Source organism: Thamnophis elegans, chromosome 2 (genome assembly GCF_009769535.1).
Source record: "Thamnophis elegans isolate rThaEle1 chromosome 2, rThaEle1.pri, whole genome shotgun sequence".
Taxonomy (NCBI): Eukaryota; Metazoa; Chordata; class Lepidosauria; order Squamata; family Colubridae; genus Thamnophis; species Thamnophis elegans.
Window position 1 is genome coordinate 169,205,185 of NC_045542.1, and position 142,031 is coordinate 169,347,215.

At 45.2% G+C, this 142,031-nt stretch overlaps 5 protein-coding genes and 1 non-coding gene across 8 annotated transcripts in view; 3 read left to right on the plus strand and 3 right to left on the minus strand.

The window, feature by feature from the left end:
- Positions 1-572: 572 nt before the first annotated feature.
- Positions 573-7,640, minus strand: LOC116502581 (major histocompatibility complex class I-related gene protein-like). Its single transcript, XM_032208456.1, has 5 exons — positions 7,527-7,640; positions 4,314-4,876; positions 1,980-2,225; positions 1,378-1,653; positions 573-880 (listed from the first exon to the last, which is right to left on the minus strand). The coding sequence occupies exons 2-5, from the start codon at positions 4,507-4,509 to the stop codon at positions 573-575; spliced, it is 1,026 nt and encodes a 341-aa protein (XP_032064347.1). The 5' UTR covers positions 4,510-4,876; positions 7,527-7,640.
- A 10,825-nt stretch (positions 7,641-18,465) lies between these two features.
- LOC116503406 (major histocompatibility complex class I-related gene protein-like) lies at positions 18,466-79,096 on the plus strand. Its single transcript, XM_032209807.1, has 9 exons — positions 18,466-18,933; positions 57,693-57,844; positions 58,958-59,233; positions 62,507-62,782; positions 63,516-63,800; positions 65,316-65,405; positions 73,685-73,720; positions 78,263-78,294; positions 78,777-79,096. The coding sequence occupies exons 2-9, from the start codon at positions 57,784-57,786 to the stop codon at positions 78,780-78,782; spliced, it is 1,062 nt and encodes a 353-aa protein (XP_032065698.1). The 5' UTR covers positions 18,466-18,933; positions 57,693-57,783; the 3' UTR covers positions 78,783-79,096.
- Positions 79,097-89,157: 10,061 nt separating this feature from the next.
- On the plus strand, positions 89,158-98,355 carry LOC116503383 (major histocompatibility complex class I-related gene protein-like). Of its 2 annotated transcripts, XM_032209765.1 has the most exons (8): positions 89,166-89,647; positions 90,176-90,421; positions 90,938-91,213; positions 91,775-92,062; positions 93,050-93,112; positions 95,985-96,115; positions 96,565-96,728; positions 97,418-97,429. In XM_032209765.1, the coding sequence occupies exons 1-8, from the start codon at positions 89,575-89,577 to the stop codon at positions 97,422-97,424; spliced, it is 1,248 nt and encodes a 415-aa protein (XP_032065656.1). In that variant the 5' UTR covers positions 89,166-89,574; the 3' UTR covers positions 97,425-97,429. The 2 variants fall into 2 exon arrangements, with proteins under 2 accessions (XP_032065655.1, XP_032065656.1); XM_032209764.1 differs by lacking the exons at positions 96,565-96,728; positions 97,418-97,429 and adding an exon at positions 97,917-98,355 and having other exon boundaries at positions 89,158-89,647.
- Positions 98,356-109,848: 11,493 nt separating this feature from the next.
- LOC116503432 (major histocompatibility complex class I-related gene protein-like) lies at positions 109,849-115,394 on the plus strand. Of its 2 annotated transcripts, none has more exons than XM_032209840.1 (5): positions 109,849-110,523; positions 112,086-112,322; positions 112,807-113,083; positions 113,668-113,955; positions 115,053-115,394. In XM_032209840.1, exons 1-3 carry the CDS (start codon positions 110,451-110,453, stop codon positions 113,031-113,033), a joined length of 537 nt encoding a protein of 178 aa, XP_032065731.1. In that variant the 5' UTR covers positions 109,849-110,450; the 3' UTR covers positions 113,034-113,083; positions 113,668-113,955; positions 115,053-115,394. The 2 variants fall into 2 exon arrangements, 1 of the variants encoding a protein (XP_032065731.1); XR_004254695.1 differs by having other exon boundaries at positions 109,856-110,523; positions 112,086-112,332.
- Positions 115,395-129,474: 14,080 nt separating this feature from the next.
- On the minus strand, positions 129,475-129,581 carry LOC116505103. Its single transcript, XR_004254892.1, has one exon. It is a non-coding gene; the product is annotated as a U6 spliceosomal RNA (small nuclear RNA).
- A 341-nt stretch (positions 129,582-129,922) lies between these two features.
- Positions 129,923-142,031, minus strand: part of LOC116502582 (major histocompatibility complex class I-related gene protein-like) — a 22,298-nt gene continuing 10,189 nt past the window's right edge. The window contains exons 2-8 of the mRNA XM_032208458.1: positions 140,224-140,502; positions 138,294-138,569; positions 135,297-135,578; positions 133,268-133,366; positions 132,711-132,743; positions 131,985-132,009; positions 129,923-130,058 (exon numbers count right to left, since the gene is read on the minus strand). Of these exons, the coding sequence (XP_032064349.1) occupies positions 129,923-130,058; positions 131,985-132,009; positions 132,711-132,743; positions 133,268-133,366; positions 135,297-135,578; positions 138,294-138,569; positions 140,224-140,502 (1,130 nt within the window). The remainder of the gene's footprint in view (positions 130,059-131,984; positions 132,010-132,710; positions 132,744-133,267; positions 133,367-135,296; positions 135,579-138,293; positions 138,570-140,223; positions 140,503-142,031) is intronic.

A 142,031-nucleotide genomic window follows, 5' to 3' on the forward strand; every position in this document is an offset into this window, starting at 1 on the left:
TGTCACCCAGCTCAGCTCCACTGCACATGTGCATGTACCTCCCGCTGGCCAGCTGACTTTTGAGTCTCTGCCACACATGTGGGAGATGGACACACATGGGTGGGAGGGAAGGGGATTGCATGCAGTCCGTTTTTGGTCCCAGGAGGCTTCTGGGAGACCTGCTAGGCCCAGAATGGGGCACGGGGGGATCGTTACAATTTTTTGGGGGAGTGCATTGCATTATAGGTGTAGGCACTCACATGTATGCTGTCACACGCGTGCACACGATTTTGGCACACGAGTATCCTCACTGCTCTAAGGATGGAGGGGATGGCCTTGAAAGGCAGAAGGAAGAGCCACAACCAATCATCTCATTTATCATATCATTTCATATATCTTCATATCTTCATACTTTTGCTATTAAGATATCAATTCCAACTCTTCTGGCAGAAATCACTTCTCTCGCATTGCTAAATGCAGAGCTATATTTCCTACTCATCACCTGAAAACATGAAAGGATGCAGCAGAAAACTCTCCCTTCCCTTTTCAAACACTGATGTAAAGTTTACTTCTACACTAAGTTTACTTCTACATTAACCCATCACTTTCTCACCTCTTTCCTCCTTGAAAGACAACACCAGAGGCTCCTGCAATCCCTCGTGCTCCAGGCGACACCAAAAATGGTCCCTCTCCTTGGGGTCAATCTCAATGCTGAGCAAGACATAATAGGTCCCATCCGAGTTGGGGACCACGTTCCTATGGAGGGTCTCGTATTCACAGACCTCTCCGTCCCTTGTCCACGTGGTCCAGATCTCCCTGGAGTAGAAGCCAAAGGCCTGGCAGATGAGGACCTCCAGTCTCTCGTTCACCACCTTGCTAGTCACCTTCCCCACTGGAGGCTCTGCAGAAGAAGCAACAACAGAGTTCCTGGGATTTCTACTTTTTCTGTCAAGATGATTTAATAACAGGGAGGGCCTACTCTGTCCATCCTGTTCCACTGCTCCAACTCCTCCTCTGAACCTTTTGGGAGCCTCCAAGATGTGACATTGAAGCTCTTTAGATGTATTTTTGAAAGGGTTGCATAAAATTTGGGGTAAAGCTCTCAAATTGAAAGGGTTTGATTTAATTGTACCCCTCCCCCCCAATTGAATTTGCTCAAGTGGTTCCAGATAGAAATCAGAAACAGAACGAGACCTTCAGCATTAATTTCTTGCTCAGGTAGTTTTTTTTCCTGAATAATTTATTTTGGGGAGAATTAAAGATTATTTTCCTTCTGTAATGTGATGTGGGATACTGACTGACCCTTTTCTGCAAATGGTGGCTTGGCTGTGTAGGCTAGAGATAATATAGGGGGAGGGAAGGCAGCAGAAACATACTCAATAGAGCGTTGCCACTCACCAATCCTCTGCAGAGTCTTGTTCTTGTAGGACAGGTATCTCTGCAGCGCCTCAATGCAGGTTTCCTCCAGAAAGACTTTATTTGTCTTGGACCATCCTGGATCCTCCTCCCACTCCTCCTTGACCTTCTGGGCCTGGTGCTGAGCTGTCACCCATCTCAGGGTCCCCTTGTCGAAGCTGATGAAGTCCATCCCATCGTAGCCATAGTGCAAAAACCCTGCTTTGCCTCCGTCTTCCCAGAGCTCACAGCCCAAATTCACCTGCCAGATGTGAAGTCCTGAAAGAGACCCAGAGAGCGGTGAATGAAAAGGGTCCAGGGATTTTTTCCTACACATCATGAGAGTTTATCCCTTCCCTCAAACTTCCCACTTGGGGAGAGAAACCTGATTTCTCCCTCCAATCTTTATCACACAGGGAGAAATATCTTCTACTTCAGTCAACCCTTTTCGGCTGGGGTCAGGCCTTGAAGAATTTCTAAGAGAGGGAGATTATTGGGGGTCGAGGGGGTGCGGAGTGGGGTGTCTTTTCTTTTTAGGAAAGAAAATCTCACTAGTATGTCCCCTGCAGGCATTGCTTGCCAAAGATGCCACTGGCTCTGCTCACCTCCAGCACTGCGGTCCAGTTTTGATAATTTCTCCAGGTTGGCTCTGAAGACCGACTCAAAGGGCAGAAAGGTCTCATTCTCAGCCTCCTCCATCCAGGGCACCAAAGGCTCCATCTTCCTGGTGAGGCTGTCAAAGCGAGCGATGGGCTGGTCATCCAAGTAGAACTCAAGGAAGGATGGAGGCAGCCCCTGGCTGGGCACTGGCAGTTGCAGGTAGAAGTAGCTCAGGGAGTGTGAGGGAGAGCCTAGAGAGGAAGGAGGGAGAAAGGTAGAATGAGGGGGGGGGGTCTGCACTGGAGCTCCATCCCCTCCAACATTTTATTCTCACTCAGCATCCCCAACAATTGAGCTCTTCTCTTTCTGCTCTGCTTGGGAAGGTCCCTTCCTTTAAACTGAAGCATCCCTTAAGGTAAAGGTACAGGTTCCCCTCGCACATATGTTCCTGACTGTAGGGGGCGGTGCTCATCTCCTATTTTTGCTACTTGCATTTTTACATGCTTTCGAACTGCTAAGTTGGCAGAAGCCGGGACAAGTAACGGGAGCTCACTCTGTTACACGGCACTAGGGATTCAAGCCGCCAAACTGCTGAGCTTTCTGATCAACAAGTTCAGTGTCTTAGCTACTGAGCCACCCTTGACTGACCTTAAAAACATCTGGGCAGGAGGCCCACATTTGGTTATGGGACCCACACAGCTCCTCTTAGGATTTCTAGCCAGTGTCTTGTGTGCCTGACTCCGATCATAACCCTCCTTGCCTATTGGTACAGAAGGACTGACTTGGAGCTCCCTTTGAGAGTCAGAGACCTGGCTGCTCTCTAGAGAGTCATCCTTGCACAGGGTGACCAGGTTTTCTAATAGGTGTGGAGCTCCAGGCAGGTAGCCCCCCCCCCCTCCTTTGCCAGCCCAGAAGAGGAAAGAGGTGGGCAAAAATGGGTTGAGTTCTGAATTCCTCTGTTCTGGAAAAATTAAAAACTAGGAATAGCTCTTAGACGTATATCCTGCTTCACGGTGCTTCTGCAGCCCCCCTCTCTAAGGTTTACAGAGTCAGCCTCTTTCCCCCAACAATCTGGATCCTCTGAAGGATGGAAGGCTGAGTCAATTTTAAGCCTGGTGAGATCCTCCTCTCCTGTTTCCCCCCCTCCTCTCCCCTTCCCCCATCTCCTTTCCCTCTTAAAGTCTTCTGTTCTTTCCCTTACTTCTTCCCTGCTGAGTTCAATGGCTCTTTTCCAATTATTGCCCAAAAACTGCAATCTTCCATCCAGGATGTCAGAGACGGTCTCAAGGTTTCAGTTTTAGGGACTGCTGTGAGCTCAGTCTGATTCAGATTCACCACAAGCTCTAGCTGCTTCTCCTGAAATTAAATTGCAGGGAGTCCCATTCTTCATTCCCTCCCCACTCCAGGGGAAGGATACTGCAAAATCTCCATTCCCTCCCCACTCCAGGGGAAGGATACTGCAAAATCTCCATTCCCTCCTCACTCCAGGGGAAAGTATACTGCAAAATCTCCATTCCCTCCCCACTCCAGGGGAAGGATACTGCAAAATCTCCATTCCCTCCTGACTCCAGGGGAAAGTTACTGCAAAATCTCCATTCCCTCCCCACTCTAGGGGAAGGATACTGCAAAATCTCCATCCCCTCCCCACTCCAGTGGAAGAATGCTATGAAATCTCCATTGCCCCACCCCCACTCCAGGGGAAGGATACTACAAAATCTCCATTCCCTCCTCCAGGGGAAGGATACTACAAAATCTCCATTCCCTCCTCACTCCAGGGGATACTGCAAAATCTCCATTCCCTCCCCACTCCAGGGGAAAGTATACTGCAAAATCTCCATTCCCTCCTCACTCCAGGGGAAGGATACTGCAAAATCTCCATTCCCTCCTCACTCCAGGGGAAAGGATACTGCAAAATCTCCATTCCCTCCCCACTCCAGGGGAAAGTATACTGCAAAATCTCCATTCCCTCCTCACTTCAGGGGAAGGATACTGCAAAATCTCCATTCCCTCCTCACTCCAGGGGAAGGATACTGCAAAATCTCCATTCCCTCCTCACTCCAGGGGAAAGGATACTGCAAAATCTCCATTCCCTCCTCACTCCAGGGGAAGGATACTGGAAAATCTCCATTCCCTCCCCACTCCAGGGGAAGGATACTGCAAAATCTCCATTCCCTCCTCACTCCAGGGGAAGGATACTATAAAATCTGGATTGCCCCCCCCCCCCCCCACTCCAGGGGAAGAATACTATAAAATCTCCATTCCCTCCCCAGGTAGCATCAACGCCAGATGGATTTGTAACATCTGGTGTTGAAGACCATTTGTCTGAAGAAAGTATGAACCTGGGAGAGCCAGGATGTCCTCTAAATGAAGTCCCAGCATGGTGGGGAGGGGCTTCCTCTGCTCAGCACTTTCTACATCAGGGGAATCAGCATTTGTGAAGTCCTGGAGAGCAGCCTCCAATCTAATCAGAAGCATGTTTCTCTCTCCTCTTTTGGCTGGAGAATGGCTAGTTCCAGCAGGGACCATCCTCGTCATTCTGCTGCTGATGCTCTTCCCAAGATGCAAGTGAAGGGGAAATGCCTTGCGCTGATGGCAGGGCCTCCCTGATGGTGGCAGCCAGGACTCTTGCGGTTGCTTGAAGTTAGTAGCCCTCTTCTCCTCGGGGGTATTGTGGAGAAACTGTGCGTCTCTCTGCTCTAAAATCTCTCACAGTCACTTCCTCCGCTTTGAAACCCCATAGCCCCCCCTCTTTTGACTGTTGCTTCTGCTTCGTCCAGGGTCACCATTTATCCGCCCAGGACTTGGACTTTCTGAACGGCTGCTTCCCTTCTCTCCTGCGCAAAGTTGACCCAGAGTCTTCAAGAACCCTCTGGGGACTCCACTCTCCATAGGATTCCATGTCCTGCGAAGAGAGAAAATGGAAGACATCAGAACTATACTTCGTACTAGCAATGTTTTCTCCCCTTCTCCATAGGCTGGAAGGGACCTTGAAGGTTTTCTAGTCCAACCCCCTGCTCAAGGCAAGAGTCCTTATGAACTCTGTTATTCCCACCACAACCCTGGCAGGTATGAGGGCAAGCAGCCAAAAAGGCTTGGCAGAAACAGCTTCTGCTGTACGTGGGTGAGTGCTGGTCCTCATTTCTCTCTCAAACTTCCTTCCTTCCTTCCCTCCTTCCTTCCTCTCTATCTACCGTATCTACAATCCCTACCTACCCAGCTATCTACCTGCCTGTCTCTGTCTGTCTGTCTGTCTGTGTCTATGTCTCTCTGTCTGTCTCTATCTATCTATCTATCTATCTATCTATCTATCTATCTATCTATCATCTACCTACCTACCTACCTACCTACCTATCATCTATCTATCTATCTATCATCTATCTACCTACCTACCTACCTATCATCCATCCATCCATCCATCTATCTATCTATCTATCTATCTATCTATCTATCATCTACCTACCTACCTATCATCTATCTATCTATCATCTACCTACCTACCTACCTATCATCCATCCATCCATCCATCCATCCATCCATCCATCCATCCATCCATCCATCTATCTATCTATCTATCTATCTATCTATCAGTATATCTGTCTGTATCCATCCATCCATTATCTACTTACCTACCTTCCTCTATATGATCTATATCAGTGGTAGTCAACCTGGTCCCTACCGCCCACTTATGGGCATTCCAGCTTTCATGGTGGGCGGTAGGGATTTTGTTCGATACTGAAGCACTTTCCTTTTTTTAATGTAATTGACTTCCCTACTTTATAAATCACCATTACTGTGGAACCAGTGGACGGTTAGAAACTACAAACTTCTTTTTTAACTATTACCATCTGGCAGACGGTACAGAAAAACAAACACAAGGACTAACAGGCTGAAAAACAGCTTCTATCCCAGAGCAGTAAATATACTGAATTCTACTGGATAGTGAAATATGAATGTAATATCAGCGGGTTTCCATTCAATGGTATAGAATGTGAAGGGTGTGTGTTTTATTTTTTATAGTTACAATGTACACGGAAGATGGCGTTTAATTCCCTTGTAGGAGGGGCAATGACAAAGTAAACTAACTGAGTAACTTAAGTCAGTGGTCCCCAACCCCCGGTCCGCGGACCGGTGCCGGGCCGTGGAGTACCTGGCACCGGGCCGCGCAGCGGCCGGGGGCCATGATCGCTCTTTTAAATCCGCTCCTCTTAAATGCATTTCTCTCCCCCCCCTTTGGTCCCACCCTCGGCTCTCTCTCCCTCCCTCCCTCGCCGTCTCCTCCCTTCTCTCTCCCCCCCCTCCCGCACCAATCCATCGCCAGGGAAAGAGAGAGTGAGAGAGTGAGAGAGAGGGAGAGAGGGAGGAAGTCAAGAAAACTGTTCCGGCCGCCGCTGAAATGACTCAGTAACTTTTGCGCTTGGATCTGCTTTTTCAAACCTCCCCCAATCATCATCGCCTTCCTTCCCGCCCTGCCGCGCTTGGTCTGGCTCTTTTCTTTTTTTGCTCTCTCCTCGGCTTTTCCTGCTTTCTCCCTGCAATTTTGTCACCCAGATGCATGCTGTGGTTCGCGAGTGCGGCTCGGTTTTATGTGTCCGCTTCTCTCCCTTTCTCTCCACACACCCCCACCTCCATTTAATTATTTTTTTTTAAAAGAAAGAAAACCGTAATTCTGCCAATTGCAAAAAAAAAAAGTGTGTGCGCGTGCATATCTGCCGGCGGGTGTGTGTTTGTGTGGTGTGTGTGTGTGTGTGTGTGTGTATGTGCGCGCGGAGAGAGACTGGTTGGAAAGGAAGGACAGGACTGGCGGTGTGTGTTTCTGCAGCCCCTCCAGTGGAGGCTGCACTAGCCGTCAGATCTGGTGTTTTTTTTTTCCCCTCTCCTTTTTCCGGCAGGTCGTTTTAATCCTTGCTAATTACTTTCTGTTCTTCGCTTGCCAGCTTCCTTCCCACCCTCCTTCCTCCTCCTCCCCCCCCCCCGCCGGGTGCGCCTCCTCGCTTTTACTCCCAAACAGTTATATATTTATCTATATATTTATTTTCTCTCCATGGCATTCGCGCGCGCGCGCTCTGTTCTTTGCCCGCCGAATGTGGTGGGGAGGGGGAGGGCGGGCAGAAAGGTTGGTCCGGGTTGAGGGTTCAGGATGGTCTTTGAGGAACATAAGTCTGTCCGGGTGGGGGGGGGGCATATTAAAGCACTTTATATTTATGTAATTGTATTTTATTTTGTAAGGCATGTTTAAATACAATAAAATAAAAGTTGTTTAATCAAAACAATCTGATATATAAACAATCAATGTGTCGTCGCGAACAACGCTCCCCTACCCCTGCGCGCGCTCAGCGGGCCACGGTAAAATTATCAAAGGCTGACTGGTCCGCGGCGATAAAAAGGTTGGGGACCACTGACTTAAGTAATTAAACGCGAACCGATGGGAAAAGAAAGACTTAAGCGAAGCGCGAAGGAGTTTGGGACCGAGGGGGGAGGGTAAGAGACCCAGGAGACCCCCTTGCTGTTTACTCCCCTCCCCCTTCCGGGAACTCGCCCATAGCAGCCCCCACCTCAACTTTCCGCGCTCCCAACATTCTCCTTTCACTTTCTCAGAAATAAAATGGGGATCGATTCCAACTGAAAGGCGAGCAGGTTTTAAATGCGGCTCAGCGAAGCACACGCGAAGGAAGCTGCTTGGGAAAAGAAGGGGCACATGCGCACACGTTTCTTCTAAACCACCCGAGCATTGGCGTCTTCCAACTGAGATCCTTTCACTCCGCCCCACTACCGGCTCTTACCGAGCTCCGCCCTGCCAATCCAGCAGCCAAACCCCACACTGCCTAAAAAGCACTTCTTCCCATTTCTACAGGCAACAGTCCTTCATAGGATAGGGATAGGGATAGAGATGGAGTGAAATGAAAAGAGTGGAGTGGAGTGAAGTGGAGTGGAATGGAATAGAATGGGAATGGAATGGAATAGGGTTGGAGGAGACCTTGTGGATCATGTAGTCCAACTCCCCCCCCCCACCAAGCAGGAGACCCTACACCATTTCTGACAGATGACAGTCTCTTCTTGAAAGCTTCCAGTGATGAAGCTCCCACAACTTCTGAAAACAACTTCTGTTCCATTAGTTGACTGTTCTCCTTGTCGGAAAAGTTGATTTGAGATCCGGTGGCCAAGGTATAATGTAATGTTCTACTACATCTAATTCTAAATATAAATATAAAACGTTGATATCCTCAATAGTTTACCAGCTCAAATTCATCCAGACCACTCCAACAGATGGTGTCAGGTGCTCCTTCGTTTAATAATCAAGAAAGAAACCACTCAACTCCATGCTTAGAATTAAGTGTACTTTTACTAATTACAAACGATGAGTAGCAAAGCAAAGCTGAGTCTGAGTAAAATGGCGCAAAAGCAATAGATATCATGTATAATTCAATCCCCTCCCCTTGGCACCCCATTTCATAGTCCAATAATAATTCACCCAACCGTCAGGTGGGAGATGTCTTCAAAAAGCATCATCAGGGTGGAATGCTGGACAGTTGGCCTTGGCGGGAAACTCCCTTCTTCCACATGCGCAGATAGATGGTCAGGACAGCTCCTAATAACAATCCTCCAGTACATAATGATTCCCTTCGCAAATACCATGCCCCCCTCCCCGTTTCAATGGCAGCCGAAAAACAGCAGCGAAGCAGAGGCTGACAGATGGTCTCTCAGGCACAGTTGAGGTTAGAATGGATCCAAGTGACTTGGAAGTGTCTTTGGTGCTCTATGAATGTGGTTTTCTTGCAGATGTTTCCTTACCCAAACTAGATAACTTCATGGGATGCTATGTTGATGATGCTGTAACCTGATGATGTTACCTAGTTTGGGTGATGAAAGAAAACAAGAAAGCTCAGAGAGCAGCAAAGATGTCAAGCCTGAGCTACATATATTCTTCTTTATCGGAACTCTTTATCAACCAAAGACTTTATCAATCTTTGGGGCAGCCCAGTTGATGTGCTGAGAGGCCCTCCATAATCAGGAGGTCTCCCCAATCAAGGCCACCGAAGGTTATCAGCAACACAACACATACTAAAATTGGCATGGGAGAAGAAAAAATGTTTAAATGTATTTCCTATGCAGAACAAGCAGAGACAGAGTGGCTCAGTGGCTAAGACACTGAGCTTGTCGATCAGAAAGGTTGGCAGTTTGGCGGTTCGAATCTCTAGCACTGCGTATTGGAGTGAGCTCCCGTTACTTGTCACAGCTTCTGCCAACCTAGCAGTTCGAAAACACCTAAAAACTGCAAGTAGAAAAAATAGTGGGAAGGTAACAGCATTCCGTGTGCCTAAACGGAGATGAGCACTGCCCCCTAGAGTAAGGGACGACTAGCACCAGGGTGGTGAAACTATGGCACGCGTGCCACAAGTGGCATGCCGAGCCATTTGCGTGCGCTGGGCAGCTGAGTTCAGCCTCTTTTAAAGCCACTTTTCATCCTCCCCAGGCTCCAGAGGCTTTATAGGAGCTTGGGGAGGGTGAAAAGAGCCCCCCCGGAGGCTTCAAGAGCTTCCCTGAAGCCTCCGGAGCACAAAAAAATGACCCTATGGCCAAACCAGAAGTTTGGGAACGGACTTCTGGTTTGCTCGTAGGGTTGGTTTAAGCCCTCCGGAGGCTTCAGGGAAGCCTCCTGAAGGTCCCTGAAGCCTCCAGAGGGCCTCCAAGGTGGGGGAGGGAGCGGATGTTTTCGCCTCCCCAGGCTTCTATAAAACCTCTGAAACCTGGGAAGGGTGGGAAAAAAGCATGCAAAAAAAGGGGGAGTGCCTCTCATGCACGCATGCATATGGGGTGGTCGCACGTTGCATTATGACCCCCCTGTGCTCCTCCCCCCACTATGGCACAAGAGCCAAAAAAGGTTCGCCATCACTGGACTAGCACATATGTTTGAGGGGAACCTTTACCTTTATCTTATGCAGAACAAATGCAAAATAAGGTGTCCTTGTGTCCTTTGCTTCAAGCACTTGATGTCTTGGGCTGCCTCCTTTCTTTCCTCCAGCAGCTGTTGGGGGTTCAGCAACCTCAGAGGCAATGTTCCCTCTATTTTTTTTTCAGTCTGGGCGGAAAAGAATAGTGTTTGAGCAGCACATTTTCATGCCTGAGCACCTGAATTTTTTTCACAGATGTCACCCAAGACAAAAACGAAATCAATGTTATTTGAAAGTCAAAGTTATATTTATTCAAGATACACGTTTAATTAAGTGTTATATATCAGTATCACTTATATTATTATTAAAATATTAAAATACTTGCATAGTGTTTATGGTAAAGTATACTGTTATTCACTGAAAGTCTGTCTCATCTTAAAGTTTCCCACGTCTGTCTTTCTTTAACAACCATTTAAACTTCCAGCTGCACTTTTTCTTCATAACAACATTTACTCCAGCTTTATGTTTCGACATCACCACTGACTGATGATTATTTATTTATTTATTTATTTATTTACCACATTTATATGCCACCCAATCCCGAAGGACTCCTGATGTACCTATAGGGTTAGGGTTTATCAATTATTACAATTATCTTTTCAAATTCATTTTGGATTAAATAAAAAAGAGCTTTGAAATGAATATATAAATGGCATTTAATACCAGTAATATTAAAATAGTAAATGTTTGATATACTTCATTTTAATGAATTTCACTTGATATACTTCATTTTAATGAGTTCACATTCAATTGCAAGTTGTCTATACACTGTATGCTTCTGTGAATGTATTATATGCAATTTGCTATTTTAAATGAGTAAAATTATTAAAATCCCCATACATAAAGTCTCATTCACATCTAACAGTTTTCTTCCATCATTAATTTGTAAACTCAAGGATTTATTGCCTGCATGTTCAGCAATGCTTGCTCATTGTTTAAAAATTTGTGGGAATTTGTTCCACTCTGTACAGGGGGTTTCAGTAACCTACTACTGTTGCAAAACTAATAGCAAAACATTAAATTTTATTATTTTTAATATGCAAAAATATTTTGACTCATAAAATCTTATTTTTTTTTCATGAATGCTCACACAGAAGTTGCTTGCTATTGGAAAAAATACATTCTAATAATGAATAGCTAAACAGAATAGGATATTGCATTATCCAAAACTCTAAAAAAATGAAGTGAAAAATATTTTAGCCACACTTTTTCAAATCTTACTCCTCCTACAACCCAGTGAACTGTGGGGATGATTTTAAAGTACTTATATTGTAGTTAAGGCTTAAATTCTAAAAAATCTCTAAACTCCATACTACTTGCAAATATAAATAGATTGTTAAAATGGCTCTACCATAACAAATAAGAGAAAAAAACACCTTCCTTTTGTTTATAAAGTAGTGGTTTTAGTTTGCTCCAAATGATTTAACTATGGAAGTCACTATTTTAAAATGACAGATAGGAAGTTTAATTAGATTAAAAGCAAAAATATTCTCAATGACTTTGAAAATCCCAATGAGTTATCAACTATAGGTACTCCTTCATTACAACGTGGGACTGGAATTTTTATTACTCAGCAATGTGGTCACAAAGCTGATGTCATGTGACCGGGCTCCCTCGCCTCTTTCTGACTCGGAGGGCATCAATCATGTTAGCCCAGGGATCTGCAAAGTTGGCTCTTTTAAGACTGGTGAACTTCAACTTCCAGAATTTTGAGAGTTGAAGTCCACCAGTCTTAAAACAGCCAACTTTGCAGACCCCTGTGTTAGCCCAAAGCCTGGTGCTGGGCCTTGCTCCCTCATTTGTGGAGCCCCGAGAAGCGAGGAGGGAGAAAAAGAGATGGAGGCCAAGGAGCTTCCCCCCCAGCAAAAATCTAACTGGGGAGCTGGGCAGTAGCAAATTAGCCAATCACGCGGCATGCACGGAAAGCGAGGTCCGACCGGGTGGGCAGCAAAGCTCCAGGGCTCTCTGTTCTAATTCCCCGTGAAAACTGTTGCCTCTGAAGCGTTTGCTCCAGTGTTTTGAACCTTTAAGCGCCACTTTCCCTTTTTTCTTTTCGACCCACACTGATTAGGGAGAATCCTGAAATCGGGAGGCAATGTACTGCAGTAGGAAAGGTTTAGCTGGAGAGGTTTTTGATTGCGATTCTGTAGCTGCTCTGTAATTCGTGTCCAGCAGATACGTGATGCTGCGCGGCAGTTAGAAACTACTGCGTGGCGTATTTCAGCCATGTGCGTGGCCGCACACAAGCACACCTTAGAGAGAACAGTGATCAGGATCCCTAAGCACAAACTATGAGGTATCTTTCAGAGCCAACTCTTTGCCCGACCTATGATCATTAGCCACGATCATACCTATCTCCAAAAAAGGGAGACCCCAGCCTAGTAGAAAATCACAGCCCAATCTTACTGTGTTGCGTCACCTGCAAAGTCATGGAATCAATTATAAACCAATACATTACCCTCCACTTTGAGACAAACAATCTAATCTCAACCAGGGTAAAGCAATAGATGCAATTTACATAGACTTCTGCAAAGCCTTTGATTCAGTGGTACACGATAAATTACTTGTCAGCCTCTGTTTTGCTTGCTACGCTTGCTTGCTATCGGCTGCCATAGGAACGGGGGTGGGGTGGTGGGGTGCATAGTATTGGGGAAGGGAATTATATTGTACTGGAGGAGTCTTGTTCTCACCATCTTCTGCACATGCTGGTGGCTGATGTTTGGGCTTGGTCAAGGCCAACTGTCTCACATACCAACTTGATGAGGCTGTTTGAAGATGCACCCCACATGACACCTTAGGGAGTTGCAGATTGGACAATGGGTTGGGGAATTGGGGGGAGGGTGCTGGGTAAACATTTGATGTGAATATGTTCCCGCCTTTCTGTCTCAGATCTTGCTTTCCTTTCGCTGTTTTCACTTCATATCTAGTAAAAGTACTTTATCTCTATTAAAAGGGAGTTGATGTTTTCCTTCCTTGGATATTGAAGGAGGCATGCCTGACACTACTGTTAAAACTAAACTCTTTTTTGACAACTTTATTTATTTCATTTTCATTTTCATTTTATACAATCACTTATATACTGTGCATAACAAAAAAAAATAATCCACCATAAAAAACCAACATAACACTTCAATCCCCCATACACCCTTTCTTCTCCCCCTCCAACTTTCATTTCTCCCCTCCAACATTCCCCTCTTCTACTTCCCTTCCCCCTCAAACATCTCCCCCTCCCTCCATCTCCCCCTCCTTACATTCCCCTCTCACTCCCTCTTTACTTCTCCCTCTTCTTTCCCTCTACTCCTCACTTTGGTGTATCCCTACAATTCCTTAATCTATTCAGTTTATTTTTTAGAAAATGAAAGAGAAAAAGAAAAAAAAAGAAAAGCGAGCAACAGTATACAAGTGCATTCTTATTGTTCTGAGAATTGAAACTGTATTTCCACCCTCCCCCCTCCCCCCTATAATCCCCCCTCCCTAACCCCCTTACGGCTTCCCAGGTCCCATACCCGGCATAGTTCTTTATCAAGCACTGGAGTATAATAAAACCAACTAACTTTAAAGTTAAAAGATAAAGGAAAAACAAAAGAAAAGGAAATAGTAAAAAATAGAAAAGAAAAAGACACACAAAAAAAAGAAAAACAAGAAAAATCAATAAACCCACTACATTAACACAGCTTCCCATCATCTGTAAATCTTAAACAATGTACCTCATTCCAAATTTCGGTTATTTTATTACTTGCAGGGTTTCAAACTATATTGGAACCAGGTAAGTTAGTCAATTGGAGTTCTCCAACTAAGGGTCTCATTACTTTATCTATCTATTCAAACCTTTAATTTATCTCTTTTTTATCCAAATATCCAAACCTTTCTATAAAACCATTAAACTCAAGTACTTCTTTCATTTTTCATTTCCAACACCTCCCATTCTGTCCTTACCCACATCCACATATAAATTTTTTACCTTCCACCCTGCCTTTACCCATGTCCACATATACATTTTATCCGCGTCCATTGCTCCTCTCATATTTACTCCACCTTCCTGGAGACTCTCTGACTAATCTTTCTTAACCTTATATTCAAATAGCAATTCATACAAACATCAGCTTGCATTCTAACCCCAAGTAGTCTAATTAAGCTTTCGCTACCCTTCCATCTCCCTTGCACCTCCCAACTCCGTTCGTCCCAAACCGCAACTCAAGAAGATCGCGATCTCCGCTCTCCTTGCCTAGAAAAATAATTCATGCGCAATTTGAGTTAGAGTTCAAACAAATCTTATATACAATATATGTCCACAATCAGCAGCGCTTCTTTCAGCCTCCATGTCTCATCATCGATATACAACTTTGCCATTTTATACCAGGCAGAAATCGTGAAGTTTTAAAAGCATCGCTAAATCTTTATTCTTTACTCTTCTGCCCTTCCGGAAGAGGAAAGCAACACCCTCCGCCTTGTAGCCACGTGTCCCGCTGCTTGTCTTCTCCTTCTCCTTGTCTCTCTCCAAGTCCAGATGAATCAGGAAGTCCCGCCTTCAGAATCTTGTAATAAAAATCTCGGGCTTCACAGACAGAGTTAAGACGATGTTTTTGATTCTCAAATGTAACTGTAATGCCAGCTGGGACTTCCCATTTGTATGGAATCTGAGAATTTCTGAGGTCTTCAGTTAAGAAAGTGTAATCTCTCCTTGCTCTTAATATTTGAGATGGTATTTCTTTAAAAACAATCAGGTCCTGTCCATCAATTCTCAGCCTCTTGTTGTAAAGCCTCTGTATTATCACATTTCTGGATTCCCTTGTGGTGAAATATATAATTATGTCCCTCGGAAGCTGTCGCTGTTTTGCTACACACGAGTTCTGGCGGTAAATTTTTTGAATCTGCCAATCAAAGTTAAGTCCCGGACTTCCCACCGAGCGGCTAAGAGCCTCAAAGAAGATCTGTTTCAAATTCTCCTGTTCCTTTTCACGCAGTCCTCTAACTCTTATTGCAAACGCAGTCTTATTATAATTTATCATGACAAGTTGTTTTTGAGCATTTTCAATTTCCTGTTGTAACGTTTGAATTTTGGATGTCAAATTAGAGTTGGTTTCTTCCAAAAGTTCCAATTTATCCTCCGTTTCAGCAATATAGTCTGTCATAACTGTCATTACTCCGATCAAATCCTCCTTTGTTTGAGCAATTTTAGCATCAAATTTATCATATAAATCCGATATCAGTTGATTAATTTCCTGTCTGAAATTATTAAGCGTTTTGAGAAGAAATTCTTGCGTTAACAAATCTCCAGTGGAGAGCGTAGGAGGCAAGGGCAGCGACTTCATAGCAATTTTTTGAGATGTGTTATTAAGGAAGTGCTTCTGCTTCGATTTGGGAGCCATTCCAAAAAAATTAAAAAAACAAGCAATCAAACAAGCCAACAATCAAAGTCTCTGCTCCCCTCAGTTAATCTTTTAACAGTTGATACGGAGAAGCCTTCAGGAGAGTAGGGCTGACTAAGTACGTCACATCAAACACAAAAGCTATAAGATCGCCATCTTGTGACGCAGCTAGAAAAGGGAGCCTTTTACAAAGTTGAAGCTGGTATTTTGAATAATAATAGAAGAAATTTCTCAGGAATGGTCCCCGCCCGGATTAATTTTTAAATAGCTTAGCTTTGTCCTGGGGGGGGGGGCAACCTGCCTAGGGCTGCAAAAAAGCAGCTGCGAAGAACTGGCTGGAGTAAAAGCTCAGCTAATGTTGAACCTCTTCTCCATTCACAGCGAAAAAAAGGCTGTGAATTACAAAGAGATCCTAACGACTGACCTTCTCCCTGCCCCTTTCTGCCAGAAAGGGGAGATATCTATAGATCTTATAAGATATACAAACCAGAACTCTGAGAGGAGCTCCGTTGAGCTCCCGTCGGCGGCAGGCTCCTCCCCCAGAAGCCGACTGTTAAAACTAAACTCTTATGGCATTTCCAGATCCCTGCACAAGGGTATAGCTGCGCTCCTGTCCAACTAGCAACAAGTAGTCAAAAGGTGGAGTGCCCTATCAAGTCCTGTACCTGTTAACAGCAATGTCCCCCCAAGGCAGTGTTTGAGGACCCTCTTGCTGCTCTATATAAATGACCCTTGCGATCATATTACGTCTTCCCTGATGACGTAAAACTATTTAACACCACCAACAATTCTGCTGCCCTATAAAGCGACCTTGATTATGTGTCAGAATGGTCAAACAAATGGCAACTCCAAATTTCAACCAACAAATGCTCCGTCTTACGGCAATAAAAGTAAGAACATCAAATAAAAGCTGGGCTGACATGACCTTGTAGATGACCCTCACTCTGGTTAAGACCTAGGAGTACTCATCTGAAAAGATCTAAGCCCCAGAGCTCACTGTAACAGCATTACCAAAACGATATTAAGATTTCTTAACCTAATTTCTTCTCCGGTAACATTGTACTGCTAACTAGGGCATACAAAACCTTTGCCAGACCAATTCTTGAATACAGCTCATATGCCTGAATTCCACACTGTGTATCGGACATTAATACGATTGAGCGAGTCCAGAGGTATTTCACAAGAAGCGTCCTCCAGTCCTCTACGCACAATAGAATCCCTTATAACGCTAGGCTCAAAATTGTGGGCTTGGACAACCTAGAACTACGCCAACTACGGTCTGACCTAAGTGTAGTACACAAAATTGTCTGCTACAATGTCCTACCTGTCAATGACTACTTCAGCTTCAGCTGCAATAATACACACACAGTAGATAGATTAGATACAAACTCAAGGTAAACCGCTCCAAACTCTATTGCAGAAAATATGACTTCAGCAACAGAGTGGTCGATGCCTGGAATGCTCTACCTGACTCCGTTGTTACATCCTCAAACCTCCTGCTTATAAATCCCACAGGGAGGTTTGGGGATGAGGGATCCCTGCCAATTGTGCATGAAATCACCAGAAGCTTCTCACCAGGCAAAGAAGCAGCTACATGACTGGGGCATTTGAGCCTAAGGGTGTCATGTGAATAGAGCCCAAGAGATGCCAAATCTGGGTCATTCTGGCATCTTAGCTGAAAGATAAACGGGCTCTAGGGTGAGGCTGGGGTTATTCAGCCATTGCCACGGCCCTTGGGAGCAAAGTTTCCATCTTTGGAGAAGGAGGGTCACAATCTTTTGGGGGACTGTGAAGGGGAGCCTCCTTTACATCTCCCAGAGAGAGGGTCCCTTCGAGGGGCTTTGGGGAGCAACAGGCCCAAAGAGTGAAGAGCTATTCTTTTAGTCTCTGTGGAATTCATTCTCCAAGCCATCCCTGGAGCTAAGTCTGCAGTCCTCTCTCCAGTCTTCTTCTGGTATTTTGTGTCCAGGTGCTGGAGCCCCTCCTCAGGGAACTTCTCTCCCCCCTGAAGATGCAGAAGCCTCCCCTGTTTTTTTTAAAAATAAAATTCTAGAGGGCACACACGACCTGCCTGTTCCCCCAAGCATTGCGTAGGTCAGAGTGGAAGGATGTGTGATCTCTTTTTTATTCCCTTTTATTCTTTTTTGGTTTTATGGTGTTTCCCTTAAGCGAATATATTGCTGTTTGTTCTGTGTAAACTGCCCACAATTTCATTTCAAGAGTGGGATAACTTTCCAAAGGTTTTCAACAAAAGATAAAAATAAGGTAAGACTAAAATTTCCAGGGAGACTGTTTAATTGAGGGAGGGGCTTAGACTCTTCTCTCCATTGAAACCTGCCCCTTCCCACTGGAGGACTGGTTGAAATCCTGGCTAGGAATCATTTTGCCCAGATTGGGCTGCAACACCAGCTGACCCTCTGTCGTTGAGTGAGCGTCCCAGCTCCAGTCTCACGATCCTCCAGGTTAGATTCCTGCAGCAGACATGCACCGCACCCCCCAAAGAGCTGGTTAGAACACTGTTGCTAGTCTCAGAAGGACGGAAGATCAGCACCTGCCACTTCTCTCCATTTATTACGCCTTTTATTACCGTGCAAAACAAACTTTTATTACTGTGTCGCCACAGATCCGCAGACTTTGAACGGGGCAGAAAGTAACCTCGGCTCCATTACCTGTAATAACTTCAGATCCTTTATCTATGAATATGTTTGCTTTACACCATCTGTTCTCATGCAGTCTCTCTTGCCTTTCAGAGAGCAATAACAATGCCTCCCTTTGTAGAGAGGAGTTTCTCTCAGGAGTCTCTGGAAAGAGTCCCACCAGCCTTTCTTGTCTAATAAACACTGCATTAAACCTTGATTCCTTGCCATGGGCCTGGTTTCATTCAACAAAAAAGCTTCCCTATTTTTTTATGATTGGGGGATATAAATAAAAAAGAGAAGATTACTGAATAAGCAACCCAGATGACACATTTTTAAATTAAGGGTGGGGGAGGGAAAAAGAGAAAAGTATTAAGATACAAATATACAACTTAAAAATGATACAAGCAGGATTTATGATAGGGAAACAAAAAGTGGAAGAAATTTACGTGCAGCCACAGATCCGTAGACTTTGAACAGGAGGAGAACTTCAGCGGAGCTCGGAGGACTGTCATTGGCGGAGTTTTGTCTTCGGTTGCAGGTACAAATAAAACAGGGGAGTGGCGGAAGGGAGCGGAGTCCGAGACGGCCTAGGGGGCGAAGGGGGATCGATCGGAGAGCCTCAGAAGAAGAATGAGCGAGGAGGGCAGGGTTCACACAAGCGGGGTGACCAGGACGTTTGAGCTCTACCGTTGCCTTGTTCTGGACAACGTCTCCCTGGGACCCCTCCCTCCCTCCAGGACCCCCGGAAGACAATAAGGGAGCAGCGTTTTTTTTTCTCTCTTCTTCGCGGATCCGGACGGAGCGGAGAATTTTGGCAGAGTTGGACTTTTTTGCGGATCCATACGGGACCCGAACGGGGGCAGCGCCTCAGCGACTTGACGGACGCCGTCTTCGGTTGGAGGTGCACGGGGGCGCCTGGTTGGAGAACGATACTGCTGCACCGGGCGCCCCTCTTGCTCTTGGGACTTGTGCTGGGGTCCTTCGTGCTTGGGTCTTTTTCCGGTGAGTTTGCGACGGGGAGGGGGGGAAGGAAACAGACGGGGAGGGGATCTCATGTGCTGAGCTGGGTCTTTCTCTCCCCCATCCTCCCCCCTCAGTCCCAAACGCCTTTCCCAGAAGGCAAAATCCTCCTCCTCTCGCGATTCAGCGATCCTGGTTTAAAAAAAAAACTTTAGTAACTGATTTGTAATCAGCCCCCATTTTTATTTCTGGGAGAACAGAGAGTAGAAGTGAAAAGAGAAGTTTTTAGACTTCAGCCCTGCCGTCTTTCTCCTGGTCCTTCCTTCTCCTGCCTGGGCAAAGTCCTCACCATCCAGCTCCACCCTTATCATCAAGCTTTGCCCTCACTGGAAAGATCCTCAGCTCATTTGTTCCAGTTTAGAGAACCTGTTGGGGAGGGGCTGTTTCTGATAATAGCCCTTAGATTTCTGTACAGCTTGATACTGCTTTACACTCCTCTCTAATAAACTCTGGAAGGGGATGTTGTTGTAGTACAGACCAATGTTCCCTCTAATTTTTTTTCAGTGTGTGCAGAAAAGTATAGTGTTTGAGCGGCACATTTTCATGTCTGAGCACCTGAATTTTTTTCACAGATGTTTCACAGAGCAATTGATTTATAGGATCTGAATTGGAATGGAGAAAAATGGTTTTGTGCGTGAGTGTGTATGTGTGTGGGGGGGGGGGGGTTGAGTGAGCGAGGGTTCCGGTAAGGGAACTGTGCCTATTTAGAAAAGAAGGTAAATTATTGCAAACATGATATATGTTTCTAGAGAGAGAGAGGGGGGGGGGAGGGAGGGAGGGAGGGAGGGAGAGAGAGAGAGAGAGAGAGAGAGTATCCCTCCTTCCTTCAGCCCAACACACTCTCCCTGGCATCCCAGCCAGACGAGAGGGACTGCAGAGGGTCTCCCTGAGTTTAGGGCAGCGAGTCAGGGCTGGGCCAGCTTGGGCACCGCAGAAAAGCAGCGGCAGCCAAAAGGGGAAGGGCAGGAACAGCCTGAAGCCACCCCCACACCAGCTACAGGGGGTGCTGTGACAGCCGCCCGGGACAAGGGGACGGCGGTGGCCAGGACGGGCAGGGGCTGCCCACCCTCCCCACCCAAGCGGGCTTCTTGCACAGCTCTAGCCGGCAGCTCGCATGGGGATCCGTGGTCCAGAGCGCTGCCGCTTCCAGCGGGATATATTCTGCCAGGCCCTCGGCGGCGTCTTTAGGCGGGGATCTCGCCTGCCCGCCAGCAGCTCCTCCAGCGTCCCGTCTGGAAGCAGAAGCATAACGGTCGCCGTTACCAGGGGCGAAGGGGTGGCGGTGGCGAGAACAGGGGAGCACCACCCCATCCCCTTCCCCAACATTGGCTATTGCGCTTCCGCTTCTATTAGCAATGTGGTTGTTAAGTGAATCACTAGTTCTTAAATTAGTAACACGGTTGTTAAGTGAATTGCTGCAGTTTTTAAATTAGTAATGCAGTTGTTAAGTGAATCACTGCTGTTTTTAAATTAGTAACACGGTTGTTAAGTGAATCACTGCAGTTTTTAATTTAGTAACATGGTTGTTAAGTGTATCGCTGCAGTTTTTAAATTATTAACACGGTTGTTAAGTGAATTACTGCAGTTTTTAAATTAGGATCACGGTTGTTAAATGAATGGCTGCAGTTTTTAAATTAGTAACATGGTTGTTAAGTGAATCACTAGTTCTTAAATTAGTAACATGGTTGTTAACTGAATTGCTGCAGTTTTTAAATTAGTAATGCTGTTGTTAAGTGAATCATTGAAGTTTTTAAATTAGTAACATGGTTATTAAGTGAATCACTAGTTCTTAAATTACTAACACGGTTGTTAAGTGAATTGCTGCAGTTTTTAAATTAGTAATGTGGTTGTTAAGTGAATCACTGGACTTTTTAAAGTAGAAACACGGTTGTTAAGTGAATCATTACAGTTTTTAAATTAGTAACATGGTTGTTAAGTGAATCATTGCAGTTTTTAAATTAGTAACACGCTTGTTAAGTGAATCACTAGTTTTTAAATTAGTAACACAGTTGTTAAGTGAATCACTGCAGTTTTTAAATTAGTAATGCAGTTGTTAAGTGAATCACAAGTTTTTAAATTGGTAACAGGGTTGTTAAGTGAATCACTAGTTTTTAAATTAGTAACATGGCTGTTAAGTGAATCACTGCAGTTTTTAAATTATTAACACGGTTGTTAATTGAATTGCTGCAGTTTTTAAATTAGTAATGTGGTTGTTAAGTGAATCACTGGACTTTTTAAAGTAGAAACACGGTTGTTAAGTGAATCATTACAGTTTTTAAATTAGTAACATGGTTGTTAAGTGAATCATTGCAGTTTTTAAATTAGTAACACAGTTGTTAAGTGAATCACTAGTTTTTAAATTAGTAACACAGTTGTTAAGTGAATCACTGCAGTTTTTAAATTAGTAATGCAGTTGTTAAGTGAATCACAAGTTTTTAAATTGGTAACAGGGTTGTTAAGTGAATCACTAGTTTTTAAATTAGTAACATGGCTGTTAAGTGAATCACTGCAGTTTTTAAATTATTAACACGGTTGTTAATTGAATTGCTGCAGTTTTCAAATTAGTAATGTGGTTGTTAAGTGAATCGTGGCAGTTTCTAAATTAGTAACACGGTTGTTAAGTGAATCAGAGTTGGAAGAGACCTTGGAGGTCATCTAGTTCAACGATTGTTAAGTGAATCAGAGTTGGAAGAGACCTTGGAGGTCATCTAGTCCAACCCCTCCCCCCCCAAGCCGGAGAGCCTACAGTGTAGGCGGGGCCAGGGTTGCAGGCGGCAGTGAACAGGAAGGGAAGCGAATGCCAGCCAGCATCCCTGCCTTCTTCCTCCGAGAGCCGCTTCTTTGCCTAAGGTGACCAGATTTTCAGATTGGTAAAGAGGGACACCGTTGACCGCAGGAGGGGGGGCGGGGGGGGCGCTTGATTAAAAATTTTATATTTTGTCAAACATGACCCCAGGACACTGAAACCATCATAAATACGAATCTGTTGCCAAACATCAAAATTTTGATCACGTGACCATGAGGATGCTGCAACGGTCGCTAAGTGTGAAAATGGTCGCTAAGTGTGAAAATGGTTGCTAAGTGTGAAAATGGTGATCAGACACTTTTTTCAATGCCATTGTAACTTTGGTCACTAAATGAACTGTTTGAGACTTGCATTATAATGCCTTATGCCAGTTTACATTTTCAAGAGAGAGAAGCTAAACTCCTTGTTAGAATTGAAATAGAAATGAATAGAGTAGAGTAAAATAGAATAGAATAGTTTATTAGCCAAGTGTGATTGGACACACAAGGAATTTGTCTTTGGTGAATATGCTCTCAGTGTACATAAAGAAAAATAAAATAGTAAGATAGTGGGATCCTTGATGCACCTAGCCTTCACTAATCCTCTCACTTTCATAAAAATCAGTAAAAATCACTCATGCTTTTTTATTTCTATTTATTATTTTGCTATGGCCACATATGAATATATATGCACATTCCAAACAGATTTTCTTACTAAACAGCCACCAATCTCATCCATAGGCCACTAAATGCCTCACCAACCTTTTCTGTATTCTTTCATTTCCTTCCATCCATTTTATTTATTTAACACAGAGTAGATTAGGCTGTCAGCCTTAGTCATTCTTCTAACATGACAACAATTCTTACCAACAAGGACGGTATTGGCACATTTTAGCTAATGCAACCTAAACATAACCAAAACCTATTTCATTTCAAGTATGCTAACTTTATTCTATGCCTTCCCACGCATTACATGGCTTGAACGTTCGCGGATCGCCACCAAATTGCACAGGTGGTTGTTCTACCAGATGGACATCCTTATTTTTTCTCGAAAGCTGCCTTTCCTAGTCTAGCCCCGTAACAACAACCCTACGAGGTAGGCTGGGTTAAAAAAAAAGCGAGTGTCGGGGAATTCTGCGACTGCATCACCTCTTCGCTGTTCTCGCTTCCCAGGGAGCTCCCTTTCCTCTCACCGAGCAGCCCGTTCTCGGAACAAAACGGAGAGGCTCAGAGGCGGATACGCCTGGCAGTCGGTGGGGACGGTGCTGAGAGGGGCGTGCGCTGGGAAAGGGAGCTTGCACGGTCCGCCTCTGAGCCTCTCCGCGCAGTCACCCCCTTCCCTGTCATGCCCCCCACCCCAAAAACAAACCACCAGCGCTCCTCCCGCTCCCCCACTCCCCAGGCCTGCAGCGCCTTTTCTTCCCGTTCGGCTCCGAGCCACCGTCACGGACCTCTTTTGTCTCCGCTCTAGGCACCGGCCGCCGCGCCGCCGTCCTCCCCTCCATCATTCCCCCTCCTCCCAGAGCACCACCGGAAACATGCCAACCTCAATATGGATGCAAAGGCGTCACATCGCTGCTACCCATGTTCACGAGGCGCCAGGCATTGCAGGGCGCAGAGGAAGCCAGCAGACAGACGGGAGACTTGGGGAGGGGGGAAGGAAGAGATCCCATCCAGGGTAAAAAAAGGGAAAAGCGGAGAGCCTACTCTGGATGGGATCTCTTCCTCCCTCTCCCCCCCCCGGTCTCCTGTCTGTCTGCTGGATTCCTCTGCGCCCTGCGATGCCCGTCTGGGTTGGCTTCCTTGGATTCCTTGGACACTCAGCTGCCACCCCCACCCCCACCTTCCCTCCGACCAACTGTCAGTTTATTCTTCCTGCGCGTGAAAGCGCTTTAGTCAGTGGAGTGTGTGCTGGGAGGAATCTCTCTTCTCCTCCCTGCACGGACCCCACGGTGCCTGCATCAGAGCTTGGGCGGGATTCAGGTGAAGGAAAGGACTTTTCTTTTGCCGGCATCAGAGCTCGGGCGAGCAAAAGCAAGTATTTTAATCACGCATCCACTGAATAAAGTGCTTCCTCTGGCCCGCCTGATCTCTGCTGCGGGCGAAAGGGAGCTGGGAGGACAGGAGATTCCTCCCTGCACGTGAAAGCGCTTTAGTCAGTGGAGTTCATGCTGGGAGGAATCTCTCTTCTCCTCCCTGCACGGACCCCCCGGACCCCAATTCCACTTATGGCCTCAGGTCTATTTACCAGTTAGAGGGTCTGGAATTCATCGTTGCCAGTTGGGGGGCGCAGAGGAACCCAGCAGACAGACGGGAGACCGGGGGGTGGGGGAGGAAGAGATCCCATCCAGGGTAAAAAGAGGGAAAAGCGGAGAGCCTACCCTAGACGGGATCTCTTCCTCTCCCACCCCCCGGTCTCCCGTCTGTCTGCTGAGTTCCTCTGTGCCCTGCGATGCCTGGCGCCTCGTGAACATGGGTGGTGGCGATGTGATGCCTTTGCAGGTGCCTCAGTTGCCCCTGATCGTGGGCGGATCTCAATTGATGAGGAACTCAATAATGCTGGCACATAAAGCTTTTTCCCCCCCCCTCGGAAACTGAAGCTCGTTTAAAGAAAAAGGGAAGGGCGGGCAGCTTCACGTGAGTGAGTAACTCCGGCAGTGGGAATCGGGAGGCTTCGGGTGGGCGGTGGCGCTTCTCTTGCAAACGGGGATCAGCGCACTCGCCGCCTCCCCCTCCCCCGGGAGGAACTCTGCAGCGGGACAGACGAATGGAGGGGGAGATCACCCCTTCCTCCTCCGAGCCCCCAAACCCTGTCTTCCCTGGCCTGCACCCCTGCGCCCAGGCTCCTTTGGGTTTGGGGCTAATCCGAATGGGTGGAGCGGGGGATCCCCGGGGCGGAGGCCTCCCGGTGCAACGGTCTTCCGCAGCTCCGGAGCTAACCTTCGCCTTCTCCGCCCAGGATTGCAAGGCTGGAGGCCTCGGCAGCAGCCACCCCCACCCCCATCCGGCCAACCCTCGCCAGTACCATGAGTTTACCGGCCAGGTATCCATTGAGCTGGAGGGCAGGCACCGTGGCTTCCTCGCGGCTAGTCTCGCTGCTTTCCCCGGGCTCGGCTCCATTTCCTCCCCGCCCATTTTCGCTCCCCCAACTGAGGCCTTCGCCCCGCCCAAGCCTACCTGCCAGCGGACCCTTGCTACGAACCTCCTTTATCTACCGCAAGGAGAACAGATACACGTGGCCGCCTCTTTTCCCTTCCGCAGCCACTTCCAGCCTGCCTTCTCACATGCTGGTCAAGCGCTTCCTGCCCGTCCTTCGCTTTGGGGATCCTTTGCTTGCTCTCTTTGGCGCGCTTTGCATTTTAGCCCTCACTTCTCATCTCTGCCTCCCCGGCTCAGCTGCGCCCTCGCTTCCCCCACCCGCCAACGATCATCCCAGAGGCTGCAAGCAGAGACTGAAGGAAGACCGCATTTCAGTTAGCGCACCTTGGAGTCACCGATGCCGGCTTCCCTGCTGCGACTGGCGGGAACGGCAATGAAAGCTCAGGCTTCACTCCTCCGTCTGGGGCTGCGGCTAACAGGGACGGCCAAGCGCTTTCCTCAAAAACCCCGCCTTCCACACACACCCGGCTTCCAAAATCCGGGGAGTTGCGGGGAGGGACGATCTTCTTCCCCTCTCTCAGGTTGCCCGGTTCCCCCCCCAGTTCCTCTCATGAGTAGCTCGCAAGGGAAGGCCTTCCCTTCCCTTGCTAAAGGCCACCGCCGCCCACCTGAAGCGGCGAAGCCTCCCGATTCCCACCGGCACCGGAGTTACTCACCAGAGAAGTGCAGCAAAAACAAACAGCGAAGGCGAAATGAAATGGAGACTCGTGAGAGTCACGACTCGCGCGGCGTGCTTAAGCGGACTCCAGCCAATCAGTGAGCTGGCTGGGATGGAAAATTTTAAGCACCCTCGTGCGTGCTAAAAGTTTTCCATCCCAGCCAGCTCACTGATTGGCTGGAGTCCAGGCCAATCAGTGAGCGGCAGGCTGGGCTGGCTTAGATATGAAAGTGTAGATAGAATAGATTGGGGAACGGAACGAGCGAGCTAGCGGCAGCTGATGATGGGCGGGGAGCCAGCGAGCGCCGAAATAAAGCGTGGGTTTTTGAGAAGCGGGCAGGACGCGGGAAAAACGATGAAAAATCGTGCCTGTCCTGCCAAATCTGGGACGTCTGGTCACCCTATCTTTGCCAGCCTCTCAGCTGATCGGTGCCAGGCAGCCCCCGTGACACACGGACCGTTTGCTGCCACGCAGGGCGAGCGCTGCCGGGGAGAGATCCGGGGGAGAGGAGGGAAAAGGCGTCCCGAGCAGAAGTTTCCCTTCTCCTCCCCCCTCCCCACGCCGACTTCTCTCCAGCAGCGCTCGTCTCCAGTCGCATCAACCCTGGCGGCTCCCAGGGAGACTGAAAGGGGCGCAGCGGTCTCCCAACCACCGAGGAAGGAAGAGGAGCCGGCCTTGGGCTGTTGGGAGAAGCGCCCTAACCCTCCCTTCCCTTTGGCAGCCGCCTTGCAGAACGGGGAGATTTCTGACATTTTTCAGCTGGAACCAGCCAAGCGCCCTGCGCACATCGGCCGCCCGGGAGCCCCGAGGCTCACCACCACCGTCTCCGGAAGCACCAACGGCCTCCCAGACAAGCCAGACGTGGCTTCAGGGAAGTCCCCGGGGGCTGCAGAGGGCAAGAAATGCCCCCAAAGGGCCAACTACAAGTTCGGAAATGATCTGTCTCTGACTTCCAGAGGGCATCTAGGAGGCCGGGGAGGCCATTTCCGCCCCCCCCTCAGGCTTCAGGAAAATCTTTGGGGAGAGGAAGTCCATGCATTTGTGTGTGTGTGTGTGTGTGTGTGTGTGTGTGTGTGTGTGTGTGTGTGTGTGTGTGACATGCGCATGGGTAGGGAATTGAGTGGACATGTGGGGGACCAATGGGAATTCTCCCTTCTGCAGCGTCATCGGTCTCCGGGCAGAGTTTTCCTTGATTTCACCAATCAGAAATCAGAGTTCAGAAAGGAGGGAAGGGGGATATTTCCAGTCACATTTAAAGACAAAAAACACTGCGCTGCACTTTGAAACTTGTGCGCGGTGTTTCTTTGTTACCTGCGCAGCTGCTCACGCGCGCAGCTTAGAGGGAATGCTGGGAGGGGGACGCCTGTCCTGCCTGGGTCTCTTCCTCCACATTCACCCTCCTTGGCAAGTTCCTTTCCCCAGCGGGAAACGCCTCCCTTCCCTCGTCCTTCCTCAGCCTCGTTCCAGAAGTTTTTTGTATTTTAATTTGCACTTCATTCATTTTTGTATCTGAGTAAAGAAAATGAACGAGGAGCGTTCAAGATTCAAAGTGGTCCCAGGCCAGTGTTTCCTCTAAGGTGCGCAGCTGCGCGCCTACGCATGTGACAAGAAAACGCCACACAGAAGTTTCCAACTGCCGCGCAGTTATTTTTAATGTCACAGCTCCGTCCTGACCTGGGAGGAGGGAGAATTTATTTCACTGACCTACCGCTTCGGCTGCCCTTTTTTTTAAAAAAAAGAAAACCACGCGCAACTTCCCTGCGTTCTATCTCAGATCCCCCCGCAACTTCCCTGCGTTCTATCTCAGATCCCCCCCCCCCGCCACCGCCTTTTTCTTTTAATTTTCTGCAGGCTTTTGTATCGACTCCTTCCTCCCGATCCCCAATAAGCGATGCGGGAAGGGGAGGTGCGGAGAGGGAAGAGAGATAGAAAGTCGCCGTTCTATTTAACTCCTGCTTTCTGGGAATGGCTGGTGGGGGGAGGGAAGTTGCCCTCGCGACGTTCTGAGTCATATTCCGGGTCGTTCTCTCTCTCTCTCTCTCTCTCTCTCTCTCTCTCTCTCTCTCCCTCCCTCCCTCCCTCCCTCCCTCCCTCTCTCTCTCTCTCTCTCTCTCTCTGTGTCACACTCGCTCCTGTTTTCTTTCCGTGTTTGGAACTTTACACTTCGGAAACTGGGAAGGAAAAGGAAGAGGTGCATGCGTGTTTGCGCGCTCGCGCCTGCCTGCCTGCCTGCCTGCCTGCCTGCCTTTTAAATCACACACACATTATTTTTTACAAGGACAAGGGAATTGCAAGAATAAGCGAGGACCGGCGAGATGTGGGCTTTTTGCAGGAGGAGGAAAGAGCCATGCGATTTGGAGGGGCTGGAGAGAGAAGCCGAGGGGGGCAAAACTTAAACAATGAAAGCAAAGAGTCCGCCTCGGCTCGCCCCTTTCTAACTGAGCAGCCCTGCGCTTCCTTTCCTCCTCCTCAGCCTTGCAAAGAGCCACCAACTCTTTCTCACCTCTCTTCTTCATCCACCCCTATTTTACAGTGTTGCATTTATAACCAGGCAGGCATGCATTAATGGGGGTGGGGGGATGCTGTTAAGCCTTTAATGCATTCCTTCTTGCAGGGGAGGGGAGGGCTGTGAGTTCTGCAGAATGAGGAGGCTGGAATCTGGGGAGGCAGTTGTAGGAAATTTGGGGGTGGGGGTAGGAAGCTGGTTTGATCCTGAGGTGATCGAGAGCTCTTCCTTACCCACCCACCCAAAATCACTTCCGAGAAATCTACGCGGTCCGCGAAGTATTTGAGCCAGCGCTGCATGGGACGGCTTCATCAAATCCATAATAGAGAGGGGGAGATTAATATATATAGGGTTTTTTTAAGTGGGAGGGGGAGTTTCCCAGGGAAAATTCAGCATGGAGTCTGTCATTTGCCAGGTCCTATATAAATCCCCCCTCTCTATATTCCATCGCAGGCTGGCAAGCGACTCCAGAGTTGCATGGTTGCGTGGGTTACCTGTGTCCCTTTCCAACAACTCATAGCCCCCCCCCATTTCCCAAAGCAGCGGCCACCGCCACCACATTGGGGTCCCTTGGATGCCCTTGTTGTCTTGGTGACATCTGTGAAAAAAATTCAGGTGCTCAGGCATGAAAATATACCACTCAAACACTAGACTTTTCCGTGAACACTGAAAAAAAATTAGAGGGAATATTGGCCCCAGCCGTCCAATTCGGATCACCTGGACGGTCCAATCCGGACCTAAACCGTTCTGAAGAGACGGTGAAAGGTAGGGGCAGATCCTGTGGTCCCAGAGACACCCGCAAAATCTCTGGTGACCTCTCTTGCCAGCAATCGTAAGTCAGCCCCCAGGCTGCTGAAACTGCTGACAGCTCCTACACGCAAGTGCAGGAGAGAAGCATGTTGTTTTGGTGAGAGTCTTTAAATCTTTTTTTCTATTGGAGAGAGAACACCTGAAATCTGGAAATTTAATTTAAAATAAAGGCTGACTAAAGAGAAAGCGGCGTATTTAAGACGGTCAATTGAAGATTTTCTTTTTTCCCTTTTTCTTTTCGGAAGCCAGGCTGGACTTCCTGAGCCCAAAACGTGCAAATATATGCATATCAAATGTTTGCCCAGCACCCTCCCCCCAATTATCCCACCCCAATGACTAATCTGCAACTCCCAAAGGTGTCATGTGGGGTGCATCTTCAAACCCCTCATGCTGGTGGTATGCAGAGATGGTTGACTTTAACTAAGTCCAAACACAGGCCATCAGAATGCGCAGAAGATGGTGAGAACCAAACTCCCTCCTGATAACTCCTCCACCACCATACATTCTCCATCCCAAATACCTCAAGCTCCCACCCTCCCCGTTTCTCTGGCAGCTAATAGCAAGCAAGCGAAGTAGATACTGAGAGATAGATAGACAAAAATGTCAAGCTTAGTCTGAACTGTGTTACACGCTAATAAAAATTAAAAAGATGACGATGCTGCTGCTACTGTTGCGGATGGGGATGATGATGATGATGGTAATAGCAGTAGACTTAGCAGTAGACTTATATACCGCTTCATAGGCCTTTCAGGCCTCTCTAAGCGGTTTACAGAGAGTCAGCATATTGCCCCCAACAATCTGGGTCCTCATTTTACCCACCTCGGAAGGATGGAAGGCTGAGTCAACCCTGAGCCGGTGAGATTTGAACCGCTGACCTGCTGATCTAGCAGTAGCCTGCAGTGCTGCATTTAACCACTGCGCCACCTTGGCTCTGGTGGTGGTGGTGATGGTGTTGTTGTTGTTGGTGGTGGTGATGGTGTTGTTGTTGGTGGTGGTGGTGGTGGGTGGTGGTGATCGCACAGATTGACTATAAGCCCGGGCGTCATAAAATGACAAAATGATGTGTTGGATGATCTGCAACAAACACCATCTGCCTGGTGGGATCATAAAGCAGAGAAAGGCATAGAAATTGAATAAGTTAAATTGCTCTAAGGCTTTAGAATGGAAACAGACATGCAACTGTCACATAATACACCAGACTTAACAATTGTTTGTAATTGTGGTCATACGTTTTCTTTCTTTACTTCTTTCTTTCTTTCTTTCCTTCTTTCCTTCCTTCCTTCTTTCTTTCTTAATCTCTCTTTCCTTTTTTCTTTTTCTCTTTCTTTCTTTCTTTCTTTCTCTTTCTATCTTTCTCTTTTTTCTCTCTCCCTTACCCCCTTACTTTCTCTTGCTTTCTCTCTTACTCTTTCTCTCTCTCTCTCTCCCCCACTCTCTCACACACACCTAACCCTTTACAACCCACCTTCCTTCCTTCCTTCCTTCCTTCTTTCTTTCTTAATCTCTCTTTCCTTTTTTCTCTTTCTTTCTTTCTTTCTTTCTTTCTTTCTCTTTCTATCTTTGTCTCTCTTTTTTCTCTCTCCCTTACCCCCTTACTTTCTCTTACTTTCTCTCTTACTCTTTCTCTCTCTCTCTCTCTCTCTCCCCCACTCTCATGCACACCTAACCCTTTACAACCCCCCCCCCAAAACCCCACAAAGCATTTTGCTGCCGGGTAAAGTTGGAACATGGCACACCAGCCACACACCACATCCACTGACTTTGAAGTCTTTCTCTTGTGCTGCCAAAACCCCTTGGCGCTCTTCACCTGCGGTCGCCCCTTCGACCTCCCACCCGTGGAGAATATGCCGTGGTCTTCCTGGAGGGGCAGTCAAGGGACGCTCTCCCACCCCCTGAATAGAGCGTAGGCTGAGGAAAGTGAGATGGGAGAGTGGAGCTGCTCCTTTTTTCTATGGGCCAGAAGGAGGCGAGGCAGCCTCAGGTGCCATCCGGGGACCCTCAGATGCACTGCTTCTCAGCTAGAAACAAGGTGAGGAAGGAATCTCAGATGGCTGCAGAAGCAGCAGAAGCAGCAGCGGCAGTTGAGGCACAATCCAGTCAGTTCTGGATTTCCCTTCCCTGAGCATGTCCCGTTGCTGCTGGCGCCGTTTTTGGTGAATCGAGCTCGGAGGTGGGGCTCCTGCAGATACTCCATCCTTGCCACTGTTTCAGGCTGAGAAGCGATGCGGTCAGCGCTTAGCAGCTCCTGAGAGGGCCAATGCTTCTCCGCTCGCAATGTCTCCATCCTAACGGTATGCCAATGTACGCCCAATTTCTGCTACTGGTGCGGGCGTACCGGTGCGTACCGGTAGGAACTCACTACTGCCTTGTTGAGGGTCCTGGCTGAACTCTCACGGAGGTTGTGCAATGCACACCAGTTCAGTCAACACAGAAAGACTCACAGGTGGCTGTCAGTGGGTGTGTTGCACTTACATATCAGATAGAGAATCCAAAGTCCCAAGATCACGATGGAAACAATGGCCACAATTCCCAAAGGACTCCACCATGTTGTAGCTAAAGAAGGAGAAACATGGTTCTGATCAGACAGTTCCCTGAAGGGAGATGCAGAAACAAATGGAAGCATTTCCCAACCTGCATTGGCCTGCAAGAAGTGCCCCCACCTGAAGGAAACCCCTCCCTTCCAAGGCTGAAGAGAGTGGAGCAAATGGCCTTGAAGCACAAAAGGAAAAGCCACAAGCAATCATATACTGTATATCACATCATTTCATACGCCATCATGCATCATTTCTTTATACCTTTGCTGTTAAGTTACCACTTCCAACTATTTAGACATCACTACATTTCCTGCTCTCAATCTGAAAACATGAGGTGGTGCAGAAGAAAATCACCCTCTCCCCATTTTCAAATATTGATGTAACATTTATTTCTACACAGACATTATTTCTACACATCAAAACCTCTCAGTCCCTCACCTGTTTCCTCCTGGAAACTCAACACCAGGGGCTCCTGCAAGCCCTCATGCTCCAGGTGACACTGAAAACAGTTCCTCTCCTTGGGGTCGATCTCAACACTGAGCCAGACATAATAGGCCCCATCTCAGTTGGGGGCCACGTTCCTATGGAGGGTTTCGTTCTTCCAGACCTCTCCGTCCCTCTTCCAGGTGGCAGTGAGCCTCCTGCCTTCACCTTCTACCTCTCCGCAACGAGGTAGAAAGCGAAGGCAGGAGGCTCACTTCCACTGTTTCTCTCAAGGCTACCCACTTGAGGCTCGCATTGACAAATCCATGGTGGCACGGCAGCGATCCTAAACTCCCACCTAGAGCGGGCGTGCCACAGAATCCAAATGCAGGAAGCAGGGTCTGTTTCCTCGTGCATCTCTCTCAAAGAAAGCCTTCTTTGTTCTAGTATTTATGAATAATATGCTTCTTTTTCCCCGCTTTGTATTGAATTCTTCCCTCATCATCTTTTAATTGATATATCATCCTTGTTTTTCTCTTTCGTTCTTCAATCTGTATGCCAGCCATAGTCCAGGTTTGTTGGCTTGTTCAAAGTAATTCTGTCTGGCTGCTTTAATTTTCTGTGCGAATTCCTTTTGAGTTATTAACTTGGTCTTATGTTTTATCAACTCTCTTTTTTCTTTTTTAATTTTATTCTTTGGGTCATTCTGTAGTTCTTCGGATTCCCTAAGTTCTTTTTGCATACATTCTTGTTGCTCTTTTTGTTTTCTAGTTTTTCTCGGCATGTAGGCAATTGTGAGGCCTCTTGTGTATGCTTTCATAGTGTCCCAGAGATTTTTAATTGAGATGTTTTATTCTAAAAAATAGTTTTAATTCTTTCTCCAGCAAATGAGTGTATTCTATTTCATTTACAATATTTGAATTCATCATCCATCTTTTTCTTCTTCTTTGACCTTTCCATCTTAATTTTATTGGATTATGATCTTCCCACTCATTTGCTTCTATTTCAATTTCGTCTAATTGATTACATAGACCAGATGAGATTGAAGCCATGTCAATTCTTGATAGGGATTGATGGGGGTTCGAATAAAAGGTATATTGCTTTCTTGTTTTGTGCCTTTCTCTCCAAATATCATGTATTCCATTGCCATCTCAAAAAAGGATTTGGGTAATGTATTTTTTTTTTTGTTTTATTTTTCTTTTTGCTTTCATAGTCCATTTTTTTAATCCACTATTGCATTATAATTCCCAATTAAGCAAATGTTTTCATATTCTAATTCATTTATTTTGTTGTGTAATTTCCTATAAAATTCCTCTTGTTTCTGATTTGGTGCATATATATTAATAATATCGGTTTTTCTGTTGTCCCTAATTCAATCATTAGCATCCTGTCTTCTTCATCAGAGTAGACATCTTTGAGTTTAATTTTTTTTTATATAGGTTGCTATCCCTCTTTTTTTTTTAATCTGCCAGTGCTGTATATAATTTCCCTAGTTTTTTGTTTTCCAGTAAGTTCCTATGTTCCTTTTTAATATGCACTTCCTGTATACAGGTTATATCTACCTTCAGTTTCTTAAGTTTATGAAACATCTGTCTTCCCCGGCCCCCAGGAACACTCTGCAGGCTTCAGCAGGGCTGGGGGAAGGCAAAAACACCTGTTTTTGTAAAAAAAATGGCCCAGTTTTCACCCGTTTTGCAAAATGCGCACACCATTAAAAAAAGAGAAAAAAACCCAGGGATGTTCAAACGACAGCTTTAAGGCTTTAAGGTTTAGGACTCTTAGAAGCAGATGGGCGGGGAGAGGGAACTGGCACGGTAGGTTTGTATTTGTATTTGTATTTGGTTTATTTGTATGTCGCCCTTCTCCAGGAGGGACTCAGGGCGGCGAACAACTCAGGGGGGAAAGGGAACATAAACAACAATACACATTATTATTATTATTATTATTATTGTACAATTGTATCACAGCGGCCAGTTGTTTCGCCGGATTTGGCATTGGTTACTAGTCGGGCCCCACCCAGGGGCCTAGGACGTCGTAACGTATTTTCGTAATATGCGTGCAGATCCAAGCAGTGCGGCTTTTTGCATTTGACTGATGGTGATTTTGTCAATTTTTAACTGTTTTAAATGTAATTCCAGTGCTTTTGGAATAGCACCCAGTGTGCCAATTACTACTGGAATTACCACTGCTGGTTTGTGCCATAGTCGTTGAATTTCGATTTTTAAGTCCTGGTATCTTGCGATTTTTTCATGTTCCTTCTCGGCGACCCTGCTATCACCTGGTATTGCGATGTCTATGATTGTGACCTTATTTTTCTCAACCAGTGTGATGTCTGGTGTATTATGCGCCAGTATTTTGTCGGTTTGTATACGGAAATCCCACAAGATCTTGACCATCTGATTTTCGGTGACTTTTTCAGGCTGATGTTCCCACCAGGTTGTTGCTTATTATTTTGCATGTGTATCGACAGAGATTTTATTAGAACAAAGATGACTTAATATATTAAGTATTGCCTTGTTTGCCTCCTTAAATATGGTGATAAGGAAAGATTCCCAGAGTCCAAGCAATGGAAGTGGTTTTGTAGACATTCTTTGTAGGCATAACTCCTTGAAGTATAAATAAGTCTTCCTTGATTCCCACTGCAACTGGCAGCATTGTGCAGCTGCAATATAACTGCAGTATCAGAACTAAAATGATAATGAGGGGGGGGGGGGCGTCTAAAGGGCTGCTTCCCCTGGCCATGTTTAAACCATGATTAAGTATCTAGAAGTCTATGGTTATCATTTTGGTCTCTAAATGTGATTGCAAGCAAAGCCATGGAAAACAAAGACCACGTCTACTTAATAATTTAGTAGACTGAAACTGCCACTGCCAAGAGCAGCAAAGGGACATGAGAAGAAGGAAGCAGAAGGGATTAACTCTGTCCTGTCTGCACAGGATAATGTCTCTCCTGGAATTGCTTGCATCATCATCAGTGGAGACCTTCCTTTCAGTATCAAGTAACAAACAAACAAAATCATTTATAGTGCATGCAGCAAAGTTTGGTCCAATATAGTCAAAATTAATATATTGGAAGGAAATGACAGTTACAATTACACCTGAGCAACAAGATCAAAATTCACCAGGGTATATTAATAGTCACAGCAGAAGTAATACAGAGCTATGAACCTAACACCCCTATCATCTAATATTGCTAAAAGGATTTATAAGAAAGCAGCCCGTAATCTCTGTCATTCTCTAACCACTTCCCATCTCTACAAACTGCTGCTTTGTTAAATAGGTTTTCCATTTTAGGGAAGACGTTTGAGCAAGATTATCAATCTAGGAAAGGATAGAATTCTTCTTCATCCTTTTCATTCTTCCTGCTGCTCTTGCACTTTTCCTTGTACATGTATTTTTTAAAAAAATATTTTTATTTAAATGTTACAGTTAAATAGATAAAAAGAAATACAAACTATTACTGGTGAAAATTCATGGCATATTACGTGTCTCTGAAGGAACAAAGATGGCACAATGGTGAGATTGGCAGTTAGAAAGTAAATTCCGGCTGGCAAAATCTCTCTGGAAAGGGGAAACGTCATGAAATCACCCTCTTCTACTCCAGACAACCGCTACTCATAAGTAATTCAATTTGATCTGATAAGCCACTGTAGGTGTCATCGTCTGCAATGCTCTCTTCCGTGGGAAATGGCCATCACTGATGCTGCTCCTGACGGCTTGAAGCCCATGTTTGCAAATGACGGTTGTATATAGAGTTTCAATATCCATGATAGCTAAAATAGTGTTGCCAAGAAGATTGCCAAAGAATTTCAGTTTTCTTAGGAAGATTGTGGTGTCTCTTATGTAGACGCTGCTGGTAGTATAAGGTTTAAGTTCATAAATTCAGATATTGCAGCTATTAAGGTTCCAAGCTTGAAATAATGGGATTATCTGAATTGTTTGATCTGTGTATTTTTAGAAGGAAGAACTCCTGGAGTGTTTTCTCTATAGAAGCGGTCTTTTATGTCCTTAGGAATTTATTTCATAAGGCTACATACTGTAGTTCTTTCTGATATGTTGCTGTGGGATCTGAGAGTAGAAGTTAGTAGAATTTAGCATTGCAAATGTACTTTTCAGCTTTCTTAATATGATCAACCGCATTATTGCATGGGGAAGGTTGGGGGGTCTGCATGATCTCTACTTATGAATCATCCTTGGAGAACACATTGGTGGATCCAACAGTGTTGGACAATGATGGCTGCATATCTATGTCCTACTTCTTATTCATGAGAGTACTGTTTAAGTTTCAAGCAACCAAAAAAAAAAGTTTCAAAGGTTGTACAGTTGTTTCAATCATATGGATTTAATGGAACAATATTCTTTGCTTCAGTTCCAAAAAAATCTTTTCTGCACTTCTTTGAGTCAGATACAATTCTTGGGGATCTGATGATACTTTGATGTAGTTTTCATGGATTGAGGTATCATCGCACACCGAACTGGTCTTCTCCAAAAATAGGGAGGACCCGTCCAGATCATATGCAGACTCCCGAGAAACCCGTTCAGGGCAGGAGGCTCCAGCACCAGCCAGCAGAGCCCTCCACTCCGAAGCCTCCTCTCCGGCTTCAGGGCAAGGCGTCACTAGGTCTTCTTTCATTTTTTGCAATGGTGGCTCTTTCATGAATCGACTCTGAGTATCTTGGTTTGGAGCTGGCGATGATGAAGGTGTCATGGAATTTTCACACAGGGATGAAAACATCTCCATCTTTTCTGAGGTCTCTAATACTCCCTTTGGATCTTGGCTTCTATTTTCTATGATCTTAAATTCATGCAATCTCTTGTTCTCTGGGGGGGGGGGAAGTGAAAGGCTCAATTATTGGGGAAACCAGGTCTATAAGTGGCTCTGCTGTATCCAGTTCTTTCCTTGGGAGAGCACGAAAAGTGTTAATGAGGCTAGCTTCTGTGCTGTTAAGTGTCTCTTCTCTGTGCAAGATTGGTTGGCTCCCACTATCATTCTCTTTCTTTTCCAAGGTTGAAAATGAGGTGGTGTCATTCACCTTGAAGGCTCGCATGTTAGTTATTAAAGGGATAACCCTTTCCTCACCAAAGACTCTGATGGGAAAGATTTGGAAGGAGGCTTAAAATGCCTTCATCTTGAATAACATCTGAGGTATGGTGGACTGTTTGAAAGACAGAAGGATCCGCTTCCAGTTTGGGGCCTCAGGTAACCACTCCACAGCACGGAGATCAATCATGCCCCTGTGACAGTGAAGAAGCTGGCTTAGGGAATTTAATATTGCACTTCTGGAATTCCAACGTCCATAATTAAGTCTGTTCAAATGGATTCTAAAAGCCATCCTTTGTGTTTGTAGCAAGCGATGTGATTGTTGTGATTGAGGGAGGGATTCTTTCCTGATTTCTTCTTTTTTGATACCTTTTCCTCTCGATACCTTGTCTGGGGGGGGGGGACTGTTTTTTTGAGAGGGCTGTCTCCTTTTATCTGTCTCTTTAACTGTTTTTCTGGCTCTTTGTTCTATTTCCTTTCCCTTATCCTGCGAGTGGGAGTTAATCAAATCTTCTGCCTGAGCTTTAGTGGGAGTTCTTGGGGCCCGATATTGCATTTGAAGAAAAACAGCTAAGTCTTTTTTCAGTGACTCGACATCATGTTGGATGGCAATTAATTGTTCAAATATTGAGACCACCATTTGCGCTGTGAGAAGGCATTGCTTTGCCATAAACTCGGTTGAATTTTCCCAGGGTAAACTCTCCATACTCTGAATTATCTGGTTGTTCTTTGCCTTTTTAGTCTTTAACTTAGACTCAATAAAGGAAGTTGTTGGGCTAGTTGTTTGTGATAAAATCTGGCAGACATTTTGTTCCCCCTCCACCCGATTGGAGAAGTCTAGTAAATGCTGATTTGCCATATCTTTTTGCCAGTCCTGTTCCAATCTCTCCAGATTGTTGGGGCTGGGGGGGTTAGTTTTACTTACAAATCTCTTGCCAACAAAGAGCTCCTCAGTTCGTGGTTGTTTTGCTGTCTTCACTGAAGGAAGAGATCCTGGGCTGGTGCCATGGCGTTTCTTTCTTTTTCCCATGCTTATTTAATTCTTCGGCAGCAACAAAAGTTTTTGTTTGTATTATGTTCTACGCTGTTATCTCCATCAAAAAATGTTAATTAAATAAAAAAGAATCGGGTAGGAGTACAAAAAATTGATAAAATAAAATAAAACCGGGCGGCACTACTGCAAACACGCTCCAGCTGCACCGGCTGCAGCTCCGCCCCCCCTCTACACATAATTAAAATACACGAAAATCACACAGCCATATCAGTTGAGAGGGGAGGGGAACTCATCAACCCCAGGCCTGCCGGCACAGCCAGGTTTTGACGGCTTTCCGGAAGGCCTGGAGAGAGGTGAGGGTCCGGATCTCCGCAGGGAGTTCATTCCAAAGGGCAAAGGGCAAAGATTTGTGTGCGCATGCCAGAAGCCAGAAGCTCAGCATCCCTGTTGCGCATGCGCGGCCGAGAGCTGCTCTTCTGGCTTCTGGTGCTCCTACGCATGCGTCAAATTTAGAGGAACCATTTTAAAAATAATTTGAGTATCAAAAATGCAAAAGACAAAATCATACAAGCCTGGGCCCACTAATGAGCCACCATGCACTCGCCTCCCCTCTGATACCCGCCGAGCCTCCCCCCACTGCAGATGTGAGGATCGTGGAGGAAAGAGCTTTTAAGTGGCAGTGCCTTCCGCAAGCACTGTTTTTGGAATCGTGGAAGGGATCCTCTGCCTGAAAATGCTTTCCTCCACGATCGTCACCTTTCAGGAGGCAGATCTCACCAGGAAAAAAGAGAAGGTGTGTCTGCGGTGGGAGGAGGCTCGGCGGGTGTTAGGGAGGCAGCGAGCACTTAGCAGCTCCTGAGGGGGCTAATGCTTCTCTGCTCGGAATGTCTTCATCTTAATGGTATGCCAATGTACGGGCAATTTCTGCTACTGGTGCGGGCATACCGGTGCATACCGGTAGGAACTCACTACTGCCTTGTGGAGGGTCCTGGCTGAACTCTCAGGGAGGTTGTGCAATGCACACCAGTTCAGTCAACACAGAAAGACTTATAGGTGGCTGTCAGTGGGTGTGGAAACCACTCAATTCCAAGGCTGAAGAGAGTGGAGCAAATGGCCTTGAAGCAGAAACGGAAAAGCCACAAGCAATCAGACACTGTATATCACACAATTTCATACACCATCATGCATCATTTCTGCATCATCATTCCTCCCTTCCTTTATGCTTCCTCCCCTCTGGGTCTCAAGTCCCTCCAGGCACTTACCGTAGCAGTCCGGTAAGGCGGTACGAAGCACCATTTTTTTTTTTAATATAACAAGACTTCCGCGTTAGCGTCAAAAATCTTCGACGGAAATGTCGTCATATATGCTTGACTAGCTATTGCGATGTAATCACATGGTCTTCTTCCACGTTGTTATCTCCACCCAAAAGGGCGGAGACAAAAGATGATCTTGGTTATGACATTCCACAATCCTACTCCTTTTTTTTTTTTTTTGCTGTTCAAAAGTTTTATTTCTTTTAAAACACAAATATTTCATCATTCCTCAATCAGTAAAACATCGAAGTACAATTTTTTTGTATGCCCCTCCCTCCCTCCACCCCCCCAACCCCCCTCCTCCTTCCTCCCCCGACTTCCCAGAACCCGTACACGGTATGGATTTTAACTAACACAGTCTAAAATCTATTGAGAAAAACAAAATAAAGAAATTAATGACATTCTACATTGACCTTAGCTTCTTCTTGCTGAACTAACTTTAAACAATTTAAATTATTTCTGATCTTAAGCATAAGCTAACTGGAACTTCTTGGTCCCATATTTATTTTGTATATAGTAAATCCATTTTTTCCAGTCTCGTTTATATCTCTCATTTGAGTGATCTTTAAGATATGCCAATATTTTAGCCATCTCGGCTAAGTTTGTAACTTTCAATGTCCATTCTTGAGTTGTAGGCAAGTCTTCCTTCTTCCAGTATTGCGCCACCAACAGTCTTGCTGCTGTTATTAGGTGCAGAATCAAGTTAGTCTCTACCACTGTAAAGTCAATACATATACCTAGTAAAAATAACTGAGGAGTAAACTTTATCCTTCTTTTAAAGATATTTTGCATAATCCACCATATTTTTATCCAGAATGCCTTAACCTTTTGGCAGGTCCACCATATATGATAATATGTAGCATCGAGAGAACCACACCTCCAACATTTAGGCTGTACATTCGGATACATAGAAGCCAGCTTTTTAGGATCTAAATGCCATCTATAGCAGTGGTCCCCAACCTTTTTATCGCCGCGGACCAGTCAGCCTTTGATAATTTTACCGTGGCCCGCTGAGCGCGCGCAGGGGTGGGGGGGCGTTGTTCGCGACGACACATTGATTGTTTATATATCACGTGCGTACCAGCGCGGGGCTCTCTTCCCTGGAGCCTTTGCGCACGGCCCAGGAGCTTTTGCGCACGGCCCAGGAGCCTTTGCGCTGCAGAGATCATGTCCCCCGGCCGCTGCAGCGATCATGTCCCCTGGCCGCTGCAGCGATCATGGCCCCCGGCCGCTGCGCGGCCAGGTGCCAGGTACTCCACGGCCCGGCACCGGTCCACGGACCGGGGGTTGGGGACCACTGATCTATAGAACATCTTATAAAAATTTTCTCTCAGATTTTGAGCTTGTGTAAATTTCACATTTCTTACCCAGATTCTTTCCCATGTATCCAACATTATTGGTTCTTCAATGTTTTGAGCCCACTTTATCATACAATCTTTAACTAATTCTGTTTCCGAATCCATCTGTATTAATACATTATATATCCTCTTTATATGCATTAAGCTTTGATCTCTTATTTGTTTAAACAAATTATCCTCAACTTGGATAAAACCAATTTTTTGATCTATTTTCCACCTAGCCTGTAATTGCCCATACTGGAACCATGTTTGAACTACCTTCTCCTCTTTTAATACCTCTAAAGATTTTAATTGTAGTACCCCCCTTTCCGAGGTAAGAAGCTGTCTGTAAGTAATTCTGTCCTGTCTTTGTGCTATATTCATATTTTCAATTGCATGTCTAGGAATTGCCCACATGGGTATCTTGTCATTTAATTTATATTGGTATTTTTTCTAGACCCGCAGTAAAGCATTTCTTAAAATATGACTTTTAAAATTCTTATCCAATTTTTTGTTGAATAACAGGTAAGCATGCCAACCATATACCAGATCGTGTCCCTCAATATTCAATATTCTATCATTAGTTAAATGAGTCCAATCACTAATTACAGATAATGCCACTGCATCATAATATAGTTTTAAATTAGGTAGTTTCAAGCCTCCTCTCTCACGTACATCTTGCATTATTTTCATCTTTACCCTCGGCTTCTTTCCTGCCCATACAAATTTGTTGATACCCTTCTGCCATTCTAAAAGGTTCGCATCTTTTTTAAGTATAGGTAACATTTGGAAAAGAAATAAAATTTTTGGTAAGATGTTCATTTTCACTGCCGCTATCCTACCCAACAAAGATAAGTGCAATTTCTCCCATTTTTTCATCTCCGTCTGTATACTATGCCAAAGTGGTTCATAATTATGCTTTTATAATTTCCCATTTGAAGTTAAGATGTTAACTCCAAGATATTTGACTTTTTTAACTACCTCACATCCTAGCATCACTCCTAATTCTTCCTTTTGTTTAGTATTCATATTTATAGCTAATATTTTTGTTTTTCCTAAATTTATTTTAAAACCAGACACTTGACCATATTGATTAATCATATTCATTAAGACCATACTGGATTCCTGCGGTTGTTCCAATATTATGACCAAATCATCCGCAAAAGCGCGCACTCTGTAATCCTACTCCCATCGACTATACTAATGAAACAGCATAATGAAATAAGAGAAAGTATGGCAGGCCAAAAATTCTAAAAGGGATATAATTGCGGGCCGGACAGGCGGTGGATGCTCTTATGCTAGACCCATTTACTAGTTTCAACAAACTACAATGAAATTCTGGGCCAATTTTCCCTAGACTTCTGGGTAGACTGAGTTGAACTGTAAATGGGCTAACTATCTTCACAATTGGGAATGGACCGAGAAATTTTGGACCAAATTCCTTGCTAGACATTCCTAATCATACATATTTGGTAGACAAAAAAACTTTGTCCCCCACAAGGAAGGGGGTTTGGAGCGAACTGTGTTTCTCAGCTTGCTTCTGGTAGGCTTCTGCTGCATCTGCTAGAGCCTTCTTCGTGTTCTTCCAACCTTTCTTTAGTATGTCCATCCATTCATTCAAAGACATAGAGGAGGGAGGTTCTCCAGGCAGCTCAGGCATGGGAACAAATTCCATGCCACTGGTAATCTGGAAAGGAGTAAATCCAGTGCTGCTGTGAACCGCATTGTTGTACGCCACTTCAGTGAAGGGTAGCAAGTCTGACCAGTTGTCTTGCTGATAGTCCACAAAACACCAGATTTATTGTTCCACTACTACATTGGCTCTCTCATGCTGAGATGAACCTCTGAGCTCAGTTCTTGTGTGGACCCAATGGATCTCAGGACCTGGCTTCAGAACTTGGCTGTGAACTGGACTCCACGGTATGAAATGATCCTCTTGGGCAATCCATGCAGGTGATATATATGTTTCACAAACATTTTCGCTAATTTCTTTGTGGACAGTAACCCTGAGCAAGCGATGAAATGCGCCTGCTTGAAACCAAGTCAATAACTGTCCAGATTACTCTGTTCCCACTGCTATCGGGGAGTTCCACGATGAAGTCCATTGCAACCTCTTCCCATGGTCGGTTAGGGCTGGCTACTCATTGTAGCAGTCCAGGGGACTTCTCCGGACAGTGGTTTCATCGTTGCGCAAGTAGCACAGCTTTTTATATTATCTTCCACCTCTGATTCCATCTTTGGCCACCAAAATTGACGCCTGGCGAGGTGGAGCGTTTTTAGGAATCCAAAGTGGCCTCTTAGTTCTGCCTCATGGCTTCCCTGTAGAACTTCCAATAGCAATAGCAATAGCAGTAGACTTATATACCGCTTCATAGGGCTTTCAGCCCTCTCTAAGCGGTTTACAGAGAGTCAGCATATTGCCCCCAACAATCTGGGTCCTCATTTTACCCACCTCGGAAAGATGGAAGGCTGAGTCAACCCTGAGCCGGTGAGATTTGAACCGCTGAACTGCTGATCTAGCAGTAGCCTGCAGTGCTGCATTTAACCACTGCGCCACCTTGGCTCATCCCCGTGGGGACATACAGTTTGGACTCCTTCCAGGCTAATCCATTTTCCATCGTTAGGATTTCCTGATTGTTGTTGAGCCACTGGTCTGTTGGGAGCGCCAATTTCATAGCTATCATCAGCTTATCCTGGCTTCCATTACTATCATGCTGCGGTTTTCTCAACAAAACATCCCCCAATGTTTTTGGGTATTTGTTGGACAGCTGGGGCTTTTGTCTCTGCTGCAGGTTCTGGGCTCTTGGATTCAATCATCCCTGGATGGCCCTTTTTCTCCATCAGTGGTATTGGCTCATCCACAATCATCAATTTCCTACCACCGTCTTCCCACTTTATCGTAGGCTTCCACTTGTCAAGCCTTGCAAGCCCCAAGATTATTTTTTCCGGCATCTCTGGAGCCACAATGAATCTGAGAAGCTCGCAGTGGCGGCCCTTTTGTAACTTCACCGGGTCAGTTACTAGTGTGGTTTGGGCCCCTCCAATTAGCGTTCCATCTACCTGCTCAACCCGAATGGGACAGGCTAGAGGTCTTGTGCTTATGCCTAGTTGCTTGACAATTGACATGCTGATTAAGCATTGAGCGCAACTGGTGCTCACAACTGCTTCAACTTCCCCCTCCAACCCCGTCTCAGGCACTTGGAGGTTGACTTGGAAGGTGAAGGGGCGGATGGGTGCATTCACCATTGGGTCATCTTCAGCATTTTCCGCCTCTGAGGCCTCCCCCTTGGTAGGATTCTTTGTCACCTTAAGTTGGGGAATCTCTTCCAGAGGGTGTTGGCCCTTTTCCTCCTCCAAGACCTCCCCCTTGGTAGGACTCTTCATCACCTTAAGCTGGGGATCCTCTTCCAGAGGTTAGTTGCCCTTTTCCTTCTCCGAGGCCTCCCCCTTGGTAGGACTCTTCATAACCCTAAGTTGGGGATCTTCTTCTAGAAGTTGTTGGCCCAGATGACTCCTTTCTGGTGGCATCTGGGGCCTTCTCTTTACCACCATGGTGGCTGATGCACACGTTTATGGCAATGGGGCTGGAGCCAAGCACTCTGACGCTTTGTGGCCAAGTTGACAGCAAAGGTGGCATTTTATTGCCCCCCATGAGGAAAGTTACATCTCTAAACTTAGGAACTGCCTCATCACAATTTTCCACCATCCATTCTGTAGCTTGCCCCTTGGTAATCCCTTCTTCCATTGTTGAGAACCTTTCTTTGTAGGAAGGTTGGGTAAGAACCTGTTGGGGCACTGCAGGGGAGACTGGAACTGGTGTGGAGGTCAATCCCTCGGTTGGCCACTGCCCAGTTGTCTGCCATGGTGCCATCTGCTGAGGAAGGGCAGGTACCAATTGGAATTCCTTCCATCCATGACCTGGGATTAAGACCCATCTTGAGGTTGCCTGATTCACAGGTTGCAGTTCAACCAATGATGGCTGGTTAGGGGGGTTTATGTGCCAATGGCCCCTCTGCTGGCTTAGAGGATTTCTGGCCCAAGGGCCCCTCTGCTGGCTTGGAGGACTTTCCCATGTTGATGGCCCAGGAGGTGCCCACTGGCATTTTATCCATCCATACTCTGGGAAGAAAGCCCAATGGTGCTTCAATCACAAGCTGCAGCCCAATTTCCGATGGCTGGCAAGTGAAAGATGCTGGCCCAATCCCTTCTTGCTGGCTGGGTTGAATTTCCCATTTTGATAGGGATTCTGTCTTCAACTCAGTTTCAGGGCATTGGCTCATTTGGAAGGAGTCAAAATCTCCACTCCAGGGGTTTTTCCAAGCCTTGGCTGGGGGGAAGGAGGGAGAGCATGCACTCATGTTTAGTTGTCCGAAATGGTCTGAGCCAGTCTATCCTACATAACAAAGATCTCCCCTCTTCAGATCCAGGTGAAGAATCAGATGATAGCAATGTTCCAATATTGGAGGGACTGCCACAGAGAGGAAGGGGTCAAGCTATTTTCCAAAGCACCTGAAGGCCAGGCAAGGAATAATGGGTGGAAACTGACCAAGGAGAGATTCAACCTGGAAATAAGGAGGAACTTTCTGACAGTGAGAACAATCAACCAATGGAACAGAAGGTGCCTTCAGAGGTTGTGGGAGTTTCATCACTTGGGACTTTCAAGAAGAGATTGGACTGCCATTTGTCAGAAATGGTGTGGAGTCTCCTGCTTCAGTGGGGGGGGTTAGACTGGATGACTTACAAGGTCCCTTCCAACTCTGTTAATACAATATGAGTGCGTAAAACACACCAAAACAACATATAAATGTGTATCAAAATGGAAAACACCACTAACGTGAATTATCTTTAAAAAGCACTGTATGAATGATGAATAAAACTATGGATAAATTATGTACAAGCGGGGACTAGAATGGCTAGACCAGGTATCTAGCTCACCCTTGAGATGATGTATTTCTTACAGAGATCCAGAGAACCTTCTGAGGGGGCATTGCATCGCAATATGATGTAAAGTTTCTGGGGACAATTCCACATTCCCACAATCATAGTTAGAATTATTGACCAGCCCCCATTTGTATTTCCAGAATTGGCACCTGTCAGGAATAGATCGGGTCCAGTTGAGCATAAGTAATTGTGCTTTTCCTGATGTTCATGACATTCAAGGAGAAGCAGTATGAATTGCCAAACATCAAAATTTTGATTGCGTGACCATGAGGATGCTGCAACGGTTGCTAAGTGTGAAAATGGTCGCTAAGTGTGAAAAATGGTCATCAGTCACTTTTTTCAATGCCATTGTACTTTGGTCACTATACCACCTTTCCTGCCACAGTTCTTAAGTGAATAACTGCAGCTGGTATTTTATATTTTGGATAGAATCTTTTTTTAAATAGTCTAAGACAATTTAAAAAAAGAATCCACACAGAATAAATTGAAGTAAAACATTTCAAACTATTCCACACAGAATAAATTGAAGTAAAACTATTTTAAAAAATTCTATGCACAATATATTTCAAAGTATTGTCCATAGAATTTTTAAAAATTGTTTCACTTCAATTTATTTTGGATAGAATCTTTTTTTAAATAGTCTAAGACAATTTAAAAAAAGAATCCACACAGAATAAAACTATTTTAAAAAACCCTATGCACAATAAATAAAATATTATTTTAAAATACATTAAAAAAATAAAAGAAAAAAATTCAGCTCACTTACCAGCAGGCACAAGTGAGCACTCCATGTCAATCCAGAATGATGTAGATGTTAATACAAAGAACTGAGCAAATTAAAATAGTGAAATTATTAGTCCCAGGGAAATATTTTTCAAAGAAACTTTGCCACCATTATTTCCACACGAACCGACCTCCAACCTCCGTGCCCCTCCCCTCCAGGAAATCCAGGAAGAAACAGTCCTTACTTCTCTAGCCAAGTATTTCCTGCAGCTCTATGGTACTGGGTCATCTTTTCTTATAAAATGAGGAAAAAGGGGTGCGGGGGAGGGTCTTTTTTGTTGCTTTAACATTTTAATATCTTCAATGAAAGTACTGAGACATAGAGAGGGATTAGACAGGGTGTCTTTTGTCTTGCCCCGGTTAGGATTTCTTAAGCAAATTCACTGGGCTTTCAACATGAAGCCAGAAAATCGGGACTTTTTAAAAACGCCCCGGGACACAGGACAAATAGTTAGAAATCATGACTGTCCCACTGAAATCGGGACATCTGGTCACCTTAGCCTAATGCCCCCAACAATCTGGCACTTAATTGTTAATTGTTAGGATAGTGGCTATTTCTACTCAAGTAGGGAAACAGATCATGCAAAAGGTTGAGATGGTTACTTCTGCACACTACAACAGAGGGGCATGCTTGTGGTTCTACCCTACAACACCACAAATTTTAGAAGCAGCATGAGCTCTTCCAAAAGGGTTTGAATGCCATTCACCCCAAGAAGGAAAATATTCCTGACAAGATGCCTGTTTTGCCTGATTTGAACTTGTGTATTCTGGCCAACCTCCAGCACCGGTCCACAAATCCCTGGCAGGTTTTTCACCAAGCCCAGCCACCTGAGCCCCAGGTTCAGTAGCCACTTTAGGCAAGAAACTCAGTGCCACAACATAAACACAATAGTTGCTTTATTGCAGAGAGAGAACTGTGCATTCACAGAGGATTTGCCAGTAGCAGAAGGATACCCATCTTACAAGTAAGGGCCCTTAATAGAATAACAGAATAACAGAATTGGAAGGGATCTTGGAGATCTTCTAGTCCAATCCTCTGCTCAGAAGGAAACTCAATTATATTTCAGATAAATGGTTGTCTAATCTTTCCCCAAAAACCTCCAGTGTTGGAGCATCCCCAATTTCTGGAAAGAAGTGGAACCAGCTTGGAACAGTGAAACAGCTTTCTTCAGTAGTGAGCACGAAGGACTCCTCTGGAGGAGACATAAGTTGTAGCTATCACAATTTGGTTTAAACATCAGGAAAAATGTCCAGGTGGAAGAACTGACACTAGAAAAGAAAGTGGAACAAATTCAGATACGCACAGAGTGTTCTTCGTGCAAATTAAACTGGTTTTTATTGTTACAGCACTGAGGAAGAAAAATGTCTTTCTCATACACAAGGATCTCCAGTTAGCAAAATACATTTGTTTGCATAGCTTGTTGCAGTTCCATCACTGTTTGAATGGCTCTCTCTGTAATCCACACACTTGTTAAACTCAGTGACTGAGCTTTGTCATGTTAAGAGCCAAGGTGGCGCAGTGGTTAAATGCAGCACTGCAGGCTACTGCTAGATCAGCAGTTCAGCGGTTCAAATCCCACCGGCTCAGGGTTGACTCAGCCTTCCATCCTTCCGAGGTGGGTAAAATGAGGACCCAGATTGTTGGGGGCAATATGCTGACTCTCTGTAAACCGCTTAGAGAGGGCTGAAAGCCCTATGAAGCGGTATATAAGTCTACTGCTATTGCTATTGCTAAACTCCCTCTTTTAAAAAAAATAGTTGCTTTATTTTTGCTTTCTTCTCCCTAGCCAGAATTTTTCCTTGTTCTTTGGTTATACCTGGATGTCTTTTCCAATGTACGGTAGGTCTTTTTCACCATCAACTAGTTTTTGTCCAGCCAATCTGTTTCTTTGGATAAGCCTTTCTTCAGCATTTTCACACCCCAGTCCTGAGAAAGATGCACCACAGCACAGAAAGGACAATTACACGCTCAGAAAAGGATAAGCAAGAGGCCGATGGCCACGAAACCAAGTGAGATTTTTGCTAAAGCTTTGCAGAGATACTTCACATTGAAATCTTTAGGTCATATTAGCACTTACTTAGGTGTTCAGATTGACAAAACACAGAAGGGGTTTAGTCTTTCACAAGAGGATAAAATTGAACACATTTTACATTAATGCAATATGAAGGATGCTAACACAACAAAGACACCCATGCAAACAGATTTTTACAACTTGACACATGATGAATCAAGTCCTGAATTTGAGGATTAAACACTTTATCATTCAGTCATTGGGTCACTGTTGTATATTAGTAGTTGGACCAGACCTGACATTGCACTTAGTGTTAATCTCTTGTCTCGACACGTAGGTAAGGCAACACAGTTTCATTGGACATGCATTAAGAAGTTATTGAAATACTTAAAAACATACTAAACATATGAAGTTATTGTTAGAACCAACACATACTGATTATGCAGAATTATGTTGTTATGCAGATTGGGCAAGTGAAGAAATCACGTAAAAGTACGTCAGGTTATATGATAAGCAAGAGGCTGATGGCCTCAAAACCAACCACCAGAAAAAACAGTTAAAGAATCTGGGGTTATTTAGCCTGCAACAAAGACAGTTGTAAGTAAATAGTAAGAGGAAATAAATGGTTGTTAGTTAGCTCAGCATAAGTGATGACTTCTTCTCAAGAGCTCTATAATGAAAAAAAAAAGGAATTGTTTATTTTAGTAGCATCTAATATGTTAGTTCAAAGGAGTATTTCTTTCAGGATAAATATTTCAGATTCAGGTGCCTTCTTTCCTTTTTGTGGTCAGGTAGTGTTTTGTATTCAGATCAGGTCTTAGGATGATAATGTAGCACTTGGGGAAAAAGATGCAGGCCACCGCTGGAGGCTAAGATGGAGAAGACCTGCACGATCACCATGGAGAGAGCACAAAGGACACCCAAACGCTGCAGAAGACCAGCTTGCTGAAGGTGATCAGCTTGGCTTCATTGAAGGCCCCAGGTAGATTCCTGGCCAGGAAAGCCACCGTGAAGCAGATGGCAGCCAGGAAGCCAATGTACCTAAGGGCGACATAAAACATGGTGACAGAGCCTTCATTGCATTGCAGGGTGACCTCTCTGGGCTGGGAGTGCATGTCGGAGTCAGGGAAAGGTGGAGAGACACTGAGCCAGATGGAGCAAATGATTATCTGGACAGCAGAACAAGAAAGGATAATGGCATTGGCAAAACTCTTCCCAAGCCATCTGTTCATCCTCTTCCCCGGCTTTGTGGCCAGGAAAGCCAGCACCACCATGATTGTTTTGGCCAGGATGGAAGAGACAGCCCCTGAGAAGATGATGCTGAAGGCTGTTTGTCGGAGGAGGCAAGTGGCTTTGCTTGGCCATCCAATGAAGAGAAAAGTGGAGAAGAAGGAAAGCAGGAGGGAAGTGAGGATGATGTAAGAAACATCCCGATTATTGGCTTACACTATCGGTGTCTCCAAATATTTAATAAAGATTCCTAAGATGAACCCAGTGATTAAGGATAAGAATAAAGCAAAGGAAACCACAATAATGCCCAAACTTTCTCTGTAATGCAAGAAGACTGTGATCTTAGGGATACATAGATCTTGATCTTTGTTTGGTTGATTGTTAGGTAAGCTCCCCATTGGGAGAGCGAGTGCGTTCAGAGAACCAGCATACAGAGACACTGCAGTTTAAATAGGCTTTTACTTTCGTGGAAATAGAGGTATCAGAGTCCATCAAACAGTCCAAGTCATACACGGATAAGACAGTCAGTCATCAATGTCTTTCAGTTAAGGGATAATCCAAATAACATAGTCCAGTATCATTGGGGCATTTGATGCACTGATCTGCATCTGCAAAACAAATAACACCAAATTATTCTTCATTTTACATTCCCTGATTCACCCATTGTTCATTCATTTGGGTGCCTTTTTGTCAGTAATATGCCAGCTCATATATTGTTGTTCACTCACTTAAGTTGTGTCCAACTTTTCATGACCCCATGGACCATAGCTCCCCTGTATCCTCCACTGTCTCCCAGAGTTTGGTCAAATCATCTTTGTTGCATTGATGACGCTATCTAACCACCTCATTCTCTGTCATCCCTTTTTCATTTTGCCCTCAATCTTTCTCAACATCAGGGTCTTTTCCTATGAGTCTTCTCATTTGGTGGCCAAAGTATTTCTGTTTCAGTATCTGTCCTTCCAAAGAACAATCAGGGTTATTCATATTTGTTCAGTCATAATTTGAGGGCTGATACATCAGAGACAGAATATGGAAGAGTATATTAGGGAAGACAATATATAGTGGAGTGATGAAGAGAGCAAAACAAAATGGGATATAAGATTTTTAAAAAATCAGAGTTTTTTTATTTGCAGCAGCACATCCAGTAAGCACACAAGTAAGTGAACTTCAACAGGACTCAATTGTATATAAGAAACGTCTTATAGAGCCGAGGTGGCGCAGTGGGTAGAGTGCAGTACTGCAGCCACTTCAGCTGACTGCTAGCTGCAGTTCGGCGGTTCAAATCTCACTGGCTCAAGGTTGACTCAGCCTTCCATCCTTCCGAGGTGGGTAAAATGAGCACCCAGACTGTTTGGGCAATATGCTGACTCTGTAAACCGCTTAAAGAGGGCTGAAAGCCCTATGAAGCGGTATATAAGTCTAACTGCTATTGCTATTGCTATTCTTTATATACAATACTAAACAGTAGAATTCAGTGTACAATATCAGGAACACAGAAGCAATATTCATAGAAGCAAGTCATTGCAAAGTAGAGAGATACAGAGGCTAATATTGTACAGAGGCTGAGCGAAAATTAGACAGGCCTAACCAACTCTTATATACAGTTGAGCAAGTCTAAGCTACGGCCAGGCTCCAAATTGTCTCTTATGGCCCCGTATAAACAAATACTATGTTTCACTAAACAGTCCCCATTGGCTGACGTTGTCATGTCTATTCCAGTCTATGAATATACTCTGACAAAAAAATCTCAGTTATTATGAATAATTGTTATCTTTATTGCTTTGATTGCTGATACCAACATAATTCTTATTAGACACAACCACTAATGTTGCACAAGGTTTCCCTGTGGTGATTTGATCTCCATGTACCCATCATGTCTTACTCCGAACCCCCTTCAGCCATAACTGCAGTGACAAAGACTCCATTGGACAGAGACACGAGAATGTGCAGAGGCTGATGGGATATAGAACTGATTAACTTTCTTTCTAGAATACTCACCTTCCTGAATGGAGATGGTTCCATCTGCACAGGGAACACATTCATAGCAACAAACTTGTTGTCCTTCTGGAACCACCTTGACCCATCCTGGGCAACAGCTTTCCACGCATCTAGAAGAGGGCATGGGCTAAACATATAAAAAAAAGATGTTAATGAATGTCATTTAGGGGTCATTTATCTAAGTAAAAGAGACTAAACTTTGTTTTATCACAGAATCTGCAATTACTCAACTGGTATAATTACATATGGCCTTCCTATTACTCTCTTCTTTTACTCCAAGTTGCTTTGTCAATGGTGCTTTCTCTTCTTTTATCTGCTCTTTTCTCTGGGTTAAATTTTAGGCTGTATGTTTCTTAGGAGAAGCTACAGAAGGGCAACAACAGAGCTTAGTCTACACGTCAATATAATAGTAAAGGAGGGATAATTTACACACTGTGAAAAGCATCATAACAATTTTGGCCTTATTACCAAAATAACTCGTATCCACCACCGATTTTAGGAAGATTATTGCTGATGCATGCTGGATAAGTGAAAACCAAAAAGAATTAATACTTGCTTCATTGATTAGACAATAGGTATAGATTTTGTGCATTTCCAAGTTGTAGGATGGTCTTATAGCAATATCAGTTAGACTTAGATACCACTTTCACAGTGCTTTACAGCCCACTCTAAGTGATTTACAGAGTCAGCCAATTGCCCCCAACCATCTCGGCTCTCATTTTACCCACCTCGGAAGGATGAGTCAATCATGAGCTGGTGAGAATCAAACAGCAAAACTGCCGGCAGTCAGCAGAAGTAGCCTGCAGTACATCATTCTAACCACCATTTTACTAAAACTTATGAAAAGTTTGGTTGTTGTTCGGTCTCTAACTTGTGTCCAACTCTTTGTGTTCCAATAGATCATAGCACCCCTGCCCTCCACTGTCTCCCAGAGTTTGCCCAAATCATTGCATCTATGATACTATCTAACCATCTATCATCCTCGACTGTCCTCTGCTCCTTTTACCTTCCATCTTTACCAACATCAGAGTATTTTCCAATTAGTCCTTTCTTCTCATTTGGTGGCCAAAGTATCAAAATTGGAAACCTAAAACACCTCATTCTCCTCACAAAGAAAGGTAGAGGATGGGTCAACAAGACAGATTGCAAATGTCCACATAACAAAGTATGTTGGCTTCAGATTATCAAAGGAGTGGGACAAAGCTGTATACACTCGAGAGGTGGGTTCCTACCAGTTCGCACCTATTCGGTAGAACCGGTTCGTCAAATCTACTAAACCGGTTATAAGAGGTTCCACCAGTGGACCTGGAAAGCAGGCCACACCTACAGAAGAGGTTCCAAAATTTTTTGAAACCCACCACTGGTCCTTGGATATGATTATTCTACACTATCAAGCTCATATTTATAAAACTCAGTGCCTCTCTGAAAGGTAAGGATGACTAACTACTGCATTTGTGGTGCAATCAGAACATTGTGTGTGTTGAAGTTGTTTTAACGCAAACCAAAGATGCCTTTTAAAAAAGAAGTTTACATCATATTCTTATGCATGCCAGTGCTGTGTGTGAGGTAATTTAAGGTGGTTCTGACAAGTGTCATCGGCATCTTCATATCGGGTCACATGGGTGGCAAGCCACTCCCATCCGGTCACATAGGCAGCAAGCCACTCCCACAAAGGAGGCCACACCCACATAATAGGTTCAAACAATTTTTGAAACCCACCACTAATACACTCCCCTTATTTGCTGAATCTATATTAAGGAAAGCTGCATTGGAAGAAGATGAGCATGGTTCTAATATTGGAGGAATAAATGTCAGTAATCTGTGATACCCTGATGACCCTGCCATTTTCACTGAAAATGCAAAGCACTTCAAAATAAAAGTAATAACAGTCTAGCACAACAGTGGAACAAACAAGGCTAAAAGTAAATAAAAGACAAAGCCAATGACAATGTGGGAAGCCCCCTCCCTGGAGAATGAAATGTTTTGGGAAATATTTTTTTAAAAGGCATAATAGAATATTTCCCCTAAAGGAGAAATGCAAAAAATCTTAAGGGAGGCAGAAACCAGCCCCAGTTTCCCTGCCCCAAGCAGAAACTGAGGAGGCCAGCTTTTAGAAAGGCTGGTAATCCATTTGGTAATCCATTCAGAAAGATTGGGTCAGCCTATCTACAAAACAAGAGACCTTCAGCTCCGGGGTGATGGGATTAAGACATGACCCTTCAGGGCATAATAGAATTAACCTTTTAGCAGAAGGCACAGAGCTCACTACATTGCACAACCCCCCTAGCAGTATCTCTGAAACTTATAAAAATCCATGTACTCTTCAAGCTAGTTGAGCTGCCCCACAAACCCTGGAGGTTCTGCTTCACTAATAAATGGAGCCTCTTTCCAATCAGCCCCCAGTCCACATTTTGTTTCCAGTGAATTTCTCCAGTGGTGGGATTCAGACAGTTCGCACCACTTCAGGAGAACCGAATAACTTGGTGCACTGGTTGTTAGAAGAAATCATTAAGGCAGAGAAACGGTTGTTAAATCATTTGAATCCCACCACTGACTTTCTCCCAGCTTGGCATTGAACCAGGTGGATTTTCCTTCTTTTCCCCCCCAAATTTTGTTTTTGAATAAAAAACAAACAAAATCATCCTCCTTTACAAATTGCAAAAAGGTGTGTCAATTAGTTACAAAGAGTTTTTGTTCATCTCTTCCATAGTCATCACCTCTATTCATATTAAATTATCTATTTTACATCACAAATACTTATATATATTGTTATCATCATACCTCATCCTTCATATGACTATAGTTGTTTTAACGTCCCTTTATAACAAACATTCCAAAATTTAAAACAAAACCACATCCCTTATCTATTTTCAATATCATCTAACCACATTATACCTTTTTAACACATTCAAAATTAAAAAATAATTATATTTAATAACAAAAAAATTGAACCGCTTTTCTTAATCATTGTTTACAATTTATATCCAATTTCCCTTTTATCCTGTCAATACAAATTATTACATTATCATTATCAGTCATTTAACGATAGTTTGATTAATTTTCACTTACTTTCCCCCCTTTTTTCACCTTTTAAAATATTTACCAAATTTCCTCTTATCAAACCAATACACACACACACACACACACACATTGTTATCCTTTATCTAACTTTATCCATTAACACTACATTTTTAACATAATGCTCTAATTTTGACAAAAAATTTAAACCTCTTTTCTTAATCATTGTGTACAATCTATATCCAATTTTCCCTTTTATCATATCAATACAAATTATTTCATTATTATCATTATCAGTCATTTATTTAGTGATAGTTTGACTATGTTTAATTTACTTTCCCCCCTTTTTTCACCTTTTAAAAATTTATACCAAATTTCTTCTTGTCAAACCAATATACAGTATATGTGTACATTGTTATAATTATCAATTATTTACCTAACTTTATCTTCATCACTACATTTTTAACATAGAGCTCTAATTTTAACTAAATTTAACTAGTGTTTTATTATTAATTTTCTTTTTTAAAAAAATATATTTTATTTTATCAATTTCATATATACATTCACAATTATATGATCTCATAACTGTTATTAATAATATGTATTTATAACAATTTTTCCCTACAGTTGACAATATACTTGAAGATTGCTTTCTTAACATCCCATAGATCCATCTTATCTTACAACGGTCCTACTTCTTCTTCCCTCCCTCCCTCCCTCTTTCCTTCCCTCGTTTCTTCTCTCCTACTCCCCTTCCTTCCTTCCCTCCCTCCTTCCCCTTCCCTCCTTCTCTCCTTCCCTCCTTCCCTCCTTCCTTCCCTCCTTCCTTCCTTCCCTCCTTTCTTTTCTCCTTCTCTCCTTCCTTTCCCCCTTCCTTTCCTCCTTCCCCTCTTCCTTCTCTCCTACATTCCCTCCTTCCTTCCCTCCTTTCTTCTCTCCTTCCTTCCCTCCTTCCTTCCTTCCTTCCTTCTCTCCTTCTCTCCTTCCCTCCCTCCTTCCTTCCCTCCTTGCTTCCCTCCCTCCTTCCCTCCCTCCTTCCTACCCCCCTTTCTTCTCTTTCTTCTCTCCTTCCTTCCTTCCTCCTCTCCTTTCCCTTCTCTCCTTCCCCTTCCTCCCCTTTACCCTTCCCCTCTTCTTCCCATTCCTCCCCTCTTTCCTACTCTTACATTCCCTCCCATTCTTCCTCTGCCTTTCCCTTTCTCCTATTCCTCTCCTTTCTCCTCTCCTTCCTATCTTTCCTTCTACTCCTCCCTCCATCCACTCTATCCCACTGTTCCCTCTAAGGTGCGCGCCTGCGCGGCCGCGCACATTGCAAAAAAAACCCGCGCAGCAGTTTTTATCTGCCATGCAGAGATTTCTTAAGGAAACGTGTGGAAGTCCTTTGCAGGCAGCTACAACTGAATCCGGCAGTGCTGTTGCCTGTTGGAGGAGGAGGAGGCGAACCGGCCTGCCACCGCCGGCCACCGCCAGCCCCGCTGCTCTTCCCACCCCCTTCCAAGCCCCACAGTCCAGCAGTTGCAGCAGAAACTGCTCCGGGTTTTCACTGCCGCTCCCCGCATTTTCTGGACAGGGTCTCGCAGGAAGGAATCCCCTCTCCAAGGGATCCCCGTCCAGAAAATGCGGGGAGCGGCAGTGGAGACCCGGGGCTGCTTCTGCTGCGACCGCTGGACTGTGGGGCTGGGAAGGGGGTGGGAAGAGCGGCGGGGCTGACGGTGGCCGGCGGTGGCAGGCTGGTTCGCCTCCTCCTCCTCCAACAGCACTGCCGGATTTCCGCCCAACGCTGCGGGGGCGCCAGCGGGAGCTTTGGCGGCTTCACCTCAGCCGCAGCGCTGGGCAGCAAATGTGTTGGTGCTGTTGGAGGAGGAGGAGGAGGAGGTGGCAGCAATAGCACCTGAGGACAGGACAAGAAGCAATGGAAACTTGTCAGGAGACTCAAGATGGAAATAAGGAGAAATCTGACAGTAAGAACAATTAAAATCAATGGAATCTTAATTCATTTGCTACAGTTTTCAAAAGACTGGACAGCCATTTGTCTCAGATGATATAAAGACTCCTGCCTTGGACAAGGGGCTGGACTAGAAGACCTCCAGTATCCCTTCTGATTCTATGATTTTAAAAACCACAAGCTTTTTACAGCTCGCTTGCAACTTTACCAAATTTAATTCAGCCATTTCCTTTTGTTATTAAATGGGTATTGCTAGTTCAATGCACATGCGCTCCACTTTTAAGATGCTGAAAAAATCCCCATGACCTGCAACAAAATTCATTCTTCCACTCTTATCTTGCCCTAACTTCTGATAGGTTCCTGAAATATAGATCTACACAATTTAGTGAAAATATTTCTATCCATTTTAATACAGACTCGTAAAACAGATTGGGACAAATGACATTAGTGCTCTGGGATAATAGCAGGTTTACTCTATTTGGATTTTCAGATAAAAGGTATCTTTTGTGCTAAGTTCTAACAATGTAGTTCTCTAATGTAACTATGAAACAGTCCAAATATATAATTCCCCTCAGGGAGGAATTCTGGGAGTTGAAGTCCACAAGTCTTAAAGCTGTCACGTTTGAAGACCCCTGGGGCTTTTCTTCCCTAAAGGGTTAGGGGTGCAAGGGTCTTGTAACAACAGCTTTAAGACTTGCGTGCTTCAAATGCCAGACTTTCTGAGCCAACATTTTGGTTGCTAAGCAGGAGCGTTGTTAAGTGATACTGATATTATATAACACTTTTAATTAAGCGGGTACTTTGAATAAACATAACTTTGAGTTTCAAATAATACTGATTTTGTTGTTGTCTTAGGTGACATATGTGAAAAAAATTCATGTGCTCAGGCATGAAAATATGCCGCTCAAACACTACACTTTTCCGCTCACACTGAAAAAAAATTAGAGGGAACATTGGTGTAGTCCCCCGTAGGAAGCTCGGTTGGAGTGGGATCATCCACCCGTAAAGAGGGCAGGAGGGTTTCCTCTTGGGGAACCAGGGACGTTGAGCTGAGCCGCTCCGCCACAAACAAGGGGAATTCCCACAATGCTTCGCCCTCTATCTAAGGTGCCGCTCGTCCCCCTCTCCGCGCTCGGGGTCCGGCAGACTTCGCCCATGAAGCCTCCTTTCGCTCCGGCTCCTTCTCTTTCCCATCTCTCCTTCCTTCTCCCCAAAGGGAGCCGAGTCCGAACCTCTCCTGTTTTCACTTTCCAGCGTTCGGCCCCACCGGTGCCTTTGAGAAATTCCTCCGCGGTCAAGGGCTCGTTCCGATCCTTCACAACCAGCTGATCGGGACTGGATCCGGATGGGGCTCCAGGTTCCGCATTTGGGCTTCCTGGTGCTGTTGCTGCGGGGAGGATGCGCAGGTGAGTTGCTGGACGAGTGGGGCTAAAACCAAGGCGGTTGGTTGCAGTCTGGTTTTCTTGTGGCAGCGAGTTCCAGAGGCTTCGCCTGGTTGGGAAGTCGGGTTAGTTTTCTTCAGCCATCAAGGAGTTTCCACAGAAGATTGTGGAGAATAATAGCGCTAAGAATCTGTGGGAGTTCCGGATCCAGGACAGGCAGGCATGAGATAATCAACCAGACACTGTAGTAGTAGACAAATTAATAGACAAAGACAGAAGAGCTCAGGATGCCAGGTAAGGGGAGGGGAGGGGAGGCACCCCTCGACTTGAGTGATGTGGAGTTGGCCACCCAGAGGTGGCATTCAGCCAGTTCTGACAGTTCCTGGAGAACTGGTAGCAGAAATTTTGAGTAGCAAATAGGCTGGCCCTGCCCCCTCTGCTTCCCCGCCTTCCAGCTGATCATCTTTTGTTGCCCTGAATAGGAGAACAGAGCTGGAAAGCAAGTTAGTGGGGTGGGGAGGGAACAGGGATTTTGCAGTATCTTTCCCTTGCCACACCCACAAAGCCACGCCCACAGAACTGGTAGTAAAAAAAGTTTGAATCTCACCACTGGGCCACACCCACCCAGTCACATGACCAGTCAGCCACACCCACATAACTGGTTGTTAAAAAATCCCACCACTGGTTACGGCCCATCCGACCAATCTGAAATAAACACAGCTTGTTGAATCTTCTGTGGGCTTTTTGCATGGTTTTATATCTCCTGCGGGAAAGAGTGGGTTACGGGAGGGGCATCTAGTCCATTCTTCTTTTTGGACCATCGCTGCAGGATGTCTTTCCTGATATACCGCCATAGGTACTCAAGAATTCCAGAGCAGGGAGCCGCCAAAGTTGACAACTTGAAGGCTTGTGGATTTCAACTCCCAGAATTCCTTAGCCAGCCATGCTGGTTGGAGAATTCTGGGACTTGAAGTCCACAAGTCTTAAATTTGCCAAGCTTGGAGAGTCTTGTTTTAGTATTGATGCTAGGAAGGGGGCTGATTCCAAAGCAAAACGGAAATGGGGGGATTAAAAGTGTGCCTTTGGACATCCCTCTCCCAAATTTCCTGTCTCACCACTCCCCCTATTTCCCCCAAGATTTCTCCTCCCATTCATTGCGCATTTTCTACACCTTGGTCCTGAGCCCCAACCTGGATGTGTCCCGATGTATTGTGGAGGGATATGTGGACGACCAGCTGGCTTCAAGCTTTGACCCCTCCACAAGAAGAATGTTACCCCAAGTGCCCTGGCTCCTTAACGTGAAGAGGGAGGACTTGCATTTCTGGGATTTTATATCTCAGAGAGCCAGCACCACGGAGTGGAGGTTCAAAAGCGACCTCGCCATCTTGCACAGCTACCACAACTCCAGCAGAGGTAAGGGATGTGGGGGAGGGGGGAGGGAACCATGAATTTTGGCCTCCCTCGGTTGCTGTTCCTCCCCATGAGAAACCTGGACAGGTAGGCATTACTAGCAAAGAAATTGGTGTGTGTGTGTGTGTGTGTGTGTGTGTGTGTGTTTATACGTATGTACAGGGCGGGGCATAACCTTTTCCTAGGGGGTCACAGCAAGATCGACAGCAGTTTACAACTTCCGCGACACCTCATTTTAAAGCCCATAAAAAACTGAATTGAATGAGCTATTAAATGTTAAATTTGCTTTAAGAATGGCTGGAAAATTCGATTCGGAAGAACAAAGGATCATTGACAGAATAAAATGCATTGCCTTTCGAGAGGCTCGCGATGCTGGAGCGACGTTTATCAATCGAAAATGGATTGCAAACAAATTGAAACGTCATCCGGATTGGGTTACTGATAATTGGAACAAAACAGCCCAAGAATGTTTCACAAAATTTGGAGAAGGGCGTCCTCTGCAACTGTCCCAAGAAAGCAAAGCCATCATTGCAACTGGCAGTCGCAAACAACGAAAAGGAAACCGAAAAGTGGCCCAAGAAATCCTTCAAATTCGTGGAAAACGAGTTGATCAAAGGACAATCGGCCGATATCGAGAACGAGAAGGTTTGAAGCCATTCCACGTCATTTGCAAACCATTGAAAACTCAAACACACGTTCAAGATCGGCTTTGGTTGTGCGATTGGTTGTCTGAATGGACCGAGGAAGATTTTCTTCATTTGGCGCCATCTGACGAATTCTTCGTTTATGCCATTCGAAAACCGAATTTCCAGAACGATCGAATTTGGGCTAAAGACGTCGACGACATCGCCAAACATGAACGATATCGACAAATCATTCGCAATCCGACTTGCATCGGGATTTTCGTCATTTTCACAGCCAAGAAACTGCATTGGGTTTTGAAGGATAAAGGGGAATCCTGGGATGGCAGTTATTTCCGTGAGAAAATTTTATTGGAGAATGTCATTCCATTTCTCAGTGATCCAGACAATGTCTTGGTGGTTGGTGAGGCTGTCTTTCTTCATGACAAAGCTCCTTGCATGCGTGCAAATGCGACTCAGCAATTGTTAAAGGAAAACAATGTCGAATTTTGGGGCAATGACGTCTGGCCGGGAAATTCGCCAGATCTCAATCCGGCAGAGAACATTGGGGCCATAATTAAGGATGAAGTGGAAGCTCTGATGATTCAGGAGCAAGGTCAAAATCGATATTCGGTTGAAACTTTGAGAATGAATTTGGAAACTGTGTTGAAAAATCTGGAAAATCGAACGGAACTGTTTGAAGATTTGTTGTGTTCTTATCCACCTCGTTTGAATGCTGTTCGAAGGGCTAATGGTGGTCATACTGACTATTAAATCATGTCAATAAACTCAGTTTTTGATGGGCTTTCGAATGGTGTATGAATTATTTGTGTTGTTATTACAAGTGTTGCTGTGACCCCCTAGGAAAAGGTTATGCCCCTCCCTGTATGTATGTATGTATACATATATATCTCCTCTCTCCTTCTCTCAGGCTTGCCCCACAGAAGCCTCTCCTCTCCTATCCCCCTTCTCTCCCTCAGGCTGTCCCCATTGATCCTCTCCTATCTCCTTCCCTCCCTCCCTCCCTCCTTCCCTCCCTCCCTCCCTCCCTCCCTCCCTCCCTCCCTCCCTCCCTCTCCCCTTGCTCCACAGAGGCCTTTCCTATCTTATCCCCTTCTCTCCCTCAGGCTGGCCCCATTGTCTAAACTCCCAGCCCACAGGTCTGATGAATGACGTGCCGGCCACACCCACGCCCAAGTGGCAGTTGGAATAGAATTATTTTCAGGTGGGGAGGGGGAGTAGAACATCTAACTCCTTAGCATCAGAGCATGCTAAATACTGTATAAGAAATACTAATGATCTGATGGTCATTTCAAAAAATCTTACCGAGCACCTAGAAGCCAAGAGGAACATTCTGCTTTTTCTTTGAACACATTTCACTTCTCATCCAAAATTTCCCACTATCCAGTCAGAGCTGAAGAAGCTTCTTGAATGAGAAGCGAAACGTCTTCAAAGAAAGAAAAAATCCCAGAAAGTCCAGTTGCGTCTTGAAAAAAAAATCACCTTTGGGACAATATTTATTAAGCTTGTTTTAGGAACTGAGGATTTGTTGAGAATAAAGGTAGATCTCTGTGCAGGGGTATGCTAGACAGGTAGTCTTCGGCGTATGGCCACAATGATTGAGCCCATTTATGTTGCTAAGTGAGACATTTGATATGTGAGTTTGGCTCCATTTTACGACTTTTCTTGACACATTTCTTATGTGAATCACTGCAGTAGTTAAACTAGCACCATGGTTGTTAAGTAAATCTGGCTTCCCCACTGACTTCACAAAAGGGGATCGCATGACACACACACACACCCCGGACACTGCAGCCGTCATAACTACACAATGGTTGCCAAGCATCTGAATTTTGATGACATGACCGTGGGGATGCTGCGACGGTCATAAGTGTGAAAAATGGTCATAACTCCCTTTTCCCCATGCCGTTGCCGTTGTAACTTCAAACAGTCACTAAATGAACTGTTGTAAGTCAAAGACTTGAGTGTCTCTATGGTGTCTGCATTTTCTTGGAAGCAAATCAAGGATGAGCTGAAAAAAAGGGCAAATCTGAAAGAGGATTTTCAGCCGGATCAAAATAAATGGCTTATAACTTTGCTTGGGGGGAAGGAATATCCATCGGAATATGTATCAATAAGTGCCCAAGTAGGAGAAGAAAACGTCCTCCCCACCCCCCAAAAATGGAATTTAAAGATAGGAACACAGAGCTGGTCCTTCTGCAAATGTTACCTTTTGGTTCTGCGCCTCCAGGTAGTCCTCAACTTATGACCACAACTAAGCCCAACATTTCTGTTGTGAAGTGAGACATTTCTTGGAGTTTGGTCCCACGTTACGGCATTTCTTGCCACCGTTGTTAAGTGAATCACTGCCATTGATACATTAGTAGCCCAGTTGTTAAATGAATCCGGCTTCCCCATTGACTTTGTTGGTTAGGAGGTCCCAAAAGCGAATCATGTGTCCTCGCGGGACGCAGCGGTCATAAATATGAACTCGTTGCTAAGCATCTGGATTTTGATCACATGATCATGGGAAAGCTGCAAAGGTCATAACTGTGAAACACGGTCATAAGCCTCATGTTTTCAGTATCGTTGCAGCTTTGAACAGTCATGAAGCGAAAGGTTGTAAGTCAAGAACTACCTGACCTTTTCTCGGCAGGGATTCACAGCTGGCAGTGCAAGATCGGCTGCCAGCTGAGCAAAGATGGCCACAAGCAGGGGCACTTCCAGTGCGGCTATGATGGGGAGAACTTCATCAGCTTGGACCAGAAGACCCTCACCTGGACGGCAGTCAACGTCCACGCTCAGGTGATCAAGAAGAGGTGGGAAGAGGAGCCGTTCTTCACCCAGAACATCAATAACTTTTTGGAGCAGGAATGTATCCAGCTGCTTCAGAAGGGCCTGTTCTATGGAAAGGATTCGTTGTTGAGGAAAGGTGAGGAAGGAAGGAGGGAGGAAAGGGTTGCTGCTGTTGCAGGAGAATGTTGGATTTGTGATGCAAGGCCTCCACACTACACAAATGCAATCTTAAAACATGCCTGAAATGGCCTATTGGCCACCTGTCCCTCCAGCAGCTGAATCAGAGGAGGAGGAAGAGGCGTGGGAGTCAGGATCAGCATCAAGGCAACCTGAGAGCTCAGAGGGGGAAGAGGGAATGAAGCTGTCACAGAGAGAGAGAGAGACAGACAGACAGACAGAGACAGACAGACAGACAGGGAGAGAGGGAGGGAGAGAGAGGGGGGGGGAGAGGGCCTGGTCCATCCATCAGCCCTCAGACAGAGAATCAAAAGCCCCCAGGTGTGGAGGTGGCTGATGAGGAAGAAGAGGAACAGCAGAGACCAGTGCCTGATGCATGGATGTGCAGAAGGCAGAGGAAAGGAGAGGAGAGCAGTGGAAATCTGTGGGCTGATCCTTGGGATGGAAGACCCACCACTGCTAGTGAAGCTCAACCCTAACTCTAGGGATAAAAGGCATGGGGCAGAGATGAATAGATGTGGCATGCGACTATTCAACTTCTGGCTGACCATACTTATTATCCGGCTGTGAGAGAAAACGTTTTTGATGGGGCTGCAGGTGCTCCTAATAAAGGAATCTTTGAGTTAACTTCAGAGAGTTGGCCATGTTTGGGGAGCTGGGTCAGAACAATGGCAGTGTTGTGTTCTCTACAGAGCCCCCGTTGGTGAAAGTATCTCGCAGGATCCAGTACAACAGTATGGAGACCCTCGTCTGCCAAATCTATGGCTTTTATCCCAAAGAGATAGATGCCACCTGGAAGAAGGATGAAGAGGTCTGGGAGCAGGACACCTACCGTGGGGGTGTCCTTCCAAATTCAGACAGGACCTACCATATCTGGCTGAGCATCGAGGTTGACCCGAAGGAGAGGGACCGCTATCGGTGTTATGTGGACCACGCCGGACTGCCGGAGCCTCTGATCTTGGCCTGGGTGGAGCCTGGTGAGAGAAAGGGAGTGGGGGGGGGGGTCACCAGTTATGAGGAAAGGTGTCTCTGAAACTTCACATAGCTGTGGACATTCAAACTAATGAATGTCATGATGCAGTTCAATGAATCAATAGAACAAATTGCCTCCAGAAGTTCTGAATGCTCCAACAACAGATGTTTTTAAGCAGAGATTGGATAACCATTTGTCAGAAATGTTATAGGGTATCCTACTGAGCAGCAGGTTGGACTAGAAGGCCTCCAAGGTCCCTTCCAGGTCTATTCTGATTGATGGAGGCACTGTATTTTTTGGAGTATAAGATGCACCTTTTCCCCTCAAAAAAGAGGCTGAAAATCTGGGTGCGTCTTATATACTGAATACAGCATTTTTTGCCTTCCAAAATCCCGCCGCTTCACCAAAATGTCCGTGCAGAGCCTTATGGAGGCTTCAGAAAGTTCCTGGGGGCTGGGCAGGGCAGAAATGAGCCAAAAAATGGGCCGTCAGGAGCACTCTATAAGTCTAAAGGCTATCCATGCCCTTTTTAAAACAAAAAATGGGCCCGTTTTCGTGAAAAACAGGCTGTTCTTTGCTCCTTCCCCCCTCGGAGCACTCTGCAAGGCTCCTAAAGGCTATCCATGGCCTTTTTTTAAAAAAGGGCCATTTTTGGGAGCTTTGCAGAGTGCAAAAATGTTTTTTTAAATTTGCCTCTTCAAAACTTTTACTCCAGTGTGTCTTATACTCAAAAATATGATAATTCAATCCACCACTTTGCTCTACGCAGGCATCCAACATAAACCATCCCAGAAAGATGGCTGTTCAGCTCTTCCTCGGAGAAATCCATCATCTCTGTGGAACAGAGATTCTGTTCCTACTACTAGGAATCTTTTCTTAATGTGACTAGGTTAACTTCGTCTTGGCTGCAGGGGTGGGATTGAAAAATGTTAGTCACCGGTTCTCTGCCTGGTTGCTGGGTGGGCGTGGCCATGATGGGCATGGCCTACTTCTGCACCATGGGGGGAGTGTTTTCACCCTCCCCAGGCTCCGGAGGCTTCCCACGAGCCTCCAGGAGAGGAAAATGGCCACCTCCGGGCTCCGGAGGCCGGAAACAGGCCCATTTTTGGACTTCCAGAACTTCTGGTAGATTCATCTTTTGCCCTCCCCAGGCTCTGGAGGCTTTTCTTGGGCCTCTGAGAGGGCAAACAGCCTCCCTGGGGCTTCTGGAACTTCTGGGAGGCCCATTTTTTGCCCTCCCAGACCCTCCACATGGGCCCTGCACTTACCTAGCATGAGGGACAGGCCGTGTGGAGACTCCTGGGAGGGGGGGGAGGGGGGGGGCAGGGCTAGCCAGTCCTTGCAACTACCGGTTTGGCAAACCAAATATAAAATTAACAGCCGGTTCACCCTGTCTAAACCAACTGAATCCCACCCCTGATTGGCTGCCCTCTCACCAAGGCCAGGAAATAAAATGGAAGAGAAACCCACTAGAGAAACCCGGAGCTCCCCTAGTCATTTCTTCTTTTCTCCAACACAGCTTTCGTATCCAACTTTGGACTCATTGCTGGAGTCATAGGGGTTGTGGTAGCCGCAGTCCTCATTGCTGCTGGAGTGACTATCTGCATCAGTAAGTAATTAGTGGGTGGGCCCAGGGTGTGTCATTCACAAAATGGAGGTACTGCCAATCTCCACAGCTCCAAATAGAATCGAATTTTTTTTAATTACACAGACAACAATGGGAAAGGGAGAAGATGGAAAAAAAAGGGGGGGGAAGGGGAAACCCATCTTCACATACAATATGTCGTTTGATCACAGGTGCATCCCTACTAAGTTTATACATCCCATATCTCTCTGTTGTATATTTAATAAACACCACAATAAGCTAGGGTTTAAAAAACAAAAAACAACAAAATAAAACAAGGGAGAGAAAAAAAAGGGTGGGGGAAGGGGAAACCCATCTTCACATACAATATGTCGTTTGATCACAGGTGCATCCCTACTAAGTTTATACATCCCGTATCTCTCTGTTGTATATTTAATAAGCACCACAATAAGCTAGGGTTTAAAAAACAAAAAGAAACAAAATAAAACAAGAAAAAAAAAGGGTGGGGGGAGGGGGGGAGGCCAAAAAGGACAAAAAAAAGTCCAAAAAGGGGAAAGAAAAAAAAAACATCATCACATGCAGCATGTCGTTTGGTTACGGTTGTTTAACATCTACATCTTCAAATAATATTTACCATCTCAGATAATTCCTCTAATGTAACTAAAGGCCTCATTTTCCTTCTACAATATATATTCAGTTAACATTAGCATTGTTTTCCCCCAGAGAGTATACTTCTATTCATTGTTAATCTTGCATTTCATACCTTCAAACAGAGATCTTATTCCTTCATTGTTCAACAAGGCATCGCTGCCTATATATACACCAGTTTTCATTTGTTCCCCTACTAGAATTGCCTTATCAGCAGCGAAATATCATTATAGTAAGTTCTTAACCTTATACATTATATCACCAGACCTTATATTAGTACTTCCTTATATCATTGTTGAATTATTCCACAGCATAATTATATCATCATTTACTTTTCCCAATTAAGGCATAAGTGTATCATTTTTCATTTCCAAAATTTTGTTTTTTTTCCCTTAGCCATTGATAAAACAAGTCCCATATCTTATAAAATTGTTCATCCTCTTGCTCTCTAATTTCAAATGTCAATTTACTCATTTCGGCACAGTCCATTATTTTTCGAATAACTTTTTCCTCTTTTGGTATTGTTTCATTTTTCCAGTTTTTTGCAAATACAATTCTGGCTGCTGTTAACACATTTACAATCAAATATTTTAAGTCTTTGTTGTAGGTTTCTGGTAAAATTCCCAATAAAAAGACCTCTGGTTTAAAGTCTATTTGTTTGTGTATCATTTTCTCCAACCACATGTGGATTTTAGTCCAGTATCTTTTGGCTTCAGTGCAAGTCCACCACATGTGGTAGTATGAGCCAGGTATCTGGTGACATTTCCAACACTTTTCTGATTTATTCTTGAACATTCTTGCAATTCTGGTCGGGGGTAGATGCCACCTGTAAAACATCTTATACAAGTTTTCTCTATATGCAGTAGACATTGTCATTTTGTAATTTTGAGACCACAATTTCTGCCAATTCTCTAAATCAATCCCATACTTAAAAATTTTTCCCCAAGCAATCATAGTTTCTTTAACTTGTACTTCATGCAATTTAAACTCCAATAAATATCCATATAATTTTTTAATTACTTTTTCATCAGTACCTGTTAGAATTTTGTCTAGCTCAGTCATTTTATTATAGAGACCTTTAGTTTTTCTATCTTCATTATATCTAGATTGTATCTGTACATATGAATACCAGTTCATTTCCATCCCTTCTTGCTTCAACTCTTGACTAGATTTGAGCTCACCCTCTGTATTCAATAATTCTGTATATCTAACTGTTTGTTCCTTTTTATGTATTATCGGATACGAAAATGCTTCAATTGTTGATGTCCAGACTGGAATTTTTAAATAATGTAATTTTTTAATCTTTTCCCAATTTAGCAGCAACGCCTCCCTTATATAATGTCTTCTAAAATAACCATGTGGTTTAGTTCCCTTATACCATAAGAAAGCATGCCATCCCAACAGCAAATCGTGACCTTCTACGTTCAATAATCTAGAGTTTTTTAATGATATCCACTCCTTAATCCACATCAGGTTTGCTGCCTGATAGTATAGCTCCCAATCGGGTAACCCAAAACCTCCTCTTGATCTAACATCTTGTAATAATTTAAGTTTTATTCTAGCTTTTTTCCCTTGCCAAATAAATTTCAAAACTATTTTATTTAAATCTAGAAAAAAATCCTTACCCAGTCTGATTGGGATTGTCTGAAACAGATATAGAATTCTAGGTAAAATGTTCATTTTAATTGTGGAAATTCTTCCCATCATTGATAAATGCAAGTTTTCCCATTTCTCCAAATCGATTGCTATTTGTCATTTTAATCTGATATAATTATCCTCTTTAAGAGTGCTACATCTAGGTGATAAATGTATCCCCAAATATTTAATCTTACTTGTGTTTTGAATCTGCAACATTTCTGACAACTGATCCTTTTGTGTAGCTGGGATATTCTTTGTCATGATCTTTGTTTTATCTTTGTTTATTTTCAAGCCTGCTACTTCTCCATATTCCTCTATTCTTTCTAACAATTTGAGTGCGGTTTCTAATGGATCTTCAAGAATAAAAACTAAGTCGTCTGCGAACGCTTGCAATTTATACTCTTCTCTCTTAATTTTCATTCCTCTTATTTCTTCTTCTTCTCTGATCTTTCTATTTAAGACCTCTAGTGTTAGAACAAAGAGTAGCGGTGATAGTGGGCAGCCTTGTCTTGTACCTCTCTTTATTTCAATCGGTTCTGTTAGTTCTCCATTTACCATTATCTTTGCTGCTTGTTTCTGGTATATCGTTCGTATAGTTTGAGTGAATTTCTTGCCAAAGTTCATCTGCTCCAGTTGCAAAAACATAAACTGCCAATTCACATTATCAAAGGCCTTCTGCGCATCGAGGAACATCAGTGCCAGTTGTTTTTCTGGGTGGGCCTCATAGTATTCCAAGGTATTCAAAATTATTCTCATATTGTCTTTGATTTGTCTTTTAGGTAAAAAGCCATTTTGATCTGAATGGATGAAGCCATTTAAGTATTTTTTAAGTCTCTCAGCTAGTATAAATGCAAATAGCTTGTAGTCTGAATTTAATAAAGAAATTGGTCTATAATTCTTGATTTGTGTTAAATCAGTCTCTTCCTTGGGTAGTAATGTGATATACGCTTCTGACCATGACTTCGGTATTTGGTTCTCAGTCATCACTTCATTCATGACTTGTAGGAGTGGGAGGGTCACTATTTCTTCAAATGTTCTGTAGAATTCCACGGGTAGGCCATCTGGTCCTGGGGCTTTCCCATTATTTTGTTTTTTAAGTGCCTCTGTTAGCTCCATCATTGTTATTTTACTTTCTAACATTGTTCTAGTTTCATCTGGTACCTGGGGGAGATTGGCATCTTGTAGATACTTTTTGACTCGTCCCTCCTCCACCTTCTCTTGTTCATAGAGTTTAACGTAGTAGTCATGTATAATATAATTTTTTTCGGTATTTCCATACTGAATTTCTCCTTGTTTATCTCTTAGTTGAAGTATTTTCTTTGTTTCTCTCTCTTTTTTCATCTTATATGCCAACCACCTGCCTGGTTTGTTCGCATTTTCAAAATAATTCTGTTTGGCACCTCTAATTTTTTGTGCCAGTTCTTCCTTTTCTAATAGATCCATTTTGTGTTTAATTATGTCCATTTTTATTTTAACATCTTTTTTTGTGGTGCTCTCTGTAGATCTCTTTCAAGTATTTTATAGTCATTGTCTAGAGCTTTATGCATTTGTCTTTTCTTTGAGTTTCTCTTCCTTGTGTAATCTATTGTCAAACCTCTGATAACAGCCTTCATTGTATCCCAGAGATTCTGCAACGACGTATCTTCTTTCCTATTTTCTTTAAGGAAAAGGACTAGCTCTTTTTCCATTTTTTGTACAAACTCTTTTTCTTTCAATATAGTGTTATTTAGTGTCCATCTAGATCTTGCCCTTTGGCCTTTCCATTTGGTTAAAATTGGATTGTGGTCCGCCCAGGTACTTGCTTCAATCTCAATTTCTTTTATGTTGGAGCTCAACTCCGCTGAGGCCCATATCATATCTATTCTAGAGAATGAAGAATGTCTATTTGAGTAGAAGGTATATTGTTCTTTTTTAGCATTTCTTTCTCTCCATATATCTTTTAGATTTAGTTCATCTGTCATCCTAAAAAAAGATTTCGGCAGAAGCTTCCTATTTAATTTTTTTGTTTTATGTGTTTTATAGTCCATATTTTGATTCACAATGCCATTAAAGTCTCCCATCATACAAATATCAGCATAGTCTAGTTCCAAAACTTTTTTATGTAGTTTTTTGTAAAATTCATCTTGTTTTTCATTGGGGGCGTAGATTCCAATTAGGAGTGTCTTTTTGGTATCCATAATTTCCACCATCAAAATTCTTCCCTCTTCCTCTGCGTAGACTACTTTTGTTGGGATGTTGCCTTTAATATAAAAGACCACTCCTCTTTTCTTGCAATTTGCCAGTGATGAAAACATTTTCCCAAGCTTTGGTTGAGTTAGTAAATGTTCATATTTCTTTTGAATATGTACTTCTTGCAGACAGATTATGTCAAGTTGTAATTTCTCTAATTTATGGAATACTTTCTTCCTTTTAGTTGCCGAATTAAGTCCATTAATGTTAATTGTAATCATTTTTCTTTCTTCCATGTTTATACTTTATATACAGGATTTATCGCTCTAGTAGATCTAGGTTCTCGTTTTTCTTTGCGGCTCCCATTCCCTGTCTCCCCTTCTTTCTCACTTCCACCTACTGCTCCTTCTATTTTTTCGGTCGCGGTTGCAGGTGGTTCCAGTATTTGTATCACTGCATCGTCTTTCCCAGCTTTCTCCGCCGTTTCTCTAAAGTATTCTTCGTAGAAAGCTTCTGCCTTCTCAGTTGTATCTATCCTGTGTCTTTGTCCTTGCCAAGTACATAGTAAACCTTCCGGTATGAGCCATCTGTAGTTAACACCTTTTTTTATCAATACTTTAGTCAGAAATTGATATTCTCTTCTCCTCTCTCTCACCTCTCTTGGAATTTGTTTGAGTACTACAATCTCCTTACCTTTATATTCTAATTTTCTATCTCTCATTTTCTGTAAGATTTGTGATTTAATTGTTTTCTTAGTAAATCTTACATGCACTTCCCTTGGAAGAGCATTTCTCATTGCATATCTTGTGTATACTCTAAAAGTCACATCAATTGTTTCTTTTATTTGGTCCTGGGACATCCCCAGAACATCTATCAAAATATTTGAAATTATCTGAACTAAGTCCTCTCCTTTTTCTTCTTCTATGTTTTGAAATCTTAAGAAAAATTCAGACCTGTCCATCTCCCATCTTAATATTCCACTGCTCTCTCTTTCTACATCACTTAGTCTGATCTCTAGCTTTTCAGTTTTCTTCTCTCCTTCTTGAATCTTATTTTCAATTTTTTGAATCCTATTTTCGTATTTCAGCATCCAGTTGTGTATACTTTCTACTTTTCCTTCCATATTATCAACTTTTTGCACTATGCTTTGGTTTTGTTGTTCCATTGCCTCCATTTTTTTTACAAGGGTATCGTTTCCTGCTTGCATTTTCTGCATCATTTGTATAAGTGTTTCAAAGTTGGCTTCCTTCTCTTTTTCCTGATGGGACATCGTCTGTGTTGTCCTCTGGCCTCCCGCAGGTGAGGGAGCAGGGGTTGATGTAAAGCCAGAGGCAGCCGCTTTTCTACTCATAGCCAATTAGTATTAGAGGGTGGAGGGTTATAAGTATGGTGGATTAAGTACGTAAAGTACACAGAGGAGATGGGGGGAGATAAGAAAAGGGGGGAAAAGAGAAAGGGAAGGAAAAGGGAGAAGGGAGAGAAAAGGAAGGAAAGAAAAAGGAACTTTTTTTTGTTTCAAAGATGAAAGGAATGCAGTAAGAGTACAATAGAAAATATATATATAAATAAGAGAATATGAAATAGTAAAAAAGAAAAAGAAGACACCCCCCCCCTCCAAAAAGGGAAGAAGAGGTGCTTCAGCTACAAGTGAGAAAAGAAAAAAGCAGAAAAAATGTAAATAGTCAAGAGGTGATCCAAAGGTTAAAAAGAATAATCAAAACAGAAAAGAAAAAAAATGTAAAAGATCAAAAGGTCGATGGTGATGATCAAAAAAGAAAAACTCAATGTCGATGTCTCCACAGCAGATAATATGAAAATGGTGTTGGGAGATGAAAGGATGCCAACAAGCTAAAACAAATGATTTTTTCCGGACTCTTCCCCCCCCCCCCCCCTAAGATAAGAGTCTCTCCAAGGTCATTCTCAGCTTTGCTGTTTTATCTAACAGGTTCCCAGCTGCGTAAATACATAAATCAAATGCATTACAGCGGGGATTTTAATAACAAAGTTCAAGTCCACAAGATGGCAGTGTTGGCTTGTAATTTGTAGTTTACAGCTTGTTTTAGTCCGTTCCGTGGCGTTTGTTAATTACTAATTGTTTAAAAAAAAAAACATCAAAAGGGCTAAAAGGCAACGAAGAAAAAAAAAAAAAAAACCAGATCTTCAAAGCATTTTAAGTTTAAAATTTAGTGTCCCATTAGATTCGAAGTTAAAGGTATCGACAACAAAAAGAAGGAACGCAAAAAGCCGATTTAAATTACAGGAAAGTCCAGCCCGGCTTCCAAGAATTGAAAAAAAAGGAACAGAAAAATAAACTTCCAAATGGCAAACATTTATCGCCGCCGCTTTTCTCACTTATCAGCCTTATTTTAAACTAAGTTTCCAAATTTAGAGTGTTCTCTTTTCAACAAGAAAAAAGGATTTAAAACTCACATCAAACGACATGTTCATATCCAGCTCTCTCTCTGGGCTTTTGCAGTTGTAGTCAGCATCGAGCTGATCCGGAAGTCACTGGATTAGGGAGGCTTTCCTTAGGTTCCCAGAGATTTTGCGACCATCTCTGGGACCACTGGAGTTCCCCCCACGTCACTGTCTCTACGGGACAGCTTAGATTCAAACGAATCATCCAAAAAGACCCCGGTATAGATGGTCATTCAGGAACTGCCTGAAAGTCCGTCTTCTCACTGCTAAGCCCCGCCTTCTTCCCAAATAGAATAGAATTTTTTACTGGCCAAGTGTGATTGGTGTCAGGTGCTCCTTCGTTTAATAATCAAGAAAGAAACCACTCAACTCCATGCTTAGAATTAAGTGTACTTTTACTAATTACAAACGACGAGTAGCAAAGCAAAGCTGAGTCTGAGTAAAAAGGCGCGGAAGCAATAGATATCATGTATAATTCAATCCCCTCCCCTTGGCACCCCATTTCATAGTCCAATAATAATTCACCCAACCGTCAGGTGGGAGATGTCTTCAAAAAGCATCATCAGGGTGGAATGCTGGACAGTTGGCCTTGGCAGGAAACTCCCTTCTTCCACATGCGCAGATAGATGGTCAGGACAGCTCCTAATAACAATCCTCCAGTACATAACGATTCCCCTCCCAAATACCATGCCCCCCCCTCTCCGTTTCAATGGCAGCCGAAAAGCAGCAGCGAAGCAGAGGCTGACAATTGGACACACAAGGAATTTGTCTTTGGTGCAGATGCTCTCAGTGTACATAAAAAGACAAGATACATTCTTCAAGAATCATAAGGTACAACGCTTAATGACAGCCAAGCCTGCTGTAGTAATCTGAGATCCGAGTCTAGCCGAAGGTATTCATGGAATGCGTTCCTCCCTTTTCCTCAGCATGGCAACTTGATAACAGTTGAAAATGCCTTATGAGTTGACAGCCGCACAATCCTCCCATAAGCCAGGCATCTGTGCAGCACATCCAGATCGCTTGTCTTCCCTCCCGCCTCTGCAATCTGTGTTGTGGCAAGGGGCTGGCAGGCCACGCCCATCCCCTTGGCATATTTTCAGGGTAGGGCTTATATTAGGCCCACCCCGAAAGGGCTAGGGCTTGTTTTTGGGCTGGGTCTTTTTTGGGGGGAAACAGAGTAATCACCATTGATCCTGGTTATCTCCTTTGGACTTGCCAAGGTCAGTTGATGGCATGTTTGCATCCGCTGTGTTTGGAAGCCATTTCTTCTTCCAGGAGGGTTTTCCAACTTGGCGGTAGAGTCTACAGCTTTCTGCTGCTCCTTTTGAAGAAGGAGCACTGAAGCTCTGAAGTTCTACCAAAGGCTGAGGGGAAGCTGAGGGATCTCGAACCAGGTACGTCCTCTCTGACTTCTTGATTCTGTCTTGCAGAAAAACGTGGCAGAAATGCATACAGAACAGCATCAGGTGAGCAACCCCCAAAGGTAATTTTTGGTACTGTTTTTTGTGGGGGATGAGTGCACAATCCAGATTAGCCCAAATGAAGCTGCGGAAGATTCATAGCTTCCCTGAGATGAGAAATAAGGGCTCCTGCTGAGTATAAGTTTATATGTACAGTATTCATGTAGTCCTTGACTTATGGCCACAATTGAGGCTCACATTTCTGTCGCTAAGTGAGACATTTGTTAAGTGAGCATTGTCCCATTTTCACCTTTCTTGACACAGGTGTTTAAGTGAATCACTGCAGGGGTTGAATTAGCGACATGGTTGTTAATTGAATCTGGCCTCCCCATGAACTTTGCTTGTCAGAAGGTTACAAAAGGGGGATCACGTGACCTGGGACCAGTGGTGGGTTTCAAATTTTTTTGGTACCTCTTCTGTAGGTGTGGCCTGCTTTATGGGAGTGGCTTGCCGGCCATGTGACTGGGTGGGCATGGCCAACTTGTAAAATGTGGTGAAACTGACTTAATAACGCTCTTGCTTAGCAACCAAAATGTTGGCTCAGGAACTCTGGCATTTGAAGCACGCAAGTCTTAAAGCTATCAAGTTACAAGACCCTTGCACCCCTTACCCTTTAAGAAAAAACCCCTAGGGGTGTTCAAACTTGACAACTTTAAGACTTGTGGACTTCAACTCCCAGAATTCCTCCTCTCGCTCTTCATCTTGATGATGTGCAGACAGGCGGGGGGAGGGAGCTGGAACCAGTTCTAAACGGCGCTGTAGATTTGTGGAACCTCTTCTATAGAAGAGGTTAGAACTGGCAGGAACCCTCCCCTGCCTGGGACATTGTAACCGTCGTAACTATGAGTCAGTTGCCAAGCGTCTGAATTTTGATCACATGGCCCTACGGATGCTGCAATGGTTGTAAGGGTGGAAAACAGACATAAGTCACTTTTTTCCAGTGCCGTTGTAACTTTGAGCAGTCATAAAATGAACCGTTGTAATTCAAGGACTGCCTGTATATATATTTATTGATTTATTAATTAAAATTTCTAAACTGTCTCATGGTTAATTCAAACACATTTTAAAAAAATTGAAACATATACATGCTGCGTCAAAGTCAGGCCCCATTGCTCAACCACAATGTGGTTGACTGTTTTCCCCTGAGGCTGAAGAGGCAACGCTCTAAAGATAGAACAGGGACACTGAATGAAACTAATTGTCAACTGTGCATAATAATCCCCCTGAAACCTTCCCTAAGGGCTTCTTCAGGGAAAGGGGAAAGAAGGGGCCCTGGGGCAGGATGACTCAAAATGAGAGCCCTGGTGCATGTTAATAGGAATAGGAGTAGGAGTAAGAATAGGAATAGAGTAGAATAGAACAGAACAGACACAATGGAATATAACACATATAAGAAGAGAAGAGAATAGAAGAGAAGAGATGCAATGGAATATAACATATATAAGAATAGAATAGAATAGAATAGAAGAGAAGAGAAGAGAAGAGAAGAGAAGAGACACTGGAATACAACATACCGTATATACGCAAGTATAAGCCGAGTTTTTCAGCCCACTTTTTGGGCTGAAAAAAGCCGCCTCGGCTTATACTCGAGTCAGTGAAAAATTTGCCTGAAATGGAGGAGAAAATGGGGCGGGGCCATGCCGCTGGGTGACACTCGTGAATGGCCCGGTGCCCCTGTGAGTTTCCCCTCCCTCTGTGTCAGTTTGCCGCGCAGCGCACACCGCACCATCCCCCCTCCTCACGTTCTAATGTAATGCAGGGCTGTCTTACGATTCCCCTTCCTTCCCCTCCTGCCGCTCTGCAACGATGTCCCACCTCCTCCTTGTTATGGCAAGCAGCCACATAGCGATGTCCCACCTCCTCTGGTACAGTGATCCATTGATAGGAATCACTGGGCCGTGTGTCATAGGAGGCGGGACATCGCTCCCGCGGCTGCACGGGACATCATCATCACAGCGGGACATCAGCATCATGAGGTGAGTGAAGTATTTCATTGAATACACCGCTAGTTTACTGTTTTTCTTTGAAATAAATATTCAAAAACATTATTGGTATCTATTTTTATTTTTGAAATTTACTGGTAGCTGCTGCATTTCCCACCCTAGGCTTATACTCGAGTCAATAACTTTTCCAATTTTTTGTGGTAAAATTAGGTGCCTCAGCTTATATTCGGGTCGGCCTATACTCGAGTATATATGGTATATAAGAAGAGAAGAGAACAGACACAATGGAATATAACATATATAAGAATAGAATAGAATAGAATAGAACAGAATGGAATATAACATATATAAGAATTGAAGAGAAGAGAAGAGAACAGACACAATGGAATATAAAATAGAACAGAACAGAACAGAACAGACACCATGGAATATAAAATATATAAGAATAGAAAAAAATAGGCTGGAATAGAATAGAACAGAATAGAACAGAACAGAGCAAACACAATGGAATATAAAATATATAAGAATAGAATAGAATATCGAATATCAAATATTGAATATCAAATATAGAACAGAACAGAATATCGAATATTGAATATCAAATATAGAACAGAATAGGAGTTGGAAGGGACCTTGTAGGTCATCTAGTTCAACCCCCCTCTCACCCAAGCAAGAGACCCTACACCATTTCTGAGAGATGGCAGTCCAGTCTCTTCTTGAAAGCTTCCAGTGATGAAGCTCCCACAACTTCTGAAGGCAACTTCTATTCCATGGGTTGATTGTTCTGTCAGAAAAGTTCTCCTTATTTCCAGGTTGAATCTCTCCTTGTTCAGTTTCCATCCATTATTCCTTGTCTGGCCTTCAGGTGCTTTGGAGAATACCTTGACTCCCTTGTCTTTGTGGCAGTCCCTCAAATATTGGAAGACTGCTATCATGTCACCCTTGGTCCTACTCATCAGTAGACTAGACATTCCCAGTCCTTGCAACCGTTCTTCATGTGTTTTAGCCTCCAGTCCCCTAATCATCCTGATTGCTCTTCTATGCACTCTTTCTGAAGTCTCAACATCTTTTTTGTAGTGTGACGACCAAAACTGGATGCAGTACTCTAGGTGTGGTCTTACTAAGGCTTTATAGAGTGACGTTAGTACTTCATGTGATTCCCTGTATATGACATTTTGATAGGCAATGATAGTGGCCATCAGTTTTCTCTTCCCACTATATAAAATATAGTCTAGGACCGGACCAGGATTCTCCCTAATCAGTGTGGGTTGAAAAGAAAAAGGGGAATGGGGCGCTTAAAGGTTCAAAATACTGGAGCAAACACTTCAGAGGCAACAGTTCTCATGGGGAATTAGAACAGAGAGCCCTGGAGTTTTGCTGCCCACCCGGTCAGACCTCACTTTCCACACGTGCCGTGTGATCGGCTAATTTGCTACTGCCCGGCTCCCCGGTTAGATTTTTCCTGGGAGGGGGAAGCTCCTTGACCTCCATCTCTTTTTCTCCCTCCTCACTTCTCGGGGCTCCACCAATGGGGGAGCAAAGCCCAGCGCCAGGCTTTGGGCTAACACAGGGGTCTGCAAAGTTGGCTGTTTTAAGACTGGTGGACTTCAACTCTCAAGATTCTGGAAGATCCCTGGGCTAACATGATTGATGCCCTCGGAATCGAAAAGAGGTGAGAGAGCCCGGTCACATGACATCAACTTTGTGACCACATTGCTGAGTAATAAAAATTCCAGTCCCACGTTGTAATGAAGGAGTACCTATATTTGATAACTCATTGGGATTTTCAAAGTCATTGAGAATATTTTTGCTTTTAATCTAATTAAACTTCCTATCTGTCAGTTTAAAATAGTGACTTCCATAGTTAAATCATTTGGAGCAAACTAAAATCACTACTTTATAAACAAAAGGAAGGTGTTTTTTTCTCTTATTTGTTATGGTAGAGCCATTTTAACAAATTATTTATATTTGCAAGTGGTATGGAGTTTAGAAATTTTTTAGAATTAAAACCTTAGTACTTTAAAGTCATCCACGCAGTTCACTGGGTTGTAGAAGGAGTAAAATTTAAAAAAAGTGGCTAAAATATTTTTCATTTCCATTTTTTAGAGTTTTGGATAATGCAATTTCCTATTCTGTTTAGCTATTATTAGAAATGTACTTTTTCCAATAGCAAGCAATAATGTGCTCGGAATGGTTGGTAAAGAAAGACAGGGAAACTTTAGACTTTCAGTGAATAACAGTGTACATTACCATAAACACTATAAAAGTATTTTAATATTTTAATAATATTATAAGTGATACTGATATATAACACTTTAAATTAAACGTGTATCTTGAATAAATATAACTTTGACTTTCATATAACACTGATTTCGTTGTTGTCTTGGGTGACATCTGTGAAAAAAATTCAGGTGCTCAGGCATGAAAATGTGCCGCTTAAACACTATTCTTTTCCGCCCACACTGAAAAAAATTAGAGGGAACATTGGTGGGAAATGCCCAGACTTTTGCATTTCTTGTGTCTGTGATCCCTTTGATATATTGTCTGGCTAAAGAGGACGTTCCACTGTGCCCCGAATCTTGACTTTTTCATCTCTCTGTTACAGCCACTATCCAGAATTTTGAAATTCCTCCAATGGTAAGTAAAGACACTCAAGGCTGTAAGATCACGCATTTTTCATCAGCGGGGAAAAATAAAATTTCCTGCTCTGCGACAAATGTCGTTTCCTTCCCTTCCCTTCCCTTCCCTTTCCTTTCCTTCTCTTCCCTTCCCTTCCCCTTCCTTCCTTCCTTCCTTCCTTCCTCCCTCCCTCCCTCCCTCCCTCCCTCCCTCCCTCCCTCCCTCGAGCAGTAGTGGCACACTAGTTAGATTGCAGTACCGCAGACTACTTCTGCTGACTGTCAGATGCCTGCAGTTTGGCAGTTCGATTCTCACCAGGATCAAGGTTGACTCAGCCTTCCATCCTTCTGAGGTCGGTAAAATGAGGACCCAGATTGTTGGGGGCAAGAGACTGATGTCAGGGTTCCAAGTAACACCCCTAACGAAAGAAGACTCTGAGGCTTGAGGTTCCTCAAAATCTCATTGTTTTAATCTTTTTTCTTTCTTTCTTTCTTTCACAGAACTGAAGCGCATGCAGTTTAGAATGGTCTTCAATTAAAGCAGTCTATATGCTTAGGTGAAAGATTGACCAAATGACCCTAGCAGTTTACTACTCCGTTTGCTACAACTACTGTTTTGATTATTGAAGTTCACATACCGTATTTTTTGGAGTATAAGATGCAACTTCCCCCCACCCAAGAAGAGGATGAAAATCTGGGTGCATCTTATACACTGAATACAGCCTTTTTGCCCCCCCCGAAATACCGCCCCCTTCTGGACGTGCAGAAAGTTTGGGAGGCTGCAAAGTGCTCCTGGGGATTGGGGAGGGCAATAATGAGTGGAAAAGGAGCCATTTTTTGTTCATTTTTGCCCTCTCCCAGCCCCTAGGAGCACTCTACAAGCCTCCTAAAGGCTATGCATGCCCTTTTTGGGGGCAAAAAATGGACCCGTTCTCTGCTCAACTCCCCCCCCCCCCACCGGAGCAGTTTGCAGGCCCTGTTTTTCACAAAAAATGAGGCATGCAGGGGGTTTGGGAAGTCTGCAGAGTGCAAAAACTTTTTAAAAAATTTACGTCTTCAAAATCTTGGTGCGTCTTATACTCTGGTGTTATATTCTAAAAAATATGGCACTTTTCTCTCTCACCTTCCCACCTCGTGAGGTCCACTTGGCAGGTCAAAAGAGAGCAAAGGGGATCTCCACTGAGGACTTGCTGTGAATCACTGTGTAACTGCTGAAGAATCTGGTGTGTAGCTTGAACTTCAAAATCAGAATAAAGCTGGAAGGGACCTTGGAAGTCTTCTAGTCCAGCCCCCTGCTCAAGCAGGAGATCCTATACCATTTCAGCCAAGTAACTGCCCAGCCTCTTCTTTAAAACCTCCAGTGATGAACCCAAAGTGGCTTTTTCCAAGAGGCATCTGGACTTTCTGGTTTTTCTTTTGAAGACATTTCGCTTCTCATCCAAGAAGCCTCTTCAGCTCTGACTGGATGGTAGGGAATGGAAGGATTTATGCTCCTTGCAAGACAGCTGGTCATTTGCACTCTTTTTACAGAGTCATTGAGGCCACTTGGAGGCTTATCTGTGTCCTCAGGGTCACCTGAGTGGTGCCAATGGGGGTGGAGCCTTCTTGGAACTGTTGAAAGGACTGTGTTGTAGACTGGAGATAGATGATCTCCTATCTCCTATCTCCTATCTCTCCCCCTCTGTTTGAGGAGCCCTAGGAACAAGCAAGAAAAAGGATTTTGCAGTGTGTGTGTGTGTGTGTGTGTGTGTGTATGAAAAGGTTACCCCGCACATGTGTGCTAGTCGTTTCTGGCTCTAGGGGGCGGTGCTCATCTCTGTTTCAAAGCTGAAGAGCCAGCGCTGTCTGAAGACGTCTCCGGGGTCATGTGGCCGACATGACTCAATGCTGAAAGTGCACAGAGCACTGTTACCTTCCCACCAACCCTATTTTTCTACTTGCATTTTTATGTGCTTTCAAACTGCTAGGTTGGCAGAAGCTGGGACAAGTAATGGGAGCTCATTCCGTTACGCAGCCCTATGGATTCGAATCACTGAACTGCCCGACAATACAATAATATAATACAATAACAGAGTTGGAAGGGACCTTGGAGGTCTTCTAGTCCAACCCCCTGCCTAGGCAGGAAACCCTATACCATTTCAGACAAATGGCTATCCAACATCTTCTTAAAGACTTCCAGTGTTGGGGCATTCACAACTTATGGAGGCAACTTCTGTTCCACTGATTAATTGTTCTAACTGTTGGGAAATTTCTCCTTAATTCCAAATTGCTTCTCTCCTTGATTAGTTTCCACCCATTGCTTCTTGTTCTACCCTCAGGTGCCTTGGAGAATAGTTTGACTCCCTCTTCTTTGTGGCAACCCCTGAGATATTGGAACACTGCTATCATGTCTCCCCTAGTCCTTCTTTTCATTAAACTAGACATACCCAATTCCTGCAACTGTTCTTCATATGTCTCCACTGGACCACACAAGATTACTTTTTCTTGCTTGAAAGCTTGTGCTGACCAACTGGCCCCCATCTTCACCCGCATCTTTAATAAATCACTAGAGATGTGCTATATTCCTTCTTGCTTCAAACGTTCTACTATCATCCCTGTGCTGAAGAAACCCTCCATCAAGGAACTAAATGACTTCAAACTGGTTGCTCTAACATCTGCAGTTAGGAAAACCTTTGAAAGGCTAGTGGTGGCCCACTTGAAAACCTTCACAGACCCACTGCTAGACCTCTTGCCATTTGCCTACCTAGTAAATAGGTGGGCAGATGATGCTGTTAATATGGCTCTGCACTACATTCTACAACATCTTGAATCTCCAAAGACCTACGCAAGGGTCCTCTTTGTAGACTTCAGATCAGCATTCGATCCCATCATTCCAGATATTCTTCTAACTAAACTAAATCAGCCAGCTCTGCCTGACCACACTCATAAGTGGATCATAAGCTTCCTAACAGACAGGAAGCAGCAGGTGGTGGAGCTAGGCAGAAACACATCAGGCACCTGTACAATTAGCACAGGGGTCCCTGGCCAGGTTCTGAGAGCTGCAGGTAGAAGTAGCACAGGGAGTGTGAGGGGAGCCTGGAGAAAGAGGAGGGAGAAGAGCAGAATTGAGAAGTCAGCCCTGCCACCCCCCCACTTCAACAGTTTATTGTCCAAAACAGCCTCTCCCCAACAAGTTCTCTAAAGTGGAACAAATTAGTTTCCCCTTTTCACTTCTGCTTGGGAAGATTAATGCGTATAAATTGAAGGAAAGAACCCCTGGCAGCCCTTGGATGACCCTGGGAACATCTGGGCAGAGTCACATCTGTTAAGTTGCTCCTGCCACTTCTCGGGGCTCTTGGGATTCCCAGGTAGCAGCTCCTGGTCCAGATCTTGATGGGGACCCCAGACCCCACTTGGGAAAGATCAAGGAGGTCTTATTTACATAGACATTAACAAGCGAGCTGAGGACCTTTCCAAGCAAGGGCAAAGAACTGGAGGGCAAGGAATTCGCCCACTGGCCAGGCAGGAGGGGGGAGGACAAGGAGAAAGACAGCAGGGCTGAAGTCTGAAACTTCTCTTTTCATTTTCTATTCTCCCATAAATTTGATTTAATTTGATTTGATTTAATACATTTATAGGCCGCCCGAAAGACTCCTGGCGGCTTACAGAAAATACATTTTAAAAAGTGAAGAGTTAAAAACAAACGGAGGAAAACAGATTGAAAGAAAGCACATCATGCACCCAGTCTAATCGGGGCTGGATACCAAATACCAACAGGAGCTGATTACAAATCAGGCACTGAAGTTGTTAAACCAGGCTCGCTTGAGAAGGGAAGATTATTGGGGAAAGGAAGTTAGAATAACAGTGGGAAGGGACTTTGGAGGTCTTCTAGTCCAACCCCTGCATAGGCAGGAAACCCTACACCACTTCAGACAAATGCCCGTCCAACATCTTCTTAAAAACGCCCGGGTGTCTGATCAGATGGCAGAGTAGTAGAAGAAGCCTTTTTACTGGCTACCTTCTTATGAATTCTCTCTAAGGCTTTGTCCTTCTGTTTCTCATAGCCTGAACTGGGCTTGGAAGATTTCTTTGATTTTTTCTCTTTAACTGAGGCTTGTGCTGTCTTTTTGCTGGCCCTGGCTGCTTCCCTGCCATCAGAAGTAGAGGGCTGCGGGGAGGAATGAGGCACTGAGGCTGCTTCAGGTGTGTTGGATACTTGAGCCTCCGCAGGAAATTCAGGAGCCGCTATGGAGATTTCTGCACTAAGCGCAGCCTCCATGTTACCAACTGACAGCAACTGACAGGCGTTCAAAATGGCGATTCCCGCCTTTTCTAAACTGTCACGAAGCGCGCGCTAAACAGTAAGGTAAAATTCGCCCTGAGGCTCAGTCACACTAGCGGCTTTTTACACTTTTATTTTTACTCACAAAAACTCCCTCTGGTTCGCTCCACGGCACCATTTTGTACTTATATAGCCACAGGCTGCCGCGGTTCGCGGTAGGTAGGTAGGTAGGTAGGTAGGTAGGTAGGTAGGTAGGTAGGTAGGTAGGTAGGTAGATAGATAGATAGATAGATAGATAGATAGATAGATAGATAGATAGATAGATAGATAGATAGATACATACTGTAGATAGATACTGTAGATAGATAGATAGATAGATAGATAGATAGATAGATAGATAGATAGATAATAGATAGATAGATAATAGATAGATAGATAGATAGATAGATAGATAGATAGATAGATAGATAGATAGATAAATGTAGGTAGGTAGGTAGGTAGGTAGGTAGGTAGGTAGATAGCGAGATAGATAGATAGAGATAGAGATCTTTAGATATAGATATAGATTTTGTCTATTTCACAGGACCAGACAAGATAACTCCTTCTTGCTTAAAAGCTTGTGCTGACCAACTGGCCCCCATCTTCATCTGCATCTTTAATAAATCACAAAAAATCAGATGAGTTATGTTCCTTCTTGCTTCAAACACTCTACTCTCATCCCAGTGCCGAAGAAACCCTCCATCAAGGAACTAAATGACTTCAGACTGGTTGCTCTAACATCTGCAGTTATGAAGACCTTTGAAAGGCTAATGGTGGCCCACTTGAAAACCATCATGAATCCCCTGTTAGACCCCTTTTCATTTGCTTATCGGCAGATAATGCTGTTAATACGGTTCTGCACTACATCCTACAACATCTTGAATCTCCAAAGACCTACACAAGGGTCCTCTTTGTAGACTTCAGATCAGCATTCGATACCATCATTCCAGATATTCTTCTAACTAGACTAAACTGGTTAGCTGTGCCTGACCACACTCATAAGTGGATCATAAGCTTCCTAACAGACAGGAAGCAGCAGGTGGTGGAGCTAGGCAGAATCACATCAGGCACTTGTGCAGTTAGTACAGGGGCCCCTGGCTGGGCTCTGAGAGCTGCAGGTAGAAGTAGCACAGGAAGTGGGGGGGGGGCTGGAGAAAGAGGAGGGAAAAAAGCAGAATTGGGAGGTCAGCCCTGCCACCCCACCCCCTTCAGCAGTTTATTGTCAGAGAAACAGCCTCTCCTTAACAAGTTCTCTAAAGTGGAACAAATTAGTTTCCCCCTTTCCCCTTCTGCTTGGGAAGATTCACGCCTGTCAATGGGAGGAGAGAACCCCCAGCAGCCCTCGGTTGATCCTGGGAGCATCTGGGCAGGGCCACATCTGGTTAAGTTGCCCCTGCTGCTAATATGGGCTCTTGGGATTCCCAGGCAGCAGCTCCTGGTCCTGGTCTTGATGGCGACCCCACAGCCCACTTGGGAAGAGTAAGGGAAGCCCTATTTACATAGGCATTAACAAGTCATCTGAGGACCTTTCCAAGCAAGGGCAAAGTTTGCTGATAAGGGGGGACCTTGACGCCAAGGATTTCGTCCAATCCCCAGGCAGGAGGGGGGAGGACCAGGAGAAAGACGGCAGGGCTGAAGTCTGAAACTTCTTTTTTCACTTTTACTTTCTATTCTCCCGGAAATACAGAAGGGAGCTGATTAATCAGGCACTGAAATTGTTAAACCAGGCTCACTCGAGAAAGGAAGATGATTTGGGAAAGGAAATTAGAATAACAGTTGAAAGGGACCTTGGAGGTCTTCTAGTCCAACCCTCTGCCCAGGCAGGAAACCCTACACCACTTCAGACAAATGGCCATCCAATCTCTTCTTAAAATCTTCCCGTGTTGGAGCATTCACAACCTCTGGAGGCAACTTCTGTTCCACTGATTCATTCTTCTAACTTGCCAGGAAATTTCTCCTTAGTTCTAAGTTGCTTCTCTCCTTGACGAGTTTCCACCCAATGGAGTTTGGGATTGAGGGGGGTGGAGGAGAGAAAGACCCAACCCAGGACACGCGCTCCCCACTCCTGTCTGTCCCCCCCACCTTTCAACGTCTCATACTCACCACAGAAAGCCCCAAGCACGTAGGACCCCAGCGCCACCCCCAAGAGCAAAACGGGCGCCGGCTGCAGCTGCATCGCCCTCCAACCACGCGCGCCTTTGCTTGCTGTCAACCGAAGACACCTGCCGACCGCTAAGGACAAGTGGCTGAAGCGCTGCTCCCGTTCGGGTCCCGTCCGGATCCGTAAAACAACGTCCAACTCTGCCAAACGACATTTATACCTGCAACTGCGGACACTTTCGCTCCGCCAAGGACAGCGCCCGGCCTCCACCCTCGGCCCATCCACCCTCGGCCCCTATCCTCCTCCCTCCATCTCCGAGAGCTCCGCTGACGTTCTCCGCCCGTCCAAAGTTTGCGGGTCTGCTTGATAAAAACATTTCCCTTTTGCAGGGTAATAAAAGCTGCAAAGAAATGGAGAGGAAATCGCAGGCGTTAATTGCCTTCAGCCCTTCTGAGAATAGCAACTGTATGCCAAGCAGATTGCGGGGTTTTTGGTGTTGGTGGTGGGGATGGGGATGGGGGTGATTTTGCCAGAGGTTTTGGAAAGTGCCACTTCTGGGCCTCTGCCCCTCCCTCCCCTCCCTCTCCCCTCGGACAAGCCAGCCAGAGTCCCTTGGAGGGAGGGCCCTGAGGACACTTGGACCCAGGATCTCTAACACCCACCTGATGTTTCTGCACAGTCTTCCAGGGGAGCCCAAGGAAGATCACATTGCAGCACAGGTAGTCCTCGACTTACAACACTTCATTTAGTGACTGTTCGAAGTTAACAACAGCAAAAATGACTGATGACTGTTTTTCACAGTTACAATCTACCTCTGTAGCATCCCCATGGTCATGGGATCAAAATTCACATGCTTGGCCAGTGGTTCATACTTATGACCAACCGGTGCATCGTCCCAGGATGACGTGATCCCTTTTTGCAACCTCCTGACCAGAAAAGTCCCGGGAGAAGCCAGATTCAATTAACAACTGGATTACTAACTTATCAACTGCAGTGATTCACTTAACAACGATGGCAAGAAAGCTTGTAAAATGGAGCAAAGCTCACTTAACAAATTCTCACTTAACAACACAAATGTTGGGCTCAATTGTGGTCATAACTCGAGGTCTACCTGTACATGCCCCTAAAGGAAAAGGTCCCCCAAAGCCCTTTGGAGCAAAATGGGATCGATCGGAGAGCCTCCAAAGAAGAAAGAGCGAGGGGTGGCTGCATTCAGACAACCGGGATATCCAGGATGATCGGATGGGATCCGATCGAGGGCAGCGCCTAAGTTTCCTCAGAGGACGGCAAGGGTCTTCGGTTGGACTGGAGCTGCGCGAGAGCGCCTGGTTGGAGGGCGATGTCATTGCACCGGGCTCCCCTCTTGCTCTGGGGAGCTGTGCTGGGGTCCTTCGTGCTTGGGACTTTTTGACTTCTCTGTAGATGCTGGGCTGCTGTTCCTTCATTGTTCTCCCACTCCCTGCAATGACTCTGCCTGCCTGGAAAATTATTCCATAGAGGAGCCAAACCTTCCATACTCTTCAGGGTCCCTCCTGGAAGTAACAGGAGAGGGGAGGGGAAGGGAGAGGAAAGGAGAGGGGAGGGGATGTCTCCCAGTCCGAGGGAGCGAGTGTGACTTTAGGGCAAGAAAAGAAAGGATAAACTGAACTGAAAAGGGAAGCAGTAAAGGAAAGGAGGGGGGAGGGAAGAACAGAAGCAACTGGGAAGGGGAGGGAAAGGAAGGGAGGGGAAAGGATAGGGGAGGGGAATGGGAGCTGTAAAGGGAAAGGGAAAAGGAGAGGGGAGGGGATGTTGAAAAGGCTCTATGCAACCTAAAGCCATCTCTTTCTATTGATGGATTATGTGCCTACTTCTTGAAAAAGCTTTCCATTGCCTTATAAGGACCCCTAAGCACAAGCTATGAGGTATCTTTCAGAGCCAACTCCTTGCCCGACCTACGATCATTAGCCACGATCATACCTATCTCCAAAAATGGAGACCCCAGCCTAGTAGAAAATTACAGCCCAATATCACTGTGTTGTGTCACCTGAAAAGTCATGGAATCAATTATAAACCAATCCATTACCCTCCACTTTGAGACAAACATCCTAATCTCTAATAAGCAGTTTGGTTTCAGAAAAAAAATGTCCTATAATCTGCAACCCCTACACTGCAAATACATTTGGACTACTCAACTCAACCAGGGTAAAGCAATAGATGCAATTTACATAGACTTCTGCAAAGCCTTTGATTCAGTGGTACACGATAAACTACGTGTCAGTTTCTGTTTTGCTTGCTACGCTTGCTTGCTATCGGCTGCCATAGGAACGTGCATAGTATTGGGGAAGGGAAATATATTGTACTGGAGGAGTCTTGTTCTCACCATCTTCTGCACATCCTGGTGGCTGATGTTTGGACTTGGTCAAGGCCAGCCGTTTCGCATACCAACCTGATGAGGCTGTTTGAAGATGCACCCCACATGACACCTTAGGGAGTTGCAGATTGGACAATGGGTTGGGGAATTGGGGGGAGGGTGCTGGGTAAACATTTGATGTGCATATGTTCCCGCCTTTCTGGCTCAGATCTTGCTTTCCTTTCGCTGTTTTCACTTCATATCTAGTAAAAGTACTTTATCTCTATTAAAAGGGAGTTGATATTTTCCTTTCTTGGATATTGTAGGAGGCATGCCTGACACTACTGTTAAAACTAAACTCTTATGGCATTTCCAGTTCCCTGCACAAGGGTATAGCTGCGTTCCTGTCAAACTGGCAACAAGTAGTCAAAAGAGGGAGTGCCCTATCAAATCCTGTAGCAGTTAACAGCAGTGTCCCCCAAGGCAGTGTTTGAGGACCCACACTCTTGCTGCTCTACATAAATGATCTTTGCGATCATATTACATCTTCGCTGATGACATAAAACTATTTAACACCATCGACAATTCTGCTGCACTATAAAGCGACCTTGACTATGTGTCAGAATGGTCAAACAAATGGCAACTCCAAATCTCAACCAACAAATGCTCTCTCTTACACATTGGCAATAAAAGTAAGAACATCAAATACAAGCTGCGCTGACACGACCTTGTAGACGACCCTCACTCTGTCAAAGACCTAGGAGTACTCATCTCAAAAGATCTAAGCCCCTGAGCTCACTGTAACAGCATTACCACAACGATATTAAGATTTCTTAACCTAATTTTGCAAAGCTTCTTCTCCGGTAACATTGTACTGCTAACTAGGGCATACAAAACCTTTGCCAGACCAATTCTTGAATACAGCTCATCTGCCTGAATTCCACACTGTGTATCAGACATTAATACGATTGCGCAAGTCCAGAGGTATTTCACAAGAAGTGTATTCTACTCCTCTGCTCACAATAGAATCCCTTATGCCACCAGGCTCAAAATTTTGGGCTTGGACAACCTAGAACTACGCCAACTACAGTCTGACCTAAGTGTAGTACACAAAATTGTCTGCTACAATGTCCTACCTGTCAATGACTACTTCAGCTTCAACTGCAATAATACACACACAAACAATAGATACAAACTCAAGGTAAACCGCTCCAAACTCGATTGCAGAAAATAGGACTTCAGCAACAGAGTGGTCAATGCCTGGAATGCTCTACCTGACTCTGTTGTTACATCCTCAAACCTCCTGCTTATAAATCCCACATGGAGGTTTGGGGATGAGGGATCCCTGCCAATTGTGCATGAAATCACCTGAAGCTTCTCACCAGGCAAGGAACCAGCTTCACGACTGGGGCATTTGAGCCTAAGGGTGTCATGTGAATAGAGCCCAACAGATGCCAAATCTGGGTCATTCTGGCATCTTAGCTGAAGGATAAACGAGCTCTAAGGTGATGCTGGGGTTATTCAGCCATTGCCACGGCCCTTGGGAGCAAAGTTTCCATCTTTGGAGAAGGAGGGTCACAATCCTTTGGGGGACTGTGAAGGCTATGGGAGGGGAGCCTCCTTTACATCTCCCAGAGAGAGGGTCCTTTCTAGGGGCTTTGGGGAGCAACAGGCCCAAAGAGTGAAGAGCTATTCTTTTAGACTCTATGAAATTCATTCTCCAGGCCATCCCTGGAGCTAAGTCTGCAGTCCTCTCTCCAATATTATTCTGATATTTTGCATCCAGGTGCTGGAGCCCCTCCTCAGGGAACTTCTCTCCCCACCCCCCACCCCGTGAAGATGCAGAAGCCTCCCCTGGTTTTATGATGTTTCCCGGCTTAAGTGAATATATTGCTGTTTGTTCTGTGTAAACTGCCCACAATTTCGTTTCAAGAGTGGGATAACTTTCCAAAGGTTTTCAACAAAAGATAAAAATAAGGTAAGACTAAAATTTCCAGCGAGACTGTTTAATTGAGGGAGGGGCTTAGACTCTTCTCTCCATTGAAACCTGCCCCTTCCCACTGGAGGACTGGGTGAAATCCTGGCTAGGAATCATTTTGCCCAGATTGGGCTGCAACACCAGCTGACCCTCCGTCGTTGAGTGAGAGTCCCAGCTCCGTTCTCACGATCCTCCAGGTTAGATTCCTGCAGCAGACATTATTAACCTGCAAAACAAGCTTTTATTACTGTGCAGTCAAAGGTCAGAAGACTTTGAACAGGCAGAGAACTTTTTGTTTTGGTGCAGAAAGTAACCTCGGCTTCATTACGTTTGAGCTCTACCGTTGCTGGTTCTGGACAACGTCTCCCTGGGACCCCTCCCTCCCTCCCTCCCTCCAGGACCCCCGGGAGACAATAAGGGAGCAGCGTTTTTTTCTCTCTTCTTCGCGGACTCGGACGGAGCGGAGAATTTTGGCAGAGTTGGACTTTTTTGCGCATCGGGACGGGACCCGAACGGGGGCAGCGCCTAAGCGACTTAACGGACGGCGTCTTCGGTTGGAGGTGCACGGGGGCGCCTGGTTGGAGAGCGATGCTGCTGCACCAGGCGCCCCTCTTGCTCTTGGGAGTTGTGCTGGGGTCCTTCGTGCTTGGGACTTTTTCCGGTGAGTTCGCGACGGGGAGGGGGGAAGGAAACAGACGGGGAGGGGGTCTCATGTCCTGAGCTGGGTCTTTCTCTCCCCCATCCTCCCCCCTCAGTCCCAAACGCCTTTCCCAGAAGGCAAAACCCTCCTCCTCTCGCGATTCAGCGATCCTGGTTTAAAAAAACTTTAGTAACTGATTTGTAATCAGCCCCCATTTTTATTTCTGGGAGAACAGAGAGTAGAAGTGAAAAGAGAAGTTTTTAGACTTCAGCCCTGCCGTCTTTCTCCTGGTCCTTCCTTCTCCTGCCTGGGCGAAGTCCTCACCATCCAGCTCCACGGTTATCATCAAACTTTGCCCTCACTGGAAAGATCCTCAGCTCATTTGTTCCAGTTTAGAGAACCTGTTGGGGAGGGGCTGTTTCTGATAATAGCACTTAGATTTCTGTACAGATTGATACTGTTTTACATTCCTCTCTAATAAACGCTTGAAGGGGATGGTGTTGTAGTACAGACCCCACAATTCTGCTCTTCTCCCTCTTCCCTCTCCAGCCTCTCCTTCACACTCCCTGTCCTACTTCTACCGCCGACTCTCAGAGCACAGCCAGGAGCTGAACCAGTTCTTCATTAGGGGCTACTTGGATGACCAGCCCATCATCCGCTTTGACAGCCTCACCAGGAAGATGGAACCTCTGGTGCCCTGGGTGGAGGAGGCGGAGAAGGAGATGTTTCTGCCCCCTGAGTGGGTCTTCAGGGATGACCTGGACAAGTTATCAAAACTGGACCACCATGCTGGAGGTGAGCAGAGCCAGGGACAGCAATGCCTCCTGAAAAGGAAAGAAGACCCCAATCCCCACCCCCAATTATCTCTCTCACTTAAAAACTCTTCATGGCCTGACCTCAATAGTAATAGCAGCACTTAAAAGTATATACCGCTTCCCAGTGCTTTTCAGCCCTCTCTAAGCAGTTTACAGAGTCAGCATCTTGTCCCCAACGATCTGGATCCTCATTTTACGGACCTCAGAAGGATGGATGGTTAAATCAACCTTGAGACTGTTGAAATTCAATCTGCCAAATTGCAGTCATCCGGCAGTCAGCAGAAGTAGCCTGCAGTACTGCACTCTAACCACTGCACCACCATGGCTCAAACAGGGTTAACTGAAGTAAAAGACATTTCTCCTTGTGGGATAAAGAGGGGAAGGGGAAATCAGGTTTCTCTCCCTGGGAGGGATGGGAGGTAGAATAAAATTGGGTCTTAGGAGAGGAATCCTGGACCCTTTTCATTCACATCCATTCTCTCTGGATTTCTTTCAGGGCGTCACACCTGGCAGGTGAATTTGGGCTGTGAGCTCAGGGAAGATGGGAGCAAAAGAGGATTTTTGCATTTTGGCTATGATGGGATGGACTTCATCAGCTTCGACCAGGAGACCCTTAGATGGGTAACAGCTCAGCCCCAGGCCAAGAAGGTGAAGGAGAAGTGGGAGGAGGACCCTGGGTGGTCCCGTGGAAACAAAGACTTCCTAGAGAAGACCTGCATTGAGTGTCTGCAGAGATACCTGTCCTACCAGAAGGAGGTTCTGCAGAGGATTGGTGAGTGGCAAAAGACGGTCTCCACTGAGCATGTTTCTGTAGGCTCCCACTCCCCATATTATTTCTACCCTACATAGCCAAGACACACATTGCAGAGATTCAGGAGAAATCTCACATTATATTACAGAAGGAAAATAATCTTCATTTCCCCCCAAATAAGGACTTGAAAGACAAAGAAATTGAGTGGGAAAATAAGATCCAGTCCAATTGCAGTGAGAAAATCTTAGAAAGCAAAAGAAACCAACTTTGGGTCAGAAGGAAAAGATCAGTTCCTGATTCATTTGTGGAACTTGAGCAAATTCAATTGGGGTTGGGGGGTTAAAACTGAATCAATTCCCAAATTAGGGTTTATGTTGATTAATTAGACAACTTTACCCCGAATTCTATATATTTTGTTTTTTTTAAAGGAAGAGCTTCAATGTTCCCATCTTTGTGGGTACCAGAGGTTCAGAGGAGGAGAGGGAGAAGGGGGAGAGGGGGACCAAATGAGGACTTGATATTTAAATCAACTTGCCAGAAAGTCTAGAAATCCCAGGAACTCAGGTGTTGCTGTTTCTGCAGAGCCTCCGGTGGGGAAAGTGACTCACAAGGTGGTGGATGACAGCCTGGAGGTCCTCTTCTGCCAGGCCTTTGGCTTCTACCCCAAGGAGATCAGGAGCACCTGGACGAGGGATGGAGAGGTCTGCCAGTATGAGACCCTCCTAAGGAATGTGGCCCCCAACTCAGATGGGACCTATTATGTCCTGCTCAGCATTGAGATCGACCCCAAGGAGAGGAATCGTTTTCGGTGTTACCTGGAGCACGAGGGCTTGCGGGAGCCCCTGGTCTTGGCCTTGAAGGAGGAAACAGGTGAGAGGTTGGATGATGAAGACATGGATCAGTGTCATCTCTACTGTTCAGATAGAGCTATGATATCTAGTCCTGCATTTAGCAACGGGAGAGATGAGATGATCTGGAAATCTGGAAAGATCTGAGGCTACAAAACTGAAAGAGTTTTCCTTTCTGATAGAACTATCTGATCTTAAGAAGTTATCCCGTGTTATTCAATGACTTTTTCCACTGATCTTTTGTCAATCCAACAAGATAGACTGGCAGAAGAAACCAATCTCATGGTGCTTCTTTTGCAGGAAGTCCTCGACTTACCATAGTTTGTTTAGTGACCGTTCCCAGTTACAATGGCACTTTAAAAAGTGGCTTGTGACCCGTTTCATAGTTACAACCCTTGCAGCATCCCCATGGTCACGTGATCAAAATTCAGGCACTTGGCAACTGACTCATATTTATGACAGTTGCAGGGTCCCAGGATCACCTGATCCCCTTTTGTGACCTTCTGGCAAACAAAATCAATGGGGAAGTCAGATTCACTTAATAACCATGTTACTGCCTTAACAACTGCAGTGATTCATTTAACAACTGTGCCAAAAAAGATCATAAAATGGAGGAAAATTCACTTAACAACTGACTCAGCATCAGAAAAGTTGTGCTCAAATTGGATTGTAAACCGAGGACTATCTGTATTATAAAATGAAATTTACAGAATCTTGCAATCTGAACATTTCTCTTCAGGGGAACTAAGGAGGGTTTGTAATTTTTCCTTAATCTGATTTCTTGGCCCAGACTGAAGCCACCCTCATCTAATCAGTCTTGGTGATGGCTCTTCCTTCTGCCCTTCAAGGCCATTCCCTCTGCCATCTAGAGCCTGGAGGGGAGGGGCTGTAGGTGGGGGCCCTTCCTGGAGTCCAGTGCAGGTTGGGAAATGCTTCTGTTGCTCAGCATCTCCACTTCAGGGAACTCAGCATCTGCCTAATTGGAACCATGTTTCTTGTCCTTGTTTAGCTATAATATGGTGGATTTCCTTGGGAATTGTGATTGCCATGATCTTGATTCTCTTCCTGATATGTAAGTTCCCGGTTTTTAACTTCCCGGGGGGCTGGTGGGAGGAGCTGCTGGCTGTGAGTGAGGGAGACTGAGAGGGAGTACAGAGGACAAAGGGAACAGCCCGCATACCTAATGGCGCGCAAATCATATAACTGTAAAGCAAAAACAGCAATAATACATTCAGGGTTAGTGTGCTTGATATTGTGATTTGATTTGATTTCAAAATGACTGGCTTAGTTCGTGCAATCCTTGTTTTGCAGCTGTCTTTCGCAGTACTCCTTTCAAATTTGGATACTGTCCCCTTTGTAAAGAAATTACTAGTCTACATGGACAGATCACCTATCTAGAATCTCTAATCTGTTCTCTCCAAGCAGAAGTTAGGTGCCCAATTCAGCCATTCCACTCTATTGAGCTGCCACGCTATCAGCCCCCTCTACCACAAAGACCCTGCAAGAGAAGGGCAGGATGGATAACCGTGGGATCTGGAAGGGTGAGAGCTGTGGACCACAAACACAAAGCTTTCAATCTATCCCAGCATAACAGATGCAGTGCCCTTGCTGACCTTAATAGGGACACTAAAGTGACAGGTCAAGATAGTTGTGATGATGATGACTCAAATAAGCAGGGGATCATGGTCCAAGATGAAGAACTTACTTTTGAAAGGGGAAAGTGTGAAACAGATAATACACATCAGTCACACAAGAAGAGCAAGGTATCCAAAAAGAGAAGTCACCTTCTGGTTGGTGATTTAATGGTAAGGGATGTAAATTTAGGAAAAGATATGGAGGTTTTGAAAGAGGTCAGGTGTCTGCCAAGTGCTACTGCCAGCAGAGACAAGAGGCATATTCTTAAATAGTCAGGAATGCCAGTAAGGACTGTGATGTTGATGCTATTATACATCTTGGCACAAACATCTGTCCCATCTGTACTTTCTGTGCAGAATGATTTCCAGAGCTTGGAGTATGAACTTCCTTTGATATTAGTTTAACATCCTGTTGTAAGTTGTTTCATGGCAAGTTGGCTGTAGTGAGTTGCCCCACAGTGAGTTGGTAGACGCAGTTTGTCATAGACTGACCCACCATAAACCCCTGACCCACCAATAGCAATAGCAATAGCAGTAGACTTATATACCGCTTCATAGGCCTTTCAGGCCTCTCTAAGCGGTTTACAGAGAGTCAGCATATTGCCCCCAACAATCTGGGTCCTCATTTTACCCACCTCGGAAGGATGGAAGGCTGAGTCAACCCTGAGCCGGTGAGATTTGAACCGCTGACCTGCTGATCTAGCAGTAGCCTGCAGTGCTGCATTTAACCACTGCGCCACCTTGGCTCACCCCTAGAACAGACAAAAGAGAGAAGGTGCAGTGGTAAAAATTGCAAATAGTGGTAGAGGACAACACTGGGCAATATCCACCAGGCACGTTCCTTTATATATGTGGTGAGCACATCTTGTCAATCAAGAATTGTGATGTCCTGTAAGATTTCTAAGAGGAACCTGGGGCGTTTTAATTTTGATTTTAACTTTTCATTTTCTCGTAGTCCAGCACATCTTCTCAACCAACATTTGTGCCCTTCAGCCACCATAAAGATAATGGGATAACACATACTCCTTTCTCCCTCCTCCTTCTCTCCAAGAGCCAAGCTAGTGTAATGATTAGAATGCAGTACTGCAGGCTATTTCTGCCAGGAACGTGCAGTCACTAGAGGCAAGGGAGGCGGAGCCTCACCACTCTCATCAGGAAAAGAAAAGAAATTTAATTTTTTTTAAAAAATAATTAAAGCCAAGATAGTTGCTACCAGATTCCAGGTCACAGTGGCTTGGTGTCTGCTTAGTGTTAACCAAAGCAGGAGGCGAGAGAATGCGGGGCCTCTTTTCCATAAGGAATTTTTCGCCTTCTAAAAGTTAAGAAAGAGTTAAAAGGCAAAAAAGTTCAGATGGAAAAGAGGCACTAATTCTCCCGCCTCCTGATCTGGAAGCAGCCAATCATGTCTTCTTGAGCACGCTTACATTGGGCGGGTTATTTCGGAGGGTGCGCTTCAGAGGAGTGGGGGAGAAGGAGGAGGCTCGCTCTTCACCCCTCCCCAACCTTCCCAGGGTCCAGATTCCCTTTGCTGCAAGACTTGCTGTCTCTTGCATCCCAAAGGTGGGTGGGTGTGGGAGCTTTGGTGGCCCCAATTCTTCTCTGGGGGGCGGGGGGTGTCTCCTGGGGCTGCTGGCAAAGATAGATTCCCGAGGAGCGACTCCTTGGGTGGCTGGAAATGTCCGCACATTTCAGCCAGCCACAAAACGCGCTTAGCCGGGGGTTTCCTTACAAGAGCCAGGCGGGAGGAGCCCTCGCTTCGTTCTTATGGAGACGGGCACTTTGCATCACGGGAGCTGCCAAGCGCCTTTACTGCAGACCTGGGCGCTTGGCGGCTCCCACGATGCAAAGTGCCCCGCCACCCACCCGCTGACCCGGCCTGCGGCCGCTGCTTCTCCAAACTCTGCCGCTGGAAGTCTTGGATCGCCTCTGGGGGAAGGCTGAGTGAGAAGCGGAGCGAAGCTTCTCCGCGGCCTCCCGGCGCTGCGCAGAGACTGCTGACTGAAATTTGGCACTTCAATTCTCACCAGGCTCAAGGTTGACTCAGCCTTCCAGCCTTCTGAGGTTGGTAAAATGAGGACCCAGATTATTGGGGGAAATATGCTGACTCTGTAAACTGCTCAGAGAGGTCTGTAGAGCACTGTGAAGCAGTATATATGTCCGAATGCTATTTTCAAGATGCTGAGTTAAAATCCAGACAATTGTATCATTGGGGCCTTTCACGGTCTTAAACATAAATCCTTCTCCAGGTCAGGCAAAAGCTCTTTACCTAAGCAATAAATAAGATGTTCTCTCTTTTTTGTCATCTATCAGGCCAGTGGTGGAGATTTAGGAAAAATATATATGATTATATTTTTTCTGAAATGGCTGCTTTCCCCCTTGTTTATGGTACAAAAGTGGAGATTCAATCACAGACAATTCTCCAACCCCAAGTAACTGTAGAGGTGAGTCTGATTATTGCTGAAGTCTCAACACAAAACTCTGGACTTGGAATACACCAGAAACTCAAGGCCATGAAGGTTGTTGGGGTAGGAAATTGAAGCCCAAGACAGCCATGGAGGAATTATGGACTTCTGGAGTTTCTCTGGGGCTGAGTCCCTTCACTGGGGACCCTGTGGTCAACTGCTCTGCAAGGAAGATCCAGCCCAGCTCAGTCCTGCTGGCCCACCAGCTCAGAGGGAGGAGTGGGATACAGGGAAGGAACAGGAGTGGGGTGAGGAAAGGGGGAGCAGGGTTCTGTCCAGGAAGAATTGGAGTGGGGGAGAAGGAAATGGGGCTTGGAAGAGCATTGGGGGGACTGTTAAGATTGTGGTGATAGGAGCATGGAAAACACCCATCACTTATATGAACTGGGATGCTGACTTTTTTCATTTTCTCTCTTTGCATCACGAAGTATCCTGTCGGTCATGGGGGCCTCAGAATCCCCTCAAAGACACTGTGTCAAAATTGTCCACTCAAAAACAGAAGCACCAGAGGCTCACAAGGAGGAAATCATGGGCTGGAGAGTTGTCAGTATCCTTACAGACACCGGCTGAAGCAAGAGCAACAGAGTCTGGAGTAAGAACGATCAGCCACTCTATGGACAGCCCAGGATCCCTATTCCAGTGCCTGGAAGTCTCAGAAAGTGAAGTGTTTGTACTTTCAGTGCTTGAAAACCTGTTGCCCATTAATGCTTACATGGACAGGTGTCAGGGCTGCAAGTAATACAACCTGTTCAATAAGAACTCTGAGGCAGACAGGTTTAATTTTTATTAGGACATATCAAATTGGCAGATTCCTGGTGGAAAACTGGCTCTAGGTTTACACTGGTTCCCCCCTTCCCAATTAAAAGTAAAACTTAATCACTTCCCGCCAGTCTCAGTCACATGGTCCAATCAACATACAGCCCAACTCCGAGGTCGGTAAAATGAGGACCATGATTCTTGGAGAAAATAGGCTGACTCTAAACTGCTCAGAGAGGGCTGTAGAGCACTGTGAAGCGGTATATACGTCTGAGTCCTATTGCTATTTTCAAGATGCTGAGTTAAATTCCAGACAATTGTATCATCTGGGCCTTTCAAGGTCTTAAACATAAATCCTTCTCCAGGTCAGGCAAAAGCTCTTTACCTAAGCAATAAATGAGATGTCCCCTCTTTTTTGTCATCTATCAGGCCAGTGGTGGCGATTTAGGAAAAATATATCCCAGCAAGTGAAATCTGATTATATTTTTTCTGAAATGGCTGCTTTCTTCCTTGTTTATGGTACAGGTGGTGAGACTGAATCACAGAGAATTCTCCAACCCCAAGTAATTGTAGAGGTGAGTCTGATTATTGCTGGAGTCTCAACACAAAACTCTGGACTTGGAATACACCAGAAACTCAAGACCATGAAGGTTGTTGGGGAGGGAAATTGATCCCCAAGACAGCCATGGAGGAATTATGGGCTTCCGGAGTTTCTCTGGGGCTGAGTCCCTTCTGCTGGGGACCCTCTGGTCAACTGCTCTGCAAGGAAGATCCAGTCTATCTCAGTCCTGCTGGCCTACCAGCTCAGAGGGAGGAGTGGGAGACAGGGAAGGAACAGGAGTGGGGTGAGGAAAGGGGGAGCAGGGTTCTGTCCAGGAAGAATTGGAGGGGGGAGAAGGAAATGTGGCTTGGAAGAGCATTGAGGGGGCTGTTAAGATTGTGGTGATAGGAGGAGGGAAAACACCCATCACTTATATGAACTGGGATGCTGACTTTTTTCATTTTCTCTCTTTGCATCATGAAGCATCCTGTGGGTCATGGGGGCCTCAGAATGCCCTCAAAGCCACTGTGTCAAAATTGTCCATGCAAAAACAGAAGCACCAGAGGCTCACAGGGAGGAAATCGTGAGCTGGGAGTATCTTTACAGACGCCGGCTGAAGCAGGAGCAACAGAGTCTGGAGTGAGAACTATCAGCCAGACTATGGACAGCCCAGGATCCCTATTCCAGTGCCCGGAAGCCTCAGAAGATGAAGCTGTATGTAATGGATGAGGATTTTTTTATGTTGTTTTTTTATGTTTAAAAATAAAAAAAAATGGTGGGAAAAAAAGAAAGTGAAGTGTTTGTACTTTCAGTGCTTGAAAACCTGTTGCCCATCAACGTTTACATGGCCAGGTGTCAGGGCTGCAAGTAATACAACCTGTTCAATAAGAACTCTGAGGCAGACAGGTTCCTCAAAGAATAGTTTTATTAGGACATATCAAATTGGCATATTCCTGGTGGGAAACCAGCTCTAAGTTGACACCGGTTCCCCTCTTCCCAATTAAAAGTAAAACTTCATCACTTCCCCCCAGTCTCAGTGTTAGATCGTGGGAACGGAGGAGGTAGACTGAGGCTTCAGTAACAACAGCTCTTTATTAGTGACTCAGATAACTAGCAAAGACCCTGCCTGGCAGCAGCCCTTTTATAGGGCTCAGTCAGGGCCGTCGACCAATCAGGTTTGAATGAGTTCCTGCAGGTAACAGAGGACCTGAGTGGAAACCACTTACAATGCTATTTACATAAGAATCACTCCAAGTACTTAACACCCCTCCCCTCTTAGTTGGTCTCATCCAACTTGTGACGTAGTCACATAAGTAGGTGGGCTTCTTGGAGGCGCAGCTAGACCTGTGCACTTCAGTTGGCCCCAGATCTTTGGTCAGGTCAGACTTACCTGTTGCTTCAGCTTCTGTGCGTGGTGGAACCTCCTGGAAGCTTTCACAGGGCGCGGCTGGAGTTCCTGGAGCCGGTTCACTTGGAATTTGCAGCGGTTCTGCATCTTTGCCAGATAAGCTCTCCGGCACATTTGGGGTTGAGATTTCCATTGCTGGAGTAAGGTTTTGCTCCATGCTGTCAGGGCTGTGGCTAACTCATGCAGGAGTTACCTCTGGTTGTCTAAGTCTGCATTTGGAGAGGCGGCTACGGAGTTGGTTGATGTGCCTTCTCAAAATGCGACCGTCCTCAAGCTTCACCTGGTATGAGCGAGGTCCAGTAATACCAGTGACCATGGCAGGAACCCAGAGTGATCCCCCGGCGTAGTTTTGGGCGTAGACTCGATCTCCTTCGCTAAATTACTTTATTTCGCTACTTGAATCAGGGATGTGTGTCATGGCAGAGTCCTTTGGGTGAGCTGGTCTAAGTGCGACCTTAGCCGGAGACCCATTAGAAGCTCAGAAGGGCTTCTCCCGGTGGTAGCACTCGGCGTTATATGTTGGGTTAGTAAGAATTGCCATTTGAGAGAGAGAGAAGTGAGGGAGGAGGAGGAGGGGAGGGAGGGAGGGAGGGAGAGCGTGAGCTTCCGCTTTCGATCTGCCACCCAAAGACTGAACGGAGAAGCAAAGAGGCAGGAGAAACAAAGCAGGAGAAGTGAAGCGAGAGCCAATCCGGGCCATTCCTTCCAAGAGGCAACTTTCTTAAAGAGAGGTAGAGAGCGGGGGGGGGGGGGGAGAGAAAATCCCTCCTTCCTTCAGCCCAACACTCTCGCTGGCATCCCGGCCGGATGAGAGGGACTGCAGAGGGTCTCCTCGAGTCTAGGGCAGCGAATCATTCGATGGGAAAGTTGCCTCTTGGAAGGAATGGCCCGGATTGGCTCTCGCTTCATCTCTCCTGCTTTGTCTCTCCTGCCTCTTTGCTTCTCCGTTCAGTCTTTGGGTGGCAGATCGAAGCTCACGCTCTCCCTCCCTCCCCTCCTCCTCCTCCCTCCCTTCCTCTCTCTCTCTCTCTCAAATGGCAAATCCAAGCAGCCGCTGCTGGGAGCCGGCCCCATGCCTTCACACAGAGAAACAAACTTAACAAAGTGCTAAGTCTGCCCACCAACTCTTAAAGAGAGGGAGGGAGGGAGGGAGGGAGGGAGAGAGAGAGAGAGAGAGAGAGAGAGAGAGAGAGAGAGAGTGAGTGAGAGAGTGAGTTAGTTAGTTAGTTAGTGGGCAGACTTAGCACTTTGTTAAGTTTGTTTCTCTCTGTGTTGTGTATATATATACATGTCTCAATGGGTGCAATTGTGCAAGCTTTTTTTTTCCTCTTTAAAGGAATTTTTGGATTTCTCCTCACCAAACCTTTAAGACTGAAAGAGTTAGAGTTGAAATATAAAGAGATTGTCAATCGCCATACTGTTAGATTGATAGGCAATTATGGACTATCTTGATTATATCCTCCTTGGAAAGAATATGCTACTGTATGGTTGAGAAAAAGATCAAACTTCATTCCATGGAAACCCAACAAAGTTCATAGGGAGCCTTTCTTTCTATGATGGGCTTTTTGGGTCAACGTGAATATCAGTTATCAAAAATGTAGGTAGAAAATTAAGCAGCAATAGACAATTACAAAAAGGGAAGCCAACTTTCTGAATCTGTTTCTTTGCACTTAGTGACTTATAAATAGACTAATGTTCTGAAAACCTGACCTAAATTACTATATATTTTAAATAGCTGTAAAGCTATGCTGAAAAAGTTGTTCTCATGGTATTGTGATAAATTCAGTAAAAAGAAGGGAATTCTTGATGAATTTAAGGAGAAATGAGAGTATTGGATAGTAAATGGACAAATAAAATTACCAATCAAAGAGAATATTTGCACCTCAGGGTTGAAATGAGATGTTCTCTCTTACTCTTTCTCTCTTCTCTCTCTGTCTCTCTCATCCTCTTTCTCTTTGTCTCTCTTCTCTTTCTCTCTCCCTCTTTTCCATTCTTCTGTCACTTTCTCCTTCTCCCTTCTCTCTCCTCTTTGTCTCTTTCTGTCTCTCTCACCCTCTTTCTCTTTGTCTCTCTTTCTCTCTCCTTCTTTCCCACTCTTCTGTCACTTTCTCTGTCCTTCTCTGTCTCTTTCTGTCTCTCTTCCCTCTTTTTTTCTTCCTCTCTCCCACTCTTTTATCACTTTCTCTCCTGCCCAACCTGTCCCCATACTTCTCTTCGATTGATCATGTTTGTAATAATTTACCTTCTTTCCTAAATAGGCGCAGTTCCCTTACTGGATCCCTCGCTCACTCAAACACACACACACATACATACACACTCATGCACAAAACCATTTTTCTCCATTCCAATTCGGATCCTATAAATCAATTGCTCTGTGAAACATCTGTGAAAAAAATTCAGGTGCTCAGGCATGAAAATGTGCTGCTCAAATACTATACTTTTCAGCACACACTGAAAAAAAATTAGAGGGAACATTGCTTAAGGGCTCCGTATTATACCCGAATACGGTTGCCTCCAAAGTCGGTTGAAACCAAGGCCTTTTCAAACCTGAATCCACAAATGCCACCCTAAAATATAAGAAAATGAGTTCTTGCAGCTTCAAACACGTGAGTTTTTTTCCCCTCGAGGTTGTGAAAATCGGGCAAGATTTGAGCCTCGATCCCTTCTGGGGGAGCCTCTGACTTTGGAGAGGAGACCAAGGCTCCCCCACTCCATAATCCTCCATTGTCTGATCCGAGAGGGAGGGGGAGCCACAAGTGGGAAACTGATGAATGGTAGGGGAGTTCTGAGTTGCTTCCCTCAATTGGCTCCCCACATCTGTCCCTATATTGAAGGAGGGTGGAGACCTCTGGCAACTCTGCACAAGTGCACACTGGGAACAGGCTCCAGCTGTTCGTCTGCCTCACTGATTTCTGACTCTGATAACTGACATATGGCTCTGGCCCACTCTCTGCTCCCACACAGAGCCCTCATCAGAGCCTTCCCCAAACTCCGGGACTGTGAAATCAGTGAGGCAGATGAACAGCTGGAGCCTGTTCCCAGTGTGCACATGTGCAGAGTTGCCAGAGGTCTCCTTCTGAATCCCCCCCAAGGACCCATCCTGTTCCCCCTTCCTTCCTCCAGGGGGTGCCTACCAGCAGCCTCTCATAGCAGCTGTCCCACCTCTCTCCCTTCGGGCCTGGGTCCTGCCCCGCCTCCTCTACTAGTGTCTGGGTACAATAGGACCTGGACTCCTTCTCGAAGGCCTTCTTCATCGTCCTCCTCCTCACCAGCCCATTTTCTGGTCCAGTGGAAGTCTGCCGCTTCCTCAACAGGACGCAGCGGCTGTGATACCTGGACTGGGACTCTTATGATCGAGTAGGAGGAGATCGACTACTTTGACAGCGATCTCAGGAGATACATGGCGTTTTCTCCTTTGGGACAGCCCGATGCGGACAAGTGGAACGAAGACCAGATCTATCTGCAGACAAGAAGGCCAAAGTGGATTCCTTCTGCAGGCACAACTCCAAGATTTGGATTCAGGGCTCTCACCTCTCACCCTCCCAATAGACTCCCCATTGCAGCCCCCCCCCCAAGACCACCTTAAAGGGGGGTCTCAAGCCCCCTTCAATATAGGGATAGATGTGGGGAGCCAACTGAGGGAAGCAACTCAGAACTCCCACACCGTTCATCAGTTTCCCACCTGTGGCTCCCCCTCCCTCACGGATCAGACAATGGAGGATTATGGAGTGGGGGGAGTCTTGGTCTCCTCCCCAAAGTCAGAGGCTTCCCCAGAAGGGATCCAGGCTCAAATCTTGCCCGATTTTCACAACCTCAAGGGGAAAAAACGCGTTTTTGAAACTGCAAAAATTCTTTTTCTTATATTTTTGGGTGGCATTTGTGGATTCAGGTTTGGAAAAGCCTTGGTCTCAACCGACTTTGGAGGCAACCGTATTCGGGTATCATACGGGGCACGGAAGGTCCCACTCCCACCCAGTCACGGAGGGGCGAGGGGGGGTCCGACTGCTTCTCATCTCCGTTCCGCCGCCTTCCCACGACCCCCTCCCCATCACAGTAATAACGAAGGGAGACGGCGATGTCTTTTCGGGCCCCCTAAGCGAAGTGGAGCGAGGGAGGGAGCAGAGAGCACACGGAGATCGAGGCTTCTGAGGCTACCGACTCTCTTGCCCTCGACCCCTTACCCCATTACTGGTGTCTCAACCCCTTTCCTCCCCCTCTTCCCCCAGGAGCATTGACGGCGCATCCCAGCCCCTCCTTTCCTCCCTCCTTCCCCCTTCGCTTCCGGGGATCCGAGCCAGCGCCCCCACCATCAGCAGCAGGGGGAGCCCAGCAGAGCCCATGGATGCTGCCCCACAAGCGCCCCAAAAGAGAGAGGAGAAAGACGCGGATGCTCCCAGCCTCAGAGGAGGAATCGGGGGGGGGGGAGATCTGGACTTGGGGGGGGACGTTTTCCTCGAACTGCCCAGAAGAGCAGAGGGACCAATGAGAATCCTCCCTTCTGCAGCGTCATCCGCCTTCGGGCAGAGTCTCTCCTGACTTCACCCGCAAGAGAAGATACTTCGGCACATTTCATTTCATTTCATTTATTATATTTATATGCCGCCCTTTTCCCCCGAAGGGGACTCAGGGCGGCTGACAAATCAAATCTGGGAGGGGGGGGGGGTACAGACAAAAAATAAAAAAAACAAACATGACAATACATAATTTAAAACACACAACAGTCATACCATACCATTCGAGACGGGGGCACAGAGAGAGAAGCAGAGAAAGAGGGAGGGGAATCCCTTCAGCCTTGCCCCCCCCCGGCAATTCAAGGGGGGGTTGATGCCAGCCCTGAAAGGGATTATAGGGTTCCATTTGCCCTCCCCCCCTGATTCGGCGTGGAGTGGGTCTGCGGGCGATGACTGAAGGGGAAGCGCAGCAGCTCCACAACCAGCGAGGACTTGGGGGTAACAGTAACAGCGTGTAACAGTAACAGAGTTGGAAGGGACCTTGGAGATCATCTAGTCCAACTCCCTGCTCATGCAGGAGATCTGTACTAGGGATTCGTCTCTGAGCCGGTGGCTGGGGAGTCCATGGGCGTCTTTACACTTTACACCGCACCGCACACACGCACATTTCCTCGGTGGGAGTGTCCCTTCCCTAACCATGTGGTTCACTGCCCTTCCCACCCTTCCCGGAAGCTTCTCCCTTTTGCTCCCTTCCTGGCAAAGGGGCTGCCGGAGGGCCGGTTTTACCCAGCACTGTGGGGTTTTCTGACCCACCGCAAATAGCCGGTCAGTTTTTGGTTCAACAATCGCTGTTGTTGATCTCAACGTGGGGGTGGGGGGAAAAGGGGGGGCTGGAATCCCTGGCTGAGAATCGTGAAGAGAGCAAAAAAAGTGGAGGGTCCCTTCTAGGGCTGCCATGAACACCTCCCACTGCTTGAGTTGCAGCCCCCCCCCCACCTAAACCGATCCCCCTCCGACTTTGTTCGCTTCTCTGCGCGGAATTATTTCTCTCCTCTTCAGCTTGAGTCACAAAGGACTCTGCCTGGAAACCGATGACGCTCAAGCAGGGAGAATTCTCATTGGAACTGCCGTTCACATAAATGCTTAAAATAAGGTGATCAGATTTTCAGATTGGTAAAGAGGGACACCATTGACCGGGGCGGGGAGGGGAGCTTGATTAAAAAAATTTTATGGAGCAACAAAAATTTTCATACAACGCAAAAATAATATTGTAATATATTGTTTTATTTCAGCATAACTACAATTTACAAATATAATACATTTATTTACATTTATATTTATTAAATATATTTACAAAAATTATGTACAGTATTATTTTATTCTTTGGCATATTTCTGATGAGTAAATTTTTTTTAGTAGGTTGCTGTCGTTGTTTAAAAGGTCATGAAATTTTTCACAAGAATTTATTAAATTATATTTCACACATAAAATGGCTTTCAAAGTCTCAACACTTAATTGTGGTTTTTCTGATGTCCACACTTTATTTACCGTAGAAAAAATGTGTTCAGTCACAGCAGACTATTTAAAAAAAGATTCTATCCAAAATACAAAATACCAGCTGTAGTTATTTACTTAAGAATTGTGGCAAGAAAGGTGGTATAATGGGCTTACTGACCAAAGTTACAATGGCATTGAAAAAAGTGACTGATGACCATTTTTCATTCGTTGCCAAACATCAACGAATGTTTGAATCTGGTGGCAGATTCCTGCAGGAACTGAAGCAGGCTTAATCTCGGGAGCTGGGATTCTCTTCTTGATATGTAAGTGAAAGAAACACATCCACTGAAACACACACACAGAGAGAGAGAGAGAGAGAGAGAGAGAGAGAGAGAGAGAGAGAGAGAGAGAGAGAGAGAGAGACTGAGAGAGAGAATCCCTCCTTCCTTCAGCCCAGAGTCTTTCTGATGATCTTTTAAGTGTTGTGGGCAGCATCTGGCTAGAACATCTCCTCCCCTCCCCCCCCTCTCTCTCTGTGTGTGTGTCTGTCTCTGTCTCTCTATGGCTGGAATCCTCCAAAGTAAAGGAGACAGTTGGTTTCTTTGAGAGCTGCTTTTTAGATGGCGGCGCCCTTAGACGCTGCGGCTTTGTAGTTAGGAAAAAAGTAGTCTACACCGCTGGCTTCATCCACTTGCACCGGATGCATCAGTGGAGCTAACTAACCGCACCACACACCACACACCACACACCACTTTGACAGAAACAGCAACTCTGGTAAAAGCAAAGGTGGGGGACTTTGTATTTACACACATAGTAACTGGTGTTCTAACAGTAGAGTTGCTTATGCTCACTATTCTGCAGATGCTTAACTGTCATTTGTTGGCCATTTTATTCACCTAGAGAGATTTCTGTTATAGTCATCACTGCTGTCTATATTCCGCCTGATGCAAATGTTAGCGCAGCACTCTAAGTTACATGACGCCATCGAGAGGCAGCAGCAAACTTACCCTGAGGGCGCTTTTGTCGTGGCTGCGGATTTTAATCAAGCCGATGTAAAGTCCGTGGCACGACATAACCGCGAAAGTCAAAAGCACGCCGACAACACCGCGACGCTAAAACCGCAAAAGTCAAAAGCGCGCGACAACAGCGCGCCGACAGAAGCGCGATTTAACTTAAGGTAAGGTTTAGGTTTAGGGTTAGGTTTAGGGATAGGGTTAGGTTTAGGGTTAGGTTTAGTTAGGTTTAGGGTTAGGTTTAGGGTTATTTTTAGGGTTATGTTGTTGTCGCTGTTGTCGGCGCGCTGTTGTCGCGCGGTTTTGACGGCGCGGTTTTGTCACCGCGCTTTAGTGACACGTGCTTTAGTCGACCGCGGTTTTGTGGTGGAACCTGTAAAGTCTGTTCTCCCTAAGTTTGTGCAGTATGTGCAGTGCACCACCAGAGGTAAGAATACTCTAGATCATATGTACTCAACCTTAAGACAGGCATATAGAGCAATCCCCCTCTCTCACCTGGGCACATCTGACCACATCTCTCTGCTACTGTGGCCAAAGTATATCCCCCCTTAGGAAAAGGATACGGCCAGCCTTGAAAACTGTCAAAATCTGGCCGGAGGGAGCACTCGGCCAGTTGTAGGACTGCTTTGAGACTACCGAGTGGAGTATATTTGAACATTTGGAGCTGCAAGAATTCACTGACACTGTACTCTCCTACATTAAAACATGCACAGACAATGTAACAGTGAATAAGTGCATCAGAGTTTACAATAATCGTAAACCCTGGATGTCGTCAGAGGTACAATCACTTCTGAGAGCCCGAAACTCCGCCTTCAAGGCAGGAAACGAAGACAAATACAATGAAGCCAGGGAAAACTTGGGAAGAGGCATTAAGGCGGCTAAACAGAAATACAAACAAAAGGTAGAGAAGTATCTGGAAGATGATAACTCAATATTAGGCTTGATTTTAAAGCAAGATGATTGCACATGTATATTGTCCTCTTTTATAACATGATATTGTCTAGGTAATCATTTACATGTGATTACATGTTATGGAAATGGTTAATAAAATTTTATAAATGGAAGATAATGACTCAAGACAGGTGTGGCAGGGGCTACAACACCCAACCAACTATAAGGGCAATACAAAAAAAAATAGCCAATGCTAATGCCCTGCTAGTAGAGGAGCTAAATAGCTTCTTTGCCCGCTTTGAGATCAAAAGATCAGTCTCTGTGGCTCTAGACCAAAGGCCCTCTGACCTCCAGCCACTCACCCTGGATGAACATCAAGTGAGATCTGAGCTGAAGGCTGTAAATCCCAACAAAGCTGTGGGTCCAGACGGGGTGTTGGGGAAAGTGGTAAAAACCTGTGCTGACCAATTAACAGGGGTCCTGACAAGGATTTTTAACCTCTCCCTGCAACAGGCTAGAGTCCCATCATGCTTGAAAGCAGCCACAATTATCCCAGTTCCGAAGAAAGCAGCCATAAATAGCCTGAATGACTATAGACCCATTGCACTGGCACCTATAGTGATGAAGTGCTTTGAGAGACTAGTCCTACAACACCTCAGGTCCTCCACCAAATTTTGATCAACACCAGTTTGCTTATAGAAGCAACAGGTCGACATCACCACTGCTCTACATATTGCACCTTGAGAAATCTGGGAATTATGTCAGAATGCTTTTTATAGGCTATAGCTCGGCCTTTAACACCATCTTACCAGGAATTCTCATTGAAAAGTTGACTGACCTGAATTTCCCTCCCCTCACTCGGATCAAAGCCTTCCTGACAGATCGTCCACACATCTTCCTTTACATCTTCCATGCTGAAGCTCAGCACAGGCTCCCCTCAGGGCTGTGTGCTCAACCCATACCTGTACTCGCTGTATACATATGACTGCATAACCTCTGATCCATCCAACATTATAATAAAGTTTGCAGACGACACAACGGTGCTGGGTCTGATAACTGGAGGGGACGAATCAGCATACAGGGAGGAAGTCCAGAAGGTATCCGCATGATGCTCAAGAAACAACTTACAACTAAATACTAGTAAGACAAAGGAGATGGTGCTAGATTTCTGGAAGCATAGAGAGGAGCCTGCCGCATTGTATATCAAGGGGGGCTGTGTGGAGGAGGTTTCCCCTTTTAAATTCTTGGGAGTGCTTATTAGTCAAGATCTCACCTGGAAAAACAACAAGTCTCTGGTGATTGGAAAGGCCCAATAGAGACTTTATTTCCTTAGAGTCCTGCGAAAAAATCAGGTGGAACAAAGGCTGATGACCTCTTTCTATCGGCCCACCATAGAAAGTGTCCTCACAGTATGTTATGCTGGTTTAACAGCTGCGGACAGGAAGGCGCGACAGAGAGTGATCAATTCGGCACAAGAAACCATTGGTTGCCCTCTGACACCACTGGGTGACATGGCCAGGTCTCGCTGCTTTAGCAGAGTAAGGAAGATATTCAGAGATGATCCACACCCTGTGTCTCAGTGTCTCTTTGCACTTCTACCATTGGGCAGAAGACATCAAAGCATAGCCAGCCGAACAAATAGGTTTAAAAATAGTTTCTATCCTTGGGCTGTCAGACTTTTAAATACAACCACAATCACTCCATGCACACGCTAGTTTTTTTTCTTTTTCTTTCTTTTTTCGTTTCTGCTATAATTTTGCATCAGTGAGGTTAAAACCAATTTCGTTGTATTAAAGTACAATGACAATAAAGATTATACTCATGATAGCATCAAGGCATGCTGCAGCCCCCCCACCACACCCCAATTCTACTCTTCACCCTCTTCAGGCTCCTCCAGGCATTCCCTGTGCTATTCCTGCCTGAAGGTGTCAGAATCCAGCCAGGGACCTCTCCATGGTCACCTGCATGATCCTATCACTCAATATAACAACCACACCAGCAAGGTGGAAGCTCTGGTGCCCTGGACAGAGTGGGGAGGGGGGCAGAGAGATGCTTTTTAGATGGTGGCAAAATCTCAGAACAGCACCAAGGAGAACATTCTTCTTGGAGGTCTTCCAGAATCTCTTCCAGAGTGGAAGAAAGCAACCAATGATCCCCTGGCTAAACTATTAAAATCTCATTGTCTGTAGGAGGACTAAGGAGGTTTTGTTGGTAATGGGCAGCTCTTCCAGTGGGGGCTAAACCCAAAGGCTGGAGCAGAATGAAAACACAAGATCCTTATGTAGCCCCACCCAGTGGATGAAACATCATAAAGTGGAAGACATCTGCAACACGTCTTTCTTTTTTTTAATAAAGAGTTCTATTATTTTTCAATTACAAAAATAAACATTCCATCTTTCCTTCTGTAGTGTGTCTTCTGGGTACAAACATGTCTGTACAACATTGTTCCTCATTTGCCATATTTTTCACATTCATGTTAACATTTTCCCCTAAGTTTAGTATTATAATATATTAAGCATTTAAACATTATAAAACTCTCCAATTTTCTCTCCATCCCTCCCTCTCTCCATCTATTTTTATATCTATCTATATCCATGTGTGTGTGTATATGTGTGTATCTATATCTATCTATCTATCTATCTATCTATCTATCTATCTATCTATCTATCTATCTATCATCTATCTATCTATCTATCTATCTATCTATCTATCTATCTATCCCTATCCCTATCCCTATCCCTATCCCTATCCCTATCCCTATCCCTATCCATATCCATATCCATATCCATATCCATATAATCTCTCTATCATCCATCCATCTATCTATCTATCTATCTATCTATCTATCTATCTATCTATCTATCTATCTATCTATCTATCTATCTATCTACCTATCCCTATCCCTATCCCTATCCCTATCCCTATCCCTATCATCTCTGTCTATATCATCTGTCTGTCTGCCTGCCTGCCTGCCTGCCTGCCTGCCTGCCTGCCTGCCTGCCTGCCTGCCTAAGATCCAGATGGCTCAGGGCAGACTTGAATACCGGGCCCTGTTTAACAAAATGAAATTCAATGGTGAGAAAAGTAAGATGTTATACTTAGGAAAGAAACATCAAATCTACAGGTACAGATTAGGTAAAACCTGACTCAATAGCAGTAACTGTGAGAGGGACCTTGGAGTCCTAGTGGACGATCTCTTAAACATGAACCAACAGTCTAAATAATAATAACAACAACGGGGGAGTAATTATTCTGCAAAGAAACAGTTTCTTCTGTTATCTCTTAAGACTGAATGAAAATTCTTATTTTCCTTTCCTAGGGGGGATGTCTTTGGAGATTTCAGAGAAAAGGAGAAATAAAACAGCTCCTGGAACTCTCAACCACGTCCTCTCAAAAGGTCTCCAAAAGAGTTATGGGGCGCCGGGTTGCTCGGAGGGCTCACAAGAAGAATCAAACAGCTCATTTGCACGCTAAACCTGGCTGCCGCTCATCTTAAAGAGATCGCGGAGTATTGTGGGCAACGTCAGGCTGGGCGCCTCCCTCTTCCAAAGCCCCGGGAGAGGTGCCAAAACAGCGTCGTTTTCTTTCTTCAGTCGCGGACTTTGGATGGGAAGAAAACTTTTACTGAACGCAGAAGGGCCCAGGCGATGGCGGGGAATGTTACCCTCACCTGGAACCCTTGTCCACTGAAGTTCATTCTCAGGTGCGAACTGGTGTCTTCGGTTGCAGATGGGAAGGTGCTCGTGGTCTGAAGGCGATGGAGCTGCAGCGGGCGCCCGTCTTTTACCTGTGGGCTGTACTGATGTTCTTGCTGCCGGTGGGCCTACGCGGTGAGTTTCTGGAAGATTTGCGACCTGGTGGGAAGAAACTGAAGGGCCGGGCCGGGTGGGGTGAGGGGACGGACAGAAAGAGAACATCTGTCTTGCCTGGGTCTCTCCCCCACATTCACACATTCACCCTCCGTCTCAAGATCCTTCCCAGCGGGAAACGTTTCCCTTCCCTCGTCCTTCGCTCAGCCTCGCTTAAGAACCTTTTGGATTTTAATTTGCAATCCATTCCTCTTTGTATCTGAGGAAAGACGGGAAAAAGAACAGCGGGCGTTCAGATTCAACCCCATCCCCACCCCACCCAGCGTCTCCTTTGGTTATATTCGCTTCCTCTATTTTTTTTTAATTTTTTTTTCTGTTATCAACTTATGAATGAGGGACGTTTGCACAGCACGATAGGGTAGGTTTTAATAATTAGTTCTTCTGATTTTGGTTTTGCTGTTTAGATGAACAGAAAAAAGAATGGCAGAAGGGTTCTTCTTGGAGGTCTTCTAGTCCAGCCCTCTATTATACCATTCCAACAAATGGTTGTCTGGTTGTCTAATCTCTTATTAAAAACTTCCAGTGTTGGAGCATTCACAACTTCTGGAGGCTTCTGGTCCCACTGATTAATTGTTCTCACTGTCAGGAAATTTCTCCTTAATTCCAGGTTGCTTCTCTCCTTGGTTAGTTTCCCCCCATTGCTTCTTGTCCTACCCTCAGGTGCTTTGGAGAATAGCTTGACTTCCTCTTCTTTCGGGCAGCCCCTGAGCTATTGGAACATTGCTCTCATGTCACCTCTAGTCCTTCTTTTCATTAAGCCATCATATAAAAGTAAAAAGCTGAAGTTTTATAATATTATTTTATTCTGCTGCACCAAAAGGAGACTGAAGTCGATGCTTTTCATTTTCTTTTCCCTTTTTCCTTATACTTTTCTCTCTTCCCCTTTTCCTCCCATATTTTCCCATTACTTCCATTTCTCTTTGTACCTCTGTATTTTATATTTTTGATAAACTAATAAAAATACTAAGAAAACAATAATTGTCCTGTGGGACAATGACAATTGGTGTTTAATTTGCATCAATTCTGAGTGTATTTCTGAGGAAGGAGTGAAAGTCAACAGTGAATGTTTAGAGTTCACTCTTCCTCCTCCACATCTTACAGGCAAAGGCTTAAATCTAATTATAAAAACATGACCATAAAAGTCTGGACTGTGACCAAGGATAACTTCTGGGTGTGGGGAAGCTTCCAGGATCAGGAAATCTCCCTACTCAGGTGAAAGTCCAAGCAGCTCTTGTCCTGCTGTCCTTCAGGCCATGGGCACGTGGGGTCCAATGGGGTCAGGCCCAGAAGCAGCTGTGTGAGCCCTGAGGGTGTCCTCACCTGATGTGGCCATGTCCAGCTGTTTCCAAAGTTAACCAAGTGTTCCTAGTGTCTCCTTTAGCTACTTTCATGACTGCAGTCCTCTCAAGTGAAGCAGAAAGTTGGTCTTACTGTTGGAGAGTAGATTTTCACAATAACATCGAAGGAAGAGCTGGAGCTGCAGACTCCACTCAATCCTATCCTTCATGCTCTTCCTCCTCCAGACTCCTCCAGGCACTCCCTGTGCTATTCATTCCTGAAGGTTTCAGAGCCCATCCATGGGCTGCCCCAGTTCCACTCCATGGTCAACCTGGATGATCAACCCATTGCTCGATATGACATCCTCAATGGGAAGGCAGTTCCTCTGGTGCCCTGGATGGAGGCGGAGGAGGTGAAGACACCTGAGAGGATATTCAGATCTGACCTGGAGTGGTTATCCAACCTCAACCCCCAGACTGGAGGTAAGCAAAGGTAGGTCTGCCTTCAAGTCCCAAATTCTCTCCCAAATCTCACCTTCCCACCTCTTGTCACTTTGGTTAATGGGAAAAGAGGCATGCAGGCAAAGGATAGAAATTGGGAGCTTTGGGGTGGTGGTGGTGGAGATGAGCCCCATCCCAGGAAAGGACAATATTGTTTCTGCCTTTGACCACCAATGGCTGTAAGAAGCATGAGGATGGAAGATCCTTTCCTGCAAAGGAAAGAAAACTGCCTCCCTTCCCCCAGATCTTCTCTCTCAGGGTCTTCATGATCTTCTAGACCCATATCAAGAAGACTAAGTGTAGCCCCAGATCACAGAAAAGACCTCCCACCATTGAAAGAAAGAAGGGAGGAAAGATCAGTTTTCCCTCCCATGGTGTGATGGGGGAGAGTAAACACTTCAATCATTGGGGGGGTCTCTAGGGAGAGGAACTCTGGACTATTCTCACACCACTTTGTGTATTTCAGAGCTTCACACCTGGCAGGTGACTTTGGGCTGTGAGCTCTGGGTAGACGAGAGCAAAGGAGGGTTCTTGCGCTATGGCTACAATGGGAGGGACTTCATCAGCTTCGACAAGGAGACCCTCAGATGGGTGACAGCTCAGCCCCAGGCCCAGAAGGTCAAGGAGAAGTGGGAGGAGGATCCAAGGTGGTCCTGGGGAAAAAAAAGACTTCCTGGAGAAGATCTGCATTGAGTGGCTGCAGGCATACCTGTCCTATGAGAAGAAAGCTCTGAAGAAAACAGGTGAGTGGCCAAATGGGCTCTGGTTGTGCAATTTTCTTTTCAGGCACACACCCCCCCCCCTCATGTTTTCTGTCCTTCGCAGCCAAGCCCCCCTTTCACGTACATGGCAGAATGAGAACTGGGAATTTACCAAAATGAATTAGGGGCAGTTACCAAAATACAGTAGGGAAAACAATCTCTGAGCCCCTCCCCCCAAAAAAATCTTCAAAGAAAAAGAAAAGGAAACGAAAGGATGAGTAAGGCTGAGATCCAATCCATTTTTTCTTCCTGCATTTCTGGCAGAACCAAAAGTTGATTCTCTTCCCAATTTCTACCTGGGACAACTTGAACAAATTGAGTTTAGGACCTCAAAACTGAATCAAAACCCAAATATTACAATTACTTTGCTCAGAGTGAGAACTTTACCCCAAAGTCTACGTGTCCCTTTCAAAAATGAATCTAAAGATTTCCTGGTCCCAGAGGTTCAGGAGAGGAGACAGAGCAGAGGGAGAGGAGGGCCAAAGGAGGTCTTCCCTGTTATTAAATAATCTTGACAGAAACTCTACAAATCCCAGGAATCTCAGGTGTTGCTGCTTCTTCTGCAGAGCCTCCAGTGGGGAAGGTGACTCGCAAGGTGGTGAATGACAGCTTGAAGGTCCTCATCTGCCAGGCTTTTGGCTTCTACCCCAAGGAGATCCAGGCCACCTGGACCAGGGAAGGAGAGGTCCCCCAGTACAAGACCCTCCGTAGGAATGTGGCCCCCAACTCAGATGGAACCTTTTATGTCCAGCTCAGCCTTGAGATCAAGCCCAAGGAGAGGAACCGTTTTCGGTGTCACCTGAAGCACGAGGGCTTGGACGAGCCCCTGGTCTTGGTATGGGAGGAGGAACCAGGTGAGAGACTGAGAGGGTCTGACATGCAGAAGTAGATTTTACACAAATGGTTGAAAATATGTGGAGGGGGCTTGCTTTCTTCTGCAACATTTCATGTTTTCAGATGGAGAGTCTTGCATTTAATAATGGGAGAGAAGTGATTTCTGCCAGAGTAGTTGGAAATAACCCTAACCCTAACCTTAACAGGTCAGCCAGTGGGGACTCTTTGGTAACTCAGATGGCTTGGAGCCTAGGCGTGGCTTAGCCTAACTGGTCTGTATATACCGTATTTTTCAGGGTATAAGACACATCTCTTTCCCTCAAAAAAGAGGGTGATAATCTGGGTGCATCTTATATACTGAATACAGCATTTTTGGCTTCCTGAAACCCTTCCTCATTCACCAAAGTGGTCATCCATACCTTTAGGAGGTTTCCAGAGTGCTCCTGGTGGCTGAGGAGGGCTAAAATGAGCGAGAAACGGGCCCAGTTTTTACTTGTTTTTGCCCCCCACCAGCCCTCAGAAGCCCTCTATAAGCCTCCTAAAGGCTATGCATGCCCTTTTTGATAAAAAATGGGCCAGTGTTCACGAAAAACAGGCCATTTTTGCTCATTTTTTACCCCCATGCCCCAGGAGCACTCTACAAGCCTCCTAAAGAGCATGCCTCTCTTTTTTTGACAAAAATGGACCCATTTTTGGGAGGTCTGCGAAGTGCAAAAAACTTTTTTTTTAATTTGCCTCTTCAAAATCTTGGCGCATCTTATACTCCGGTGCATCTTATACTCGAAAAATACGGTATTGTATATAAAGAAGTTTCTTATATAAATGAATCCTGATGAATTATTTACTCATGTGCTGGTTGGATTTCTGCAAACTCTAATACTTCCATTGTTTAGTATCTCCACTTCAGAGAACTCAACATCTGTCTAATTGAAGCCATGTTATCTAACCACTGCCTTGGTTGTGGCTTTTCCTTCTGCCCTTTGAGGCCTTTCACTTTGTCTTCTTCAGCCTTGGAGCAGAGGGTTTTCCTTTGGGTGTGGACACTGCCTGGGGGTCCATGCAAGAGCTCCACTTCAGGGAACTCAGCATCTGTCTAACCAGAACCATCTTTCTCTAGCTTTAGATACAAGGTGGTGGATTCCTGTGGGAAATGTGGTTGCCATAATCTTGGTAGCTGGGATTCTCTTCCTGAAATGTAAGTGAAACAAACACATCCACTGTGTCTTTCTCTGTGTTGCCTGAGCTGGTTTGGATGGGAGAGAAACTCCCTCAGAGTTGCAGCCAGGACCCCCACAGGAGTTTAAATGGGAATCAGAAAGGAAGAGGAAACTAGGCAGCCACTTTTTCAACTTCTGTAGATCTCAAAATGTTCCAGATTCCTCTTTTCTGGGAGGAAGCCTCTTTGACCTCAGTGGACAGTGGAGCAAATATCAGGGCTCAGGAGGCCCTTAAATGGTCTGGGAAGAACTAGAAAATCCCGAGACTTCCGGGGGAGGAGCTGTTGCCGTCTGGAGCTCAACGGAGCTCCTCTCAGAGTTCTGGTCTGTATATCTTATAAGATCTATAGATATCTCCCCTTTCTGGCAGAAAGGGGCAGGGAGAAGTTCAGTCGTTAGAATCTCTTTGTAATTCACAGCTTTTTTTTCCGCTGTGAATGGAGAAGAGGTTCAACAATAGCTGAGCTTTCACTCCAGCCAGTTCTTCTCAGCTGCTTTTTTTTTTTTGCAGCCCTAGGCAGGTTGCCCCCCCCCCTCAGGACAAAGCTAAGTTATCTAAAATCAATTCGAGCGGGGACCATTCCTGAGAAATCTTTTTTATTACTATTCAAAATACCAGCTTCAATTTTGCAAAAGGCTTCTTTGTCTAGCTGCATTACAAGATGGCAATTTTATAGCTTCTGCGTTTGATACGTGACGTACTCAATCAGCCCTACTCTCCTGAAGACCTCTCCTTATTAATTGTTAAAAGCTTACAAATAGTATCCCATTTAAAACTGAGGGGAGCAGAGACTTTGTTTGTTGGCTTGTTTGTTTGTTCGGGTTTTTTTTTAATAATGCCTCCCAAATCGAAGCAGTCCAAGCGCTTCCTTAACAACACATCTCAAGATATTGCTACAAAGTCGCTGTCCTTGCCTCCTACGCCCTCTACTGGAGACTTGTTAACGCAAGAATTTCTCTTTGAAACCCTTAAAAATTTCAGACAGGAAATCAATCAACTTATATCGGACTTGTATGATAAATTTGATGCCAAAATTGCTCAAACGAAGGAGGATATGATCGGAATTATGACAGTTATGACAGACTATATTGCTGGCATGGAGGATAAATTGGAACTTTTGGAAGAAACTAACTCTAATTTGACATCTAAAATTCAAACGTTACAACAGGAAATTGAAAATGCTCAAAAACAACTTGTTATGATAAATTATAATAAGATTGCGTTCGCAATAAGAGTTAGAGGATTGCGTGAAAAGGAACAGGAGAATTTGAAACAGACCTTTTTTGAGGCTCTCAGTCGTTTGGTGGGAAGTCCGGGACTTAACTTTGATTGGCAGATTCAAAAAATTTATCGCCAGAACTCGTGTCTAGCAAAACAGTGACAGCTTCCGAGGGATATAATTATATATTTCACCACAAAGGAATCCAGAAATGTGATAATACAGAAGCTCTACAATAATAGGCTGAGAATTGATGGACAGGACTTGATTGTTTTTAAAGAAATACCATCTCAAATATTAAGAGCAAGGAGAGACTACACTTTCTTAACTGAGGAACTCAGAAATTCCCAGATACAGTATAAATGGGAAGTGCCATCTGGTATTACATTTACATTTGAGAACCAAAAACATCGTCTTAATTCTGTTTGTGAAGCCCGAGATTTTTATTACAAGATCCTGAAGGCGGGACTTCCTGAAGCATCCGGACTTGGAGAAAGACAAGGAGAAGGAGAAGACAAGCAGCGGGACACGTGGCTACAAGGCGGAGGGTGTTGCTTTTCTCTTCCGGAAGGGCAGAAGAGTAAAGAATAAAGATCCAGCTATGCCTTTAAAATACCTTTTAAATTTTTAGCTTGAATAAAATTTCATGATTTCTGTCTGGTATAAAATGACAAAGCTGTATATCGAAGATGAGATACTGAGACTGAAAGAAGCGGTGCTGATTTTGGACATATATTGTATGGGACCTATATAAGACTCGTTTGAACTCTAATTTAAATTGCGCATGAATTATCTTTTGGGGCGAGGAGAGCGGAGATCGTGATTTTCATGAATTGTGGTTTGGGATGAATGGAGTCGGGTGGCGTGGGGTAGATGGAAGGGTAGTGAAAGTTCAATTAGATTACTTTGAGTCAGAATGTAAGCTGATTTTTGTATAAATTGCTATTTGAATATAAGGTTAAGAAAGATTAGTTGGAGAGTCTCCAGGAAGGTGGAGTAAATATGAGAGGAGTAATGGATGAGGATAAAATATATATATGGACACGGGTAAAGGCAGGATGGAAGGTATAAAATTTATATGTAGACGTGGGTAAAGGCAGGATGGGAGGTGTTGGAAATGAAAAATGAAAGAAGCACTTGAGTCTTTAAATGGTTTTACAGAAAGGTTTGGATACTTGGATAAAAAAGAGATAAATTAAAGGTTTGGATATATAGATAAAGTGATAAGGCCCTTAGTTGGAGAATTCCATTTGATTAACCTACTTGGTTCCAATATAGTTTGAAATCCTGCAAGTAATAAAATAACTGAAATTAGGAATGAGGTACATTGTTTAAGATTTAAAGATGATGGGAAGCTGAGTTAATGTAGAGGGTCTGTTGATTTTTCCTGTTTTTCCTTTTTTGTGTGTGTGTCTTGTTTCTCTTTTTATTTTTTTTCACTATTTCTTTTTTTTTGGTTTTTCCTTTATTTTTTATTTTTTAACTTTAAAGTTAGTTGGTTTTAATATACTTCAGATTGTGCTTGATAAAGAATTATGCCGGGTATGGGACCTGGGAAGTCGAAAGGGGGTTAGGGAGGGGGGTCTACTGGGGGGAGGGGGGGGGAAAATACAGTTTCAATTTTCAGAACAATAAGAATGCACTTGTATACTGTTGCTCTCTTTTCCTTTTTTTTCTTTTTCTCTTTTATTTTCTCTTTTTTTATTTTTCTTAATTTTAGTGCAAAATATAAACTGAATAGATTAATGAATTGTAGAGATACACCAAAGTGAGGAGTAGAGGGAAAGAAGAGGGAGAAGTAAAGAGGGAGTGAGAGAGGAATGTAAGGAGGGTGAGATGGAGGAAAGGGGAGATGTTTGAGGGGGAAGGGAAGTAGAAGCGGGGAATGTTGGAGGGGAGAAATGAAAGTTGGAGGGGGAGAAGAAAGGGTGTATGGGGGATCGAAGTGTTATGTTGGTTTTCCATGGTGGAAGATTTACTGATTTATTTTTTTATTTTTTTATGCACAGTATATAAGTGATTGTATAAAATGAAAATGAAAATGAAATAAAACAGATTGATTGAAGAAGAAAATCCCTATTCCTGCCCCTGAAGAAGATCCATGTGTTGCAGCTAAGAGATGACCAAGGGAAAATTTGTTATGGAATTGCAGAGAAGAAGAAAATTATACAAGATTACTATGGTAAACTCTATGAACAGGAGAATATAGAAGAGGGAGGAGTTAAACAATACTTACAAGAAACTAACCTTCCCCACATACCTAAAGAAATGGAGACTTAAATTTAACCAGGTTGGGACAGGGGCTTTGGAGTACAAACCAATTCAAAGACTGTGAAATTTGGAGTAAGAACTACCAAGTTTGGAATATATGGAGAATACAATCTGTCTTGTACCAGTAACAAGATTCCCTGAGGTCTAGCATCATTTTTTAAAAATAAATTAATGTTGATTTAAGACAGGGTCCTTTTGGGGCCAGCCCTGCTGGGCAACTTTGAATGGCTTCAGTGGTGGTGGAAAAACAGGACTGTGACACCTCATAGGAACTCTAAGAGGAGCCAGGAGATTATTCCTCAATAACTCCCTGGAATGTTCTGCTATATTACCTTTCCCCCCTCATCAGCAACTCTTCACAGCCATCAATTCTGCCCTCTGCCCAGAAAACACTAATGCATGTTTCTCAGAATGCTGGGTTATAATCCAGCCAGTTGGACCATCTGGACCTCCTGGAGGTCTTCAGCATGAGTCCTTCTCTATCTCAGGGAAGAGGAGCTGCTGCCCAAAATTTAACTAGCTGTCCTCTCTTTTTCTCACTTATCAGACCTGTGAAGGAAAAATTTCCATTCCAAAGGGACAACTGATCAAGTTTCTCAAGAAAAGCGTCCTTCTTCCCCTGTCTAAGCCACAGAAGATGAGATTCTATCACAGCTGATGCTCCAACCTAAAGTTAGCTCATAGGTCATCCTGACACTTGCTAAAGTTTATTTAAGTTTATTTAAGAGACAAAACTCACACCTGGTTTGGGTGGGTGGGGGAAATCCATCCTCTAGTCCAAATGTGTCAAATTTGATTTCATTGAGGGCTGCATCAGGGTAGTGTTTGACCTTGGGAAGTGGGTGGCCAGGGTGGGCATAGCCAACTCAACGTCACTTGTTGAGCCTCCATGTTTGGCCGCAATGGCCTCCTGCAGCCCTCTGCCAGCAAAAACAGAGCTCAAGAGGGCCGCACAAAGGAAAGGAGGTTTAGAAAAGTTTGTTATTAAATATTATGGATGTTTAGCTAGAATAGGACATAAGGATTCAGTGTTATTGGAGGATTTTAGAAATATTAAATGAAATGCCAGTATGTGGCTATGTATTAAATTTCTGTATATTTTATGATGAAGGACGTTTAAATAATTATAGTCAAACATAAATGAAGGTATAAGGGTAACATGTATAAATATTTGAATTAAAATACTTGAATTAATATGAATTATGCTTGATGACTGTGGAAGAGATGCATGAAAACCTTTTGTAACCAACTGATACACTTTCTACAGTATGTATGGATGATAATTTTTTTATGGTTTTTTTTATGTTTAAAAATACAAAAAAATACAAAAAAAGAGAGGCACCATGGACTGGTCCTTCACTGTTTCCAAATCTGAGCCATGGGCCTTGAGTTTGACACTCCTGCTCCAATCTTTCCAAGGTATCTGTGATCATGGATTTCCTGGAGTTTCTTTGGGGCTGAGTCCCTTCTGCTTGGGATGTTCTGATCTAATGCTCTGCTTTGCAGTAGCTCCTCAAATGTTTGAACACTGTTATGTTTCCCTGCCCCCAGTTCTTCTTTTTTACTTCCTGCAACTGCTTTTCATACACTTTAGCCTCCAGTCCCTTAATCATCCTCATGGCTCTTCTCTATAGTCTCTCCAATGTCTCTACAGCTTTTTTATATTGTGGTGTCCAAATTTGGATACAGTGTTCCAAGTGTGGTCTTACTAAGGCTTAGTAAAGCTGTACTAATATTTCACATGATCTTGTATCCTTCCATTAAGGAAACAGCCTAGGATTTATTTTGGGATGTTGGCTATTCCTGTCAGTTTAGTATCATCTGCAAACGTGATGAGTTCCCCTTCTATTCCCTCATTTAAGTCTTTTATGAAGCTATAGAAGAGTGCTGGGCCTAAAACAGAACCTTGTGGTACCCCACTACTTACTTCCCTCCATGTAGATGCAGTTCCATTAAGGACACCTCATTGAGTACAGTTTGTTAGCCAGTTACAAATTCACCTGGTGGTAATGCTGTCTATCCCACATTTTTCTAACTTAGCAAGAAGTAGGTTGTGCTCTATTTTGTCAAATGCTTTGCTGGTCTAAATCCACTACTCTATGTCCACAGCATTTTGCTGGTCTACTAATTTAGTTACTTTGTTGAATAATGAAATAAGATTGGTTGGGTATGGTCTATTTTTTTTAACAAACCTGTGCTGGCTTCTAGATGTTCACAAGTTATAACCAGAAGCCCAGAAGACAAGCCAGGATCCAAGAGGATCTTGACAGACTTGAACAATAGGAACAAAAGGAAATGTGGAGAAAAGCAAGGTTTTACACTTAGGCAGGAAAAGCCAAAGGTACAAGAACAGATTAGGTGACACCTGGCTCAAAAACAGTAACTGTGAGAGGGACATTGGAGTCCTCCTGGACGATCACTTAAACATGGGCCAGTAGTGTGTAGCACCAGCCACGAAAGCTAATACAATCCTTAGTTGTATAAATAGAGGGATAGAATCAAAATCATAGACTGGATCCCAGTTCATAAAAAGCACCTGTTAGGTAAGCTCCCTGTTGGGAGAACGAGTGCCTTCAGAGAAGCGTTGTGAGAGTTGTGTTGGAGAACACACAAAGCAGCATACAGAGACACTGCAGTTTCAATAGGCTTTTACTTTCATGGAAATAGAGGTATCAGAGTCCATCAAACAGTCCAAGTCATACACAGATAAGACAGTCAGTCATCAATGTCTTTCACTTAAGGGATAATCCAAATAACATAGTCCAGTATCATATAATCAGTTCAATACTCAAAGTTTACTAGCAGTTGAAAAACTTACATTGCTCAGGCACTCAGATCAGATCAGCCCAGCAGCAAACTACACAGAGGGAGCTGATGTTCTGGCTCCCTCTTATGGCCGATTGAGGAAAACAGCAACCAATCACATTTTACAATATGTTTAAAGAAACAGGTACAACATTGTTACATGATTTATATATTGCCAACCCAACCGTTAGAATTATATTCCTAACAGCATCCACAAAAGAGAAAAGAAGATGGATCAACAACATTCAACAAGCATTATGGGGCCCAATTGGCAAAAGAAAGCTCAGGAACATTATTGGTTGGAAACATGTGGAAGAGGCTTTCATCCTGCAATAGACAGACAATGTCTAAAATGATGATGATGAGAATCACATTATGTATTAGTACGCTTTATAAAGCCCTAGTAAGATCACACCTGGAACATGTGTCTAGCTTTGGTCACATTCCAAAAATATGCTGACACTTTGGAAAAAGTGCTAAAATTAAGAGGATTAAAGGCTGTGGATTAAAACATACGAAGAACAGTTGCAGGAACTGAGTATGACTAGTCTAGAGAAAAGAAGGACTAGGAAGGACATGTTAGTAGTAATCCAGTATCTGAGGCTCTGCCACAAAGAAGAGGGGTCACCTTGTTTTCCAAAGCACCTGAAGTCAGGACAAGGAACCATGGATGGAAGCTAATCAAGGAGGGAAGCAACCTGAAAGGGGCTTATTCGTCCAGACGTTGCGAAAAAGAGATGCGCGTGTTATAAGGAAGGAAATGGGGTTTTTCGCCCACGAAGCTGCTGAGGATTCTCCCGGGAACGGAGGGGGCTGAGGAGGGGATCCGGCTGGGCTAGGAGGGATCCCTGCAGATCGTCTCCTCTTCTTCCTGATTTTGCTGAGGGTTTTCTGTGGCTTCTCTTCGGATTGGGGGGGGGGGTTGTCTGTGACCCCCAAGTCTTCTCTGGCTATGGGATGCGCCTCCCCGCTTCTCATCCAGCGCAGCAACTGTTCCCATGGCACAAATCTTCATCTGTAAAATGCACGGAATGGGTGGTGCAGGAAGAGGGGTGTCCCGGCCAGCCCCCAAAAGGGCAGTCGAGGCTCTGAGTTTGGGGTAGGGGGAGGGGAGGAAGCATTTATCTTTAATTAATGTATTTATTTTATTTATATTTATTTACGCTGAGCTTGTGGATCAGAAAGGTCGGCAGTTCAAATCCCTAGCGCGGCGCCGTGAGTGAGTTCTAGTTACCGGTACTTGTCCCAGCTTCTGCCAACCTAGCAGTTGGAAAGCAGTAAAAAATGCAGGTAGAAAAATAGGAAGCACCTTTGGTGGGAAGGGAACAGCGTTCCGGGCGCCTTCGGCATTTAGTCATGCCAGCCACATGACCACAGAGGCGTCTTTGGACAGCGCTGGTTCTTCGGCTTTGAAACGGAAATGAGGATCGCCCCCTAGAGTCGGAACCACTAGCATATACAGGTATGTACGGGGGGAACCTTTATCTTTACCTTTTAAGCATTTATGTGAGCGGCAGCACCAATGAGAATTCTCCCTGCTTGAGCGTCATCGATTTCCAGGCAGAGTCCTTTGTGACTTCAGCTGAAGAGGAGAGAAATAATTCCGCGCAGAGAAGCGAACGAAGTGGGAGGGGGATCGGTTGGGGGGGGCTGCAACTCAAGCAGGGGGAGGTGTTCATGGCAGCCCTAGAAGGGACCCTCCACTTTCTTTGCTCTCTTTACGATTCTCAGCCAGGGATTCCAGCCCCCCCACTTTTCCCCCACCCCCACGTTGAGATCAACAACAGCGATTGTTGAACCAAAAACTGCCCGGCTATTTGCGGTGGGTCAGAAAACCCCACAGCGCTGGGTAAAATCGGCCCTCCGGCAGCCCCTTTGCCAGGAAGGGAGCAAAGGGGAGAAGCTTCCGGGAAGGGTGGGAAGGGCAGTGAACCCACATGGTTAGGGAAGGGACACTCCCACCGAGGAAATGTGCGTGTGTGCGGTGCTTGTGTGTGTAAAGACGCCCATGGACTCCCCAGCCAGCCCGCTCAGAGACGAATCCCTAGTACAGATCTCCTGCGTGAGCAGGGAGTTGGACTAGATGACCTCCAAGATCCCTTCCAACTCTGTTACTGTTACACGCTGTTACTGTTACCCCCAAGTCCTCGCTGGTTGTGGAGCTGCTGCGCCTCCCCTTCAGTCATCGCCCGCAGACCCACTCCACGCCGAGTCGGTGGGGGGGCAAAAGGAACCCTATACTCCCCTTCAGGGCTGGCATTAACCCCTCTTGAATTGCACCACTCCAAGACTGAAGGGATCCCCCTCCCTCTTTCTCTGCTTCTCTCTCTGCGCCGAAATATCTTCTCTTGCGGGTAAAGTCAGGAGAGACTCTGCCCAAAGACCGATGACGCTGCAGAAGGGAGGATTCTCACTGGTCCCTCTGCTTTTCTGGACAGTTCGAGGAAAATGCCCCCCCCCCCAAGTTCAGACCCCACCCCATTCCTCCTCTGAGGCTGGGAGCATCCGCGTCTTTCTCCTCTCTCTTTTGGGGTGCTTGTGGGGCAGCATCCATGGGCTCTGCTGGGCTCCCCCTGCTGCTGATGGTGGCGGCGCTGGCTCGGATCCCCGGAAGCGAAGGGAGAAGGAGGCCCCCGGTAAGGAAGGGGCTCGGCGGGGAGGGAGGAAAGGAGGGGCTGGGATGCGCCGTCAATGCTCCTGGGGGAAGAGGGGGAGGAAAGGGGTTGAGACCCCAGTAATGGAGTAAAGGGTCGAGGGCAAGAGAGTCGGTAGCCTCAGAAGCCTCGATCTCCGTGTGCTCTCTGCTTCCTCCCTCGCTCCACTTCGCTCAGGGGGCCCGAAAAGAGATCGCCGTCTCCCTTCGTTATTACTGTGATGGGGAGGGGGTCGTGGGGAAGCCGCCGAACGGCGATAAGATGCAGTCGGACGCCCCCTCGCCCCTCCGTGACTGGGTGGGAGTGGGACCTTCCGGCCCCGTATTATACCCGAATACGGTTGCCTCCAAAGTCGGTTGAAACCAAGGCCTTTTCCAACCTGAATCTACAAATGCCACCCGAAAATATAAGAAAATGAGTTCTTGCAGCTTCAAACACGTGAGTTTTTTTCCCCTCGAGGTTGTGAAAATCGGGCAAGATTTGAGCCTCGATCCCTTCTGGGGGAGCCTCTGACTTTGGGGAGGAGACCAAGACTCCCACACGCCATAATCCTCCATTGGATGATCAGTGAGGGAGGGGGAGCCACAGGTGGGAAACTGATGAATGGTATGGGAGTTCCGAGTTGTTTCCCACAATTGGCTCCCCACATCTGTCCCTATATTGAAGGGGGCTGGAGACCCCCCCTTTAAGGTGGTCTTTGGGGGGCTGCAGCGGGGGCTCTATTGGGGGGGGGGTGAGAGGTGAGAGCCCTGAATCCAAATCTTGGAGTTGTGCCTGCAGAAGGAATCACTGGCCTTCTTGTCTGCAGATAGATCTGGTCTTCGTTCCACTTGTCCATCGGGCTGCCCCAAAGGAGAGAACGCCATGTATCTCCTGAGATCGCTGTCGAAGTAGTCGATCTCCTCCTACTCGATCATAAGAGTCCAGTCCAGGTATCACAGCCGCTGTGTCCTGTTGAGGAAGCGGCATTCCGACTTCCACTGGACCAGGAAATGGGCTGGTGAGGAGGAGGACAATGAAGAAGGCCTTCAAGAAGGAGTCCAGGGCCAATGCAAGATGTACCTGAGAAAGGAGGATTGAAACTACCTAATTTAAAACTATATTATGATGCAGTGGTATTATCTGTAATTAGTGATTGGACTCATTTAACCAATGATAGAATATTGAATATTGAGGGACATGATCTGGTATTTGGTTGGCATGCTTACCTGTTATTCAACAAAAAATTGGACAACAATTTTAAAAGTCATATTTTAAGAAATGCTTTACTGCGGGTTTGGAAAAAATACCAATATAAATTAAATGACAAGATACCCATGTGGGCAATTCCTAGACACACAATTGAAAATATGAATATAGCACAAAAACAGGACAGAATTACTTACAGACAGCTTCTTACCTCAGAAAGGGGGGTATTACAATTAAAATCTTTAGAGGTATTAAAAGAGGAGAAGGCAGTTCAAACATGGTTCCAGTATGGGCAATTACAGGCTAGGTGGAAAATAGATCAAAAAATTGGTTTTATCCAAGTTGAGGATAATCTGTATAAACAAATAAGAGATCAAAGCTTAATGCATATAAAGAGGATATATAATGTATTAATACAGATGGATTCAGAAACAGAATTAGTTAAAGATTGTATGATAAAATGGGCTCAAAATATTGAAGAACCAATAATGTTGGATACATGGGAAAGAATCTGGGTAAGAAATGTGAAATTTACACAAACTCAAAATCTGAGAGAAAATTTTTACAAGATGTTCTATAGATGGCATTTAGATCCTAAAAAGTTGGCTTCTATATATCCGAATGTACAGCCTAAATGTTGGAGGTGTGGTTCTCTCGATGCTACATATTATCATATATGGTGGACCTGCCAAAAGGTTAAGGCATTCTGGATAAAAATATGGTGGGTTATGCAAAATATTTTTAAAAGAAGGATAAAGTTTACTCCTCAGTTATTTTTACTAGGTATATGTACTGACTTTACGGTTCCACCACAAAACCACGGTAGACTAAAGCGCGTGTGACTAAAGCGCGGTGACAAAACCGCACTGTCAAAACCGCGCGACAACAGCGCACCAACAACAACGCGCCGACAGAAGCGCGCTGTAACATAACCCTAAAAATAACCCTAAACCTAACCCTAAACCTAACCCTAAACCTTACCTTAAGTTAAATCGTGCTTCTGTCGGCGTGCTGTTGTGGGCGCGCTTTCGACATCGCGGTTTTAGCGCCGCGGTGTTGTCGGCGCGCTTTAGTCTACCGCGGTTATGTCGTGCCACGGACTCTACAGTGGTAGAGACTAACTTGATTCTGCACCTAATAACTGCAGCAAGACTGTTGGTGGCGCAATACTGGAAGAAGGAAGACTTGCCTACAACTCAAGAATGGACATTGAAAGTTACAAACTTAGCCGAGATGGCTAAAATATCGGCATATCTTAAAGATCACTCAAATGAGAGATATAAACGAGACTGGAAAAAATGGATTGACTATACACAAAATAAATACGGGACCAAGAAATTCCAGTTAGCCTATGCTTAAGATCAGAAATGATTTAAACTGTTTAAAGTTAGTTCAGTAAGAAGAAGCTAAGGTCAATGCAGAATGTCATTAATTTCTTTATTTCTTTTTTCTCAATAGATTTTAGACTGTGTTAGTTAAAAATCCATACCGTGTACGGGTTCGGGGAAGTCGGGGGGGGGGGGAGGAGGAGGGAGGGTGGAGGGAGGGAGGGGCATACAAAAAAAATTGTACTTCAATGTTTTAATGATTGACGAATGATGAGATATTTGTGTTTTTTAAAAGAAATAAAACCTTTAAAAAAAAAAAGGAGTCCAGGGCCTATTGTCCCCAGCCACTAGTAGAGGAGGCGGGGTAGGACTCAGGCCCAACGGAAGAGAGGTGGGACAGCTGCTATGAAAGGCTGATGGTAGGCACCCCCTGGAAGAACTTCCAACTCTGTTACTGTTCACGGCTCCCCCTCCTTTTCTGCTACCCCCCCTCCGACTTCCCCGTCCCTCAGGTGGCAAGTCCTTTCAGGAATTCACCGCAGCAGGCCCCGGTCACGAAGGCCCCCAGCACCGCTCCCAGGAACAAGAGGGGCGCCCGTTGCAGAGCCATCGCCCTCCAGCCACGTGCGCCTTTCCACCCGCAACTCGGGACACCGGATTGCACCCAACAGCCCAAACCATCAGCCGAAGGAAAACCCCGCCCCTTCTGCCCCCGCCCCGCCCCGCCCTTCGCGCTCCAGAGCGATGAGTCTCCGGGGCTCAAGTTCTCCACTCCCCCCTCCAAGGTGCGCAGATCTGCGAAGGAAGAGAGGAAAGTGAGCCGCCCTTTTTCTGTCCTCCGACGCCCAGGAAGGGGGAGCGGGGACCTAGGCGGTCGCTGCCCCTCGACTCATTGGGATTCCCTTTAGAATAAAGTTTAGGTGAGGACCTGCCAAGTTTAGCACAGGGAGGCGATCTGGTTACGTGTGAATGCAGCCCCAGGGATGCCCTCCGAAGAGAAGTCCGTGTTTGTTGGGTAGACTTTTGGCGAAAAGTGAATTCCTTTCCTTTCCCTTCCTTTCCTTTCCCTTCCTTTCTCTTTCCTTTCTTTTCTCTTTCCTTTCCTTTCACTTTCCTTTCTCTCCTTTCCTTTCCTTTCCTTTCCTCGTTTCTTTTCCTTTCCTTTCTCTTTTCTCCCTTTCCTTTCCCTTGTTCCTTTATATGTTGAAACTTTATTTCAACATATAAATAACAAGAAAAAAAGTCAAGGAAAGTATCTCCTGCTTGAGCAGGGGGCTGGAGTAGAAGACCTCCAAGGTCCCTTCCAGATTGTGTTCTATTCCATTCCATTCCACTATTTTCTATTCTATTTTCTATTCTATTTTCTATTCTATTTTCTATTCTATTTTCTATTCTATTTTCTATTCTATTTTCTATTCTATTTTCTATTCTATTTTCTATTCTATTTTCTATTCTATTCCATCCTATTCTATTCCATTCCACTATTTTCTATTCTATTCTCTGCTATCCTATTCTAGTCCATTTCATTCACCTATTTTCTATTCTATTTTCTATCTATTCTATTCTCTGCTATTCTATCCTATCCCACTCCATCCCATTCCATTCCACTATTTCCTATTCTATTTCCTATTTTATTTTCTATCTATTCTATTCTGTTCTGTTCTATTATGTTCCATTCCATTCCACTCCACTCCTCCCTATTCTTTTTTAATTTAAAATTTAAAAAAAAAGCTTTTACAGCATTTAGGTTGTAAATTCGGATACATACAAGCCAATTTTTTAGGATCTAAATGCCATCTATAAAACATCTTAGAAAAATTCTCTCTCAGATTTGGGGCTTGCGTGAATTTTACTTTTCTTACCCATATCTTTTCCCATGTATCCAGCATTATTGGTTCTTCAAAATTTTGTGCCCACTTTATCATGCAGTCTTTAACTAGTTCTGTTTCCAAATCCATTTCTATTAATACATTATATAACCTTTTTATATGCATTTGACTTTGATCCCTAATTTGTTTTAGTAAATTGTGCTCATTTTGCGTAATACCAATTTTCTGATCTTTTTCCATCTGGCCTGTAACTGTCCATACTGAAACCATGTTTGAATTACCTTTTCCTCTTTTAATACATTTTAGCTGTTATACACCTCTTTCTATAATGAGAAGCTGTCTATATGTGGTTATACCCTGTTTTTGGTCTATACTTATGTTCTCTATTGCATGTCTGGGAATTGCCCACATAGGTATCTTGTTGTTTAGTTTATGTTGATATTTTTTCCAGACACGCTATAGAGCATTCCTTAAAATATGACTTTTAAAATTCTTATCCACCTTCTTGTCATATATCAGATAAGCATGTCAACCATATACCAAATCATGTCCTTCAATGTTAAGTGCTCTATCGTCTGTTGAATTGATCCAGTCACTGATTAGTGATAAAATTATTGCTTCATAGTATAGTTTTAAATTTGGCAATTTCAAGCCTCCTCCCTTATGTACATCTTGCATTATTTTAAGTTTTATTCTCGGCTTTTTAGCAATAGCAATAGCAGTAGACTTATATACCGCTTCATAGGCCTTTCAGGCCTCTCTAAGCGGTTTACAGAGAGTCAGCATATTGCCCCCAACAATCTGGGTCCTCATTTTACCCACCTCGGAAGGATGGAAGGCTGAGTCAACCCTGAGCCGGTGAGATTTGAACCGCTGAACTGCTGATCTAGCAGTAGCCTGCAGTGCTGCATTTAACCACTGCGCCACCTTGGCTCTTGGGCTCTTTTTCCCTGCCCATACAAATTTGTTAATACCCTTCTGCCATTCAAGCAAATTTGCATCTTTTTTAAGTATTGATATCATTTGAAAAAATATGGAACGCTTCACGAATTTGTGTGTCATCCTTGCCCAGGGGCCATGCTAATCTTCTCTGTATCGTTCCAATTTTAGTATATGTGCTGCCGAAGCAAACACCACTCCTATCCTATCCTATCCCATCCTATCCCATTCCATTCCACTATTTTCTATTCTATTTTCTATTCTATTTTCTATTCTATTTTCTATTCTATTTTCTATTCTATTTTTTATTCTATTTTCTATTCTATTTTCTATTCTGTTCTGTTCTATTATGTTCCATTCCACTCCACTCCTCCCTATTCTTATCCCCATTCCACCCATCCCATTAAGGAGATGTTGTCCCCTCAGTCTAACCCTAACTGACATAACTGGAAGTTGAGCCAAAAGCCTCCTGGCCATGATTACCACCTGATTTTCAAACACCTTCCACATGGGGTTTTGTGTGGGGCAGGGCAACCTCATCCAAGAATGGCCTTGTCCTTGAACTGGAGGTCCCAAGACCCAAAGCCACAATCAGTCTTGCCAGGTTCCAGCTGAAGCCTCTTAGTCCACATTGGGACCCTAGCAGCTTCTAGGATAAGACAGACACTGTATCTGGAATGAGCATTACAATGAGAATGTATTTTATTCACTTTTCCAAAAATAAAATACAAATACAGAATGAAAACAAAACAAAACAAGAATTACAGAAAGACAGGCATGTACACACACAAAAATGTGTTCAACAAATATAAAATTAACAATAAACATATTACCTCCATCCTAGTTAAATGCTGTTTAGCTCTATGTCACACAAATCTAATTGGTTCGCTCACTTGCATTGTGAGTCTACACATAGTTACAGATTTTTCTTTTTTAATTAATATTTTTATTGCATGTTTTTCTTCATTTTACCTCCAGTTTCAACTTTGCAATGACGATATACCGATTATATCAGCAACTTGTAAAATATACATGATGTTATATATCCTAATTATGTCCACTTTTCTCTTATTCATACAATATAGTCAACATAAAAAAGAATAAAAAATATAGGAACTTGCACACAACAAACTTATATCTATTGTTTCTATGATTCTAACATAGTTCTCTCTACATTTATCATTCTATATATTTTAATTTACACTTTTGTACATTCTGGTAATAATATTGCTTACAATACGTATTCTTCTATATAGCTTTATACCTGTATTTATTTCTGGTTTGTTAATCATCTTTCATCATTAGCTTTCTAGTCTTTGCATCTATCATCTAACCAATTGTACCATAAGTCCCATATTAAATAATGGGACTCTCCTTGTTCTGCCCTGGGCAATGAGGTTCTGCTCGGGCAGCCAGTTAACTCCACGTTTAGGAATCTCTTTCAGACCACGTTTATTATCAGGCATCCTTAATAACAAAACTTACAGTTCAGTGTTAAGATTCTTCTGACTTTCCATGATCTGTCCCATCATGTAGTGTAAAAAGATGTTGATTTTATCCCCATGCTGAGCGAAGATGTAAAACGCTACTATTCCGGTTCACAAAGGCATTTAAACTGCCCGGCTATAAACTTTGTATGTGGGCAAGATGCCCCAGTGGCCAATCATAAACAGAGATGTGATCACATGTTGTGGAACTACATTTCCCACAAGGCAGTCTCTGCCTGCATTTCCCATGAGGTAGTTTCTTAAAGGAGACAGTTCTTAATTCCTACACTAGCTATATACTGCTGGGACAGCACAAGTGATGAAAGACCCCAAAATCTCTCTGGGTTCCAGCATGCAGGAAGGGCCTGAAGGGCTCCTCCTGAAAGTCCGACCTAATTCAGAAGGAGGCCGATCCCATCTTCTCTCCTCTTTCCTCATGCTGGGCGTGTCCCCTGCAAAGAGGAGGGAGAAAGTATCCAAGGGTTAGTTGGATCAAGACAGTCAGAGCCTGAGAGGTGCCGAAGGATCAGAGTTTGGGGGCAGTAAGACCCCTCTCCCAAGCCTTCTCCCCCAAATTCCTTACCTTCCAGTGTTTCAGGTGAATAGGAGAGAGAAGAGGGATTCCCAAAGCATCTTCACCCTCACTTGGTCCTTGGACCCCAAAGGGCCCCTCCCTCTCACCCCATACAGCCCCCACTGAGACCACTCACCTGCAAGGGGGCTGCTAAACAGTCTGATTGCTCCCTGGATTGGAGAGAAAGAGACAGAAGGAATCAATGTTCAGATCCAACAATATAATCCAATAGGGAGAGTTTCCCTTCTCCTCTGCAGAATCAACCAGTGCAAGGAAAGCGGATTTTGTGACACCCAGCCGGCTTTCCTGCCTAAATAGAACTCAGATTCTCGCCTGGAGCCCTCAGCACTAAGCCAAAGTGGGTGCAGTTATTCTTATTATTCCACTAGTAGAAAAATCAGAGGGACCCTAGGGAGGATGAATTAGGGGGAGGGGCTTTAAAAATTGGGACCCTCTCCCTCTTTTCATCCCCTCATCCCCCCAAAGTCTTGCAAAGGGACAGAATGGCTCATGCAGCAGCTGCTCCCTCCAACTTACCCTGGTCTGGATCCTTTGTCACTTGCTGGAAAAGAAAGAAAAAGGGGATGAGGGAGGATGTCTGTCTGTCTGTCTCTCCCTCCCTCCTTATAGGAACCTCAGCTCTTTCTGACTCCAGCTGCCTCCCTCCCTTTCTCTCTCCCACACAATAAAAATGCACAAATAACATGGAGAGAGTTTGAATCAAACTGCTTGGGTTAAAAGGCATTGGAAATAATTATTAAAATTTATTATTTACATCATACAGAAGCCAGAAGGCAGAGCTGGCCTAAAAAGATACAGATGGATTCAAATTTTTTTTTGTAACCAGTTGTGAGCCTTTGGGACAGGAGACCAAGAGGAGATCCAGCTGGCACCCCCCCCCCAAAGCTCCTTTCCCCTCAAAATGCCCCCTTTTCATCCCTACTTTTATAGAGCTTCTGACTCTCATTTGGCCAAGCCTTTCCTCTCGGCCTACTTGGGGAACAGAGCATGTCCTCAGTCAGAGGGACCTTCCACCACCTGTGTCTTCTCCTCTTCTTAAAGGTTCCTTCTCCCAGATGTTTCTCCTAGAGGACTCCACTTCTACTAATAGCCTGGCTGTAATGAAAAGGGGGCCCAACTTCCTCAGCCTGGTTCTTAGCATGAAGAGGAAGACACATATATACACACACCCCTCTCAAATAATGGTGCCTCTGGTCTCTTCTCTAAGTTGGAGATTACATGGAAAGAGGGCAAATCACTCACTTGGTGCTGCTTTGTAGTCATCTTGACGTCTCTCTGCAAGAATAAAAAACAGTGAAAGCGCAAAAGAATCCACCAGAGATCATCCAAACTTTCCCTCTGTAGGAGCAAGAACTCCAGATGCTTCACTGTCACTTAGTCCCATCAACCAAGACAGAAAGATCTTCAAAATACAAATGTATCTCCTGATTTGCCCCAAGAGAGACCTGCTGCTGCCTCCGAGATGGATGGAGGGGAATTGGGGGAAGCAGAAGGAGCAGCTGGGAGGGGAGAAAGGTTTCCATGGAAATCCTTCTCTGCTGCTCTTTGACCAAAGCCTTTGAAAGGGACAGAACTGGGATGCCTCTTCCCAACTCAGAAGAAGACAGGACTGCCTGAATCTCAGACTCAGCTGAATAGAAACTGGAGTCCCAGCAAGAGGCAGAGATCTCAGATGCTCCCCTAGAGGGCTGGGAAAACAGGACAGAAGGAAGCCCAGAAGAAGCTCCCCAAAGGGAGAGACTTTGGAAGAATCTCCCCATCTTCCTTCCATCACCCCCCCTCCCAAAAAAGATACTTACTTAAGAATACCCGGATCGCAGCAATCGCACACGCCAGGACAAGGGCAGCCACAACGCAGCCAATGATGAGCCCCAGGTTGGATTTTGAATTGGTTGGTTCTGAATTGGGAGAAAGAGCAGATCATTGAAGGAGAACCCCAAACAATCTTCCCAACCAGGGAAGAGACCTCAAGAAGTGAAAGCTGGAAATACCCCAAATTAAAAACTCCATGGGCTCATTTTTGGGTCCTTCTCAAGGTAACATGAAGGCGCCTTGCTATCCGTTCTTAGAGGACGTGTCATCAGGATGCTGCCTTCTTCTCACACCAGCCCAGCATGAAGGCAACTGAATTCATCTTTAGCTTTTCCAATCAAAAACAGCCCTTTGCCACCTTCTGACTCATAGCAGCTTCCAAAACAAAAACTTCTCCAACACAATAATGTAAACAAAATTTGTTGACAAAACATTTTTGTTCTTTTTATTGGTTGCTCCAATAAGTCATGACTCTGAGTGGAATTGGGCAGCTCTGTACGCCATCTTTTTTCTCTTTCAGTTTGAGTGTTTTTGCATTTTATTATTTGAAGTAAAATAGTTCATGTCACCCAGCCTTTTTTTTTTTTAAATACACCCTTTCATTTTCTTTGTCCACTCCAGAAATAGCATAAAAATGGCAGAAATAGAATAAGGGAATAAGAGTTGGAAGGGACCTTGGAGGTCTTCCAGTCCAACCCTCTGCTCAAGCAGGAGGCCCTGTACCATTCCAGACAAATGGCTCTCCGGTCTCTTCTTAAAGGCCTCCAGCAATGGAGAACCCACAACTTCTGAAGGGAAGCCATCCCACAGATTAATTCTTCTCCCTGTCAGGAAATTTCTCCTCAGTTCTAGGTCTGGACTCCCTCTTTTTTGTGGAAACCCCTGAGAGATCGGAAGGTATCATGTCACCCCCAGTCCTTCTTCTCATTAAAGTAGAAATGCCCAATTCCTGCAACTGCTCTTCATATGTTTTAGCCTCCAGGCTCCTAATCATCTTTCTTGCTCTTCTCTGCACTCTTTCCAGAGTCTCAAAGTCTTTTGTATATCGTGGCCACCAAAAATGAATGAAGAATTCCAAGTATGGTCTTACCAAGGCATTATAAATTGGGATTGCTTAGTAGGGGGGGGGGAGCAGTTTTGAGGAGGGAACTTTAAATTTCTCTTGCACAAAACTCAGGATTCCCATTGTATAGCAACCTTGCCACTTGTGAATGGATGCTTGCTATAAACAACAACAAAAACCAAAGGAATATTTTGGTTGAGACAACTGTTACATTTGAATATTTCTTGTATTGTGATGACAGTCATCAATAAAAGATTTTGCAACTTTGGAAGTCAAGTGTAAAAATACGTCAAGGACACTTCTGAGCATATGCAGAGTTCTTTGAGAAAAGGCTTTTTCCCTTGGGTTCTATGCTGAGCCTCAGGAATTCATATATCATAAAATAATCTGCAACTTCTTTCTTAGAGCAGCAACCCAGAGGGACCTTTTGACCTTCAAAGCAGGAAAACAAAGTGAGTCTCTGATGGGGAAAATCTCAGACTCGGGAGCCTCTTTTCTGACTCCGGATGCCTCAGTCCAGCCTCTCTCGGCCTTTCCTGAAGGCAGCTGCACTTCATCCATTTTAGTCCAAATCTCCCTTCAGAAAAGGGGCTCCCAGACTCCTCCTGATTCTGGTTCTTTATGGGGATTGGAAACAAAAGGAAATCTGTCTCTGGGGCTCAGGGTCATTTCTGCTCTTCTGCTGGAGAAAAGAAACAGGGAAGGCCTAAGAGAGGATCGGAGGGAATTTCATCAGGATTGGTCAAGTATTGGGATGGGATTCTGTCCTTTCCATCACCCGAAGTCAGTTCTACGGTCTGGTCCCTGCAGCTTCACCTGCCTCAAATACTGGAAGGACCAATGGATGAAAGCTCAGCTATGCTCACTTCTGGATACAGCTGGGGTCAGATTTCTCTCCCACCACCCTCCAGCCTGCCAGAGAGCCCAGACTTCCCCTCCCTGCAGCCTCTCACCCTTCAGCTCCAAGTCCAGAGGCTCCTGCAGGCCGTCGTGCTCCACGTGGCACCGATAGCGGCTCCTCTCTTTGGGGTCGATCCGGACGCTGAGCCAATAGTGGTAGGTCCCATCCGCGTTGGGGGCCACAGACCCATGGAAGGTCTCTTCCAGCCATTCTTCCCCATCCCTTCTCCAGGAGGCATCAATGTCCCTGGGGTAGAAGCCATCCATGCGGCAGACGTGTGTCTCCATCCCATCCTCCACCTCCGTCCGGCTGCTCATTGTCACCTTTGGGGTCTCTGCAGAAACGGCACCCAAGAATTAACTCTGAGCCCCTCCACAGCCTGGAAGGTGGGTGGGAAACTTGGAGGGGCAGGAAAATCTCCCACCACTTAGTTTTAACCCAAAGATTTACATTCCACACTTGCAGCCTCTCCAAGACTTTTAGGAAATTATCCAGATCTGGAAAATGCTCAACCAGAACTCCTGATTTTGAGTCCTTCCCAGGGACTCAGCCTGAAAAACCTCGGGAAGCACATTGAGGCTCCAAGGAAATTCCTCTCTGACTGCTTTGAATTCTGAGTGATCTTGGGCTGCTCCCTTCAGGAGAAGGAAAGTGGAGATGGTCTTTTAGGTTCCCTTTCAAGACAACAACCACCAGTGACGTGCAATCAGGGGAGGCAGGAGAGGCAGGGCCTCACCACTGTCATCATGAAAAGAAATTTTTTTTAAAAGGAAATAGGCTAAGGTAGTTGCTGCCAGAGTCACAGTGGATGACTCTGCTTAGTGCTTAACTGTTAAAAAAGCCTCTAAAAAAGTGCCCTCTACAAGAGGAGGCGGTAGAATTACGTGCCTCATTTAGTCTGACTTTATGATTACTTGAGCAGAGTTAAGCAAGGGTTAAAAGCCGAAAAATTCCTTATGTAGATGAGGCACTTGGTTCTCTTGCCTCCTCCTGTAGAGGGCGTTTTTTTAGAGGCTTTTTTTAAACAGTTAAGCAGAGTCATCCATTGGGGACTCTGGCAGCAGCTAACCAAGCCTGACCTCAGCAGCTCTTGCCTTTTTCCTTTTACATTTTTACATTTTCATCATGGCAGACAACAGCAGAGATGAAATCCTCTGTGAAACAGCTGGAAAAGGTATGTGGGTCGGAGGGAGGGGGAGGAATTCAAAATTAATATAATTTGTAAGTAATTGTATTATTGTAAGTAATTTGTGTGTGTGTGTGTGTGTGTGTGTGTGTGTGTTTTACCCGCCTCTGCTGGCGGGCTGGCACTTTTTTATGTCAGACATAGCAGCAGGGCGTTTGGACATAGTGGCAGAGCTTTTGGACGCCCCTGCGCTATATCCGACATAGAGGTGGGACGCCTCTATGTCAGACATAGTGGCAGGGTGGCTTTTGCCTCTAGCGCCGGGGCGGCAGGGCAGCTTTTGCCCGCTTTCAAGAAAGCTTCTGCCAGATTGGGCACCTCCTGGGCTAACGCAAAATGACATTTTTTTTGCAACGCCGGGGCCGCTCCGCTCTGCAATCCGAAACTGCGGCCGAAATGATTGGTTTGTCCAAAACCAGCTGTTCATTGCAGCCTGACGCACATCCCCCTCTCTCCCATCCCCCGGCTTGCAGATCCGGGGCAACGACCGCTTGGAAGACTGATCACCAAGGGTGGGAGGGAGGATCGTGGAGCCCTGCTTGTCCTACATATCGAGGTTCTTGTGCGGTGGCAGACCGGCAAGGAGTTGGGGGTGGAGCATCTTGCTGAATCGAGCCCCGCAGACATCATCAACCCCCGGCCGGGCTCTGGGGAGCTGAGCGGGATCCCCCTGGGGAGACCCTTTGCCCGCGGTGCACCTTGACGCAGAGGGGAGGGGCAAGGCAAGAAGGCAAGGGCGCTCCCCGGCAGTCAAAGAAGGCAGGTGGCATGGAGGGGACGCTCCGGAGCATCGCCCCTGCCTGGCTGGATGGCTGCCTCCCGCTCCCACCACCTTTCACTTCCGCTGCTTTGCGCCGCTTGCCCACGATCCAGCTCCAGGTCAGTGCCGTTCCTGCCCAACGGGGCTCCACGATCGCAGCCAGGCAGGCAAGCAGCAGCGGCTGGGCAGAAGGAGTGCAGTGCTTGAGCCACCCGACGGACGGACGGGCGAGCCAACTCCAGAGTCTTCCTCTCCTTCTTCCCCCCCTTCTCCTCCACCTCTTTCTCCAACTCTGTGGTCTGCTCCGCAGTCCCCTCCCCATTCCCGTCTCTCACACGACCCACGCAGGGGCTTCCCGGGCTGCCCCTGACCCTGCTCCATTCCTTCCTGGGGCCTGCAGGGTTTCCCCGCAAAGCTTCCAGGGAAAGTTTTCTTGAAAGCGGGCAAAAGCCACTGCGGCGCTAGAGGCAAAAGTCGCCCTGCCGCTATGTCTGACATAGAGGTGTCCCGCCTCTATGTCGGACATAGCGCCGGGGCGGCAGGGTGGCTTTTGCCTGCTTGCCTCACCAGCCATAAACTTCACGGCACATCACTGACAACCACACAGAAGATTCTCCCTACATTTTGCCTCCTCTTCTGCTCCCCTGAAGCTGAGGCTGCTCCAGGCCTCTTTCCAAGGGACACAACCCCAATTTTAAGAGGAAGAGAGATCAAAGGGAATCTCACAGGGATCAATTGGGAAACGAGATTTTGTCTCTCAAAAGTGGAGGGGGGAGCAGTGAGAGGTTGATGCCAATGGAAGGGAGAGAGGATCCTCCCCGGGCAGGGAGGGGCTGTTGGCAATCATCAGTGGGGGCTTCTATTTGCAATTCCCCCATTGATCCTAATCTCATCCATCTGATTCTGCAGGGATGAAGGACTCCAGAGGGGAGGGGTGGACCTAGGGGAGAGGGGGGGGGGGTCTACATGCAAGAGGTGCTGGAAGAGGAGGGGGGATTCCCACCAGGGGAAACAGGCTAAAGACCAGGGGCCCAAAGGGGCTGAATGTGTACAGGAGATCCAGCCATAAAGGAGGAAAGTCCAGTCTGGATCCAGATGCTCACCTGTCCTCAGCAGTGTCTCATTCCCATAGGACAGGTGCTTCTCCAGCCACTCAATGCAGGTTTCCTCCAGGTTGGACTTCTTTCCTTGATTCCATCCTGGAATAGCATCCCATTTCCTCTTGGTGATCTGGGCCTGAGGGTCAGGAGCCACCCAGGTGAGGGTCTCCTTGTCGAAGGTGATGAAGGTCCTCCCTTCATAGCCATACTGGATAAACCCTCTTTTTCTCTTGTCTCTCTGGAGCTCACAGCCACAAATCAGCTGCCATGTGTGAAGGCCTAAAAGACAGACAGGAGGATGGTTTGGGGAGTCCTCAAGATAGACAGAGACCCCCTCCCTGTAGTGACCTTGACACAGGCACTGACACCCCCATTTCCTCCCAAGCATTCAAGGGAAAGAAATCCCCATCAGTAATTGCCCTTTTCCCTTCCCTCTAACAGCATCCCTGCATTTCCCCCCCAGGATGCAGCCCCTGAAGCTCCCCAGAAAAAGGGAATCTGGAAAAGCCAGCAGAGGATCCCAAGGGAGACAGAGAAAAGAAGGAGTCGTAAAGAAACGGAAGGACAGAGAATCTTCCATCTTTCCTTCTGCCATTCCTCCGCAGGGGGAACTCTTGTGGGGGGGAGGAAGGGATCCCCGAGGGGGAACAGTTGCTTGAACCTGCAGCTGCAAAGAGGGAATTATAATCTTGTGCCTCAAAGAAGATCTGCTCGATCTAGAAAAAGCTTGCAGGGATCCCTGTGACAATAAATCTTGCTCTGTGTTCACAAATAGCACCAAGTCACAAGGGCTGGTTCCCACTTTGGGCTAAGCAAAAACAAACCATGGTTTAGTGCAATGTGGGAATGAAGTCTTGAATCTAAGGGAAAACCACCTGGAAGTAGAGTTGAACTAAACTGATCAGTCCTCTCCTTTCCTCTCCACACCCAGGAATGACAGGTGAGGGGATCCTTTCTCTGAATCTTCTGCTCAGCCAGAGAACTTCCCTTTGGAGGAAGAGGAAGATCCTCGGGAGATCTAGTCTGATCTTTCCCTCGAGAGGGGATTCCCTGATCTCCCCATGGAAAAAATAGTTCTGGATTTCTGTCCAAGAAGAATCTCCTGCCATTCACAGGAAAGCACTAAATATTTGGCTGCAGTTTTTAACTTCCGAGAACAAATTCTATCATTCCAGAAGCATCAAAAGCTAAGACAGAAATTGCCTCCTTGAATTTAATATTTGTGCAGCAAAAAGAAAGCAGCAGCTTCAGGCACCTGATCGCAGCTGACAGTTGCGTTTGGGAGCGGAGGTGGCGGCAGCGGAAGCGGGCACAGATGGGATGTCCTCGTCTGCTGAGTAGAAGGAGGCGGCGGGGATGCGTTGCTAGGCGGCCGGCAGGGGGAAGGTGGGTGCGGTGCTGCCACACTTGCCCTTGAGGCTTTTCTTATGGACATGTTGGCTGGTGCTGCTTCAGGGCGTCCCGGGCGCCGGCTCCTCTGAGTGCAGCCCATTCCCAAGAAGACCGTTTTCTTTTTTAAAATGCTTCCGCAGACGATCTTGAAAACTTGCAAGGTTGCTTTGGGAGGGGGAAGACAGGCAGCATTCCCCCACCCCATCCCCGGTTGCCTGCAGCCTCGGAGCCTTCTCACTGTGCAACTTACACAGTGAGATTTTCTTTACTGTGCAAAGGCTTGCTTTAAGGCTGCAGGCTCCGAGGCTGCGGGCACCAGGGGGCAGGGGGAAATCTGTCCCCTTCCAAAGCAACCTTGCAGGTTTTCAAGATCATCCGGAGAGGCGTTTTTTAAAAAGAAAAACCCTACAGGCACCCAGCGACAGGGGCCAGGAGTGATACCGGCATTCCCGGAAGTTAATTAGTTCCAGATTCACCGACCATCACCCCAAACTAGGGTGATCCAGGAGGAACCCACCCTTGCACCAGACCCATCACTCACCTTCGCTCTGATTGTAGAGACTCCTCAGGTTCTCCAAGTGTCCTCTGGACATCTCCTCATGGCCACGTGATTTCTGTGTCTCTGTCTCCCAGTATTGGGGATCCTCCTTCCCCAACTTCTCCACCCAGGAGGCTCGAGGCTGTAGCCTCTGGCTGTGGCTGTCGTAGTGAACGAAGACCTGATCATCCACGTATCCCAGAGTGACAAAGTAAGGCTGCTGCCCCTGACTGGGGTCCGAGATGGAGGTGTAGAAATACTTCAGGGAGTGGGAGGAGGCGCCTGGAAGGGAGACAGAAGAGTTACGGGGCTTCAGTCAAGGACCTGGATACCATGGAGGCTCCCATCTGAGGCTTTGGGGAGGAAGAAGGAGGAAGAGGAAGAAGAAGAGAGCTGGGGGAGGAGGAGGAAGGGGGAAAGGAGGGGGGAGATGGGGGGAGAAGGAAGAAGGGGGAGATGGGGAGAGAGGAGGCAGGAGGCAGGAGGTGGAATGAGGGAGCGAACGAGAGGGAAAGAAGAAGCTTCTAGAGGGCCTGAAGGGTTGGAGGGCAGGTAAGGTGGGGGTGAGAGAGGAGAGGAAGGTTAGGTCCCCTAAACGTCACCTGCCCCAATTGTGTCCTTCCCCCTTCCAGCAAGGCCTCCCTCAAATCCCCTTCTGGATTGCTCAGTCTCTGCCCAAGGAGACTGCAGTGGCCCCGCAGGTAAAAGAGGGGATTCCACCCCCAGAAGCTCAAAAGCAGCAGGAAATCCCACCTGGTCACCCCAACTTTCCATTTATATCACTGGGGGCCAAAGTGGCTGGTTAAAAGCTGCAGATGTTATAAAATGGGAGAGGGGGAATTTGGGTGAGACCAGAGGCCAATGTGAACCCTCACCCTAACCTCAATATGGGGAGGCAAAGAGGGCAGAGAAGGGAGCAGCAATGAAGCCATGTAGCCTCCCAAATCTTCCTCCCGTCCCTCTCCCACCGCCCTGGACAATTCCCCCTCCCCTCCCAGAGTTCAGCCATCTGAGCAGGAGTTGGCCTTGAACCCAGGACTCCGAGGGGCTCCCCCTCCTTCCACAGGGAATCTCACTGGAATTATCCCAAGATTTCTTCATCTCAGCAACCCAGTTAGGGCCCCGGAACCATCATTCCCGGAGGCTTTTCCTCTGAATCTCCCCCTTCACTTTCCCCAGAAGCTGCTCTGACCCTCGTCCTCCTCTGGGGCTCATCCTGCACTTTGTCAGCCCAAAGAAAGGCAGAAATGCCCCTCAGCCTCCTCGGGAGGGGATTGGGATCCTGCTCTCCAACCCTTCACAGGATCAGAGACTCTCAAGATAAAGGCCTAAATCAGAGTTTCTCAGACTCAGCCATTTGGACTTCAATTCCCAGAATTCCCCTCATTCCCAGAAATCCATGGGCCTCTCCACCCTGTCCTGTCCCGCCCTACCAACTCAAAACTCAAAAGTGAATTTTGCTCCATTTTACAAATTTTCTTGCCAGAGTTGTTAAATGAATCCTTGCAGTTGTTAAATTAATAACCTGGGTGTTAAGTGAATCTGGCTTCTACATTAACTTTGTTTGTCAGAATGTTGCAAAATGGGGTCATGTGATATGGGGAGACTGCAACCATCATAAATACGAATCACTTGCCAAGCATCCAAATCTCAGTCATGTGACAATGAGTATGCTAAAATTGTCATAAGTGTAAAAAATTGTAATTCTGTCACTATTTTCAATGACATTGCAACTTTGAACAGTCACTAAATGAGCGGTTGTAAGTCCAGGACTACCTGTGGTCCTTCTGCCCATTCCCTGCAGTATGGCC

Coding starts and splice junctions, on each gene's coding strand:
- LOC116503406 (XM_032209807.1), top strand. CDS start 57,784: ATGGGGCTCCAGGTTCCGCATTTGGGCTTCCTGGTGCTGTTGCTGCGG. Junction 62,783..63,515: donor GGATTCGTTGTTGAGGAAAG/GTGAGGAAGGAA, acceptor TGTTCTCTACAG/AGCCCCCGTTGGTGAAAGTA. Junction 73,721..78,262: donor TGCATACAGAACAGCATCAG/GTGAGCAACCCC, acceptor TCTCTGTTACAG/CCACTATCCAGAATTTTGAA.
- LOC116503383 (XM_032209764.1), top strand. CDS start 89,575: ATGCTGCTGCACCAGGCGCCCCTCTTGCTCTTGGGAGTTGTGCTGGGG. Junction 90,422..90,937: donor ACTGGACCACCATGCTGGAG/GTGAGCAGAGCC, acceptor GATTTCTTTCAG/GGCGTCACACCTGGCAGGTG. Junction 93,113..95,984: donor CTTGATTCTCTTCCTGATAT/GTAAGTTCCCGG, acceptor GTCATCTATCAG/GCCAGTGGTGGAGATTTAGG.
- LOC116502581 (XM_032208456.1), bottom strand. CDS start 4,509: ATGACGAGGATGGTCCCTGCTGGAACTAGCCATTCTCCAGCCAAAAGA. Junction 2,226..4,313: donor GGACATCCTGGCTCTCCCAG/GTTCATACTTTC, acceptor CTTCCTCTCTAG/GCTCTCCCTCACACTCCCTG. Junction 881..1,377: donor CAAGACTCTGCAGAGGATTG/GTGAGTGGCAAC, acceptor CTTCTTCTGCAG/AGCCTCCAGTGGGGAAGGTG.
- LOC116503432 (XM_032209840.1), top strand. CDS start 110,451: ATGGAGCTGCAGCGGGCGCCCGTCTTTTACCTGTGGGCTGTACTGATG. Junction 110,524..112,085: donor GCTGCCGGTGGGCCTACGCG/GTGAGTTTCTGG, acceptor TTCCTCCTCCAG/ACTCCTCCAGGCACTCCCTG. Junction 112,323..112,806: donor CCTCAACCCCCAGACTGGAG/GTAAGCAAAGGT, acceptor TGTGTATTTCAG/AGCTTCACACCTGGCAGGTG.